Source organism: Ahaetulla prasina, chromosome 1 (genome assembly GCF_028640845.1).
Source record: "Ahaetulla prasina isolate Xishuangbanna chromosome 1, ASM2864084v1, whole genome shotgun sequence".
In the NCBI taxonomy this organism is placed as follows: domain Eukaryota; kingdom Metazoa; phylum Chordata; class Lepidosauria; order Squamata; family Colubridae; genus Ahaetulla; species Ahaetulla prasina.
The window spans coordinates 108,649,915-108,756,146 of NC_080539.1; the positions used below are offsets into that span (position 1 = coordinate 108,649,915).

Consider the following 106,232-nt stretch of genomic DNA (forward strand, 5'->3'; position numbering starts at 1 on the left):
TGTGATCCCGTCCGATCCGGGAGCATTTCACCCCTGCCGAAACTGCAAAAAGCCATAATGATTTATGATAGAAAGTCATATGACAGAAATTCCAGGCTCTCTTATGGTCATAAATTGAGAGCTACTTGTTGCAGTGGTGAAATACTCCCGGTTTGGGCCAGATCACGCAATCTGGTAGCGATGGGGGCAGGTAGTTCGGAGAACCGGGAACCGGTTACCGGAGAACCGGTAACAAAAACCCTGCCCCCAATCCACCCCACCCCCCACCCACGCCCACGCCCTGCCAATCGCCCAGTCCCCACTTGCCTACTTGCTGCTTCTTTCGGGCTCGCTCCTGCCTTGCTTTGCTTCGGCCGCTGCAATCAATTGCATTAGCTAGCAACTCAATCTGCCTGCCTGCAATCCATCTCATCGGTGAGCAACTCAATTTACCTGCCTTGTCCCTTGTAACTAACTGGGGGGTGGGGGGACTTTAAAAAATAGTTAATTGGGTTTTTTTTAAGAGTTTTATTTTTTTTTAGACATAGCAATTAACTTTAAATTGCTACGTCTAAATTTAAAAGGAAGTTTTAAATTTAACTGCTTTTATCTAAAAATATAAATAAAATAAAATAAAATAAAAAAATATTTGTGCAGCTGAGATTTGGTGTGTTTCTGTAGTGTTTCACTCTAACTACGCAAACACACAAAATCTCACAAAGCTGTATGTGGCATTTTGTTTGTGTGTGTGTGAGTCAGTTGTGTGGTGGTGTGTCTGTGTGTGAAGTGTGAAAGTTGATTTTTGAGCTTTTTGTGGCTGTGTGAGATTCCTGCTTGTTGCAGGGGCCATTTTAGGTGAAGTGCAGCTGCTTTTACATAGTGTGTGAGTCAGTTTTGTTGTGTTGTGTGTGTATAAAGTGTGAAAGTTGGTTTTTGGTACCTCTTATTGTTTTATATACTTTGTTTATTATTTTTATTATTTATTGTTATTGGCCACGCCCACCCAGTCATCTGACCACTATGCCACACCCACCAATTAAGCCATGTCCACAGAACCGGTAGAGAAAGTTTTTAGATTTCACCCCTGACCTGTAGTCTTACATAGCAGAAGTAAATAGTTGGATTTAGATTTAAATGTTCATTGTGAATTACCATACTTTTTGGAGTATAAGATGTACTTTCCCCCCCAAAAAAGTGTGAAAATTTGAATACTTCTTATACACCAAAGGTAGCCCCACCCACCCACTGGCCCACCCTTTGTTTTTGGCCTCCGTGCATTGCATTTTTGGCCTCTGCATGCTTGTTTAGACCTGTTCCAGGCTGCGGGGATTGCCACAGCATATCGCCACCTCCGTGCGTTGCGTTTTTGGCCTCCATGCATTGCATTTTTGGTCTCCGAATGTTCCGTTTTAGACCTGTTCCAGGCTGCTGATTGCTGCCTCTGCGCATCGTGTTTTCAGCCTCCACGCATCATGTTTTTGGCCTCCACACGCCCCATTTTTGGCCTCCGCATGTTGTGTTTTGGGGCAGTTCCAGGCAGCGGGGATTGGCGGCAGTGGTGGAAATTCCCACCGCCTGCAACCACCCAAAAACGCAAGACACAGAAGCCAAAAGTGGGGCATGTGGAGGCCAAAAAGGCAATGCAGGGAGGCCAAAAACACAACCCATGGAGGTGTTGATTGGGGGCGATGTGCTGTGGCAATCCCTGCAGCCTGGAATGGGTCTAAAACAGAGCATTCAGAGGCCAAAACCGCAACGCACAGAGGCCAAAAATGCGAGGCACGGAGGTGTCGATAGTCTGTGGGAATCCCTGCAGCCTGGAACAGCTGGTTGGGTGTATTCCAGGAGGCTAATCCACCCACCAATCAGCTGCTTGTGCTGAATCAGGCTGCAATAATGTGCTGAAGGTGACCAGGCTGTTTGCTATTTGCTGCAAGGCACTAGCCAGATAGATACTGATGGATGCTAGTAGGCAGAGGCAGAATTTTTTTTCTTTTCTTCCCCAAAAATTAATGTGCATCTTATACTCCAAAAAATATGGTAATTACTTGCTAAAAAGCTTTGTGATTCTCCTGAGCTGTTAAAAGATTGACCGCTGCTTTCAGATAGAATCAACATTTCTGTTCCATTTCTCTGCCTCAGATAGACGAGTTTACTGTAAAAAATATTGTCCGTGGGACAAACATCCTACTCATCAGGGGAAGAAGTTGCTGGTAACTTTGCTAAAGCATCAATTTATTGAATAATCTGTCCGTATTATCTGTACTTCAGCTGAATCATTAATATTAACGATCTCCTGTGATGCTGCAAAAAGATTTCTTCAAGCTAAATGGAACGTCATAAAAATCTCATATACGATCAGTGATTAAAGTCAATGTCATGTAAAAGGTATAATTTTGCTGAACTACGGCTCACTTCATCAGATGCCCAGGGTAACTGGGCTGTGTAGGTTTTAAACTGGATGAGGCAGAGGAAGTGAAGTTATGCAAATGCAGGTTGGATTGACAGATTTTCTGGTTTGTCACACAGTCAGCCAGCTGTTCAGACTGGATTTGGTATTTTTATCCACCTGGTGACTTCTTCCCAAGGACCTGGGAAGCATGTTTATTGTATCCGTATTTATTTATTTAGCTTATACAGCACTTATAAAATGTACAAACTGGAAGAGATAGCAAGTGGAATCAAAATTGGAGGCTGAAATTTAAAATGTCATTTTAAATTGTATTTTATCCAATTCCATTTTATTTGTTTTTATCAGATTTTAGTAATAATTTGTGTCTGGAATTCTGCATTTTGATAAGGCCCAAAGGCTAATCAATAAAGTAAATTACTTACTAAGGGTATCATGGACTGCAAGGAGAACCAATCCATTAGTCTTGGACTGCATAATGGATGACTGCAGTGATTAGCAGCAAGCAGAAACTTACATACTTTGGGTAGATAATCAAAGTGAATGGAGGACTAGAAAAAAATATTATGCTCTGAGTGTATCTGTTTCCTCTTAGATTTGCATTTGAAGAAACACACTGCAAAGTTGTCTGGATCAATTGGCTGTCAAGTGGTGGTGATAACATTTGTAACTATTTTGATCTGTTTCTAAATTCTGTTACGGACACGTGGATTGATTTTTGTTCTACGTGTATCTGAATAATTTATATCTTGCCCAATTGCAAAAATGCAAGATGGCCAGTTAGAATATCATAAATATAAAATATATTAAAAACAATCAATTTAAAATATCAAGACATCATAAAAACAATTACAGGTTTCTCATTTCTGCTGGAATAAAGCAAATTGTTTGTTGCAAACTGTATATATGATTACCAAACTCAACAAAGTGATTCAGGACAGCCCACAAAAATCTATACATTGCAATGCTTCAGATTTAGTTCCACAAAAGGTGTTGCACAGTGCACGGGATCTCTCTCACACACACACCACCATACACAAATCTAAAAATACCTGAGTCTTGTTTTTATGCTGATAGGTGTCCTTCACAACTGCCATCAGTCCCAGGAACAGCCTCACTGACTGCTTCAAGGCGTTACAGAATGGTGCATGTTTAGGGAATCAATGCTGGGAAGCACTGAGTGGTTTGTTGTGTAATTTGTCTAATGAGTTTTAAAAACTGCATAATACAGCAATGAATCAACTAGTGGAAATCACAGGACTGAACAAAAATTTTGCATGTATGTAGAACTGGATTGACTATATTCAAAATAGATATCAGATTAAGAAATTTCGGATTGCTTTTGAATGAAGGATGTTATTTTTGATTTTAATGGAAGAAGTCAGGTTATGTGAGAGAGAAAGATTATAATTGTGTTAGATTTTAAATTAATGTATGACTGTTTTGTTTAATGAACTATACCTTGTGTTTGCTCCGGAAGTCCGGGGAGGGTTTTGGAGGGAGGGGGAAGGGAAAAATTTAATTGTTGTTGTAATCAACTGGTGGGAATCACAGGACTGAACAAAAATGTTGCATGTATGTAGATGTGAAACAGCTGAACGAGGCTGTGAAAAGTGGGTCATACTTCCAACCTGATAGATTATACTTTTCCAAGTTTAACAGAATAACCAGAGTTGGAAGGGACCTTGGAGGTCTTCTAGTCCAACTCCCTGCTCAAGCAGGAGCTCTATACCATTCCAGACAAGTTGCTGACCAGTGTCTTCTTAAATGTCTCAAGTGTTGGAGCATTCACAACTTCTGGAGGCAAGTTGTTCCACTGGTTAATTGTTCTCTGTCAGGAAATTTCTCCTTATTTCTAGGTTGCTTCTCTCCTTGATTACTTTCTATCCATTGTTTCTTGTCCTGCCTTCTGGTGCTTTGGAGAATAGGTTGACTCTCCTCTTCTTTGTGGCAGCCCCTCAGATATTGAAACACTGCTGTCATCATCAACCCTAGCTCTTCTTTTCACTAGACTAAACATACCCAATTCCTGCAACCGTTCTTCATGTTTTAACCTCCAGCCCCATAATCATCTTTGTATCAGTCATTTGAATGTTCCCATTGTCCATAGTTTTCAGCAGATCCTGTTAAACCCAGATTGTGGCAAATTAACTTCATTTAAAACTTCATCAAAATGTTGTTCTTGGGGATTCTGGATGGTCTTCAAAATTTCTAATGGGAAATGTCTCCACTTCTACAACAGCTAGGTAGAATTTCAGCGTTTGTGGAAGGCACCTTGGTCTATGGCCGTGCTTATGATAAATTCAAGCAAAAACTATGTCAACCCTCAACAGCCATGAAGACCCAAAAAAGAGAAAAGTAAATATTCCTAAAACTAAAAGAACACACATCTGGAATATCGGAGAAAAAATTAAGGAGTCCAGATTTATTTAAGGAACAAATCCAAAAGCAGGGAAAGAAATCAATCATGTGGGATGACAATATTTATATTACATTATATGTAAGTGCCCTCTTCATCTACTTTATTTCTGTGGTCAAAATTACAGGTAAGCAATGTAGTATACAAGGAATTCCTCAGATCATGTATGGTTATATATAGGTGAGTTACAATGGCAATTGAGATCAGGATTGGTGCAGTGAGGGGTGGCAGCACAGTGGTTAGAATGCAGTATTGCAGGCTAATTCTGCCGACTGCCAGCAGTTCGTTTCTCACTGGCTCAAGGTTGAATCAGCTTTCCATCCTTCCAAGGTACCCAAAATGAGGACCCAAATTGCTAAGGGCAATATGCTGACTCCGTAAGCCGCTTAGACAGGATTGTAAAGCATTGTGAAGTACCCGTATATACTCGAGTATAAGCCGACCCGAATATAAGCCGAGGTACCTAATTTTACCACAAAAAACTGGGAAAAACTATTGACTCGAGTATAAGCCTAGGGTGGGAAATGAGGCAGCTACTGGTCAATGTAAAAAATAAAGATAGAGCCAAGTAAAATAACATGAATATTTATTTGAACGAAAAACAATAAAAGTGCAAAAGTGCAAAATGTTCGGCGCTCATTTTTATTATGCAGCGCCCCCTGCTGGACATCTATCAAAAATACAGTATCTTTTAAAAGTACATCGAGACGTAGACTCGAGTATAAGCCGAGGGGGCCGCTTTTCAGCACAAAAAACGTGCTGAAAAACTCAGCTTATACTCGAGTATATACGGTAGTATGTAAGTCTAAGTGCTATTGCTATTGCTTTAGCTAAATGATGCAAAATTGTAAGGTGTGACATCATATGACTGTATGGCTTAGCAGCAGCACTCCAAGAGTCCCAATTGCTGTCCCAGGATATTCAACGCTCATTCAATGAGTTAGGGAAGGCACTGTGGGCACAGGTGCAGGGAAGGGGTGTGTGTGTGTGGGAGGGTATTCATGCATCTGAGTGAACAAAGTCCCTGGGAAGGAAGGTGCAAGTGTGTGAATGTTTTTTTTAAATTTGCATTTATATCCCGCCCTTCTCCGAAGACTCAGGGCGGCTTACACTATGTTAGCAATAGTCTTCATCCTATTTGTATATTTATATACAAAGTCAACTTATTGCCCCCCCAACAATCTGGGTCCTCATTTTACCTACCTTATAAAGGATGGAAGGCTGAGTCAACCTTGGGCCTGGTGGGACTAGAACATGTAGTAATTGCAGACAGCTGCTGTTAATAAGAGACTGCATTAGCATTAGCAGCCTGAGCCACAGAGGCAAGGTGAGAACAGCAAGGCCCAGGAAAAAAGGGCAGTATCCGCCTGTGAGTGCAGAGCGTCCCAGGCAAGGAAGGCATAGATGGTATGCAGAAACACAGACATTAAGGACTCACCAGAGCAACTTGAGATCTCTCCTGGCAGCTTCCCCTTTGCCGTTGCTTGTGTGAAGCTGGCAGGGACTGTCACAACTGTGTGAGTGCAAGACACTGCAACTGTCATGAGATCTGGTTGTCAAGTCCCCGAATTGCAATTTTGTGTCCAGAAGTGTGGACTTTTGTGTCCATTTTGTGTGGCCGGATAGCTCAGGCTGGTAATAGCCTGTTATTAAGAACACCGAAGCCTGCAATTATTGCAGGTTCGAGCCCGGCCCAAGGTTGACTCAGCCTTCCATCCTTTATAAGGTAGGTAAAATGAGGACCCAGATTGTTGGGGCAATAAGTTGACTTTGTAAAATATACAAATAGAATGAGACTATTGCCTTATACACTGTAAGCCGCTTAGACAGGATTGTAAAGCATTGTGAAGTACCCGATATACTCGAGTATAAGCCGAGGTACCTAATTTTACCACAAAAACTGGGAAAACTATTGACTCGAGTATAAGCCGAGGTACCTAATTTTACCACAAAAACTGGGAAAACTATTGACTGAGTATAAGCCGACCAATATAAGCCGAGGTACCTAATTTTACCACAAAAACTGGGAAAACTATTGACTGAGTATAAGCCTAGGGTGGGAAATGAGGCAGCTACTGGTCAATGTAAAAATAAAGATAGAGCCAAGTAAAATAACATGAATATTTATTTGAACGAAAAACAATAAAAGTGCAAAATGTTCGCGCTCATTTTTATTATGCAGCGCCCCTGCTGGACATCTATCAAAATACAGTATCTTTTAAAAGTACATCGAGATGAGACTCGAGTATAAGCCGAGGTACCTAATTTTACCACAAAAACTGGGAAAACTATTGACTCGAGTATAAGCCGAGGTACCTAATTTTACCACAAAAACTGGGAAAACTATTGACTCGAGTATAAGCCGAGGTACCTAATTTTACCACAAAAACTGGGAAAACTATTGACTCGAGTATAAGCCGAGGTACCTAATTTTACCACAAAAACTGGGAAAACTATTGACTCGAGTATAAGCCTAGGGTGGGAAATGAGGCAGCTACTGGTCAATGTAAAAATAAAGATAGAGCCAAGTAAAATAACATGAATATTTATTTGAACGAAAAACAATAAAAGTGCAAAAGTGCAAAAGTGCAAAAGTGCAAAAGTGCAAAAGTGCAAAAGTGCAAAAGTGCAAAAGTGCAAAAGTGCAAAAGTGCAAAAGTGCAAAAGTGCAAAAGTGCAAAAGTGCAAAATGTTCGCGCTCATTTTTATTATGCAGCGCCCCTGCTGGACATCTATCAAAATACAGTATCTTTTAAAAGTACATCGAGATGAGACTCGAGTATAAGCCGACCCGAATATAAGCCGAGGTACCTAATTTTACCACAAAAACTGGGAAAACTATTGACTGAGTATAAGCCGAGGTACCTAATTTTACCACAAAAACTGGGAAAACTATTGACTGAGTATAAGCCGAGGTACCTAATTTTACCACAAAAACTGGGAAAACTATTGACTCGAGTATAAGCCGACCCGAATATAAGCCGAGGTACCTAATTTTACCACAAAAACTGGGAAAACTATTGACTCGAGTATGTTTAGGGTGGGAAATGAGGCAGCTACTGGTCAATGTAAAAATAAAGATAGAGCCAAGCCTGCAATTATTGCAGGTTCGAGCCCGGCCCAAGGTTGACTCAGCCTTCCATCCTTTATAAGGTAGGTAAAATGAGGACCCAGATTGTTGGGGGGGCAATAAGTTGACTTTGTAAAAATATACAAATAGAATGAGACTATTGCCTTATACACTGTAAGCCGCCCTGAGTCTTCGGAGAAGGGCGGGGTATAAATGTAAACAAAAAAAAAAAAAAAAGAAGGGCACTGCAATGGCCAGAACTTTGAGAACTGATTTTAAGTACCTTCTGTCCGTGTCGTAACTCTGAATGACGAGTTGATGAACGAGTGGTCACTAAATGAGGACTACCTGTAGTTATAGTGGAGGTGTAACCATTATTTATTTATTTATTTATTTTATTAAATTTATAAACCGCCCTTCTCCGAAGACTCAGGGCGGCTTACACTATGTTAGCAATAGTCTTCATCCTATTTGTATATTTATATACAAAGTCAACTTATTGCCCCCCCAACAATCTGGGTCCTCATTTTACCTACCTTATAAAGGATGGAAGGCTGAGTCAACCTTGGGCCTGGTGGGACTAGAACCTGCAGTAATTGCAGGCAGCTGCTGTTAATAAGAGACTGCATTAGCATTAGCAGCCTGAGCTACAGAGGCAAGGTGAGAACAGCAAGGCCCAGGAAAAAAGGGCAGTGTCCGCCTGTGAGTGCAGAGTATCCCAGGCAAGGAAGGCATAGATGGTATGCAGAAACACAGACATTAAGTCCCAGAGCAACTTGAGATCTCTCCTGGCAGCTTCCCCTTTGCCGTTGCTGGTGTGAAGCTGGCAGGGACTGTCACAACTGTGTGAGTGCAAGACACTGCAACTGTCATGGGATCTGGTTGTCAAGTCCCCGAATTGCAATTTTGTGTCCAGAAGTGTGGACTTTTGTGTCCATTTTGTGTGGCCGGATAGCTCAGGCTGGTAATAGCCTGTTATTAAGAACACCGAAGCCTGCAATTATTGCAGGTTCGAGCCCGGCCCAAGGTTGACTCAGCCTTCCATCCTTTATAAGGTAGGTAAAATGAGGACCCAGATTGTTGGGTTGACTTTGTAAAAATATACAAATAGAATGAGACTATTGCCTTATACACTGTAAGCCGCCCTGAGTCTTCGGAAGGAAGGGGTACAATGTAAACAAAAAAAAAAAAAGAAGGGCACTGCAATGGCCAGAACTTTGAGAACTGATTTTAAGTACCCTCTGTCCGTGTCGTAACTCTGAATGACGAGTTGATGAACGAGTGGTCACTAAATGAGGACTACCTGTAGTTATAGTGGAGGTGTAACCATTATTTATTTATTTATTTATTTTATTAAATTTATAAACCGCCTTCTCCGAAGACTCAGGGCGGCTTACACTATGTTAGCAATAGTCTTCATCCTATTTGTATATTTATATACAAAGTCAACTTATTGCCCCAACAATCTGGGTCCTCATTTTACCTACCTTATAAAGGATGGAAGGCTGAGTCAACCTTGGCCCTGGTGGGACTAGAACCTGCAGTAATTGCAGGCAGCTGCTGTTAATAAGAGACTGCATTAGCATTAGCCATCCTTTATAAGGTAGGTAAAATGAGGACCCAGATTGTTGGGCAATAAGTTGACTTTGTAAAATATACAAATAGAATGAGACTATTGCCTTATACACTGTAAGCCGCCCTGAGTCTTCGGAGAAGGGCGGGGTATAAATGTAAACAAAAAAAAAAAAAAAAAAGAAGGGCACTGCAATGGCCAGAACTTTGAGAACTGATTTTAAGTACCCTCTGTCCGTGTCGTAACTCTGAATGACGAGTTGATGAACGAGTGGTCACTAAATGAGGACTACCTGTAGTTATAGTGGAGGTGTAACCATTATTTATTTATTTATTTATTTTATTAAATTTATAAACCGCCCTTCTCCCGAAGGACTCAGGGCGGTGTACAGCCAAAGTAAAAAAAGAAACAATGTACAGTTAAAATAAATTTAAAAACTTATTATACAGTGTGGCCGAAATTAAAATAGTTAAAAATCTAAAAGACCCCAAATTAAAACTAAAAAGAAATTTAAAATTTAAAACTAGACAATTTAAGAAAGCCCCGCACGAACAAACAGATATGTTTTCAGTTCGCGGCGAAAAGTCCGAAGGTCAGGTATTTGACGTAAACCAGGGGGAAGTTCATTCCAAAGAGTAGGGGCCCCCACAGAGAAGGATCTTCCCCTGGGGGCCGCCAGCTGACATTGTCTGGCGGACGGCACCCTGAGAAGGCCCTCTCTGTGCGAGCGTACGGGTCGGTGGGAGGCATGAGGTAACAGCAGGCGGTCCCGTAAATTTGACTGTCATATCAGTGTTTCATGGAGAACGTACTTCATCCCTCTATATTTCTGAGAACGACCAGGAAGACCTCATTTATCACGCTCTGATAATCTGCCTGGACATCACTGACCATGTGCCAACTACAGTCTTTGTTCATTCTTTTAGTATCACTGTTACAGTTTTGATCACGGCTGCTGGCACGGAACTTACTTCATCCCATTCTTTTGTCCTCCTGCAACAGTAATGGCCTGCAATGCAGCACAATTCCAGGGAGGAAGGAGGGGAAATTCTGAGCTTACAGATCTTGCAATGTTATTACATCGTATATATATAATATCTTGCCAACACCTCCTATTTTTAACCCAGCTTTTTTTCCCCCCTTTGCTACCTCATTCTAACTTTTGCATGTCATCCCACAGCCCATAAAACCACCTAGAGAAAAAAAAACATATCCTTGTTTAGATAGCTCCAGTAAGCAATTGATGAATTCTGATTCATAGCTTCTTTTCCTGGCATTCTTTCACTACTGTATTTTGTCCATTATGAGATCTTAAAGAAATTAAAAATTTATGGCAACTTTATTGTTTCTCCTTTCACTACTGTTTGGGGCAGAATACCTAGGAAGATTTCAGTCTTTAGGCTCTTACAATGGCTCAGTAAAAGAGCCCATGATTCAATAATTTATTAAAATTTTGAGTAAAATAGCAATCAGATAATCAACCATCTTCTCCACATAAACTGCTTAATTAATCTAGATCTTTTGCAGGCTGAGAATTTGTAGATAGATATTGGAACAACTTTCTGATATTCATTCTCTCCCAGTTATTCTCTATCTAGCACACAAATGAGATTGTGTTCTATTACAGGTTGTTTTTGTATAGTCGCTTCCCAAGTGGGATGTTTGTTGGAATGGCTGACTAGATTATGTTGTTTAGTTTACAAAGTTATTTTTGCTATAGTGGACTAACACTGCTAGTTCTCTGTATCTTATACAGGTACTTATTTGGATATGACTTTTCAATAGCTTTAGTAACTTTGTTAAGATAAATTCTGATGCCATTTCAAGGATTCTTAAGTCTTGGTTCTTCTCCTAAGCTGGATGCGTATTTCTTTTATACATTGACCAGTTTAACCATCTTTTTCCTATAGGCAATTCATTTTATAGTGCCTTGTAATAATGTGAGCCGCTCAGAGTTCATTTGGAATCAAGGAGTGCCTAAATTAAACAAACATACAAACAAATATTACAAATGGCAAATCATATTGTTAAAACTTCTTTTCAGCAGTTTATTTTAAACAGCAAAGGAAGATAGGGACATCTGTATTTTAAAATGATCTTTTCTCTTTCAGAAGATTAATGGATATAAAGAAATTATACTAACGTAATTCCTTTCTTGTCATGGTTTTTTTTCCTTTTTTTTTTTTGTATTTGTAATTATTCTTTTCCCTCACTTGGGGAAAAAGTGCTTATCTGCACCATTTGCTCTTTGAAGCAATGCCGTTCAGACCTGTGCAACCGTACTGCATGCTGCTTCTCAATATCCCGTAAGGTTTATGGTGAGCACCGATGAGAGTGATGTTGTTGAAGAAAGCATTCAGTCATGCCAATCTCCATCTGTACAATCCCGAAGCATTTTTATTGCTAAATAAATTTTTTATTTATAACAATATAGCTATTGTTTGTGGAGCCTGACTGGAATTCAAATGCTTTCTGAATACTGAGGTTGTGGCTCCTATTTGTCTTGCAGCAGATTTTTTTTCTTGCTTTTGCAGATTTCTCTGCAAAAGGGAGGGATGTATGGCAAAGAAGGGCAGGTTTTAGTTAGTTTAGTTTAATTTTAATTTATTTTTAAAAGCTCTCTTTAATAAGTTCAATCATCTAGGCACCAAAAACAAGAAAAGAAGAAGGAAAGTCAAATAATACAAATGGTCAGAAAGTGGGAAACGATAATAAAGGGGTCACTCCCTTTTTAAATTTCCTGCCCAGCCTTTCCCAACTTATAACTCACACCTGATTGCTTTAACCTTTAATAGACACCTCCTTACCATTTATCATCGTTGTCGACATTGCTATATGGCAGGGTTGTCAAATTTAATTTCACATCAGGGTTGTGTGTGACCTCAGGGAGATGGGTGAGCATGGCCAGGGTAGGGGTGGCTAGCTCAACATCACTTGTGTCGGGGGCACCTGTGGTGGCCCAAGCGCTCTGCCATTGAAGATGGAGCTCAGGAGACCGTTGCAGCCAAAATCAGAGCTCAGGGGGCCGTGCGGGGCCCCGAGCTCCATTTTCACTGGCAGAGGCACCGCGAGCACGGTCCTTTGCTCTTTCCAGCAAGTTCAGGCAATTCAGCTGGCATCGCCAGAGGAGCCTTTTAAAAGCATTTTTTTCTACAACCAATTCAGCCAAAGAGGTTGTAGAAAAAATGCTTTTAAAAGTTAAAAAAAAAAAAAACCTCTGATGATCCCACAGCTCAGCTGGGCATGGCGGGGGGCCCAGGAATTTTTGCTACCAGTTCTCTGAACCACCCGCCGCCATCATTACCAGATCAGGCAATCCGGTCCGAACTGGGAGCATTTCACCCCTGCTTCAAGTGTTTTGATTTACTTGACAGAGATGCTCAACTAATGGAATTAATGCATGCAGGAGACTAAACTACCCATCCCATAGACAAACCGACAGAGCTGCAGGGAGGCTCTATTAAAAGACAGACTGAAACAGAATAACAGAACACCGCTGGTTATCAAATCACTTAGACATATTATTAATTAGTTGCAGCTAACAGTGGATGACACTGCATTTTCTCAGGCACTGAGTGGTAGACTTTTCCTTGCATCTCGATAACAACTCAATCTGAAGCGGACTCTCACAAGCAGCAACAACAATGGTATGCAAACATTGGCAAATTCTGCAATAAATCCAGTTGTCTACAGGTAGCCCTCAATTTATGGCAATTGAGCCCAAAATTTATATAGTTAAGTGAGAAATTTGCTTCTTAAGAACATGGTTGTTAAGTGAAAATGGCTCCCCGTTGACTTTGCTTGTCAGAACGTTGCAAAAGGGGATCACATGACCCTGGGACACTGCAACTGTCATAAATATGAACCAGTTGTTAAGCATCCCAATGTAAATCATGTGGCCTCGCGGATGCTACAACAGTCATAAGTGTGGAAAAGGACACTCTGTGGGAACGTTTTTAAAAAAGACGAACTGCCCCCATTGGCTGAGAAATTGTGGAATTTACATACATCACATCATTTCAGGCAATCTCAGAGGATCACAACACAATGAGTTTTAAACACATGACAATGATTAATTGGTAGGGTACTTGTAGAGGGTGCATGGGGTGGGATGGCTCAGAGATTAAAGATGTGGAAAGCTGACAGCCCAGGTTTGAGCCAAGCACTGTACGGCGGGGTGAGCTCCCGTTACTTGCCCCAGATACTGCCAACCTAGCAGTTCAAAAGCATGCAAATGTGAGTGGGTAAAAACAGTGTATTCAGAAAGTATTCAGAACCCCCTCAGTATTGTCAATTTTGATATACCACAGCCTGACTCTACAGTTATTGAAATTCATTTTTTCTCATTAATCTCCATTCAGTGCTTCATAATTTCAAAGCAAAAACAGAATTTTAGTAACGTCTGTAAATTTATTAAATGCACTGTAGGTACCACTTTGATGGGAAGCTGACAACATTCCATGCACCTTGGCATATAGTCATGACCACGTGACCACAGAAGCATCTTCAGACAATGGTGGTGGTATTCACTTACCTTCGCTACCAGTTTGCATGCGTAGACCGTCAAAAACGGGATGTGATGATGTCCAGGTGCGTAGGTGGAACCTCCTGCAGCTGCTACCGGTTCATCTGAACTGGATATAAGCAGCTGAATACCACCACCGGCTGCCTCCCTTGCTCAAGAAATTAAGATGAGCACCGCCCCCTAGAGCTGGACATGACTCTAAAAGGGAAACCTTTGCCTTGCTTTAAGATATTTGTAATCTAAAGAGCCAGTTTGATGGAATGGTGAAGACACCAAGCTAAAAATTAGAGGACTTTCTGCCTGGGGCACAAAGCCAGATGGGTGACCTTGGGCCAGTCCCCCTGTCATATCTAGGAAGATGACATCAGCAAACCACCTCTGAAACCTTGCCAAGAGTACTGCAAGGACTTGTTCACGCAGTTGCCAGGAGTCAAAAATGGACTTGAAAACACCCCAAAATAAAAAACCCCAACACCCTGCCCTATATACAAACTCTATATGCAAAACCATTGTCACCTCCCTTCCATCCACCTTCCCCCAGTTTAAATTCTTCATCAGATTAGCCACTCTATACATCTAATCAAACAAGCTGCATGTCATGAAAGCTTAGACCAGGACTGTCAAACTCCCAGCCAGCGGGCTAGATGTGTCATGTGCTGGCCACGCCCACACCCAGTTTAGCAGAGGAAAAAAGTTCTGATACGTCATGTGATGCCACCATGACAACGTGAGTTTGACACCCCTGGCTTAGATCTCTTAATCAAATTTGTTAGCTGGAAAAGGTACTTCCCGACTCCTGATTTTTTGCTACCATGGATTCCCAAGGCTCTCCTACTACAACATCTGTCCATATCACCTGAAATAAAAGCTCATGCTATAATGGAATAATTGTCTCAGCCGTGTTAAGAATTTTGGTTGGAATAACACAAGGATTTTTTAACACATTATTGATAAGGTACTTAAAAGTAGTAAATGCAGTGAAGGGCCAAAACTGGGCAGATCAACATTACAGGATATCTTTATCTGTGGAAGCTTATGGGGTGACTTTGGCCCTGTCACTTACAGCCCAACACCAGAGGGTTGGTGTTTGGGGGAAACATTGGAAAAAAGGATGTTATGTGTGCTGTTTTGAATTTCCGGAAGAAAGGTGGGCTAGAAATCTAATGAAGCACGTTTAACAAAATTAATGGAATTGAATCTTCTGTAGCTCTGTGATTTCATGCTATCAGAAAAGATACTTTCCTTAAGTAACTCTTTAAATTAGATGTCAGCAGCTTTAAAATTAAATGAGAAATGGGTGCAAGTTTTATATTGAAAAGAAAATTATATGTGGCCGAACATCAGGCCTAAGCCAGAAATGCCTGTTTTAATTCAATCAATCAATAAATCAGAATAGAGCTGGAAGGAACCTTGGAGGTTTTCTAGTCCAACCCTCTGCTCAAGCAGGAAACCCAATACAATTTAAGACAAGTGGGTGTCCAGACTCTTCTTAAAAACCTCCAGTGATGAAGCACTTGTCTGAAGGCAAGCTGTTCCATTCACAAAATAACCTAGGAATGAAAGAATTGGAAACCACTGCCGACGGCACAAGAGGGTTAGTCTCTATAACCGGAGGGAAATCAGCAGGAGTCGTAGGCATCATCAATGGCACGAATAGCCTTTTGCCCTTGAAATAAAATATAGGTCTGAGGCGCAATTTAACCTAAGTCCCAGAACAAAAGGGAGCAGCCCCAGAGCGATCGCCTTGCATCAGGAAGCACCTTACACGGTATTATTGCAGGGTCGACGGCTGTTCCAAACGGCATAAATATTTGATCAGGATCGATCGTTTCCTGAATTGATTTTCGAAGGCACGAACACAGCCCGCACCTCCGTTTCCTTCCTGCCACTGAGGGCCGGAATCTAATTCCGGCCAGAGCCCCGAGGCCTGCCTAGGCGTGGCCCAGCATTGCGCTTTTCATCTGGCCTCGCTACTTTCTCTCCCTCCCCCCCACCGCTTCTGTGTGTGTCTCTCCCTCCCTTCTTCCCACCGCCCCCCCCCTCCATTCTTTCCCAGGCCCAATGAGGTCAGCGCCGGAATAAAACCGCTGCAGTTTCCCGAGACGCCCTGACTCGGCTCGAGGGCTACTTCGCGCATCCCCTGGGTGGCTGCCACGAAGTCGGGCAGGGTAAGTCAGCGCTCAGCTTCGGGGGGGGGGAAGAGGGGGCGTCGCATCGCTGCTCAGCAAAGCGAAAAGGCGAATAAGTTTTTTTGGGGGGGAAGAGAGTGACCCCCGGTGCGCAAGCAAAGGGCGTTGATCGATTCATCGATTGCAACAAAAAGGGGACTTTGCAAAGCGATTGCAGATGGGAAGTCAATGCAGTAACAAAGAGATTCTGGCGCGTCGGGTAATGGAGGGATGCCTGGCGCTAGCCTGGCGCTTCGTGACCTTCTTCTCTTTTGTTTCTCCTCCCCCACCTCCTCCTCCTCCTCCCCCATTCCTGGCAACTGTTTTCCGTGGGGGAAACGGGCAGCGTCGCGACGTTCCGCCGCTTCTTTGATTTCCCACGTGACGAGATCCCGTGAGACCAATGCGGAGCTGCGGAGAGAGGGGAGGTAACGGAAGGTTCTTAATGTTGGGTCCAGGTTGGCTCTATCTTGCCGGCAGAAGAGAATACGAGTCGCTCGGGGTTGAACGGAGAGCAGCAGCGCAGGATTTCTCCTTGGTTATGACGCCTTGTAGGGTGCGAGCCACCGTTTGTCCGGATGGATGAGCAGCCTGGGTTTGGGGGTCGCCAAACCTTGAAGGGATCCCTCGGCGGATGCCCTTGAGAGCCGGCGATGGCTGAACCTGTACAGCGGCCCGATGTGCCGCCGCGAAAATTCCGGAGGGAAAAAGCTGGTACTGCTGGTAGGTCAATTGCTGTAAGGGTTAATTGCTGTATTAATCAATTAGTTGCTGTAAGGAGAAATGGCATTCAGAGAATCCCCAAGCCTTAGAGAGAATGTTGTTCCTTTTCTTTTGTTTTAAACAACCGAAAAAGCTTTGTGATAAAACTTTGACATTCAGGTTTTAAAGTACTTGTAAAGATGGAGTGAAAGCTATCTGCATAGACCTTAGGTGTGAGTTTTACAGCTTGTTTGCAAAGAAAGGCAATTGAGAAGTGCAAAGCTTTTTGTCCCAAACAGACTTACTTGCCCACCACTGAAGTCAAAAAGTTATACACAGAGTAGAATTATTGTTTAGTTTGTCCATTTCATGATTTCTGTTTATTAAAATTGGGATTCTGGAATATTGAAGATTCTCATTTTTAATCTCTCTCGTCCTTTGATAACTAATTGATTGTAGCTACCTGCATTGTAAGATATTTCTGTTAGTGCAGTTTTAAAATACTTTGCCATCATTGTTATAATTTTGTGAGCCATCATTGTTATAATTTTGTGAGCCAGCTATTAGAATCTTTGTAGCAATGGTATTCAAATAAACATTGTCTTACTCTGACACATTTTAGTTAATAACCTGTTGTAAATTGTTAGGATCTGTGGACAGCTTACTCATGACAAGATTAAATAGGTAAGCAATGTGCATGCACTTACACAATTAATAATAATACTGAAATAGATATAGTAAATTTAGTGCTTCAGTGACATGGTAAAGATTATTATTGTGCCAAACATATTACAGCATCAGATAGGTGTGTTTTTTTTAATTGATATTTGGGGATGTTTTTGTTTGAGTCTTCCTGTATGCTACAGAGAATTACATTGAGCAACTCTATAAATCTATTACATAAATAAATAAATAACAATATTGTCTAAGAGAGTTCACCTTGAGAAAGTTTTAAGAATTGTAGGCTACTTTTTTATATTTAATTGAACAAATCCACTTTGGGATTCTGCTTCTGCTATGCAAACAATTACATCTATACAAATACAGCAAGAAAAAAAATCCTACTTAACCAGGGATTAGTAATTAGATCAGTCTTCTCTAACTTGATACCTTTCTTGTATTTAAGTATAGTTCCCGGACTCTCAGGCCAGATGTGATCAGCTAGGTAGAACGATGAAAACAGGACACTGAAAGTATTTGGAGAATACCCTGCTAGGGAAGGTGTGGTTCATCTGTGTTCATAATTTAAACAAATGGTTGATACACTTGTGTGAAACTTTTTCATACTTTTCCTTTGGTTTGGTGTTCATACGAGGTGGAGTAAAACAGAAGTTAGATTTGCAAATTGATGTATATGCAAATTTAGCTATAGTAAGCCTTACAAATCAAACCATCCTTTATTCAAGAATGAAGGTTGTTAAATATTTCACACTTGTTTCTAGTACTTGGAAAGAAACTTTTGGTTGATGTGGTTGTCCGAACTAATGATTTTTAAAAGCTAACAGCAAAATTTGAATTTGAATTACACGAAGGCTGCAATGCTACATTCACTTTGCTTTGTAACTTGTAATTCATTGGGGCTTGCTTCAAACTAAAGTGTCTTAACATTGCTTTTGACTTACTGAAAGCAATTTATTCAATCTCTCCCTCCCTTAACTAATGTTCTTATTTGAATAAATTTAAGTGTTTATTTTTTTATCATGATTGTTTGAGTTTTCATTTTCCCTGAATATCCCTCAACACATTCAGAGTTTGTTAGGAAGCATAGATAAAATATGGGAAGAAGGTAGGGGGAAGCCTGTTATTTGCTCTCATTAAAAGCCAGTATTAGGGATATGATGCATATGTGGAATTAGATTTTTCTAACAAATCTCTTATTGATTTGTTTTACAGCATGTTAAATATGGATTATTTTAAGTCTCATCACAGTTTTTTCCTCCCAGCTAGAAGAGACTGTTTTTAACTATGCTGGACTTTGTAGCCATAGACAGATATGTTTTGAAGCTACTGAATGGATCCATCCTCACTGACCTGTGGAAGTACTTTGGAACATGCGGTTTGTGGAAGTAGCATTTTAAGAAAAGTAGCTTCAGCTAGAGGATACGGGCAGTTCTCATGAGAAATGAGGACTGCTTGTTGCTTCAGGAATTTAAAAGCAAGCTTCCAGTCAGTGGCTGCATCTTTTGCATCTAAGATTGTGAGCTAACCTCTTGGAACAATTTCAAACTCCACCCCTTTTATTATAGGCACATTGTTCTTCCTGTGGTGAATAGGCTTGCTTTGTGTTGAGTGGCAGCGCTCTTGACAAGGCTTCTGTGTGTGCTTCGCTCACCAGCCAAGGGAGGGAGGGAGGGAAGGAGGGCAGGAAGACAATGAGCCAGAGAGGGCTGAATATTTCAGGAACACCTCTGATTTAGCCATGAGCCAGCCGCCTAGCGGAGGTGGTCCTGCAACCGCCTCTCCTCGTTTGCTTCCTGAGGGCAGCAGCAGCCGAACTAAGCAGCAGCGTGCATTCTCTCCGGGCAGACCCAAGGAGTCTCTTGTCCGCCAGCCTTTGCCAGCTGCCAATTCATCCCGCTTCACAACAGCAGCAGCTGCAGTTCCTGCCTCAAAAGCAAGCTCTACCCGGCAGCAGCTATTGCAGCAGTCACCAACAGGACAGAAAACTAGCCGGGTCAAGGGTGGAGGAGCCGAAGGGGACAAGCTGCCCCCACAGGTTACGCCAACAAGGAGCTCAGTGCTCTTGGGAGCTGTCCATGCTGGGGATGGTGCTGAAGAACAGCCTGCCTCATTCCTGGTCTCGGCTGGAGGGTGTCCCAGACCAAATCCAGGGCCCGCAGCTGAAGCACAAGAGGCACCTCCCAAAAACACCGAGTTTACAGGTCCTAGATCTGGAGAGCAACAGCTTGTATCTGGAGGGAAGGGGGAAAGGGTGGGCAGTTTTGTGCTTTCTCAGCTGCCATCCAAGAGCTGGAACAGAGGTAAAACAAACAAGCCTTCGCAGAAGAGTGCAGGAGAGGCAACTTCAGCTTCTTCATCTTCTTGTGGTTCAGGGAAAGGTCAGGCTCTATCAGTGAACAATGGCAACTACTGGAAAGAAGGATGCCTCCAAAGTGAGCTCATTCAGTTTCATCTCAGGAAAGGGTTATCAGCAACCCAGATGCAGAACAAAGGCAACAACAAAGTTAATGGCAATGGGGGCACTTTGCCCTCCTCAACATCCTTACCCATAGTGCTGCCTGCAAATGAAGGTAGCAATGGCCTCAGTGGAACTATGGAAGTCAACATGACCCAGGAATCCGAGCAACAGCAGCAGGAGCTGCAGGAAGAGATGGAGAAACTGGAGGAAGAGAATGAAAACCTCAAGGTGAGCAAAAGTTACAGAAGGGAAGGAATAATGGGGATATGCCTCAGTTCTAATGTGTATGTGCACATGCTGGTAGTGTTCTAGTCTGTTCCACAGAAGAAAGGAAAAGGAATACTAATGTGAATTCTGCTTTGAGGAGACCAAGTTGTTAAGATACGTGCTGGTTTGCTTCACAGTTTAACAAAAGGGTTGGCTATGAACTTTGATGTGAATATACCGGTAATACAGTATTTCCCTTGTTAGGCAGGATTTTTTAAAATATATTTCACCCTACATTCTAGAGGGTAACCTCTGATTTGCTTTTCCTATTGTATAGAAAATTGACTGTAGCTATATAAGTTAATATGAGGTTCAATCCAGCAAACTGACGAAGTAGAAGAGTTAATAACCTAGTGGTACTTACAATTCCATAAAATAATAATTTGTGACTTCCCATAAATTGAGTTGCACAAAATAAAGGCAAGATATAAATCTAATAATTGAATCAAATAAATAAAATAAAGGTAATGGTTTCATTGAGGTTAGGGTTGGGCAAGAAGTAAGTATGACTTACATGTTTAATAGTTACATTTTTATCTATGTTCCTCAAAGATTTTCAGACTTTGTCTGAAAATCTCTATGGACTTGCTAAGGCAACCTGTGGATCAAAAACCATACTTCGATTTGATAATATTTCTGCTTTGCTTGCATTTTAGAGAAATTGTGACTACCCTCTAAATTACTCTTGATTTTCCAGTGGCCTCAATCCAATTTGAGATTCCCTGAGTTATGGACATTTAGAAATTATTATATTCTAAATGAATGTTCTACGATTGTTGCACCTGTAAGAGATTTAAAAAATGTAGATAGTTGAATATGATTTGTCAGATGTTCTACTCCCTTCTTCATGCTTCTCATTGCCACATACATGTATTATAGAACATGCATGCCTGACATTTGGGGTTTCTCCTTCTGGCTTATGGAGCAGTTTCATTATTTACACATGCTTCTTTTAGTGCCTTCTTTTGGCCAATTCAAGGAATATTTGAAATATAAATGGATCAATTCTTAATTTGGGATCACAGGTTTTTTTCTTCTGCCATTTGTAATGCTTGCAAGCATAAGGAAGCTAGGTGGGAAACCACATGTTTCTCTTACAACAGTTATTTAAGAACCATGGGTAAATTACCATATCTTGTGTTCTTTATCAATGTGACCTGATGTCATTTTACGCTTTTTATCTGTTCCTTCTGAACATTTGCCAGATTGAAATAGATGAACTTAGAACTGAAATGGATGAGATGAGGGACAGCTTTTTTGAAGAGGATGCTTGCCAGCTTCAGGAAGTGCGCCATGAATTGGAGAGAGCTAACAAAAACTGTAGAATCCTTCAGTACCGTCTTCGAAAAGCAGAGCGGAAGAAGCTCCGCTATGCACAGACTGGAGAAATCGATGGAGAACTTCTCCGTAGCTTGGAACAGGATTTAAAGGTAATTTGGGGCCAGACGTTGAGCAATTAGTGAGAAGAACAATCTGACTGTGATACCTTTACATATCCTAATCTTTTGCGGGAAGGCAAATGTAGCATAAGTCCGAGCTGTCTTGTGGTTTTGACAACTGGAATTTAATTATCTAAGCAAAGTGGTACTGTCATGATATTTGGGACATTTTTCATCAATCGGAACCAACCTGATTTGTCATTTGTGAGACTCATAGTCCAAAACATCTAGTGGTCATCAGAATGACACATCTCTCATGTAGATCCTAACCTTATGTTCATTTTTGACTTTCCCTCTCCCTTATTCAATTATTTAGAAGTATCTAATCACTAGAGAATCACTAGAGATCACATTCCAGGTCATCAGTTGACAGATATTTCAAAGACTTCAAAATGAAATTACAACCTTAAGGCTTATAATTTAATTTAATTTTAGTGAATGCATTTAGAAATCAATGCCACGTACCCTTTTTTTTCCAATTGAAACAAAAAAAAGGATATAAATTCAGTTAATGTTATAATCCCAGAATCAATGTAGAGATCCTCAGAAATGGATTTCTGAAACTACAGTATGCAGAAATAGTTGCAAAAACAAAAGCATGGTTTAAGTTTGGGAAATAGAAAGTGTGATAAAGAAGCTCAGACTGACTTTGTCCTAATTCAGTGAGATATAAGAGAGAAGGATAGGAAAACAACCCAGTTTTCAAGATTCTGTTATTACTTAAATCAATAAAGTATAGTTCCAGTTATAACAATGGAGTCTATTTCCTGATGTGGCGTAACTTGAAGGATTAGCAGTCAGAAGCAAATGACTTGCTATATACACACATATATAGGATTGAACCACAAATCATCGCATACCAACTTGGAAGGAAGAATATTAAAATGAGTTTTATGAGACATTTGCCTGGGCTACAAATCAAACAAATTAATTACCCAATGCTTGGGTGTGAACAATAATAAAATAATTGCCTAGATTAAAGTATGAAATATTATTGCATTGCTTTGTAATAATACAAGAGTTTTTATTTTTAATAACAGCTACGGTAAAACATGTTCAATAATTAACAAAATATTTTATACCAAGGTGGTTTTGGCTTTCCTAGATCTACCAATGAACATGTGTCCTTATCATGTACTGTACAGGTAGTCCTTGACTTACAACAGTTCATTTACTGACCGTTCAAAGTTACAACAGCACTGAAAAATGTGGCTTATGACCGTTTTTCAAAGTTATGACTTTTGCAGTGTCCCTATGATCATACGATCAAAATTTGGATGTTTAGGAACTAGTTCATATTTATGACCATTGCTGTGTTCTGGAGTCATGTGATCACCTTTTGTGACCTTCTGACAAGCAAAGTCAACAGGGGAGCCAGTTTCACTTAACAACCGGGTTACTAATTTAACAACTGCACTGATTCACTTACCAACTGTAGCAAGAAAGATCATAAAATGGGGCAAAACTCACTGAACAAATGTCCCACTTAACAGATATTTTGAGCTCTATTGCAGTCGTAAGTTGAGAACTACCTGTACTTTGTTAATTCAATTTTTGCTGTACTTTCCCTTCCTAAGGTTGTAATTCTCCTCGGACTGAGACTTCATGCCAGTTGCTGGCTGGATTGAGCCCATGATTCTAATGATCAAAGAATTAATCTTTGGGAATTCTATTCATCCTATTGCTGCTGAGTATCAGAATAGATCTCAAAAGAGCAAACTGGAGTGCCTGAAGTAACCCTAATTGCACTTGTTTGTTTTTTTAATTAGGAAGAACATTTTATCCAATATTTAATAAACTGATATACGTTGCCACAACACATTCCTAGACTTCACAAGCATTTTAAGCTCTACTATTAAAGTTATTTTCCTGCTTGAAAATGTTAAATGTCCTTCCACGTAGGTTGCAAAAGATGTTTCCGTAAGACTTCACCATGAATTGGAAAATGTGGAAGAAAAACGCTCCACCACAGAAGATGAAAATGAAAAATTGAGGCAGCAGCTGATAGAAGCTGAGATTGCTAAACACGCTCTTCAGAATGAATTTGACAAAATAAAAGAGGTCAGTGATGAGTTTCTCATCAGGAAGGGGACAGGCAAAATTGGCTGAGGTGGGATAGATACATCAAGGGTTGTAATATACTATTTCGCTATGTCTCCTGCCCAGGGGTGGGCTTCAAAAATTTTAGCATCGGGTTCTCTGCCCGGTTGCTTGGTGGGCGTGGCCATGGTGGGCGTGGCCTAGTTGGCCTCCTGCACCATGGCGGGGGGAGGCGTTTTTGCCCTCCTTGGGCTCAAAAGCTTTCCTTGAGCCTCTGGGAGAGCGAAAATGGCCTCCCCAAACTTCTGGTAGGCCTGTTTTTCACCCTCCCTGAGCCTCCACACATGCCCTGCACTTACCTGCATCCAAAATGGGCTGTGTGGGGACACCTGGGAGGGGCGGGGAGGGGCCAGCCAGGAGTGGGTTTTGGGGGTTCTCCAAATTGCATCTAATCTTACCTAGATATTCTCCCGAACCCCTGCAAAGTCCCAGCAGCCCAACCCTGCTCCTGCCTCTTCTCTGACTGCACTGATTACAGCTGATCTGCGGGCGAAAAGCAGTTTTGCTTTTCAGACAGGTTTGAAAGTCCATTTATTATTGTATCATGGAAAGCAACCTGCAGATCTGATAAATGATTTTTTCAGACTATTTTTTTATTATTATTTTGATCTCTTTAGTGAATGCAGTTGTGTTGAAGGCAGTACCTGACTCAACCCCTTTAAAAATGCTATCTGGTATTTATGAATTACTTTTAATTTTCAGCATGTTCCTTGCTATTGCATTTAGATCAATAAGAACAAGGGCATTTAAAGCACATTTAATTAATCTGTCCTGGCCGTGTTTCAACATAGCCATCTCTGGATTATGAAACCAGAAATATTATTTTTAAAAAGCTGGGGATTTTCATATTGTTTGAATGGTGGCTCAATAAACTTGGATAGCATGCATTTAGTAAAATATTTGTTATATCTGCTCTTTCTTTTATAACAGTCCATGAAAAGAAGAGGAAGCAAAGATTTGCAAAAATCAGAAAAAAGGTCACAGCAGATGTCCACTGAGGTGATACAGCATATTTATTTCTGTCCCTTGTACAATAGAGCAAACCATATGACCATTTAAGATCATTTATGACCATTTAAGACCATTTATGACCTTTGGACCTTTCGCCGTGAATTGAAAACGTATTTGTTTATTCAAGCGGGACTGGCTTAATTTTTAATATTCTAAATTTTTAAATTTTTAAAATTTTAATAAATTTAACTGGTGTATTTTATTTATGGGTCAAATTTGACGGTTTTAATTTTCGGCCATTTATAGAATACGTTATTTTAACTATGGTTTTAATTTGTATATTGTTCTGTTTTAATCCGGCTGTACACCACCCTGAGTCCTTCGGGAGAAGGGCGGTATAAAAATCTAAAAAATAAATAAATAAATAAATAAATAAAGATCATTTAGTGACCCTTCAAAGTTACAACGGCACTGAAAAAGTGACCTATGACCCATTTTTCACACTTATGACTGTTGCAGCATCCCCATGGTCACATGATTTACATTCAGGTGCTTGACAACTGGTTCATATTTATGACGGTTGCAATGCCCCAGAGTCATGGGATCCCTTTTCCAACCTTCTGACAAGCAAAGTCAATGGGGAAGCCAGATTCACTTAACAGCCGCATTACTAATTTAACAACTGCAGTATTTCACTTAACAAAGGTGGCAAGAAAAGTCATAAATGGGGCAAAACTCACTCAACAAATTTCTCACTGAGCAACGTAAGTTCTAGGCTCAGTTGTGGTCGTAAATCGAGGACTCCTTATAAATAATTGCAAACCTTTCCTTAGTCAACGGTGTGAAGATCAGAGCTCTTTTTATGAAATTCATTGATCAGATTAGGACCCAAATGATCACGTTTCTGTAGATGGCAGGGATTGCAAGTGAACACTCGAGTCACACTTTTTGTTGCAAGTGTGGCATCAAGACACCCTGTCAATTCGGATAGAGAATTAGAAACAAAGTGAAGAAAAGGGGAGAAAAGAGAAAAAATAATAATAATATACAAAATATTAGATAGGAGTAAACAGGATTTGAATAGATATGAAGGGAATATGTATGTAACTGGAGTGTGATTGAATGTATAAAAAGTATATACGGAATATGCATGACGTTATATTGTAATCTACACAAAAGAAAAAGTGTTAGAAAAGTAGGTATCAGACAAGTCGCACCATGTCTAATGTTTTTAAATTGTATATTTAATAAAATGTATTTAAAAAAAGACACCCTGTCAATTCCCATGTTATTCCTCTAACCTGCCTGCCTGCCTGCCTGCCTTATATGCATATATTTGTATGTATTGAATATATTGGTATTTTGTGCTAAATTTTCATTTGGCATCCCCATGAATAAGCAATATAACTGGGGATTATTCTTTCTTTGCCACAGGAGGACAGTGAAGATCTGAAATGCCAATTGCAATTTGTCAAAGAAGAGGCTACTCTGATGAGAAAAAAATTAGCCAAAGTTGACAAGGAAAAGGACAGATTTGAGCATGATCTTCAGAAGTATCGGTCATTTTATGGTGATCTAGACAGTCCCTTACCAAAAGGGGAAGCAGGAGGTCCACCTAGCACAAGAGAAGCAGAACTCAAGCTCCGTCTGAGGTTAGTAGAGGAAGAAGCCAATATCCTTGGAAGGAAAATCGTGGAACTGGAAGTGGAAAACAGAGGACTGAAAGCAGAGCTTGATGACTTAAGGGGAGATGATTTCTCCGGGGCAGCCAACCCCCTCCTGGGAGAACCGAATGAATCTGTCTCAGAGTTACGGCAGCACCTGCAGTTAGTCGAAGATGAGACTGAACTGTTGAGGAGGAACTTATCTGATGCAGAAGAACAAAACAAACGTGTCACTGCAGAGCTGAACAAATACAAATACAAGACTGGAACTCACGATAGTTCACGACATCATGACAGCGCCAAGACGGAAATGCTTCAGGAAGAATTGAAGGCTGCCCGCATGCAAATTAATGAACTCAGTGGCAAAGTGATGCAGCTCCAATATGAGAACAGGATACTATTGTCCAACATGCAGCGCTATGATTTAGCCTCACATTTGGGGATCCGAGGGAGTCCCAGGGACAGCGATGCAGAAAGTGAGACAGGGAAGAAAGAAAGTGACGAGGATTCTCGTCCCCCTCACCGCAAAAGAGAAGGGCCCATTGGTGGAGAAAGTGACTCAGAAGAGGTCTGCAACATCCGTTGTTTGACCCCTACAAGATCCTTCTATCCAACCCCGGTAGGTTGGCAGAAAAGCTTTAATGACCGGCAGCAAACCAAGGACATCCGCTGTGAAGCCGAACGCCTGGGCAAAACGATTGACCGCTTGATTTCTGATACCAGCACTATCATAACTGAGGCGAGAATTTACGTGGCAAATGGGGACCTGTTTGGACTTCTGGATGACGAAGACGATGGAAGTAGGATACGGGAGCACGAACTTCTTTATCGGATCAATGCCCAGATGAAGACATTTAGGAAAGAGCTCCAGGCCTTCATTGACAGGCTAGAAGTTCCAAAGCCTTCCGATGATCGAAGTACAGATGAACCTTTGTCAGTGAGTCAGGTAGATTTTTATTTAGTCAAGCCATTGAGGAGAAAGAGTTTCAGCCGAGGATAAAAGTTAGATACTTAAGCTACGTTCATGTGAGGTTATGTGAGATGAAGAAGACACCCTTTAATTTCTGTGACCGCAATTTAAATTTCCAAGATTATTGTTCCAATATTAGATTCTTAGGTTTTGTACAAGAATAGCATAAGAGGAAGACATTATTGGATACTTACCTAGTAAGAGCTCTGTGGGTTGGTTAAAAAATTGAATAGTAAATAGTCATTTGTTTAGCTTTTTTAAAATTCACCCATATTATTAAAGGATTTATAAAACTTATATACCATATTTTTCAGAGTATAAGACACACCTTAGTTTTTGGGGAGGAAAATAGGAGAAAAAAAATTCTGCCTACCAGGTATTCATCTGCCTGGCGTCCTTAGCCTGGTCAGTTTCAGCACATTAGTTCGCTTGCTGGTTTTGAGGTTGGGGCTGAAAAACAGCTTCGAAAGCACAGCTGATCATTGGAGGGAGCTTCCAGTGAAGTGTGGAAGGGGTAAGAGATGGCAGCAGCTGTTCCAGGTAGCCATTTTGGGCACCACGCGTCACATTTTCAGCCTCCAAACGCATTGAATTTTTCGGCGACAATGGGCAGTGATGTGCTTTGACAATCCCCACAGCCTTGAAGAGCTCTCAAACTGAGCATTTGGAGGCTGAAAACGTGCCACAAGGAGCCCAAAAACACAGCCATTGCAGGCAAGAAGAGGATGCACGGAGGCCGAAGGGTAGGGGCCAGCAGGTGGGCGGGGTTACATTCAGCGTATAAGATGCACAAAAATGTTCAGCCTCTTTTAGGAGGGAAAGAAGTGTGTCTTATACTTCGAAAAATACTGGTAGTTAGAAAAAAGACAGGTAAAAGTCTTAATTTAAAATTGAAATACACAATAAATAGCACGGGCCAAAAAAACCACGTAAGAAGTATTATCCCAGCATAATTTATACTTTACAGTTTACAAATGAAACTTGAACTGTTTTAATTCTAAAATACCAGCTGCCTGGGAGAATGTCTTAACTTGGCTCTGAAAAAAAATAGCCAGGTAGGTATTGGGTGATTTCCCTAATGGAGGGCTTTCTGCCCTTAGAGCGGCATAATTGCATATAGGAGCCCATCTTTTGTTGGGACTCCAGGGCAAAGGCCTGGAAGAATGAGGATGAAGATGAGAGTGACATCGTTAACGGGGTGTGGGACCTCTAGCTTGGTTTTAGGGCCCCCTTTGGAATGGTTTGCTTGCCTTTTTCTTTGGCTAAGAGAGGGAAGAGGATGACTAGCAGATGGAGTAACTGCAGCCAGGGCCTGCCTGCCAGCTGCCCTGTCAATCATCATTATGACAAATAAGCAAAAGTAGGAATGATGTGAAAAAGCAAAACTGTCAGCTTACCAGTATTTGAGTCAATCCACTTTAATTTGTTAATTCTACCAATAAAGGAGAATATTTGTAGCTCAAGGATGATTTGAGGGGATTATCTCTGAGTTTGGTTGTTTTCTTGTAGATATTTCATTACCCAAACTAGGTAACATCATCAGTGCTAGTAAGGAGTGGGGTTTGGTCTCAGTTTATAAGATCAAAGTACCTCCCCAGCAGCAGTCAGCACCCAGATGGGAAAATTCATAGATATTTCAGGAGAATGTTACAATTATTACTTTGCCAATATTACTATTACAAGATTCCCTCAGATTCTTTTGCACAAACATTTGGATCTGAAATATACAATTTTCACAAGACTAGGTAGAAAGGTTGTAGCTTTTTTCCTCTTGAAAAGTCAAGTTTGCTGTTTTATTAATGAATCATTATCTTGTCTTTGTATTTACTTTCTCCAGATGTTCCAGCCTATCATTTTACTTATTCTCATCCTTGTCTTGTTTTCATCCCTTTCTTACACGACAATATTTAAACTTGTCTTTCTTTTCACATTGTTCTTCGTTCTGTAGACATTTTTTAATCATTTTACCATTTGTTATAGAGTTATTTTCAGTTTGTTTTATGTTGTCCATCTTCCCAAGCTACGAAGTTCAAGAGCTATAGTTTGTGTAGTAATCACTGCTGTAAAAACACTGAAGACTGTTCGATAGGAAGAAGACAAACCAACCTCCATGCCAAAATGCAGGTAGCCCAAACCAAAGAGCTCCACAATCAAATCTGAACTAGCGTCATTCAAATAGTCAGGTAAGCAAATGAAATTTTTCCCTGCAGAATGTGTGTTTAGATATGTGTGTGTGTGTGTGTGTGTGTGTGATGCTGTAATATCTGGGATCAGCTATTCTTACCCATATATGATTGTTAATTTTGGGGAGGAGGATATTCACGCAGAAGTAGAACACAAGCATGCTCAGCAGCCAAAAAGGGCCCAGTTGTCTTGAACATCAACTCATTCTACTCCAGAGACTCCTTTTATATTCATAACTAATCAAATGACCTATGTACGGTCATAAAACCAAGGCATCAGACTATGTGCTAAGCAAGAGAGCTCTTAATTTATTTTAATTATGACGTTAAAGTTTACCTCAAAGTCAAGTAATTACTTCTTACTAGAGGACAACCACTTAAGAACATTGCAAAATATGGCATCTCCAAAAACATTTGTTTGTTACTTTTCTGTACAATGATGTACAGTGAATCTGAAATTTTACTTTTTGTTGAATAAGTCATAATTGAAGATCTCTTGGAAAGCCAGTTTGATATAATTTTCTAGAAACAAGGAGACTGTGACTCTTAGGCACAAAGCCAGTTGGGTGACCTTGGGCCAGTTACATTTTCTTAGACCTAGAAAGAACCTAAGGGCAAACCATTGATAAATGTTGGCAGAAAAAAAATACATGGATTTATCTCTAAATCCTAATTGGATCCTATTCTAACTACCTGACTTGAAGGCACACACCCACACCCAAAAATCTACAGAGACGTTTGTTATTAAGATTAAAAACCATAATTTGTATTGTTAAGCAAATTAAATACCCAGACAACACGATGTTTATTAAGCACTAAGAAATGTATTTAATAGAAAATCAATAAAATAAAATAAACCATTCCCTAATTTGTAGATAAAATGTGGTTCTCCACTTCCTTGTTCCATTTAGCTTTTAAAATGAGCATTTCCATTTAGTCTTTAAAATAGGCATATCAAATTGATTTATTGATAACAATTGTTTACAAAGATTAATTGTGGAGTTTCTTGTCTCTTGGATTTAATGATCCCTTTTAATAATTCAAGTGTTTTTGAAGCTGAAAATGCTACTGCAAATTGAGACCTCAATAAACGTTGTAGTTGTAAAAGCTGCCATTGGGTGGCAACAGACAAATGGTATTTATCTTTTAACACAGAAAATGATAATTCATCATTCTTATCTACTGATTGATCTAAAATAAAAACCCCATTATCTAACCAACTCTCCTATGTAAAGTTTTTTTAAATTACTAAATTAATTCAATTTTAAGAATAAGATTATTTCTTCTACATTCAAAAAGGATACTAATACAGTTTTCCAGAAATAATATATCACAATTTTAAAGTCAACATAATAGCAATAGAGATACCAGTGTATCTGTCTTATGATAGTTTAAACCCCAAATTTTGCTGTATGTGAATATTTCAAATATTCTTAGGAAGGACAATTTTATACTACATGAAAGCTTTTGGAATTTGGTACTGGTTGAAAAATATGCATAGAGATATAAATTAAGATTCAGAAATCCAAATCCCCATATAGTTTCCAATCATAAGGCGTTCTAAAATTTCCTTTACTGTTATTTTAGCACAGGGCTGTCAAACTCCCTGCCCGTGGGCATCACACACTGGCCACGCCCATGCCCGGTTTAGCGAAGGGGGGAAAGTCCTGATACGTCATATGATGCTTCCATGATGACATGAGTTTGATACCCCTGTTTTAGCACTATTGGATTTCAGTAATGATCTAATCAAGAGCAATTACCAGAAAGAGTCATTGTGTTTCATGGCCGGAAGTTGTCCAGCTACCTCCTTATCAGTTGCTGAATCAGAGTTGAAAGCTGCCGTGCAGAAAATGTAAAAACAACGTTATTTAGGCCCTCAAGTCCATGTTTTACCTGAAGAAAAGTTATACCCAGTGTTAAGAAGAATGCATTCATTCTGAATTGATCATCTGGGGTTGTTGATGATTTATCCCCATAGAGGTTATCATGAAGCTTCTTCACTTGTGAAGTACAGTGGTCTTGATTATCACAACACTATTATATATGTAGTGCTGAGTTCTGACAGCTTATTACTTACTGAGAGATGTCTTGAGAGATCCTGAAGCCTAGCTAAGTCAGTTTCCAGCAACTGCAATTGACAGATTCTTACATTTTAATGAATACTCCGGTCAAAAAAGAAAACTGAATTTCTCTATTTGAAATTTTGGACTGTTAGTTTCTGTTACTTAATCTCTTTCCCAGGAAAAGTATGTCAGTTACTATCTTGTATATGTCTTTGAAATAGAAACAAATGAGCACATTATTGCCTTAATGTAATTTTGGATTTAGATGTCAGATACAGGGAAGGTGAATGCCATCATTTGACACTGTGTATGGTAGTTAGGATGTTGGGTTAATACAAATGAAATACAGTTTATAGTCCTTCCTTAGCCATGAAAGATCATAATTATAAGAAATAATGCTAAAGATCCCTAAAATGCCAAATACACTAGTTTATATAGCCAAAGTGAAACAACGTACATCATGGTCATTTGGTGGACAAAGTTATGGAGGAAATCAGTGGAAATTTTATGTTACAAAATGGGCTGATGAGATATGATGAACTGAAGTTGTTGCTTTTCGTTATGTGAAACGAGCAGGCAGATGTGTTGCTGTTGAGATTCATTCACAAACTGTTCAAGTAGAATATCTCTAATGTTAGCACTTGTTGACTTACAATAAATGCACATTTTAACATGCTAATTGATGGAATCTCTGTTATAAAAGGCACATTCAGTGATATTCAAGTGGAACCAACCAAGTATTAATTCCTTCAGTTGAAAGTAGAAAGTAGGACCTCAATCCCCCTATTCTGTTCTCCCAAAAGAACATGCATTAATTCATTGCACTTGCTTTTTTCTTTTCTCTCTTTTTCTCTGCCAGATTAAGCATTTTGAAGTTAGTTTTTTTTTTAAAAAAAATATAGTCATTATGGAGGGTCTCATCAGACCCAGAATATTCCTGATATAAACCTTGAGATCAACTAGAACAGTGGTCTCCAATTTTGGCAACTTTAAGACTTGTGGACTTCAACTTCCAGAACTCTGGGAGTTGAAGTCCACAAATCTTAAAGTTGCCAAGGTTGGAGACCCCTGAACTAGAATGTAGATTCTCTCAGATGATTTCCTTGCTGCCATCCACATGGGAGAAACTTATCTTCATGGTACCGTATGTCCATTTCATAGAAGGTAGCTCAAGTTTGTCTGCAGTGATCAGTTTCAATTTAATGCCAGAATTTTCACCAGTTATGGCATCCCTATGGAACATCATTTTGCAACTACTATGTAGTATTTGGACTTCTTTACAGCTCTCTCCATAGGCAAAACTTCTATTGTACAACCCGTTCTAGATTGTTTCTAGGTGCATGGATTTACAGGGAGTGTGACCAAGGGTTGCATGGTTTCATCCTAATGAATACTGAACTTGAGACTTCTGATCAAGAATGAGGTGGAAACTATTTTGGTTGCAAGAATGATCGATCAAATTCCAAAAATGTGTTAGACACTTCCTCTTACATTAACAGCCAAACCTGACAGGGCCACCTCATCTGCAAGGCATGAGGATCGCCCACTGGCTCAGTTTCACTTCTGTTCACTGCTGCTTCCTTTTCAATCTTTATAATCACTAGCAGAATCCACCTCCCTATTGAAGTAGCTAATATCTTCCAATTTGACTTAATCTACCATGTTATCCCAAAAATAAGAGCCTGTTTTATATTTTTCTGAATTCTGAAATAAGCGCTTGCCCTTATTGCCATGCGCTCAAAAGCCCAATTGGGCTTATTATCAGGGAATGTCTTCTTTTGGGGGAAACAGGGTATACTACCAAGGGGACCCACAGGATTCAGATCAGTATATGTGCCAGGCTTTTTTCTTTTCTTTTAAAAGTTAAGTAGTCATACCAGAATATTATTTTCCATAAAAGCACCTGAATTTGAAGGCTAGGCATCTCATATTCACTGGGCTTTTGCTGCAATTCAAGAAATCCTAGTTTAAGGTGTGATAATGATATGTGAAGAGAGATATCAAAAGAAAGGTCAGATTAAAGGTGGCTTAGCCCACAGCAGGAATGTGGATGGGGCAAACAGTTCAGAAGGGGCCCTCCTTAGTTTCTTGGGTTGTAAAGTGATGGGGGAGAAAGATACTTTCAGACATGCAAGATTGTGTTAATGTAACCTTCAATAAAGTAGAATTAGCTTACCTGACCATGCTTCTTATTTGGTCTACCTTGTAAAGCAAACGTCTGCATGCTAATAGTCATTGACAATGGTACAGAAATGCTCTGCTATTCCATCCTTCTAGGATATTTTTTTACTCCCCTATTTAGCTCAAATCCCTGGGATGTTTTTGATGGTATCCCATCAAATTACAAACTTGTTTAACTTTTTGAGGTCAGCCAAAGTCAGTTGAGTGCTGCCAGAGAATATACTAAAGCTTCTTCAGATGTCACGCCGAATTGCTGAGTCAGTGTTATGTATCTCACTGCCTTCATCTGGGGATATTTTTTGAGAGATCATCATGAAATGAGCCTCCCACTGCTTCTAAGACAACACAGTTGAGAAACTAAACACCAATGTCACCCTGCCTCCCAAGTTGCAAAAAGTGCAGTATAACCTGCATGATAAAACTGAGAGCATAGATCATTTTTATAGTTCTTCTAGAGCAGGGTGTCAAGCTCAATTTTAATTTCACATCAGGATTGGGTTTGACCTTGGGAGGATCAGGTGTGGGGTGGCCATGGCCGTGGAGGGTGTGGCCATGGTGGGTGTGACATGGAACCGTACCTCTGCAGGTATGGTTTTATAAACTTATAAAAATAGGGAAGCGTACATTTCTGTGATTTTGCTTTTTTAATACTTACTTGATCACCTTAGAAGGAGAGACCAGATCAAGAAACTGACTCCATAGGAAGACTAGATCTATAAATTATTGACATAGGCTAGTAGCAGAATCCTGTAAGCCTGAAATATAAAATATTTTAGTTTTCTTCCCTTTTTATAATCTTCTGAGTCAAGGATTGCCTCCTGAAGTAGTCTGGAGGCCTTGAGTTTGACACCCCTGTTCTAGACAAACATAGAGATGATTTTGGAGAAGAGATGTTAAACATTATCTCAGTACAGGAGGAAGAGGTCATGTGACAAAATTGCCTTGCTTTAACTTATATCTGGAAACTGATTCAATATTAAGACTAGAATTATACTTTTTTGAGATAAGCTACAGGAACAGAATCTTAATAGCTTCTGGTTGGTTTCTCTTATCTTCATAGATGTCTTAACTCTTTTTATTATAAGTGGACAGTAGAAAAAAACTGTCAGGCTTTCAAGATTCTGTTATTGTAGAGTAATATAATAGGATTCTAGGGTTTCTTGTGGTGTCTTTTTCCTGACCTGGTTTACCTCAAAAGGATGGCAGTTTCTCACCTTCTTCAATAACCATAGTCTTCCAAGTTAGCAGAATTGGCAATCGTGATGAAATCTGTTAATACAATCTGATGTTTTATTCCAGGATCTAGAACTTCATTTGGATTTGGAGTGTCCGTCTAGAGATTGAATGGAACAGCTGCTGAGGAACAGTTTATCTCTTTGTGTGGTCAAAGAAATACTTTCTTCACTATGCCTTGCTACAGATTAAAATTACCAAACAATCTGGCTTGTCTTCAAGAGAAAAACAAAACAAAACACTGGATCATGTTGATACTGAATTCCGGAATTTTCTGCAATTAGATTTAGATAATAATGGATTATCACTATTCTATGGAGGTGAACAGCTGCACTGGTTTCAATCCTGAAAGGTACATTGGAAAGTTCTGACATGAAAGAAAACCTTCCTGGGGGGCACTAACATCAGCCAGAAGAATGGGGGGAAACTTCATTTCTTTTGGTAAGTTGATTCTGTGGTCAGATCCATGTTTCTTTTTAAAGATAAACGTGATACTCCATAGTCGTACATGATTGCTTCTCAATTTTGTCCAGATACAGCTCATATTTGAAAATATACTTGGCATTAGTTGGAAGTGTACAGACCTTTCAGGATATCATTGGTATAGGAACAATTAAGGAGAAATGCATTATAGGACTAAATTCCGTTTAGTAAAAGCTGTCAAGAAACGAAGTAGCTAACAGAGACATGTTATTGACCAAATTTCTGTACAAAAACAAAAGTAGCTATTGGTTTACTATGAAGATACAGCTTTGTGATATCTGTCTAGTACAATTATGGTCTAGGGCTCTGTCTAACTCTGCTACATTACTCACACATGCTACATTGCTCTTAAACCTGTCACTACAAGTTTGGAGTAGCATCTTCCAAAAACTATCGGCTTTCATGCTTCTTAAGATGCCGCTTCTAAAGCAGTAATAAAGTGTGGCTCTTAAGGTGCTGCTGAAAAGTCTTTTTTTATATACTGAAACAACACAGATGGGTAAAGACAGCTGGGAGCCTTTGAGAATTACATTACCTGACTCAGCTTTAGACTTTTCAGTTGAAGGATATAGAGTTAATGGCAAGAAATTAAAATTAAAAATTATCATTATCATTTCTTGTAAGCTGAGACCACTGTATTATCTCAAAATTATTGCAGAATAAGAGGAAGCTAGGCTTATTCTTGCTTTATCCGTGGATCATAAATCATCTTCAGTCTCAGCAGTAAAAAAAAAAAAGGGGGGGGGACTCTGAAGGATCGATATGCTGCTGAAATAATATTTCGTAAGTTAAACAGCAGTGTGAAAGTTCTATTTCAAATGCCAAAATCAGGTTGACATGTGCCACCTACCTTTAAAATCAGAGCAGAAGAAAATAGCTGCACCGCTAAAGCAAAAATATGCTCCATCCCTAAAAATCCAGAAACAGTGCCTGAATATGTCATAAAAGAAAAATGAACTTTAGATGACCTTGAGGAGTTGTTTACAACATGTGCAATATGCCTTCAGAACATCACACTCCAGTTCTTTTGCTTGGCTTGAAGCAGAGAAGTTTCGGCTGATGCTATGACAAAGGGAGAAAACGTGCAGGATTAAATCCTTTACCTAGACAAGTTTATCAGGCTGTAATACTGTTTATGCAAGGTCTGAAAGTAAGCGGAAAAGAATAACCATCCCTTTTCATTAGGATCCAGCATAGTAAAAAGTGTACCAAAGAACCTACATTTTTAGAAGCTGCATTGCAGCTCATGGATTTTTCACCATCAAATTGGAAACATTAAAATGATCCTTCAGCCTGTACCTTTCCAATCTTCCTCAGCATTCCAAAGCTGTGATTTGGATGTAGTAAAAGTTCATTTCTTAGACTTCCAGATGGTAACTTGCTTGCCCACCGTTTTGAGGTAGTCAGAAGTGAATTGGCAGCCAGGTCAAGTTATTTCATAGATACTTAAAACGTGATATTGTTGGATAATCTATGTCAAGTTTTTCTCAGTTGCTGTAGACTTTGGTTTTGGATATTCTGAGATACCATTATTAAAAATACAGTTGTCAGCCTATGAAAGAAAGAAAAATGTGCCATGTAATGCACAGAATAGTACATAATATATTTGAGGAAAAAATAGAAAATCCAAGTAGAATCCTTAATGTTTGCAGAAAAAACAAATTTGTAATGCAGGGACCACTACATCTAGACAATTTTGAATTTATTTTATTTATTAAATGTCGCCCATCTCATTATCCAAAGCCATGATGTCAAAATGACAAAATGTGTGTTGTGATGTGACAAAGCATATTCCACCTCTCTCATATTTTCATGGAAGGTGTGAAGTTTGCATTGTAAAATTATGAATGCACATTTTGCAAATTGACCCCTCCCTCCAGTGCCCCTGACCATCTATTTATTTAATTATTACATTTGTATGTCACCAAATAAGCAGAAAATACTGATCACTCTGGAAGTCTCAAATTGGAATGCCATTTATCCCTTTCTCTGTACCAGAGACTTCATCTCTTTTTTCTTGACATGCTACCTCTACGTGTTCAGAGTGTTATATTTTAAAGGAAGAGGGACCTCTATCAAATACCTCACTTTCCTGTATCATTCTTTATAATTTGTTAATGCATTTATACCCTGTTTTTCTGTTTATGCCTCATGCTTTCTTGTGGTCTCAAACTTATCTCTGCACGCTTTCCGTAGTTCTTCAAATGTGAGGTTATTTATGGAGACAATAGGGTTGACCCTTTGCAGCCATCCTACGTGTATTTTATCTTAATCTTGATGGTGCCTAGAAGAAATGTGCTGTGATTGACTGGAATTGTTTTATCAGAAGGGGAAAGAGCTATTTTTAGCAAAGCTGCCTCTTGTCTCCATATTCTTTGAACTTGAGTAACGGAAAGAACAGTTCTGTAATTTTCCTTCTTCTGAAGCAGAGAATCAATTAAATTTCCCAGACCAAATGTACAATTCTTTTAGTAATCGCCATCCAGTTTAGGACCTTTTTTAGTTCCAAGAGGTACATAATTGACAAAATGTCTGATAACTAACAGACAGAAGAACTAAGTCCCAATAATAAGAAAATGATATTTTGCAAGACAATGTGCAATTTTTCATACAACCAAAATTTTATTTTAAAGATTTACAAAAAAAGAACAGATTTGCACACGGAGAGAGAATTACAAAATGAACAAGCAGTTTTTCAAAAAGAAAGACACAAGATGAGACATAACATAACATTAATTGGATAAGGATGACTGTAAGAGAATTGAAGAATGAAGTTTACTTTTCCTTTAGTGATTGCAGCAAGGCCTGATTATATAGAACATTCCTGAATGTGGAACATTACAGCTAATGAGCATGTCAGAACACCTGATTATTCTTTTGAGGAGCCTTTGCAATAAACAAGAATTTCCTGTAATAACTGAGTTTGAAAATTCTAAATAGGAAAAGGTGCGTGATAAGTATGCAGATTGTCTCAATTATTTTTAACAAGAATAACATATACCGGTAGATTAAAATTGGAAGATATGACAGCTGGAATGGACAGGGGAGCTTAAATACTAACAAACCTGAAGTATGCAGATGATACTAGTTCATTAGCTGAAAATAAAAAAAGATATAGCACATTAGGAGACTAGAAATGGAATGTAAAAATGTCAGTTAATGTTAAATACAAAGAAGACAGAGATACTTATAATTAGCATGCCTGGTGCATCCAGAAGTAATGGTGAAGAAATGAAAGTAATCGACCCTTTGGATATTATTAAAACTGAATAAAATACTAAGATTGGCAATGCACTAGAAAGGGAAAGAACTTAATTTTAGGAAGTGGCAAATTCAGAGAAGAGCATGTTGAAAGATTAGAATGGTTAAATGCACCTTCAAAAGCTAGACATTGAGAACAAGTGAAAAACAGTTGATGGTTAATAATAATATTTGAATTGATTATTTACAAAACAGATATCAGATTAAGAGATATCAGACTGCCTTTGAATAATTAGGATGTATTATTTTAGAATGTAATGGGGGAGGTTAGGAAATGAAAAGACTTGGATGAGGTTAATTGGATTAGAAGGGAAAATTTTATTCTATGATTGGTTTATGTATAACAATACCTTGTGATTGACCCGGGAAGCCGGGGGGGGGGGTGAAGGGAGGGGTGAAGGGGGTTTTGAGGGGGGGAAAAAGGGGGGGAAATATTTTTGTCTGTTAAAACTTTTTCAATAAAATAATAACAATAATAATAATATCCTGAGTCGCAAGAAGAACCAATCAATGAAATAAAAGCAATGATCAGAAAAAGAAATGTATGTTTCTGGGGCATGTATTTGAGTAGATGATGGACTAAAAAATGACTAAGTTTGGTAGGGCTGAGGGAAGCAGAAGAGGAGGAAGATAACAGGTAAGGTGGATTGATTGACAGAATTAGGGATATCAATAGAATAATCTTGGAACTGTTCTGATTGTCACTAGATACTGGTCAAAATGGAGGGCCTTGGTCATTGTAATCACCAGAAGTTGGGCCTGACTCGATGGCTTGTAATTGACCTACAAAAACGGTTCCAATATAAAACCTACAAATTGTCCTTTAAAGAAGAGGCCTAGCTACTTGGCTCCTCATGCATTGATCCTGTCTTCTTAAATTGTGCTGATGCAGCAGGCCAAAGGCAGCCAGAAAGATTGCTCAGAGTTAAGCCTGATGCCCCACCCATCCTGAGGTGGGGTCACTGCATTCCAGGGCAGCTACAGCTGTTGATGTGCCTTAAAAGATAGGCAAAGGCAGAATTCAGTCTGTCCAGGCGGTAGGAAAAAAAAAATACCAGATTTGGTTTTTATTTAAAATTAATCTTTCTGTCAGCCAGAGTTTGATAATACTTGTTGTTCTTTAAAGCAGCTGCTGCAGCAGCAGTGCTATTTGTGCAGTTTGACTCAACAATGCATACTTAAATTATATAGAAAATGCATACTTCACAATGCATACTTAAATTATATAGAAAAAGGCAAGTATATCTTGTAAAAGAAATCTAAAACTGCCTATTGTCGAATGCTTACCCTGGCTGCTTTAACAAGGTTAAGAACTCTGCTCCACTATAAAACCTAAAAATGTCCTGGCCATGAAGTTGTTTATGTAAAATATGAGAAGATCTAAGGTTACAGAACTTGGGATTGGAAGAGCTTTTAAAACCATCCTCTGAAGGCTGACGTCACGTGGAAACCAGCTGCTGGGATGATGCTAAACGGAACTGTTTGTCAGTTTGCAGAAAATTGCAAAGTTGAACTAACATTGCTCTAAGGACTTTGTCTTGATAGAGAGGCTGATGCTTCATCTCTCTTTGAAGGGTCATTCCTTGCAGAACTGGAAAGGCTTTTTCTCACCTCCTTCTTTTCACTCCTGGTTTCGCTTGGCTGGAAGGGATTCTTCCACTGCAAATGGTAAGTTTAGCACTTGCTTTTTATTCCCCTGTCCCCCTGAAAAAGGTTACTGAAGTTCCTTCATTGAAATGGGTTGGAATATTTTCAAAAGAAGCAGGAATATAAATGCGATGCCCCAAAGGGTTGTTTCTGCATCTGGTTAGTTCTTCTGGATTTGAATAGAGGCAGTAACTGTAAAAAAAATATGATTTTTTTTAAGGAAAAGATTAAGCTAAATAGCCTAGTTTCAAACTGTCTTTCAGATTTGTCAGCATGAAAGTTTCTTGGAAGTGTACAGCTGTTGTGCACAATAGCAGAGAAGCTTGCTGCTGTAGAGAACAAAAATAATGGTTTTGCACTCTGAGCTCAAAACCTGACAGAGTTGAATGGCAGTCACTTATAAATCAAAAGAAGACCCTCTTTATCTGTCTTGGGCATCCCATTTTGTTCATCTCCATTAAAATACAACCTTCTTAGTTGATGTCATTGCTTTGTATTTTTAGTAGCTGCTTTCCATATTTCAGAGAGTGTGTATTTCAAACTGGATCGGTGTATATTTGTGTGTGTGTCGAGAAACGAGAGCAAAGGGGCATTTCACATTGTGTTTCTAAGGAAAGCTTGTATGTCTTAGTAAAGATAGAGGGAGAAAGAGAGGCACTGTGAACAATGCAGATGACATAGATCTCGTTCTTGAAAACTTTACATTGGTATTGAGATCCTGACCTTGTCTAGGACACACTGAAGTTGTCGGTACAGCAAACAGACAGATGACTTCGGATTAAAAGCATATTCTTGATTTTTACACGAAAAAGTCATGTATTTATGCCCAATGTATTTATGCTTCCAAGGATTAACTAATTCAGTTTTTCTTGCACTGGTCCTATTTGTATGAGGGGACTGACATTTGATTCTAGTCTGTAAAGGAGAAAAGATCGACAAGACAAAAGACAATAAGCAAAGCACCTGCAAGGATTTTATTCATTATAAAATGAGCTTCAGCATCTAGGATAAAATTGAACTGTAGGTTATTTCATTGTGTGTAAATATCAAGTTTGAGGCTCAGTCCTCAAGGAAACAGTTTAAAATAATATTAGGATATTAGGATAGCAGTAATATGAATAGACAACAAAGCAGGCAGTCTAGAGAAAGTCAGTGTGTGTTTGGATTACTTCTACAATTTAATGCCTTCTGACCCTCTTCACCACACATTGATGATACTGGTTAAGGATGATGGGAGGTATAGTCATATTTATCTGGACAGTCCGTTGTTGAAAAAGGCTGCTCTTATAGGCAGTACTAGAAACACTTTGCTTAGCTTTTCTAGTGGTTTAAATGGAATAGTTTGCAAATTTGCTTATATGCTTTATTGGTATTAAATACTGTAGTAGTGAATTTAAGACAATTCTTGTCCTTCTTTTATCAAGGGGAAATCTGAGGCTAGGAAGTGACTTGCCACAGACTGAATCCAGGAAGAAAAAGGACTGCAAATTCGAATTTTCTGGATCCTGACCCCACAACTTTGTTGCCTAAAACCACATGTCAACTTTGCAAATACATGCAAATTTGCTAGGACCCTTTGGGTAAAGAGCTATCATAAGGTAAGTGATTGAATTGTGGGCGCCTCGGTTCTCTTCTGGTCATTTTCATTCTATGCATGTAATGCAACGCTGCTCCAGAATCTAATTGAATTTTGATTGCTTTCAGTGTGGCTTTCCGAAAAGTAGCTTGGTGAGAAAGCAACTGTACATTGCAGAGATTGGTTTAAATAACCAAGCAATTTTAGAATTGAGTTATTTTGCTTTTTAACACTCATGTTAATAAGTCCATTATAGGAGAGAAATCAATATCCATTTGGTGGGGAAATGTCTTCTTTTCATGTTTGGGATGAAGTACTTATCATGTTTGGGATGAAGTACTTATATATTTTTGCTTCTCCTTGAACTACTAGACTGAATTGTACTTTCTCTTCTCCAGCTTCTCTACTGATTCCTTTTATACAGACTGCTGGAAAGATATTCAAGCCAGAGGACCCTTTTAATTTTCCTGCATTCTGAAAAAAATCTACTCAAATGTAGCAGCCTCCAAATACTGTACATTAAAAGTTAAAAATAAAAAAGCAAGACCAAATGATCCCCGTTAAAAATATTGAAATGGTTGCACATGATCATCTTCAGATGGCACTTGGAATGCAAACAAGCTTTCAGAAGAGTGGAAAAGTTAAGCCAGTTGTTTTGGAGAAATCATCACTTTAGTCTCTGGCACTGAGCTAGAACTTTGGCCCTAAAAGTGAAGAAAATTCATTTTGCTTGCCTTCTTGCTCCTTCAAGCCAAGATAATTTACTTAAATAACCAACGGCTTTTGTCTTCTTTTATGCAGTATCCTGGGGATGTTGGGGCAGCTCTGTTATTTGCAGCAACACTACTTTTAATAAAACAGTCTTTACTTTATCCAGACAGGGATAACCCCCCCCCAAAAGTTCCTGGACCCCAAGTTGGTTGGAGCAAATACTTATAGCAAAGCTGGAAGAGGGGAAAAAAACCCTGCACTACCTGGAGCTTGAAACAGGTAAATGGTATGTTGCTATCTAAGCCCACCTGATTTTGAGAAGCAGTAAAGTTTATTCATTAGTTGCAATTAAAAAAAATACTCTTTCATTTGGCCTGATTGCTAAGAAAAGGAATTCAAGGAAAAAAATAAATGGATTTAAAACAAAGGATTGGATCTGTCAGAGAGAAATGTTCCTTTCACTAGCAGGAAGTTACTGATTCAGATTTTTTGCCCTCTTTTCTGTCCACTGAGGTTCTCTGAAAATAGTTTTGAAAAGGTGTTGAGGGCTGTAGAGGGAAATCTGTCAACTGGAATTTTCTAAGAAGCAAAGACAACTTTGCTGCAAAAGCTTGTAATTCATTCCAGTTTATTTGTATGGTATATATGCCTTCCAGTGACCAAAATATATATGAAAAGTTCTGTTTTTTTTAACTAGCCATGGTGATGAAAAAATATGGCAAAAATAAAGCATTCCAGAAGATAGATGTCACCTTTGTTACCACAGAAATCTATAAATCAGGGGTGAAATCCAGCAGGTTCTGACAGGTTCTGGAGAACCAGTAATAGAAATTTTGAGTAGTTCGGAGAACCAGCAAATACCACCTCTCGCTGGCCCCAGAGTGGGGTGGGAATGGAGATTTTGCAGTATCCTTCCCATGCCATGCCCACCAAGCCACACCCACCAAGCCACACCACACCCACCAAGCCATGCCCACAGAACCAGTAGTAAAAGGAGAGGTGAGAAAGGTGAGGAATACAGGATGGTTACACAGATGCAGGTTGTCTGTGACACAGATCAAAACTACCTTATCCATTTTCAATTGTAATGTGTTAAAAACCATTGTGTTTGTTGAAATCTTTTGAGATAGCCCAAACTTTTGAGTTATCTCTTCAGCAATCTCTTGCTTAATCATGCGATTAAAATGGTCTTTCCAAAATGGTCATGTTAAGATTTGCAGTACAGTGTCCTGGAAAGCGGAAATGCTCTAATACTACTATTTTATTGTTGTTCTGAGTGCTGATATCAAACTTTGCACCATTAACTCTTAAGGACAAAATTTGTCTTATGTAGAATCCAGAAGGGGAGATGCTGGTAGATGACGGCTTATATTTCATAGGAGGAAGAGTATGTGAAGCACTTCTAATATTATGGGTGTACTTGTTGGGCCTTATGATGATGCTATTCATTTAGATGTGAGGGTAAAGTAGATAGCTGTGTTTATTGCATGATATGTTCCTGTGTTAGCATTAGTGTCTGGTTGTTTCTTTTTGCTTGTAAAAATCTGCTTTGGATTGGGAAATTGGATGCAAATATGGACCTGCCAGCTAGTGCCTGAGAAGGAACAGTCCAAGTTACAATTGCATAACCATCCTGTCTTTCTTTCAGCCTGACCTCATCCCAGTCTAAACCTTGTTTCAATTTAACTACTCTAATTAGTTATAGTTCACAGTACCTTTTAATGGCCTTTCAATAAAATTAGCGCTTCTCAACTCGTGTTCATTTTGGGCTCTGTAAAAAAATTAGCATTCTCATTCTAAAATGGAACATCCCAAGAATATACATAAAAAGCTGGCTCTTTCCTCCTCCCTTCTTATTTGTAGATTTTTCTTCATGTGAAGAAAAAGTGAAAGGAAGGACTAGTGAAAAGAAGGACTAGGGGTGACATGATAGCAGTCTCCCAATATTTAAGGAGGTGCCACAAAGAAGAGGAAGTCAACCTATTGTCCAAAGCACCTGAAGGCAGGACAAGGCGTAATGCATAGAAACTAATCAAAGAAAGAAGCAACATAAAACTAAGGTGAAATTTCTTGACAATTAGAACAATTAATCAGTGGAATGAGTTGCCTCCAGAAGTTGTGGATGTGAACACTGGAGGTTTTTAAGAAGACATTGGAGAACCATTTATCTGAAATAGAATAGGGCTTCCTGCCTGAGTGGGGGTTGGACTAGAAGTCCTCCAAGGTCCCTTCCAACTCTGTATTCCGTTATCCTATTAAGTCATTAAAGAATGAGCTACAGATCCCTGGAGCATTGAATCCATTGCTTAGTCTTTGCATTTTATAGAAGTGTTAAAGGGAGCTTAAGTGATATAAAAATATTTTGAATCATTCATGGTTGGAGCTCTCCCTGAATCTGAAGGTTGGCATTTAACTGATGATTAGTTTTGCTTTGTAAGAAAAGAAAATTACAGAAATCAATATGAGACAAAAAAACAAAATGTATATTAGATATAAAGTATTAACAGCATTGCTGAAATAATCACTGGACTGTAATTCTGATAGAAGCAGCTTCCAAAGATGCTATGTTTTTGTTATTTGAGACAAATGGAAAATAGTTTTGCCTAAATAAAGTATGATGGCAGAGTGCTATTAACATTAAAGAAGACCTTAACACTAACACATTCAAGCTAAATTCTTTAGCCTAGGTTCTTATTCTAAGATAGGAACAAATCATTGCCCTGATGAAGATCCTTGATACTGGCTGAGTGAGAAAGTAGGAATCTGAAAGCTCAAAAGTATTGTTTATTCCAAGTCATCTATTGTCAGAAAAACCTGTGTCAGTTATATTGCAAGATTATTTTATTACTTTGCTTCTCCAAGATAGAAAAGTCTTATGGTCTTTGTTATTATGGCTGGTCTCTGTAATGTCAGACAAGTGCTGGCTCAAATTAATGAATGTACTTTCTATAGCATTTAAGTGAGAATGTCAGGAGAAACTGTAAATGGAAGAAACCAAGTTATTTAAAAACTACCCAAAAGTTGCAAAATACAATGATATAGTTTTATCACAGATTTTCTTCCTTTGTGACAACTATTGTGTTTCCCCAAAGATAAGACCCTGTCTTATATTTTTTTGAACCCTGAAATAAGCACCTGGCCTTATTACATGCGCTCAAAAGCCCGATTGGGCTTATTATCAGGGGATGATTTATTTTGAGGGAAACAGGGTACTTCTTATTTTTCAAGGAGTAAAAAAGAAAACACTTCAGATGGAAAGGAAATTGCTGATAATTTTGTTGGCACCTGTTAGTATTTTTATAACTGGGATTATTCAAGGCTGCCAGGAAGCATTAAGTCCATCAACATGATGAGGATTGAAGAAAACAAGGGCCCTCGCCCTCTGTAACATCTGTCTAGGCCTTCTTCATTCCTGATGAAGTGATGTGGCATGCAGAATGAACAGGCCAACATAGGCAATTAGAAGTATATTCACTGGCCCCACTGGCTGCAGTAGATTTTTTTTTTAACAAATAGTGTCATGTTGCACACTTGTGAGTTCAGCCTATAAATTTTATAGAATGTATGTAAGCCAGACAGGGACAGTGGTGTGATCCTGACTCAACCCCTGTGAATTGAATTCACATTCCTTGCTGTGTGAAGAGGGCTTTGGCAAGCCATCCTCTATAGAAATTACGATGTTTTTTTTATAAAGCACAGACATTTTGGATTAAATCCTCATTAAGTATATACAGTGGTGGGATTCAGCTAGTTCGCACCACTTCAGGAGAACCGGTTGTTAACTTTCTGAGCAGTTTGGTGAACTGGTTGTTGGAAGAAATCATTAGGGCAGAGAACCGGTTGTTAAATTATTTGAATCCCACCACTGAGTATATACCATCTATCTTGCAAGTTTCTTCATTGTAGGAGAGCCATTGAAGGTAGAACATGGGTCAGCAACCAGCATACTGGCCAATTTACATTGAACAGCTGATATCTGCAGCTTGATGAGACATTTGCAAAGAAAAGGACCTTGGTCTCATCTTGCAAGATACTTCCTAAATCGTTTCAAAACTGCTTAGACATAGATGTCCAGTGTGATTTTTCTCTTGTGCTCTAAATATGTATACATGTGGGTGAACGCTGGCCTACTACAGTTGTAGAACACTTTGTTTATGTTTCTATATATGTTTGTTTGAAGGCGGGGAGGGAGCTTAACTGTGTAACTTTGTAAAAGCATATTAGCAAACAGTTTATTTTTATGTTATAGGCTGTCTTGTCAACAATCTGGAACATAGGGGTGGCAAGCGTCTTAAGCATTCCAGGCCCTGCAAGGTCGTGAAGGCCTTAGTTTCAGTGCCAAATCCTTGGGGGAAAATAGAGGTTGCTCAGCAACCTTTAGAGACCTTGCATTATTTTGAAAGGTTGAACATCATGATACTGAAAAAGCACTGAAGTGTGAACATGTGTTTGTTATTTGCAGGAATATACCCTGTATTTTTCTGTATGCCTGTCTCTTCTTAAGAAACTGCTTAATAATATGACAACAGTGCTGGTCATATACTTTATATGGCACAGCTTTAAAAAAATACTTTCCCTTTTCAAAATGATGGTGCAAGTAGGTGACTAAAAATCCAATTCTAATGTTACAAAAGTCTAGAATCTTGGAAATATTTTCATATATTAATATTAATATGATTAATATATTAATTACTTTGGGCAATAACCAATTAAACCATTGTTTAATAACGATATGTGTATACATATTCCAAGATTATATCTGTTTCAGGTATACTTCATACTTTTCTATTAAAAAGTTAATCATAAAAATCTAAAAATGATTTGTTCCATAATCATAATAAATTTTTATTATCACATTCTCTGCACATTACTATGTTCTTACTACATTTCTAATCAAACTAGTTTTCTAACTGATTTGAGCAATTATTTCAGCTTTAAATGTGTTTATTTCAATTTGTATAGCTACTCATTTTAAATAAATAATTCTGAGTGGATCACAATGATTAAAATATATATTTAAAATTAAATTAAACTACATAAAAACAATATAAAACAGTATTTTAAAACAAATTAAAAAAAACAGGCAATAATTAAAACAGCTTTCCATACTTCGCATGTTTTTCCAAAACGATAATTTGAAAAAGGTCCTGTTGAACATTTTAGATGAATTATTGTGAACATACAGAGCCACTGCATTACAAAAAATAAATAGCATGTGTTACAATTATGGAAAGGAACATCTGCTCTTTCATAGATGTAATTCCAATATAATGCTTTGGAATTTTTTTTCTTTTTCATCTTGTGTCACAATCCTGTTTCATATAACTATAAAGATCTATCTCTTTTCCTTTGTACTGGGCTAGGGCAATACAGTATATGAGTCTGTTCTGTAATGTTTGCTTGTGGGTTTTGTTTTTTTAATTGAAGCATCAACAGTATATTGATTATGTTTTTTATTCTTTTGGGGTTTTTGTTTTGATATTTTATTGTATTTTTAAACATCTATTTTGAAAGCTGCCCAGAATCATCAAGATATAGAATGCCATCAGAGAGATAGCATTCTACATTTTTATAAGTAAATATGTAAACAAGCAAGCAGAATTTGTAGAATACAGTCTGTAAAGTAACCTTTAATGCAATAGTATCTTCTGGTTTTTCACTGTTCCTTTCCCTGTTTTCCTCTACTCCTCTCACCCAAAAAAAGAAGGTGGCACCCACGACAAACAAAGCTTGCTCTAATATCATCATTCCCACTTTCCAAGAAAAGCTCAGAAGAGAAGAGAGAAGGACACATCCTCTCCTCTACTGACCCAGCAACACTATGGATCTTCAGACCCAACTAGAGCACATGACTGAGAAGAACTGGAGTAAAGAGAAGATGGAGCTGTTGGAACGTTTCGACAGTGAAAGGAAAGAATGGGAATGCCAGTGGAAGGTCATGCAGAAGAAAATAGAAGAGGTATTGTAGATTATTTTCAACATCGGCTAAACTAATGTGGTGATACTGTTTTTTTTAAAAAAGGCACAAGACTTTAGATCTCAACGGCTTGGTTAGTACTTATCAACCCACTGTTTTCTAGAGTTGGGTGATACTGTGATCTTATGCTTCCAATATTTTCTGGGTTTCAGTTTTCAAAATTCTTAGCCATGCTTTTTGCTGATTACTTTATGTGGGAATTATAGGCAAGATAATAAAGTTGAGGACATATATTAACTCTATCTTATTTTGAAGCATTCCTGACAAATGGTTGTACATACTGTAGTGAAAACCGCCATGGAACAATTTTTTGGGTAATCACTCTAAGCTGTTTGTTCCATTACTAACCTGGCATTACAATTTAAAAGGTTTCACTGGCTATTTTTCTACAGTATGTAAACCCATCGTGTCTTGCTCTGTAAAACTAATTGTTGCAACAGAACTAATACCTAACATTCCCTACATTATTTTAACCAAACATGATACTGTATTTCATGTCAACCACATTCTTTAAAACTGAGGAACAGATAAACACAGATAAAGCAATAGGTCCATATAAAGCAACTTTTTATTTATGTACGTAGATAATGATCAGAAATTACAAAATTGTTGACTGTTTCTTGGCATGCATTTTGCATGTCTTTTACTGATAAAATTTTAATTATTTTCATTCCACATTTTCACTCTTTAATCACAAAGCAGACTTCAAAGCTAATATTTGGGTTTAGTTATTAAGCAAAAGCAGTGCTTCATTTATCTTAGGATTTATTTATAAGAAGAATAAACCCATTAAAATGTATGTAGCTTGATAACGATGTATAGAGAGGCAGTTTGATGTAGTGGTTAAGGCACTATTACAAAAGGCTAGAAACCAGGAAACCATGAATTCTAGTCCCTAGAAAGGAAGCAAGGACAAACCACTTTTGAAATCTGAAAACTCCAGGACTAGTACAGGTAATCACCAAGAGTCTGTACTTGAAGGAATCAGGAGTCAACAACTTGTAGGGACAAAAAATATATATAATTAACTTCTATTAACCTATTGATTTTAATAGGTATAATTTAAATTCTGAGTCCAATATCAATGTAACTTTTATGGACATAGCTTCCAAAGTTAAACAATGACCTATCTTGTTTATTAACATGTTAAAAAAAATGCCTAGCCTGCAAGAAATAAGTGACATAAGACCACAACACTTTTATTCTGGTCAACTCTGCTATAATTAATAATGATATTCAGAATGATTATACTAACCAACATGTCATAGCCAAGATATAAAGCCGCCTAGAGTTACATTAAAATGACATAGGCGGTTATATAAAACAAACAGATAAATCATATTTATATCACTCAGTACCCAATTTTATCCAGCTTTCTGTTCCACTCAGGACCCAGAGCAAGGATATTTTTCTTGTGCTCATAATAAAGCATCCTATTGAAATAATGATAAAACTAATTTATCAACCCAAATGTTAAATTAGCTGCCTAGACATTTAGAGGTTCGTTGGTCCCTAGTCATCTTCCTTACTGTTTTTCTTAAGAATGTCCTAAATCCACACAAAAAAAATTCTTACTGTAATGATATTTCTGGTGCTTTATCCATTGGACATTTTGTTTATCTATGGTGGCATTTTATGAATTGCCACCATTTTTGTAATGAATGCTATTTATTTCTCCAAGTGATTGTGTACCATTTCAGCACATTTATTTTCATTTGTAGCCACTGTAATTATTCCAACTTAACTGAGAAACACTTCAGTTTGAGAGCTGATTTGATACAGTATTAGGGGTATAGTTGGAGTCTGGTTAGAACGCCTTGTAGTTGGCAGAAAACATACATTCCAATGCTATATGTTTGAAACACAACCAACATTTTATGAGAAGGAAATTTGCTGCAGCCCTTCTTGTAATACTATTTCTTAAATAAAAGAAAAATTTCCAAATAGTTAAGCCAGTCAGTGATTTCAGTCCTAGAAAACTGATGACTTCCTTTGTTTAATCAGATGTGTGTCTAATCATATGTATGATCGCATATCTATGAGAAACTTTTTGTTTCTTTTCCAGCTTTACCAGGAGGTAAAATTAAGGCGTGAAAACAATATGAGTATCTCTGAGAATAAGCCCATTCATAACAAGGAAGAACAGCAAGCTTGCTCCCCCACCTTAGAATGGAGTGACCCACCAGGATTGTACAGCTGTTCGCCAGATAAAGAGAGTTTGCAAAGCCAAGCCGAAAAGGAAAGCAAGTGTGTGAAAAACAAAAGGAGAAACCATGCTTTTGCAAAAGATCGTCTCACTTTTCAAAATTCTAAGGAGTCTGAAAACTGTGTAGACTTGAAAACAACCAAGAATTACACTCAGGATCTCAATATTGTGAGTAAATTCATATTGTGAGTGGTCTTACTGAGGTTGCATGTTAACCAAGCTTCAACGTGTAACACTGCAATCGTTTTATCATTGACTACTTAAATGTGGTTAGCTCATCTTTTCTAAGCCAGCTAGAAAGTAACAAGAGTGGGTCAGCTGACTGTCCTAACTGGAACTAAATCAATATGAGAACATGCTAACTATAGCTGCATGAATATGAATGTAGGTCTTCTGTACCAAAAATATCTTCACTAAATACAGAGGTTTCTGGAACATGTCAATCAATGTTTTTCTACTCCCTTTAGTTGGTTGTTATTTTAATAGAACTTCTTAAGCAGTTGGTGGCTTGAAGTAGTCATAATGTTAGGCCTGTGTGAAGCAAGAACCAACTTTGTAAAATGCTTCTCCTCCATCTTTTACTTTGACCTCTGGGGAAAAAAGCATCTCATGGCATTAATCATAGTTGTTGTTTTTTAAGTACATGCCTACTTTCTAATTTTTCTGATCTTATAATCTTTTGTCCGATTACTCTAATGTTTTGTGAATTGCAAGAAAGTCAACACAGTCACTTTAAAAAAATATATAAGCAAATGATTTGTGAATTGCAAGAAAGTCAACACAGTCACTTAAAAAAAAAATATAAATTTGCTTAAAGAAATATGAATTGGGAATTGAAAATGCAAAGGAATTCCTCACCCAGTCTTTTATCATTGCTAAGGTAAGCCAGACTCCATCACTGTGATGCTACAAAAGAATCTAGTTTATAAACCCTGATTAATAAGAGGATCTGGACTTTCAGTAATCACAGTCATGCCAATAATTATGCAGCACAAAGCCAGCTAATGCTTAAACGGGGGTGGGGGGGGGAGGAATCTCAAAGAAATGGAAAAAGTGGGTATCTCCTGACAAAGACTTTGTGACAGCTCAAAACTGGCTCTGTATACGTCTGATCAGATGATATTCGCTTGATTCTCATGCTGAATCCTCTTTTTCTTTTCTGGCTTTGAGCCAGTTTATTTAAAACCAGAACAAAATTGGTATTTTCTTTTGCAGTAATAGAGCTTGCAGGCTACCCATTCCCTTATAAGCAGAAATCCTTGCCTCACTTTGTTTCCTAGTTCCTGGATTCAAGTAAGCAATTTCATTTTAAAGTAGTTGCTTAGGGGGAAAATACCCTAAGTTTGAATGGTATTATAGAACAGAGAAGGGTTATCATGCGTATGCAAAAAAAAAAAAAAAGTGAAGATCTGCAAATATTGAAAACAGCCTGTTTCAGTCCTAGTTGCATTTTAAAATGGCTTTCTTGGAACCTGACAGTAGTAGGATTATATAAGTATTCACAAACCCACTGTTCAGCATCTACCGTATTTTTCGGACTATAAGACACACTGGTGTATAAGATGCACCAAGATTTCGAAGACGTAAGTAAGAAAAAAAAGGGGGTTGCCCTCCTGGCCCCCAGGAGCATTCTGCAGGCCTCCCAAACCCTCTGTGTACCCTGTTTTTCACAAAAACGGGGTATGCAGATGGTTTGGGAGGCCTGCAGAGTGCTCCTGGGGGCCGGGGCAGAGCAAAAATGCCCCATTTTTTAAAACAACAGGCATGTTTTTCGCAAGAACGGGAGCATTTTTGCTCTCCCCAGTCCCCAGGAACACTCTGCAGGCCTCCCAAAGCCTCTGCGCACCCTGTTTTTGCGAAAAACAGACCCATTTTTTGTAAAAATGGGACGAGCGAGGCAGGGCTTCGGGAGGCCAAAAATGGCTGTATTCAGTATATAAGATGCACTGACATTTACACCCTCTTTTAGGAGGGAAAAAAGTGTGTGTTATACTCCAAAAAATTAGGTATTTCTCTCTCTGAATCCATTGTTAAAGTATTGGGAAATAATTTAGTTGGCAAACCATTAATAGAGATGGTGACTTCAGATGCTTTCCTATGCAACTCTATGATCATTGCAAGGTGATGAGAGTGTGTCTGGCTTTTCTTTAACAAGCCATCATCTCTCATGTAACTTGCTGTTGTTGCAAGTCATGGAAGGGCCAAAGCTCATTTGTTTTATTTTTTGTTTTGCATAGACGAGGGGAGAGGAGATTTTTTTATTTTTGAGGACTAGGCAGTTGAGGATTAGGGCCTTTTTTTTTTTTTGCATTGTTCAGTTGGTGCTGGAGAATTGGTTCTGAGTAGCCCATGGAGTTCTCAGAATATTCCGTATGCTTTGAAATCAATGGCAATGAAAGGAGTAAATACAGAGAAAGTATGGGTCTTCCCCATCAAATGTCCTTGTGCTGTGTTGGGACTACAATTTCTAGAATTCCAAGCTTGGAGTTAGCACATGAGTTGCAAATGGCAGAATGTAGTGTGTTAGTTTCTTTGCCGATATAGAATAGAATAGAATAGAATTTTATTGACCAAGTGTGATTGGACACACAAGGAATTTGTCTTGGTGCATATGCTCTCAGTGTATATAAAAGAAAAGATACCTTCATCAATGTACAACACTTACAACACTTAATGATAGTCATAGGGTACAAATTTAACACTTAATGATACAACACTTAATGATAGTCATAGGGTACTATATGAGTGGTATGATGTCAATTACAATTCTCCAAATATCTTGCTGTTTGTTCTGTTGAGCTGGTGTCCAAAAATTATAAAAAGCTACTCCTGGTTTATTTCAGTAACTTAAATCTTGCTTTTCTACAATAAGTACCAAGGTGGTTCACAAGAAAAATGCTGTCGCACAAAATCATAAACATAATAAAGCCATACTTTAGTTGGTTGTCTATATTTAGAAAGATTGGACATTTCCAATAACATAATTCTAAATTATTTGACATATTCTATAGGAACTGAATTGTACTCAGATATTGCAATTTCTATTTCTCAAGGCCCTTAAAGAACTTGCCAAAGTAAGTGAAGACTTGTGTACCTACCAAGAAGAAATCCGTAAGAAAGCCAACCATAGAAGGTAAAATTACCCAATTTTAAAAAGATTTGCTCTTCTAATGAAAGAAGATAAAATACCCCGTCCTACTTTCTGCCTGAAATTACATTTCCTGAGTTGAAAGCTCTCAGCACTTTTGCAGAAGCATTTATCCCACAATAGAAAGTAGACAGACACTTATGTAATATATTTCTATAATAGACTAGATTGATTAGTGTGATAGAAACCCAATCGGCAGGACTAGTTATGGTTCAAAGAGCTGTGCATACTAATCACTGAGTTAATTAAAGAAGCATAATTAGATAAATGAAAGATAAGCATGGGATGTGAACATAGCCCCATTGTCCCCTTCAAGAGCATCCTGTACCTCCCCAAGAAGTGACTGAGAGACTGCCAAAAGACTTCCTGAGTCTTTTGAGTGGCATGAAAGGCAGGGGTGAAATGCTATCGGTTCAGACTAGTTCGGCCAAACCGGTAGCAATGGCAACACAAGGCTCTGCCCACCCGCCTGGTCGTTGTTACTTCCTGGTTTTAATTTTTTAATTTAATTTCAAATAATTTATTATTTAACTGTTTTTCTTGCCCATACAGGAAAAAAATATTTCCTTTCCTTGGAGAATCCATTGAAAGTGGGAATGCATCGATTACCCAAGAGACAAGCCATGCATATTATAAGAGCCCACCACTGGCTGCAGTTGCCTCTGAGACGGAAAAGCAAAATAATAGAAAGAATCTGATTAGCATCAACAGGCATTTGAAGGAAACTCCATCAACTGCTCTTTCTGTGGTTGAGGAAACCAGCTTTTTGCCTTGGCAAAGACAAGAAGGGCCTCCTGTTCCCCCCAGAAGCACCTCTCGGCATTTGACAAGCTCTCTTGCAGACGTTTCCGAAGCATTAGCTAAGCATGTTGAGCAGAGAAATAGCTGCACAACCCAAGAACATCCAGATGGAAGTCCATTAATTTATCCAGCTGCTCCACTGACAATGTCAGATGAATGTAAATCTCTTAGTGGGCCTATAGAAAATCAGGATCAGTATAATGGCCACAAACATCCAGCAACAATTCTTCACAGTGTGTGGTCTTGTGAGGCAAGCAAAATTGAAAATGGACCCGAAAGTGGCTCTTCCAGACTTGCTCTCCAGAAGTGCTCTTCTGATGGATATATGATGACCCCAAAACAGCATCCCAAATTTCAAAGTAGTGTACATTGTACCAGTAATCCTTACATTGCGGCATGTGATACACTGGAAGATTCTGGGTATGAAACTGGAAAGACTCAACGCAATGAAACACTGGAAGCTAAAATTGATGAGTTCAATCGGACTGTATTTCATACAGATAAAAGTAAAAAATGTTTGCTGCAGAACCAAACAGAGCTGCCTGGTGTTCCTAAAGCCCATTGTGGACTGCAGGACAGTCTGAACAATGGGGCACCAAACGAAGAGTCGACTTATGTTTTGAATTCCAAGCTGTCTTCAAAGAAGGAAGAAAAAGCAAATAGGCCCAGTAAAGATATTAAAACAAAACGACAACAAAAGCAAATAAACGGAGTTTTAAGTGGCTACCAGCACATGCTTCATGAACATGACTGGTGGCCAAGTAATTTGTCTGGTCGTCCACGATCAGCTGATTCAAGGTCCAACTATGGTGTTGTTGAGAAGTTGCTGAAAAACTATGAAAAACAAGTGCAATCTGAGGCTGAATTTACTGAGGGCAGCTACAAAAAAATGGGCTATTATCCAGTACTCCAGACAGAGCAAGGAAAGCAGGAGCAGCAGAAGAATTCAGTGAGACATCTTGGACTATATACCAAGCATGGAAAAGAGAAGCAGAAATTTCCTGAGGTATGCTTTGAACATGACATTGGTCTACTTTTAACTTCTTTAAACTGTACATGTTATCCTTCAAGAATTCTGAAACATACCATCACTGAGGCTGTTAAAACTGGACTTCAGGACCTGAATCTGAATTCCAGTCATGAAGATTGGTGCAGGACCTATGAGGGCTGATCCTGGTTGCCAAGTATCTTTTTCTGCTGCCACCTCCTATCTCAAATTTATATCCAGGGATGATGGCTTAGCGCCTGTTCAGAAAGCTGTCAAGCTGAGATTCAGGCATGACTACTATCTTTAGATCTCTGGAGAGACACTGTCCCTGAGAAATGAATCAAGTGAGAATTCTGAGGTGTTCACTGAGCAGAGTGCCAATTTCCTCATCCCGGATTTAAGTGTGAGAAAAGGAAAGGTGTATTCTTTCCCATTAACCATCAAACTGTATGGAAGGAGAGTGAGCAAGATTATTTTATTGCTTTACTTTATAACCCCTCCTCTCAGTTCCAAAGAACTCTAGGCAATGTGCAACATCAAACAAACAGAAAACACAAATCAGGACAGTTTCAAAGACAAAAAAATATAGAAAGCAAAGATAAAACTCCCAACTCCAACCCAGGATGGATGCCCGTAGTCAGCTGGGGCTCAGAAGTATTGAAATAAAAATAACGGTGGACAGAAATGAAAAGAAAGGTTGAGAAAGTGATTTAATAAGCTGAAGTCTAAACAGGAAAGTGATAGGAGAACACAGTGGCCAAGTCAAGGTCATATAGCAAACTCTGTAGCTGGGTTTTAGAAGCTAAATATCAGATGCAAGACACTTGTATTCCATATGCATTTTACATTGTCATACATGGTAAAAGTGTTGTCCAGGTTTCTTTATTATTTCTCCTCTGCACAGAATTTTGATCCCTAAAGTCTTTAAAACCACAGCAGAGTTGTTGAAAAGAGCAGAACACACACAATCTGAACCAACTACATGAAGATGCAGAGATGTGTGTTTAAACAAAAATAGGTCCTGCGGCCTATTTATTTAAAAAAAAATACATAAAAGAATATTATAGTGTATTCAGTTATGATAAGTTGTACAATTAACTATGCACTGTCTTTTCTTGGGAATAAACTTACAGGACTAGGCTGAAGTGATAATGCATTCCAATTAGTAATATAATATTTCATTTATCTACAGTACTAACATAACATCTGCATTGTCCCACTCTTGGCAATCTTATAGTATAAACATTAATTCAATAAAGTAATGAAAACATTAATAAAACAGGCATGCTGCTCTCCCACTAAGTTTCCAAGGTCTCCAAGGGCTGTTTAACAGTGAAGGTTTTTAAGAGCCCCCTGTAAGCTAGAAGGGCAGGAGGCCAGCTCTCTATTGATCACATAGAGTTGGAGCTACAGCCAAAAGGACTTGTCTTCTGGTTCCTGCCCCCTCACTTCATGCTGGGGTGGCTCTCTCCCTGAGCAGAGCCATTGCTTGATGACTTAACAGACCAGACAAACTCATTTTGTATAGATAGTCCCTGAAAAAGCCAGCTCCCATTGGGCAAAATGAGCCAGCAGTGTGCTGCAGCTGCCAAAAGAGCCAATACAGTTCCAGGCTGCATAAACAGAGGGATAGAATCAAGATCAAGTGAAGTGTTAACAGCACTTTATAATGCCTTGGTAAGGCCACTCTTGGAATATTGCATCCAGTTTTGGTCGCCACTATGTAAAAAAGATGTTGAGACTCTAGAAAGAGTGCAGAGAAGAGCAACAAAGATGATTACGGGGACTGGAGGCTAAAACATATGAAGAATGGTTGTTGGAATTGGGTATGTCTAGTTTAATTAAAAGAAGGACTAGGGGTAATGATAGCAGTTACCCCTAATATCCAATATCTCAGAGGTTGCCACAAAGAAGAAGAAGTCAAGCTATTCTCCAAAGCATGTGAGGGCAGGACAAGAAGCAATAGATAGAAACTAATCAAGGAGAGAAGCAACCTAGAACTAAGGAGAAATTTCCTGACAGTTAGAACAATTAATCAGTGGAACAATTTGCCTACAGAAGTTGTGAATGCTCCAACACTGGAAGTTTTTAAGAAGAAACTGGATAACCATTTGTCTAAAATGGTATAGGGTTTCCTGCCTAAGCAGGGGGTTGGACTAAAAGACCTCCAAGGTCCCTTCCAACTCTGTTTATTCTATTCTATTCTATTCTATTCTATTCACCAGTATCCCAGTTGAAAGGGGTTCATGAGTTACCCCATTAATCTTCCTAGTCTTACATTGAAATCAGTGGGATGGAGTCAAAGGTGTGTCCCTGCATGGGGGCAAGGAAATACATGATTGTGCTCATGTAACATTGGATCAAGATATAGCAGTATCTAGTGAACTGAGTGCTAAAAGAGCTTGATAAATAATAGCAATAAAACCAATATTACAGAGAAATAAAATGAAATGGCATTTTTGATCAAGTGTGTAAATGCAGCATTTGGAAAAGTTAGTTATCATGAAGTAAGATGTCATGAAGGGAAGGAGCTCTTTCCTGTAAAAACAGGGCAATTGTTGACAAATCATTGAGGCAACTAACTGTCCAATATTCTTTTTCTTTGCTGGTACATATTTATTTTTATTTAATATTTATTTAATTTGCAATTCTGATATTTACATACCTCTGAGGAGGAATTACAGTGATTAAACCCAACCATAAAATATAATCAGTACAGAGAGAAGTGCAGAAGTTTAAAGAAGCACTGCAGAAGCGTCGACCAAAACACAATTCTGCCTAAACCCAGGGGCTTTTTGTTAATATGAAATAGAGGAAACTGAGTTTCACTTCTCATCTAGGAAGCTTCTTGGATGAGAAGCAAAACGACTTCAAGGAAAAAACCAGAAAGTCCAGTTGCCTTTTGAAAAAGCATCTTTGGGACAACCATAACTTGGATGACTGAGAATCTCCATAGACATCAATATTATGTGCATTTCAACATAATATGCAGATTTAACCCAAGTAAAGTCAGATACAGAATTTTTTGCATAATTTGAATTGAAGCTGTTCAATAGAGAGACTGTGAAACTCAGTCTCTCTATTTGTATGGTAACAAGGCTGTAAGTGTAATGCACACATGCATACCTTTTCATGGCTTTTTATCCATAAAGTACTTAAATACAGCAAAAGCAATTCAAAGATCCTAATGGGTAATGTGCAGACAAGTTGCCATTTAATCCTTCAGTGCCTTATCTTGGGGTGCAATAAATTGTTTACGCATTTAAGATCCTGAATACATATTGACATGCATGACAAAGTCATCAAATGGCTGTTTACTTTGCAGCTCAGCTCTTTCTAGCAGTTGGCGGGGCAAAAAAGAGGGTAATCTGCTTTCAATCTAAATTAACGCCACTTTTGCATTTTGTGTCTTACTTACATGTCACATACTTCTTTGACATGTGCAAGAGTTCTTTGGTCATTACATCTATACATTACTATGCAAATGGTAGATACATTCTCCAGATCTTTTAATAGCTTGAGGCCACCTGTTGTAAACTGACCACATTCACCATGCCATTCTCTTCAGATTCCTTGGATGCTTTTGAAGGGTTTTGTTTGGAGATCTTAACCCAAGCAGATACATTTGTGTTCTAGGTATCTCTGGCGGCCAAGCAGTCAAATGGCAAGGCATTCTCGCGGCCAACTCTCCCAGCAAACCGACGCTTACCTTCCAGATGGGCCTCCAGGTCTCCATCAGCACCACCAGCAATGAGAAGAACACTTCTGAATGAAATTGCTTGAGACATTTCAGCGGGTCTGAACCTAGTTGTGGATTCAGGACTGATGTGAAAGTACCATGTTTTTTGAAACACTCTTTTCCATATTCACAACTAGAACTAGTTATGCAACTCTACTTCATTGGTCAATAATAACTATCTTTTTGACTTGCTGAAAAACTCTTTGGATTCTTGGATCATTCTTACTGTCTTCAGTGTTTTATCAGTTAGATAAGGATTCCCTTTTCCCTGAATATGTATGTGTATATATGTATATGTATACATATATTACTCATAGTAATTTTTCTTTGAATATAATGTCATTATTCATCTCCTTAATATGTTTTTAATTTAAATTGAGTGCTGTACATTCTGACTTCCCCCACAAAGGGTAGGAAGAAATGCTGTGTGCATGATCATGTCATGTTAGATGCATGTGTTGAAATAGCAAGTGCATTTAGTTTGTAACTACTATAGAAAAGATTATTGCCATACCAAGATGCCTACATATAGTCATGCAGTTTTCAAGGTTTGAGATTTGTTTGAAGGAATGAATGAATGAATGAATGAATTGAATGAATGAATGAATGAATGAAAATATATCAATATAGTCCCTGGGAGAAATGCTGGATTATGCAAAAGCCCATCTAGTCCAACATGCTATGTCTCCCAGGGGCCAATACATCCCAGGAAAATATATCCCTGCCAATACTTACATTCTGTATATCTTTTATCTTTTACAAGTCTAGCATTTAATATAAAAAAATTAACTTTATGCATTTTTTAAAAAAAAATGCATGCTAGCAGATAGAAAGTTATTTGCAATGATGTCATAGAAGCTGAATGGACTGGTTTTTCATTCATGCTTCACGTGTCACTTTTAATCTGCCATTATTGAAATGTTGCAATGCTCAATCTGATGTTTTACTAACATATTTTTTTCCAATTCAAAGCATCTACTTATAACTATTAGCTTTGCTGAATGTACAAGCATTTCTAAAAAGAATGTCTATTATTTCATTCAGTATTACTGTATGTGTCTTAGAAACTAGACTCAGATAATAGCATCAGAAGATACTTGTTGGATCGTGTCACACGCCCATCCTGTCCCCGTGACCATCTATATGCAGTAGGACATGAAGCGGAAAGCCTCTTCTTTTCACCCCTAGCAGTTAGTATTTCAGGTAGTCTGTTTTTGAACTTGGAGATAACACACAGTAGTTCTTGACACCCATGGGAAGCTTATTTGATCAGCAGTATGGGTTGAGTCTGGGGAAAGAAGGAGACAGAGGTCTACTCAGCATCTCAAAAGCAAAGCTAAACTTATCAAGAGACACAGATCTTTCCATGCAATTTAACCCTTGTCCTGATATGACCACTTGTGCCAGCTGCACCCAGGGATAGATACATGTGCATTGTAACAATGTCTAGACATGCAAACAGATAAATTAATGGCATGGAGACAAGCTTTACAAATGGTACTTGTGATCACATGATGGCTCATGTAGTTTTTTAATTCCACTTATTAGCCTTTTTCTCCATTTGCCTCAATGTGAAAGTTTAGGAAATAGCCTTGAAAGATAAGAGGAAGAGCCGTCAACAAGGAAACGGCCACACAATCAGGTCTTCGAGCCCGGGCTAAAAAAGCAATGTGAGAAAATGTTTTTGACAAGCTTCTCCCTAGTTCATCCAGATGAAATGAGCAAAGGGGAAGCACATTCAGATTTGCAAGATTCTGTTACTAGAGCTGTTACAATAAAAGTAGTCTTGATCTATATGATATTGGTTTCATAGCCTGGTCCACCTTGTAGGGCTGACACCCAGTATGTTTTAAAGGAATAGTGAAATCACATACAGAATTAACGTTAAGATTTTCCTGGATCAGGATTTCTCCATATGGATTCAGTTACTTTCTTATTTGATTGCCTACCTGCACTTAGAGATTCTAGTCTTTAGTAAAGCAAAGTTAAAGCATGGAGGCAGATAGATAAGCAATATTATGGCTATCTGCCATGAACCTACTTTTTTGGACTTGTACTCAGCAGTGACGGCAGCTACCAGTTTACCATGATAAATAGAACCAGATCTGGCAAGTACTTGGATGGAAGCTCAGCAGGAATCCCAGAGCTCTATATTAGATGAAAAACCAAAACAACTGTGTCAGAAAAAAAACAATCATTGGTGGGTTGTTACCGGTTCGTCCCCATTCGGGCAAACTGGTAGTGGCGGCAGTGGAAGGCTCTGCCCACCCACTCGGGCATCTCTGTGCATGCGCAGAAGCTTTTGCACATGTGCAGAAGTGTCGTGCGTGCGCAAGTGCACGCACGCCCACGAGCAAACCAGTAGCAGCCGAAATTGAAACCCACTATTGGAATCAATGGCAAACCATTCTAATCTGTTAGCAAACAAAGGGTCATGCCTACATAGCTTCCAGAAGTTGAGCTTGATTTAAGGAAGGCGTTATTTTACTGAACTTCAGATAGCCAAGGCAACTCCGTAATTCTGCTCCCGTGACTGATAGAAATGGCTCTCAGTTATGAGTTCACTTGATTTTGGCACAGGCTTGACAGAGTGTGTAAATATTGCGTCCAGATGGGATTGCTGTGGTGCCAGAAATCCTAGACGAATGCCATTACAGGCATGTATTTCCCTTAATCTATCTCTTGTGTTGTTGGCTGTTGATATGCTATGTATGTAGCCTGGTTTATTTCTCTTACCAGCAACTGAATGAAATATCAAATCTGCAAAGCTGCCTTATGGAAAGTCATTAAAAATCTTCTTCCTCTTTAGGGGTCCATCCAATCATTGAATGGCAATTACCTGGCTGAGCTAGAACAAAGAAGGAGTTCGGTTATATCAGTTTGGTCTTTAATCTCTCCTCCACCACACATCAGAAAAAGTAGCATTTCGGGCCAAAACAACTCTGATATATCTACCTAAGGGGGTCTGTTCTTAGTATAACAAAGAAAAGGAGACCCTTCCATTGCTTTTGTGAAGTAATCATGAAACCTTGAAGAAAATTGTTGTATTTTTCAGAAAGAAATTATATTATTATTGCCTTGCCATAAGACCCCGACAGAATTGCTTGGCATATATAATGCAGTAATTAGTTTTATTGAACCTTCTCACAGCAGTCCATAGGTCGTATCCCATGTTAATTCATTTTCACATTCACATTCACGTTCCCATGTTTTATGATATTTTGTGAGTAACAAAATAGGGGGGCATGGTGGCTAGCGGTTAAGACGCTGAGATTATCAACCAGAAGGTTGGCAATTCAAGACCCAAGTACCATGTTATGGGGTGAGCTCCCATTACTCATCCAGCTACTGCCCACCTAGTAGTTTGAAAGCATGTAAAGGCAAGTAGATAGATATGTACCACTTCAGTGGGAAAGTAACAGCATTCCGTGCACCTTGACATATAGTATGCTGGGCACATGACCACAGAAGTGTCTTTGGACAATGCTGACTCCCTCAGCTAAAAAATGGAGATGAGCACTGCCCTCTGGAGTTGGCATGACCAGACACGGGAAATCTTTACCTTTCTTTAGTCAGTTTCTTTAGTCAGTAACAAAAAACACTGCAAACTATTCAATCTTTTTTCTTCCCCCATAAGCTTTGGACATTTTATGAAGAATTGCCCATCAACTCTGGTGGCTCAGCAGATTAAGTCTGTCTGTTATTAACACAGCTGCTTGCAATTATTGCAGGTTCAAGTCCCACCAGGCCCAAGGTTGACTCAGCCTTCCATCCTTTATAAGGTAGGTAAAATGAGGACCCAGATTGTTGGGGGCAATAAAAAGTTGACTTTGTATATAATATACAAATGGATGAAGACTATTGCTTAACACAGTGTAAGCCGCCCTTACACTGTCTTCGGAGTCTTCGGAGAAAGGCGGGATATAAATTCAAATTTAAAAAAACACCTCCAACTCTATGACAAGTTTTGTTTTTCTTCAAGGGAGAGCTAAAATTCTAAGGATGTGGGCTTCTGCCAATTCCTATAATTCCCAAGTTATTTTTTAAATTGTGTAACTGCTGTACGTAGTAATATATTTGCTTCTTTTTGTTCTCTTACAACTCCGCTGTTTATTTGTATACTGGTAAAATAACAGTTATTGTAGCAATGTAGAAAATACAGAATGCCTTCCACCAATGAGTTTTACATGGGAACCTCAATATGATTTAGCTTTACTGGTATAAGAAGCCTTCCCATTTACTGGCCCGGAAAAGTGCCACCAGGGTCCCTCACAGTAATTTCCGGTCAATGGGAAAGATAATTTTTAAAACAATCTCTGCTTTTCCCAAGTCACATCCACACTACTGAAATTTAGCAGCTTTAGAAAGTGATACAAGTTCACCCCAGAATTTTTGTCACATACACGTTCCGTTGTCAAATACTGAACAGTAAAAAATGAAATTATTTTTGGAGCCTAGAACAATTTGCTAATCTGAGCGTTCACAAATGTTGCTGGGGATAGTAGCTACAACTGTTGTAAATAAGCAAACTCCCTCCACTCATTCGTCAAACATATGGAAGCTTGTTGAATCTAGTTTTGGATTTGCCCATCAATATCATACTGATTTGTTTAGAAATCAAATCTGACCTTGTGTACCTGGCCGATTTATCTAAAATCAGAACAAAACTGCATTTTGCTTTATTGGGAGTCTATATTTTTGTTGACATTATTCTTGCTTTTCCACATTTTCTAGCTGAACTCTCACTTAGCAACCTTTATTTGTTATTGTAATATTAGATGGGAATTGCCTGCAGCGTTATCAGTACTGTAAACCCAATCTGAATCCTTCTAGTTGCTTCAGGATCTTCTTTAAAACATCCTGGCCTGATTTTCTCCACTTATATAAAGAGTGAATTCTTGCTTGGTGGATCTTCTAGATCTAGTTTTTATTATTGTCCCCCACACATATCAACATACACGTATTGAGGCAATCATATGTGTAGACCTTTCATGAAAATTCCTGGTTGCAAAAATGTGACCACACTCTTCCAACATTGCAGGGAACAGAAACTTAGGAAGAAAAAGTATTTGTCAGGGTTCCAAGTAACACCCCCAACCAAAGAAAACTCTGAGTCTTGAGTTTCCTCGAAGTTCCATTTTATTAGAGATGTCATATTGGCACATCTGGGAAAACTGGAATCTGAAAGTTTCCAGGTATTCCCCACCCAAAGGAAAGTTCAAGTCCCTGCCCAACACCCACATGTCCATCGCATGGTCCAATCAAAGCACAGTCCCAACTGGAGATGCCTCCCAGTTTCAGCCGTCCAGGTGCAGGGCATGATGTCCTTGACTTTCTGAGAAAGGAATGTTGTTATGACTATATATCGCCCTGGCTCCATACAATCCCCCTCCCAGTTTCCCACAGTAGTAAACGTGGCAGGCCTGAAGAGCCAACAAAAAAGAAGGCTTCCAGGCCTGACAGGATTGTTCTGGAATCCTTGTGTGTCTCTGCATGGTGCCAGAGTACAAAGTTCAGTGATACCATAGTACTCATTTTTCTATTATGTGGAAAGAGGAGATGGAGATTTTTAATACTCCCAAGAACTGTGACAGGTCACCTTAGAAATAAATCTCCATAGGATGGTGGGACATACTGTATCATCTAATATTTATGCCCCTATACTATCTTGAGATGTCATCAAACTGAGGTTTGTGCCTTAATCACCTTCAGTTAATAGTATCTTGGAAAGGTATTGTAAAGTCTCAACCAAATGGCTGCCCATTTCCCCTTACATGGTTGAACTATTGTTCAACCTATAATGAGCTGTTGGTTGTTATATTGTCATTTATTAGAACACGTCTGCATTTTGATACAGAATATATTAAATCTATTCAAATCTTGGGTTGTTTCTAGGAACATAGAGCAATACTCCTTGTTCTGTGAGTATTTTACAAATCGTGTTTAGAATTCCTTGTATAGGCAGCAGTCACACAAATGCAGTAGCTCATTTTAATGCCGAACCCAGTAGAAAACAAGCAAATTACCGAAGGATGAGAACTAATTAATTTAGCATGGTAAAATTTTATTCCCAAGACCGAATATGGAAAAATAGCAGAGAAGAAATTTAAGACGGTATTGGGTCCCTCCAGCAATTCGTTCTTTCTTTTTTTAAACAAAATCACAAATACAAAAGATACAATTAAAAAAAACAATATTTTGTCCACAGTTACATTTTTCTATTTGTTTTGTTGAAATGTTCTATCGTATTTCTTCTTTTGGAAGAGTGACTTGAAATTTTGCCAAGGTATATAGCCTGCATGACTGAGGGGGTCAACAATCCCTATAAACACTGTCCATATCGAGGTTTCTTTAATAAAATGCTTAGCTAATCTTTGTGTGCAATGGCTCCTTCACGTTCCCTTACATAGAAGTTGTCAGACATTATCACCTTGTCTGAGCTGAAATAGAAAACCCCTACACAGCTTAGACTCGCCTGTAATTTCTGCAATAAAATATGACATCTGCAGCAAGGGGAAAGCAGAATTAGATCTATGTGCTTTTTGCTGTTGACAACAACTTCCATCCATTCACAGTTCCAGAACTGAGACTTAGCAATAAAAACAAATGCTAGACTGAGGCCTGATACGAAGACTAAAACTTGATTCTGCTTCATATGGTAGTACCTGCAGGCTTCCCACACTCCCCGAATGAACCCATTTTTGGTCCCCTGAGTTCAATTATGCCAATTCTGGTTATGTATATCTGGTCTTGGGTTGTGCTATGATTCATCTTCTTGTTGGCCTAGAGTCAATGTTTCCATTCTTGTGCATAAAACAACAAAAGTTTGGATCACAGTATGAAGCTAGTACTATTATAATTTGATGCCAGTATTTGTTTACATCTAGAACTAAAGAAAACTAAACTATGAGAACTGAAATCTATTCCTCCTTGGATCAGATCAAAACCCATTCTTAGAGGGGCCAAGAAGCTAATGAGAAGGATATGATAGTGTTAATCCATTCCCACAGTGGGTCAACTGTAGTGGCATTTAAGAATACAGTTTGTGATTCAAGGAACAACATACTTCTTCAGTGGAGTAGCTGCTGATAAGTCTATCATACATTTGTTGTGTCCTTCTAAAGCAATTAAATTGAGGGCTATCAGAAGAATTATCTCCATATTTGTATGAGGTGGTTGCGAAGCACTTCTTTTAATTGGTCCCTTCCATCTATTCTATTTATTATTTGATTTTTAATAATGGCCCTTTCCATTTAGTTTCAATGGATTACTCTGAGTTGAAATCATAGGAAGGGGGAAAGAATTTTATCTCCTCTTTTTTATATCAAACATTATATATACAGTAGTTAAGTTCTTTCTAAGCAGAACAACAAAACAAAAACAAAAAGGTCATTTTTCCTTGCTGTACATGTTTTCTAGTCTTTTGGTTAACTTCTTTTTGCCGTTTTGCCAGTTCATGGATTTACTATAAAATGTGCAGTGACCAAAACTGAATACTCCCAACTATTATCACGCCATAGATTTATAGAAGAGCATTAATATGGTAGCAATTTAGAGTACATTTGCAACTTATTATGGAATGTACTCTCTCTTTATAGCAATTGCACTGCTATCTCCAACTCCATTAGGAGAACCATTGCTGCTGTTGTTCTTATTGCCATAAACATGCTTTCATTCAGTTTGCCATTTTAAAGTCCATGCAGCTAGTTGGCAGTCTTTTAAACCTTGCAGGTCTGGCAAAATTAAGAAACAAGAACCTCTTAGACTTGTAGAAAGTTATTTATTGCCAATATGAAACTGTATTTTGAAGGATTGTCAGAGCAGTTCTCCTTATTAACTTATGCTCAGCATAAAGCAGGCAGAGTTGTTCTTTTTTTTCTCCACACTTCCCTTCCTTCTTGCTTGGGTGGCAGTTCTCTTCCACAATTGTACAGTGTTCTTCTTTCTTTTCTCAGAGTTTGCTAGATATTTCATCATACTATCTCATCCAATAAAGGAGAATATCTGTAGCTCAGGGTTGAAATGAGACATTTCATTACCCAAACTAGGTAACATCATCAGTGCTGCTGATGTTACCTAGTTTGGGTAATGAAACATCTGCAAGAAAACAAGCAAGCTCAAAGAGCACCAAGGATCTCTCCCCATCTCATCCATCATCTGTAGCTACAAGTCACACTTGTAAACATGTTAAAAAGTACCAGCGTAATCCTTCTGGGTGAAGGAATGCTGCACATGTGTCCTTTTTGAAAAGTATCCATTTATTTCTATGTTCTTTCAACTGTTAGCAATTCCCAAGGGGATCAGCTCTCTTATCCGTGACTTCTGAATTTATACAGGGCCTTTGATGAGGGCCTGAGGTAGGTCCCTCCTTCAGGCACTTTTCTAAGACCCCTTTTAAAAAATGAGAACTGAGTTCAGAAGGAGATGCAAAAAGAACCAGCATTTGTTCCCACTGGAACAAAAAAACAGAAAACGTTTTATCTATTATTAACCTTTTTCTCACCGCTTTACTGAGCCTGTCTGCTGTTTGATGGGGGATTTTTTTTTTTACAATGCTACGTTATCTGAAGCTGAATAAATCAGGAGGGGAGAACCCTGGGGGCAGCAGCCAGCTGGCGGGAATATAATACAAAATTCTGGAACTTCTTTCATATCACAGATATATTTATGATCATTATGTCTGCGCATATATTGTCCATTCCACATTATTGTTTAGAAAAGATTGGTTGTAGAAATGCTTTTGTTTCTCGGTTTCATTTCAAGAACTAAACTTCATTGAACTAGCCAAAAGAAATACAGAGAAAAAGAGCATTTTTGCATAGTTATTTTAAACCAGCTGCAAGCCCATTCGGTGTGTTTTTGTTGTGTATACCATGAATGTGTGGGTTCACAGCAGTCACAACCAGAGAATAAAGGGGCCTTCCTCCTCTGAAAGCAAATATTCTGCCTGTTCCACTGACTATATCAGAGGCCATATGAAAAAGGAATAAGCCAACAACAGCGATGCAACAGAGAAACAGTGTAGTTTAATGGTTAAAGCTTTGGGTTTGGAGGGGAGAGATCATGGAACATGTCTTCATCTATGGATCTAAAGCTCTGTGCATGACATTAGCTGCACAATCATACTCTTTCAGCCCAAACTTAAAGACAGTAGGCTAAAGTAAAAGGAAACCTTCGTTGAAGCTGTTCTGAGATCTTCAGGGAAAATGGGATAACAGCAGTGGTAGGATTCAGCCAGTTCACACCACTTCGGGAGAACAGGTTATTAACTTTCTGAGCAGTTTGGCAAACTGTTTGTTGGAAGAAGTCATTAGGGCAGAGAACCGGTTGTTAAATTACTTGAATCCCACCACTGGATAACAGTATAACAAGCCAACAAACCTCTTTGGAACTTAATTTACTTAGCTGCATCTCTGGATCCAATGTAGTAAAATAAAAGGTAGACAGCGAATAGAATTGTTCCTGCTTCTAATTCTGCAGAGATTAGTGTACCATCTTCTCTGTAGGCTAATCTTTTGACCTAACAAAAGCTCTTAGTGGACCATGGCAGTTACTCTGCAAAAAGAACAGAAGTCTCTTGTCCTCTGGGAATTGGTAATACATGGTCATCTGTGGACCTGAAGGATTTTATTTATTTATTTATTTATTTATTTATTTATTTATTTATTTATTTATGGTTGGAATGGGATTGAAACTAACTGCAATGGCAGCATTTCTGAATGAAGAATGGCTTTGTTGCAGACATCCTATAAAAGCATTGTTTTTAAAGTAGAAGGGAGGCAGCATTTCCTCTCTATATCCATTACCCCTAACACATTGAAAAGCAAAGTTTAAAATTCTGCCTTCTCCTGCTGCTAGAGAGAGAGAGAAAGAGAAAAAAAGAGGAAAAAAGTTGCTCATGATGAAAATGTAGAACTAGAGAAGAAGCCACCCAGAATCCCTCGGTTGAATTGAGTGGCTATAGAATAAATAAATAAATAAATAAATAAATAAATAAATAAATAAATGAATGAATGAATGAATGAATGAATGAATGAATGAATGAATGAATGAATGAATGCAGGAAGTCCTTGACATATGATCACAATTGAGCCCAACATTTCTGCTGCTAAGGGAGATATTTGTTAAATGAATTTTGCCCCATCTTACAACTTTTCTTGCCACGATTGTTAACACAGTTGTGAAGTGAATCTGATTTCCCCATTGACTTTGCTTGTCAGAAGGTCACAAAAGGGGATATGATACCCAAGATACTGCAACCTTTATAAATATGAGTCAGTTGCCAAGCATCTGGATTTTGATCACATGACCATGGGGATGGGTCATAAGTGTGAAAAACAGCCATAAGTCACTTTTTAGAGTGTGATTGCATCTTTGAACAGTGAATGAACTGTTGTAAATTGAGGACTACCTGTACATAAATAAATAAAAACTTTACTTCTCCAATCTCCAGTCATTTTACTTTTGAATAAATCATGAGAACCTGGTTGGGTTGCGGACAACAAGGGAAAGAAATTTGCTTTATTGCAATGTGTTTCCTGGAAACTGTAACCCTCTCACCTTCCCCCCCCCCATCCTCCCACCCCACTCAGAAGTATCAAGCCTGACTACAAGTCATTAAAAAAAAAAGCATTCTATTACTTTTAAGAATGTATTACTTGACCATAGCTAGAAGCTCTTGCGGCAGCCTACAAGAGCAACACTAATAACATCCACATATAAAATCAAACAAAAGCATTGCAAGAAAATCTTAAAATGCAATCAAGATGAAATCTCTGTTTCTAAAAAGAAGAATATATGGATGAAATCAGAGGTGGTATTCAGCAGGTTCTGACCAGTTCTGGAGAAACGGGAGCAGATATTTTGTGTTGTGGTCCGCCAGCAGCCTGTGGAGCTGGCAGCGGAGTCGGACAATGAGGAGGCTGGGGAGGACAATGGGTCAGTCCTGGAGTTAGGGGAAGGTCCAGATGAGGGCTCTGCATTGGAGGTAGAATTGGGACCAAGGCCATCTTGGACCGATGCACGGACTCCGAAGCCTCCAAAGGCAGACAGCAGAGAGGCAGAGGAACAAGAGAAGCCTGTTCCTAGTGCATGCATGCGAAGAGCTGCCAGAAGGCAAGAGTAGCTAAAGCAAAAAGGACGACTCGGGAGTAAGGCCAGGAGATGATTGGCCCTTCCCATAAGGCTTAAAAGAGCAGAAACTGCTCTTAGGTGCTTTGTAGGAAAGCAACATTGCTACAATTGTTTCTTATCTCCTGTTTCTGAAATTCGTGGGGTTCTTGCCAAGAAAACCTTTAGCAAGGTGCCAAAGAAGAAAAAGGTTTGTGATAAGCCCAAGGACTTTTTATGAAGGACTTTGTTCTGGACTTATAATATAATATAACAACAGAGTTGGAAGGGACCTTGGAGGCCTTCTAGTCCAACCCCCTGCCCAGGCAGGAAACCCTACACCATCTCAGTCAGATGGTTATCCAACATTTTCTTAAAAATTTCCAGTGTTGGAGCATTCACAAGTTCTGCAGGCAAGTCGTTCCACTTATTAATTGTTCTAACTGTCAGGAAATTTCTCCTTAGTTCTAAGTTGCTTCTTTCTTTGATCAGTTTCCACCCATTGCTTCTTGTTCTACCCTCAGGTGCTTTGGAGAACAGCCCGACTCCCTCTTCTTTGTGGCAACCCCTGAGATATTGGAACACAGCTATCATGTCTCCCCTAGTCCTTCTTTTTATTAAACTAGACATACCCAGTTCCTGCAACCGTTCTTCATATGTTTTAGCCTCCAGTCCCCTAATCATCTTTGTTGCTCTTTGCACTCTTTCTAGAGTCTCAACATCTTTTTTACATCGTGGCGACCAAAACTGGATGCAATATTCCAAGTGTGGCCTTACCAAGGCATTATAAAGTGGCACTAACACTTCACGTGATCTTGATTCTATCCCTCTGTTTATGCAGCCCAGAACTGTGTTGGCTTTTTTAGCAGCTGCTGCACACTGCTGGCTCATATCTAAATGGTTATCCACTAGGACTCCAAGATCCCTCTCACAGGTACCACATCTTGAGCAAGGTACCACATATACGGTACCGGTGCATTTTGGTTTTTTTACCTAAATGTAGAACCTTACTTTTTTCACTGTTGAATTTCATTTTGTTAGATAGCGCCCAATGTTCAAGTCTGTCAAGATCTTTTTGTAACTTGAGCCTATCTTCTGGAGTGTTGGCTATTCCTGCCAGCTTAGTGTCATCTGCAAATTTGATGAGTTCCCCATCTATCCCCTCATCCAAGTCGTTAATGAAGATGTTGAAGAGTACTGGGCCTAAAACAGAGCCTTGGGGTACTCCACTGCATACTTAATTTGAACTAAGCTGAGAATGAAGTAATTCTCAGCTGTTCTAATAAAATATGTTTGTTTAGGGCTGATTGTGTCTGGTAATAACTACTTGGGTCTGGATCACAACATTTGAGTAGTTCGAAGAACCAATAAATACTATTTCTTGCTGGCCCCACCCCATCTATTCTCTGCCTCCTGAGTCCCAGCTGATTGGGCGAAAATTTGTGATTTTGCAGTAACCTTCCCTTGCCATGCCCACCAAGCCATGCCCAAAGAACCGATAGTAAAAAAAATTTGAATCCCACTACTGTATGAAATGGTCTGAAAGAAAAAGTTCAGAAAGGACTAATAATGAATTCTCTGAGAGACAATGCTTGCTTGTTAAGCTTAGAACACTGCCAATTACAGGACAGGCAAAAGAGTGATATTAAATTTGAGCAGACTAGGTGTTAAACATTTAACAGCATTTTTCACACTCTGACTTTCTTCAGCCTTGTTTAATTGTGCCTTGTCTGCTCCTGCAGGATTTATTAACCTGCCCTACAGATCCTGCAGAGCTAAGCTCCTCAGCCCTACTCTGGAGGGTTTCTGTACTCAGATATTTGCTCCAACCCATTTATCATTTATTTATTTTTGTTTAATGGAGGCTCCACCCACCAGCTGATTACATCCCAGATTCATTATCTTTAGAATTCAAGCGTTGTAATTTGATCTCGTACTAGCAACCAATTCCAATTCCCTCCCAAGTGATTAATGGTGGAGAAGATGGGAGAAAAGTTGGCGAATAAGACACCTCCAATTAACCAGAGAAGAAGGAAGGTGTCCTAGCTTTAATATTTGGGTTCCAAAATAGAGGAGGAAGAAGGATAAAATAGCAGTTAAATTCAATACAGTGAAGACCACCGCAAAAAAATAAAATAAAAAAGGTTTTCAAAATAAAACCTCTTTTTCTAAAAAGTCCAATGTATTGATAGAACTTGTGAATGAAGTGGTCTGAAAGAAGAAATTCCCATACATTCCCAGGAACTCAGGTACAGTTCCAGCATTGACAATGGAGAAAATAAATGAGAAGAAATCTAGAAGAAAACATAGGAAACCAGTGAAGAATCAAAGTGGATCTTCTTATCTAAACAACCTCATGCCAATTCCGATTAACAGAAGTTTTTTTTTAAAAAAGGCTGCAATTGCAAGGCACCCCTGATGTATTAAAAGGTGTAGAGTGGCTGCTGTTGGGACCTGTGGCAAAACAGGAATGGTTCTGCGAGTCAGATTGTTGATTCACCTCTCTGTTTTATTGACTAGCTCTAGATCCAGAGTAACGTGAAGTATTAGTTCCAGTGGTGGCAAGGGTGAAATACTACCAATTCTCTCCCGTTCAGGCGAACCAGTAGTGATAAAAACTACCGGTTCGGTTAAACCAGTAGTTAAAAAAAGCTATGATCCGATGAAGACTTGTACCGTGCGGTTTAGCTTTGCTAGAAAGCAGCTGTGATGCCCAGTTTAGTGAAGCTAAACTGGGCACCATAGCTGATCCCCCCTCACTGTTCTACTTACCTTCCCAAGCCTCCTTTTGGCATGTACTGCATGTGATTGTCGGATTGTAGCATTTTTTAACTACTGAACTGGTAGCTAACTACTGGTTCGACCAAACTGGTAGCTTTTTAAATGCGCATTTGGTGCACACTGCATGTGCAGCATGCACTTGGTGTACAGCACGCATGCGCAGCCAGTGAACTGGTAGCAAACCAGTTCAGATTTCACCCCTGAGCAGTGGGTTGCTACCGGTTCACCCTGGATCAGGCGAACCAGTAGTGGCGGCGGGAAGCTGTGCCCATCCGCCCAGAGGTATCTGCACATGTGCCCATAAGTGAACCGGTAGTGGCCGAAATTGAAACCCACTACTGATTAGTACCACTTTACAAAACCCTAGTAATACCACACCTGGAATACTGCAACCAATTTTGGTCACCATACTACAAAAACAGATGTTGAGACCTTGGAAAAAGTTCAGAGAAGAGCAACTAAGATGATCAAAGGCCTGGAGACTAAAACATAGGAAGAATGGCTACAGGATTTGGGTTTGGCTAGTCTAAAGAAAAGTTTTAGGGGCAACATGATAACAGTACTCCAGTATTTGAGCAGCTGTCACAAAGAAGAAGGGGTCAAATTATTCTACAAAGCACCAGAGGGCAGGACAAGAAACAATGGTTGGAAACTAACCAAAGAGAGAAGCAACCTGGAATTAAGGAGAAACTTCCTAACAATGAAGACAATTAATCAGTGGAATAGCTTGCCTTCAGAAACCATGGGTGCGCCATCACTGGAGATTTTTAAGAAGAGACTAGACAGCCACTTATCTGAAATAGTATAAATTCTCCTGCTTGAGGAGGGGCTGGACTAGAAGACCTCCAAGGTCCTTTCCAGCTCCATTCTAGTCTAATTCTAAATTCTAACAAACATAGGATTTCCCTAGGCTTAGTGGGATCATTAAAGTTAGAACCTTTGCATACAAAGCAGTCAGTAAAGTGACCAGCCTTCCACAGCAAAGATTTGTATTTGGGTATGGTTGGACCAGAATGCATGTTGAGTCAAGTTTTTCTCTTCACAAAAGGAATATTTTGTGTTTGCAGGCCTTTTGGGAAAGTAAAAGAGGGAGCAAGCCAGGACAGAACTGATAATGCTAAATATGCATATTGAACCTGTGGTTCATATGCAAAGGAAGAGAAATCTTCTATGAAAGAGTTGGTATTCTCAAGGTTAGTAAAGGCTACTCAGATAAGATTGACTTACTGACAATAAAAAAGAAAAGAGATAGACAGTGTTTGGGAGCAAGATTCAGCATGGAATTGTAATATTTCATCTGAGCTTTACAACTGAATGACTGATTCTTAGCCAGCACACCTAAATCAATGAGCTGGATTGCCTCCCTTACGCCACAGTGACTCAGAACAAGGCTGCATTCATGCATCATGCTTAGGTTGCCTACAGGGTTTATCTCTTTTCAGGGTATATTGAGCTTCGTACAATCCAAACAAACTGGGTCCACGCAACCAGGTAAGCTACACAAAATGCCAACAAAGTTCACTACTGTACGGTTAACCTTAACTGACTTCAGAGTGATGTCTAAATGCTTCTGCGGAATGTTCATCTGATCTAGTAAATTGCGTTGAGTGAAGACAGACCTAACTTCCATGAAATTCATTACCGTTTTACCATTTAACCATTTTCAAACCAAATTGGATTTGTCTGATATCATGGAATGGCTTAAGAGTCAGACTGATGGGGCTGATCAGAAGTCATTCAATTAGCAAGCTTCCTTTTTAATATAAGACTATTTATGGCATGTATTATGGCAGGGGTGTCAAACTCGCAGCCCATGGGCTGGATGCATCATGTGCTGGCCACGCCCACCCCTGTTTTAGCGAAGGTGGGAAAAGTCACAATATGTCACGTGACGATGTGACTCTGCAAGTTTGACAACCCTGTATTATAGCTTTCCCTTTCCAGTGTTGTAACTCTATAAATGCACATTTGATTAAGGAAACCAACCTGTTTTGACCTAGGCTCCCTTAAAAAGCAGGAAGCAGAGTCTTGGTCCCCGCAAAACCTCTTTTATTTACATGACTGTGAATTACTTTCATTCACAGTCAGCAAGGCCTGTTACTTTCAGAGGAATATTTATCAACGTACCTTATCTCGTTTGGCAAGCTACCACATAACTTGTTTCCAAACACAGTACAAGGCAAAACTTGGCACAGAGTCTCTCAGAGTCATGGAACAAATGAATTGTTTCCTGCAAAAGCCCACTCCCCATTCACTCCTCTTTTGTTTTCTATGGGAGGGGCCAGTTACCTCTAAGGTGTGGCTTTACTCCCAAGTCGACCCTGCTTTCTGGGTTGTTCTTGTCTTCTAGCAGCTCTGCACATGCGCACACTGGGAACAGGCTCCAGCTGTTCCTCTGCCTCACTGCTGTCTAGCTCCCTCTCTGCCTCCAATGCTGAGCCTTCATCGGAGCTTTCCCCAGCCCCTAGGACTGGCCCATATTCCTCCCCAACCTCCTCACTGTCTGACTCTGCTTCCAGCTCTGCTGGCTGCTGGTGGGCTACAACACAACCTTTCACTGAAAGAACGGAATAAAGAAATTTAACAATAATAGTAGCAACTAAGATAACAATTGCAATCATATTAATGGCCTTTCACAGGATTTGAATCAAGCGGCAGAGACTTTCTTTTTTTTTTTACTGGGAGCTTCAAGATCTGCAAAAGTACTATATACCATAGTCTAATTAAACTACAAAAAGGAGTTTGTTTTTATTAGAAACAATCTTCCAATTTACTATTGCTGACAAATTGGGTGTGAAGATAGGAAAATAATGGGGAAAGAGGCTTTGTCTCTGCTAATTTCCTGCCATCTCACAAAGACATTTCTCTTCTAACAAACCAGAGCTAGGCTTTTTATTTATTTGGAGGGGGGGGTGTTAATGTCTTTTTAAAAAAAATTGGCTAATGCAAGATTGCAGAACACAGTAAAGTCTCATTTTGGCTAATCCGGCCTCTAAAAGCCTAATAGCTTAACTTTAGAGAGATATTTCTCCCCACAGCTCTAACACACCTCAAGCAATTTATAAACAGAAAAATGGCATATTATCTACTGATTTGCCATATCTTCCCAATATTCTCTGAAAAGAACAGTCATTCAGATGTTAACCTAAATCCACATAGTCAATGTTATCACTATGTTAATTAAAATACAATACTAGGTTTATAACCAAGAAAACAATGTATGGATAGTATCCATACTACAATAAAGATAAAGTTTCCCCACACATGTGTGCTAGTCATTTCCGACTCTAGGGGGCAGTGCTCATCTCTGTTTTTAAGCCAAAGAGCCAGTGCTATCTGAAGACGTCTCCGTAGTCACGTGGCCAGCATGACTAAACACCAAAGGCGCATAGAGCACTGTTACCTTCCCCACAAAGTGGTCCCTATTTTTCTACTTGCATTTTTTACGTGCTTTCGAACTGCTAGGTTGGCAGAAGCTGGGACAAATAACGGGAGCTCACTCCATTATGTGGTACTAGGGATTCGAACCACTGAACTGCCACCCTTCAAGGTCAGTGTCTTAGCCACTGAGCCACCATGTCCCTTCCATACTATAATACCCTATTACTATTAATTTTACAAAACTTTCTACCAGCACAGATGATAGTGATTTTCCTCAAACTTCATTTTCGGCCTTCTCCTTTTCCTTAATGTTAACTAATAGCAGGCTGAGAACTCTGTAGTTATGTCAAAATGTTGTTTCTATTTTCTAAGCAGGGTGTCCATAAAATGGAAACCGTGTTTTATTTTGAAAACACTACAACTCACTTTAGCAGTTCTGCCAAACTGTTTTGGATCAACTGCAATTTGGCAGAAATAAACTTAGAACTTTTGGGTAGTTCCAGGATTTGGAAGAAATGAAATCCAGATCAACAAGAGGACAAGTCTAGTGCGTATCATAGCTGTCTCCTCTTAGCAGTTGTTGGAATTACTTTGTGTGCTCTTCTAGTGCCTTCTCTTTTTTCCTTCTCCTCATCTGCCTGCCTTGTCTCATTATGGCATAAACCATCAAAACACCAGAAATATGTTTCGATTTCAGGCACAGATTGTGCAGGAAATATTTTACATATTATTTTCTAAGAACAAAAAGAACATTATTGCTCTAATGATGAAAAACATTCCTTCAGTGATGCCATAGTTTTACTGGCCTTATTTCTTTTTTGCCTCATGCTGCATTTTCAACTCATTGTTGTATTCCAAAAGTGCTTTATCAGGAGGCGACTGGACTTTCTTGTTTTTTCTTTGAAAATGTTTCGCTTCTCATCCAAGAAGCTTCTTCAGCTCTTCAGCCCAGCTGTCTGCAAGGAATGTAAATCCTTCCATTCCCCACTATCCTGTCAGAGATGAAGAAGCTTCTTGAATGAGAAGTTAAATGTCTTCAAAGAAAAAAACAAGAAAGTTCAGTTGCCTCCTGAAAAAGCACCTTTGGGACAACCATAACCTGGATGATTAAGAATCTCTACAGACTTTTAGCTATACAATTTGGGATGAACACCCTTTGAATGGTGTGGGAGTAGGAATGGATTTCCAGAGAAAAAAAATTGCAGACTACAGGAACCAGGAGCGCCACTCAGGTGACCCTGAGGACACAGATAAACCTCGAAGTGCTTCAACGACCCTCTAAATCAGAAAGGATGCAAATGACCAGCTGTCTGCAAGGAATATAAATCCTTTCATTCTTCACTATCCTGTCAGAGATGAATAAGCTTCTTGGATGAGAAATGAAACGACTTCAAATAAAAAACAAAAAAGTCCAGTTGCCACCTTTGGGACAACCATGAACTGGATGACTGAGAATCTCTACAGACTTCCTGTTGTGCTATGATGAAGCACATTCTTAATTCTGAATAACTACCTTTCCAATCATTTTATCTTACAGTTGAACTTGATTATTAGCTTACACTTATTATTTCTATTATTGCCTAATTGGACAGTTCAATTGTCATTGTGGTAATTAGCATACTATAGGAATTGTAATCCATTGAATAGGGGGTCAGCCTAGTCCCCACCTGAAGGCAGAAAAAAGAAGCAGTAGATGAAAACTAATCAAGGAGAGAACCAACCTGGAAATAAGAAGACATTTCCTGATAGAACAATTAATCAGAGTAACTTGAAATAAGTTGAACAATCAATCAATCAATCAATCAATCAAATAAATAAACAAACAAACAAACAATCAGTGGAACAGCTTGCCTTCAGAAACTGTGGGTACTCGATCACTGGAGGTTTTTAAGGACGGATTGGAATACAATTTGTCTGAAATGGCATAGAGTTGCCTGCTTGAGTAGAGTGTTGAACTAGAAGACATCCCTACCAACTCTGTTATTCTGTTCTGTTATTACATTTGGAGACCAACAAGCTTGAAAGAAAGATATATAATAACAGGAAAAAGACAGTATCACCTGTGGTTATACTTTTTCAGTGGAAAAATTATGCCAATTAGGCTAAACCAGGGATGAAATGCTACCGGTTCGCTCCGATTCAGGCAAATCGATAGTAATAAAAGCTACCAGTTAGGGCAAACCTGTAGTAATAAAAAGCTACTGGTTCAGGCAAACCAGTAGTACAAAAAATGCTACTGGTTCATCCAAACCAGTATTTTTTTTTTATTCCCAATGATTTATATTCACTAGAAAGCAGGTAATCTTGCTTTCTTAGCGAGTCTAAATCATGCGGCACAGCTGTTCCCCCCTCGCTGTTACCTTCTTAAGCTTCCTTTTTCCATGTGAAGCATGCGTTTGGTACACACTGTGCATGCACATGCACAGCGTGTGTTTGGTGCATGTTGTGCATGCGCATGCAGTGTGAGCTTGGTGTGCACTGTGCATGCACGCACACAGTGTGCATTTGGTGTTCACCATGCATGCGTGCACAGCAAACCGGTAGCAAACCTCGGAGGATTTCACCACTGGGCTAAATACTAATATGGTTTGTTTTATTTTGGTGTACAAATCCAAACAATTTAGGCTTAAATAAACTGTTTAAAACAAAGTATTATTTAGGAAGGCATATGTGTCCTAATGTATTCTGAGTCTCTTTTTTCGATCCTAGGAGACGATGATCTTTGACACCATCATAGGCTTATTTCTGGTGATGTTTTGTTAGTAGGGATGAATTTCCAGAGCAAGAATGTAGCTTATATGAACAGGTGACTGCCAGATGTAACTCTGTGTGGAAAACAAAAAAATCATTTCCAAAACAGAAGGCTAGATTTGAAGGCAAGGTGGAATTTTAATAAAAAGTGTTGTTTTCATTGTTGGTAATGGTCTTAAATAATTAAGGATTTAGTTCTAGTTTGTTACATTGAGACTTTAGGAAGCTTCAACCAGATTCTTCCTGGAAGGAGAAGCCTGAAGGCTTATGACTACAAAATGTTTATCCTGGATTTAAATCTAGATCAGAGTTCTCTCTTTCCATATTTTACTCTGTGTAACAGTAAATTGACTGTTTCTCACATTCACTTGATGGTAATAGATGACTGTGAACATTCTCTGCACCCTTGCTCTAAAAATGTTAATTGCTAACAGAAACCAGTTTGTGGCAAAATGTTTGTCAAATACCATGAATAACTTGCATATTTGCTTCTTTTTTGGCTAGCATGTTGTAATATCCATGTCATTGTGATTTATTTAATAACCACATTTAAATAAACCATGAACTAGCGCAATGTTTCTCACCAATCCAGCTGATATGCCACTTTTATTTTCCTTGCAATGATTCCTTGCTCCGTCAGTTCAATGTTTTCCCCCTTACAATTTACTAAACTAGTAGTACAGAATATCACCTGTAGTTTTCAAGGTTTTCTATGCTGCTAAGACATTATCTGATCTTTCATCTCATGGCATTATTTCATGACTATTTTATCTCATGACCATGAACTGAGACCATGTTCTCAATTTACGAATTAAAAGTGATTTAATCAAAGATTAAGGTTGTCCATATTAAAAAAAAATTGAAATCTATGCTAAGACACTGATCAATTTTGTTCCTCGCAGATCACCATAAGAGAGTTTAACCAATTATGTTGTTATATTAATAGCTAATCAAATAAGATATTTGCCAACACATCATCTTTGATCTTTGGCAGGGGCTTTCTTGTTAATTTCTAAGATATTTGGTAAAAAAAAGTGAGCGGGACTTTTCCCTGCCTTCTGCCAGAATGTAGAACGCTAGAATTGCTCATGTTTTTCTCTGGCAGTGTTTGGTGCCAAGTAGAAAACTCCTTACTTGGGAACAGACTTTTACCAGCTTTTGAACTGTATGTCTGTTTGGCTCACACTATTGTTACAATCCTACTAGCATTTTCCCTGCTTACTTTTGAGAAAGAATTTATCATTTTCTAATTTTGAATTTTATCTTTTTGTCCTTTAAAAATATATTAATAGCTTCAGTGGTTTTTGTCTTTGTTGTGAGCCATGTTGGGTGTGATTCATGTAAGAATAGGACATGACAATTTCTAACAAATAAAGGCTAGCAATTATTGACCATTACAAATGTATTGGTAACTTCCCCCAGCTTTATTTCCTTGGCAATCTTTCTGCTTCCATTTCCCTCCCCACTCATTAGTCATCAGTCATTCTTCATATTAAGAGCATGGCGTGCCCTTAAAGGACAATGTTCTCATTGAGAAATTATTGTCATATGTTTCCAATTAACATGTGTTGAGAAGTTTCTCAGCATGATTTATTTTAATGTACAGCTTTTAAATTCAATACAGATTTGCCAGTTTTGAAGTAAAATGTTTATCTAGTGCATAACATAACATATCCAGTTCTTTATGAGAACTTGAGAGGGAGCATAATGGATTTTACTATCATCTCATATTTTGTAGATATCAGATAGGTACTAGATCATTACAACTCATTTTTAAAAATGCAAATCATCTAGAATATTTCACATGACTCTGGAGATGGGGATTAAAATCACCTTACGAAGTCAGGGTTTGACCTGATAGTGAATAGCCACCAATAGGTAAATGAAAATGTTGGAAAGTCCATTTTCAATTCCAAGCTTTTTTAAAGTGTGCATTCAGTTTTGGTTGCCACGATGTAAAGAAGATGTTGAGACTCTAGAAAGAGTGCAGAGAAGAACAAAGATGATTAGGGGACTGGAGGCTAAAACATATGAAGAACGGTTGCAGGAACTCGGTATGTCTAGTAGTTTAATGAAAAGAAGGACTAGGGGAGACATGATAGCAGTGTTCCAATATCTCAGGGGTTGCCACAAAGAAAAGGGAGTCAAGCTATTCTCCAAAGCACCTGAGGGTAGAACAAGAAGCTTTGGATGGAAATTAATCAAAGAAAGAAGCAACTTAAAATTAAGGAGAAATTTCCTGACAGAACAATTAATCAGTGGAGCAACTTGCCTGCAGAAGTTGTGAATGCTCCAACACTGGAAATTTTTAAGAAGATGTTGGATAACCATTTGTCTGAAGTGGTGTAGGGTTTCCTGCCTGGGCAGGGGGTTGGACTAAAAGACCTCCAAGGTCCCTTCCAACTGTTATTATTATTATAGTTGTGAAACACCTCACTAAGAAAATATACCAGCCATTGACACTGTAAATTTTCAGATTCCAGCTGAACACATTTTGCTTTTTTAGGTTTTTTATCATATTGAAAGGTCCTTGGTGCTCTCTGAGTTTGATTTTTTTCTTGGTTTCTGAGCTTGGTTGTACTAGTATTGATGATGTGAGCTAGTCTGAGTAATAAAACATCGGCAAGAAAACAGCCAAGTAACAACCCTTAATTTCAACCCTGAGCTTCAAATATCCAAACAATATTTTATCATATTGTTGATTTACCTTTTATCCAGTGGTGAAATCCTACCGGTTCACACCAGTTCGATTGAACCGGTAGTGATAAAAGCTGGGCAACCGGTAGTGATAAAAGCTGGGCAAACTGGTAGTAAAAAAAAGCTACCAGTTCATCTGAACCAGTATTTCAAACAATCAACTGTGCCGCGCGATTTATATTCGCTAGAAAGCAGGAAATCCTGCTTTCTAGTGAATCTAATCACGTGACACAACTGTTCCCCCTGCCTTGCTATTCTACTTACCTTGTTAAGCATCCTTTTTCTGTGCGCAGCGTGCGTTTGGCGCACACTGTGTATGCATGGGCAGCAAACTAGTGGCAAACTGCGGAGGATTTCACCAGTACTTTTATCTATCAATATGGTGGGATGGAAGGGGATGGTTTGGTTACTTAAAGCAGTGGTCACCAACCGGTGGTCTGCGGACCACTAGTGGTCCATGAGAAAATTTTGGTGGTCCGTGGCTGGGTCGGGCTCCTCTAGAGACGAGAGCTTGCAGGGAGGCGGACGCCAGATTGCCTCCCTGCAAGCTCTTGTCTCTTGAATTCTCACTGAAGCAGCACAGGAAGCTTGGGTCGGGCTCCTGGAGAGAAGAGCTTGCAGGGAGGTGATCTGGCACTCCACCTCCCTGTGAGCTCTCCTCTCGACGAGCCCCACCCAAGCTTCCCGGGCTGTTTCTTCCAGCCCTTGTTGGTGCTCCTGCACCTCAGTCTCTCGGGGAGATGCTTGACTTCCTCTCAGCCCCAAGAAACTGGCTGGCCCATGAGAAAAAGTGGGAGAGAGAGAGAGAAAGAGAGGGGGGAGAGAGGGAGAGAAAGAGAGAGAGAAAAAAAAAGAGAGAGAGAGAGAAAGAAAGAAAGAAAGAAAGAGAAAGAGGGGGGAGAGAAAGAAAGATGACAGAATGAGTGGGAGAGAGAGAAAGAGAGGGGGGAGAGGGGAGGGGGAAAGGGGGAGAAAGAGAGAGGAGGGAGGGTACCTGAAGGACCCCATCCCGTCATTAGGAGTCCAGGCGCTTCAGCAAGTGGCGCGCTGGATTCGTATTAGTGGTCCACGGGATTCAAAATTACGGACTTGGTGGTCCCTGAGGTCCAAAAGGTTGGGGACCCCTGACTTAAAGCATATGTTTTGGTATGGTAAATAATTATGAAATCAACATTCATGGATGGCAATATATATTTTAAATAAATAAAACAAAGGTGTGAATTCCTATCTATAATGTTTAACACAAAATTAAAACAATTACTTCTGAATGACCTTGAACTGCTGCTAGAGAAGTATTCTAAGAAAGGAAAACATAGGTTGAACAGACTTTGAAATCACCTTAGTTAAAACTGTAGCATCAACCTCTGCCTTGTGAGGGTACAGAAGAAAACATGGGAACACCATACTGCATTCCTGCTGCTTGAGTCTGCTTAAGATATTCCCCTATATATAAGAACCACATTTGCTAATTGAAACCACATTCTTTTAACTTAAAGTGGGGGGAGGGAAATAGATATGTAACAGTAAGAGAACATTTATCTATACAGCTTCTGGCTTGCTGCCATAGGGCAGCAGGATCCTAAAAAACAAACCTTGTTTTATATGCCAGTGCAATTGATCTTTTGCCTGGCAGCCAAAAATGATGTGAGTTGTTAGCTTTTATGAAGCCAAGTGACTAGAGCTTCTCTGCTATGTGACCATGTTGATTAACTCTAAAGCAAAGTCGCAGGCATGGCAGCACGGAGCAGTTGGAGAAAGGAAAGATCATACAGGAAGGCTGCCAAGAAAAGAGACAAAATTTCAGCTTCTGCCAAAAGCCTATTGCAGTTGGCATTTGGTTTCCTGCAGATGTCAGACATATCCCATATGGAGTTAAAGGGTGGTCCCAGTGCTGGATCCATGGAAGGAAAATTCAATAGTGGCAACAACAGATGAGGCAATGCCAAATTAGGTTAAAAACGAGAAGCGTAGATTGGTTTGTCTAATAAATTCTGTTTCAGTGGAGCCCCTAGGAAAGAAAACCCACAGAGTTTCCAGATGTCCTCCTTGTATACTTCCCACTAACCAGCAAGCCAACCTAAATAAGAGCTCAGATATATTCCCAGATGGAAAGGATGCAATTGTGCCCTTTGACATAATTTTGCAAGATACAAACTACAGCTGAATTATTTGCTCCAACTTATGGTCTTTCAGACATTCCATGCTCAAAGCACATGAAAAGCCAAGAGTTTATTCTCTTTTCCAGGAATGACTGGGACAGGCAATGCCGTATCCTTTAAATATTATGGATAATTCCCATAGTTCTCTATCTGTTGTCATCAGTAAAGTTAAATCCAAATCCTGGAAGCTACCGAATTCCATTATATACAAATTTGTATAAAATATTCTTCCTCACTTTTTAGCACTATAGATTAAATGTACGTATCTTATCTTATCCTATCTTTTCTTATCTTATCTTCTCACTTGAGAAGAGCCTAATGCTGGGAAAGATTGAGGGCAAAAGAAGAAGGGGACAACAGAGAATGAGGTGGCTGGATGGAGTCACTGAAGCAGTAAGCGTGAGCTTAAATGGACTCAAGGGGATGGTACAGGATGGGAAGGCCTGGAGGAACATTGTCTATGGGGTCACGATGGGTCGGACACAACTTTGCAACTAACAACAACAACAACAACAACAACAATTTTATCCAGACCATCATGAGAAGATGATTTGGCAATTCAAAAAAATACAAATAAAATAAAAGGAAAATAAATCAACACATCTTCAGAATTAGCGACCAAAACAATGTTTTATTGGTATATGTAGTGTTTTTGATGAGTGATAAATATGTACAGAAGGAGAATGTTTAGCAGTTTAATCACAGTTCCTGATTAGGTTTATGCCACACTATATGAACAGGAAGTCATAGCCTCTTTCCAAAAATACATTTATTGAATTGGGAGGGAGAAAACCAGAATTCTTAATAATCAGTGAGGCAATGGTCTTCCTGTACCTCCAAAGATACTTCTTATATACCTAATGGTAGAAGCCTTCAGTTCTGCATTATTAGGAAGGATATGTTCTTCAGTCATTTAAATGTAGAGCCAATGCTCATCTTGATATTGCAAACTTTTTACAAGTTCCAATCATTGCATATGTTTTAAAAAGTATTTCAATTATGTGTATACAACTGGCAATAGCAACAGTACTTAGACATATATACCATTTCATAGTGCTTCAACTGCCCTCTCTAAGCAGTTTACAGAGTCAGCATCTTGCCCCCACAATCTGGGTCCTCATTTTACCGACCTTGGAAAAATGGAATGTTGAGTAATCCTTGAGCCAGTAAGAATCGAACTGCAGTCAATCAGCAGCATTAACCTGCAATACTGCTTTCTAGCCACTGTGCCACCACGGCACGTACCCATATTTGCACATGACACAAAATCTGTTGCTGACTTTTATATAACATGGATCATTTCCCATTAAAGTAGCACGAAACTTTGCTTGTTGAAATTTCTTTCAGAGCAGCTATGAGTTGGTTTATGTAAAGTCATGCTTTTTGTGCAAGTTGATGGCTAGTGACACAAATGAGCTAGCAATCTGAGATGGCATGGAATTGCTTACTATTTCGTGTCAGTGGCAGAAATACAAGGAATCATATTGTGGCTTCAAGCTGTGTTTCTTAGGATCTGCAGAGGGTGAACTTGGGTTCCTTGTAGGATAAAGTCAATAAAGGCAGCTAAGCTTTTCCTTAGGTTAGGTTGCATACTGGTCCTAGCTTTCCTCAATGGGTATTCTTTCAGTGACTTTTAGCTGAACCTATTCCACAGCAGAAATGCTTCAACATACATGTTCCTCCTAGGAAGCAGCTTCAAAGTCATGTGTTAGTGCCAGGATTTCTCTTTCCTTCCCTCCATTCAGCACTGGATATTTTTAAAGTCCCAAATCTTCTATTTGAAGGATGATCAGTTTGGAAAAACCTGACTATTTGAGTAAAGTTAGTATTCGAAAGACTCAAAAAGTTTAGGATAAACAAACTTGCTACAGAATGCTGGCTAAAAGTAGCCCGATTATGCTTTTGGTTGTGTCTCAAGTTGGATCACTAAATTAGGAAAACAGTCTATCTACACTAGACTCATATATATGCTTACTTGAAAGTCCAATTGAACAATGTGAAGTTTACTTTAAAATAAACATACACAGAACTGCACCAGACTTGAGCTTTCTAAGTCAATATGAAAACTGTTTTCTTCTGGAGATTAAACTTGATATGGCTTTTGGAAGAAATACATTTTTGGAAATTAGCTGATACTGCTGTTTTCATTATAAACAAATGAATTTCTATAAAACTAAACACCCATTCGGTGACAGATCAGGCTAAGGTGTGCAGAGAGGGAAATCAAAGCTATTCTGAAATTTACAGATAAATTGTATTTTGATTTAGAATAGACCTTCATGATATAAACATTGTAAATTATTTTTTCCTTGATGGATTGCATTCTAAATCTGCTTGTTATAAGCAAGCACAAGTCCATGTAATGACTCTAAAGTTAGTATTGAAGCTAACTTTTTGGGTGTGCTTATGCGAGCTAACTTAAACCAAAAGGCAATCTTGACAAAATCAATCATATTTAAAAGCTACTGATTTCATGATTTATTTCACAGATAACAATGTAGTGTAAAAGTGTGTTTAATATTGGTGGATTTCCACAATTGCTGAGTAGTATTTCTCTTTTTATTAGCATCTCAAATAGAACAGGAAACCCACACACCATGAAAAGATAGAAGATAGATGATGGCAAGAAAACAAACACACATCACTGAAAAACACTTTTTCTTCAGAGCTATAGAAAATGGCTTGCAGAAGTTAATAGAATAAATAATTGTTTAGAAACACTTTGTACTGAGTCACAATCACTTATCAACAACAGACCATGTGCAGTAACTGAAGTTTTGCTGCTGCTTCTGTTCCTGCTATGGAAAATGTCTATTAAATCTATTAAAAATGTCCTCATATGATGGTGATCATGGACCAGCTCATCTGTTCTGGTGTAACTTCTGCTTAATGTTGGTTTAAGAGAACCAACATTAAGAGAAAGGTTGCAGGGAAACTTGAAACCATCCCATTTTTAAAATGCCTTCAGTTAAATCAAAATAATATAAACAATTTATCAAACATGGAATTGAACAGACACAGCTAATTAATCAACCAGTTGTTCTTTGCCCAAAAGTTACTTTTAATTTGATATTCTGTTACATGTTACTTTGGTTCCTCAGGATGCACATAACAGCTGGTAAATTAGGATTTTCAGCTTGAAGTGAAGGACTTCTCATGACTATCATAATATAAACAAGAGTTAGTCTCCCCAAAGATGATGAGGTGAAACTATACCAGATAGCAGTTGTGACAGCATGAGCAAAACCCCCCACCCTTTTGTATCTGTGTTGATACAGAAAGCATGTCTTTCAAAAGATTTGCATAAACGTTAATCTTTCTTCCCACAATCTTTTTTGAATTGTCATTCCACTCAGCCCTTAGAAGAATAAGCCAAGCTTATGGGGGCGGTATACTGGCTCTCTATCTTGGTTTTGCTTTGTTTTTCCTTTCCCCTTTGTGCTTCATCCAATTTCTCCACTCAATGTGCATTCAAGAAAAAGCAGCCAAGCAAAAGACTTGAGAAACTATTAGGAACAAGAACCAAACACTGGTGTATAACCTTCTCTCACTACTTATCCTTTAAATACATTGAGATTAGAGCTTCCATAGCAGCCACCGTTGCCACCAGTAATTTATCCATGTGTGTCCTCTGTTGGTCTTGAGTAGTTTATCCATGTGTGTCCTCTGTTGGTCTTGGAGTAGTTTATCCATGTGTGTCCTCTGTTGATCTTGGAGTAAAACATTTACTTGATCAGAAATAACCTTGTTTACTGCACAGCTATGCCTCCATAATTATTTGACCTTAACTTTAGCTCAAACTTTACTAACCATGTAGGCCTTTCTTTAATTATGTTAGTAATTTTAGACAGCACTCTAGGTTACAGTCCTGTATTTAAAAATAAAAGTGCTACAGACTGTGAAATGATTGTAAGCAAACATGCACAAAAGATCTCTGTGCCAGTGTGATGAGGGCTGGGCCATGACTAAGTCAGCCATTTCCCTCAGTCCAGTTTCTACCACACCAGGAACTTCTTTTGGCGGTAAAATGAAGGGAGAGCTTCATTTCTTCACTGCTAGAAATAAAGAGGGATATAAATCTAATGGATAATAACAGTTACTACTAAAGCATAGGGTCAGCTTCACTGATATCAAAGTAATGTTTACTCATAGGGTATAAATAAACTGGCTGATAAGACTTAGTGTTATTGCCTCCCATTTCTTTCAGACCCTTGGTTTATTGGTGTATGCACTTTCTATGTCTGGATCTTAAGTAATGTCATCCCATCCCATTGACACCTTTGCCAAAAGATTAGTCAGATAGCAGGCTTGAGGCTTACATAAGAAAAAAAAAAGAATGGCAAAAAATTGTTTTATCAACCCGATTTCTTAAGTATTTGTTGCTTTATTATCCCAAACATATTTCCTAAATCATATTTGACTTTCTAGAGTAGTTTAACAAATACCATAAAATAATCAGGGCATATTTCAGGGTAACTTCCCTATTGTCCTATCTGTAATCTGAAACTAAATGCTAAATAGCAATAGCATTGCAATAAAAATAGTTTCCTCACGAACAAACATAGGTGCTTCAGAGCTGCACACATGGACATGGGATAGAATTACTGAAAGTGATCAAGTAACAATATCTGCCCAATGCTGACTGGACAAAAAAATGCAAAAAATGCACACATGGTGATCACTGTATGTACAATGACCATTTACAATATAACAAACATTCTGACATTGAGTGGGTGTAGAAAGTTTTATTTTATCCATATTGAGTCTATATTTTCTGAAGAATAACCTTTCTATTCTTACTTCTTAGTATTTTATCTTAGCTTCAATTTTGTTCCTATAACACTACCTAGCCGATTTTTATTTTTTAATCTATTAAGAGGTCTGTAAGCATTTTTCTATGATTTAGAGTTTAGGATCAGCACTGCACTGCACCTAATCTGATTTCATAGTGTTAGTTGTGTAACTGAAAGTGAATGCATTGCTAGGTTTGGTGCAGTATCAGTGAAATCCCAACAAAGTTAGCACTCCCCCGCCAACTATTTAATTGTCCTTGATCTGGCATAAAACTATATTAGCTAAACTTTACTGTCCTAACTACTGATTCCTATCCTGCCTTATAACACCAGTTATGGTTTGCCACCAGATAGAAGTTTTCTTGATTTCAGGTGTACAACGCATGTTAAGCGAAACCATTTGTGAAATCCTCTAGATTTGCTGCCATTCTCCTTTCCAAATGTCACTGGTCCATGAGAAATCACCTGCCCAGTACAAAACCATGGTGTTTGGCAGATGGTCTTGCCACTTGGGTAGAAATCTGTCAAAACCCAGTATCCATGCCTGCTGAACAGCTGTTCTGGGAAATGAAGGAAGGCCCAATAAAACAGAAGAAGCATTAAACCTAATACAAAGAAACAAAAAAGCTCACCAGATGGCGGATAAGGTGAGAAATGGCACATTAAATAGAGGAGCCAACTTTAAGAGATAACTAGTGCCCAGTTTTTTCCCCATCCTCTATGAGTCAACTGACTGCCTCACCAATAGAAAATCTGAGAAAATGCATCAGATTATACATACAGTCAAAAATATGTTGGGTAACTGTTGGCTTAGAGAAAACTACTAAGGATAACTTAAGCCTATCTAACTCAGGGGGTGTCAAACTCAAGGCCTGCGGGCCACATCCGACCCATGGGATGCTTAGATCTGGCCCATGGGGCCACCTGGAAACAGCAAAGAATCAGCTCACAGTGCCTCTGGCAGCAAAAATGGAGCTTGGGAGAGCCACGTGCAGCCCCTCCCCCCCCGGCCGTGTTTTTGGCCATGACGGCCTCCTGCAGCCCTCTGCCAGTGAAAACAAGCTCCGTTTTTGCTGGCAGAAGGCTAGCAAAATAAACTAAAAACAAAACAAAACAAAAGGAGAAATGTTTCCCCATTTGAGCATCCAAGAAGGGACAGGAAAGGAGAAAGGGAAAGAGGAAAGACAAAGAAAACGATGGGAAGATGGGAAGAGAGCAAGGAAGAAAAAAGAAGCAAAGAGGGGAAGGAAGAAGAAAGGAGAATGAAGAGAGAAGGAAAAACAAGAAAAGGAAGGAAGGAAGGAAGGAAGGAAGGAAGGAAGGAAGGAAGGAAGGAAGGAAGGAAGGAAGGAAGGCAGAAAGATTATAATGAAAGGGTGGAAGGGTCTGAGGGAAGTCCTTCCTTAGCACTTGGCTACCACAGGTGCCCTCTGACACGGGTGATGTTGAGCTGGCCACACCCACATGTGTGTGAACTTGGTGGTGGTGGTAGTTTAGGAAAAATAAAAGAGTGAATGCTGCAGTGATATTTTTTTTTTTTTTGCCAGCTTCAGACAAATCTTTGAAATGCTAAAGCAATTTCCCTGCTTTGCTTCTCCTGTCTACAGCTTACCTTCTGCTTTCACTCAGCAAACCTGTCACCTATAATTAATGCTTCACTTGCTCCTGTGCTTTCTTGACCTTACTATATATGGAAAGAACACAGCAGCAGCCTTCTTTGCAAGATGAAAGAAATGTTAATAATACTGTCCAGGGAAAGAAAGCTCCGTGCTGCCATGTTTCCATGTGCATTTATAGACCCCTCGCATCCTGGACATAAACCGTTTCAACTTCTACCCTCAAAATGACGCTATAGAGCACTGCACATCAGAACAACTAGACACAAGAACAATTTTTCGCTGAACGCCATCACTCTGTTAAACTAATAATTCCCTCAACACTGTCAAACTAGTTATTAAGTCTGCATTACTATTAACCTTCTCATCATTCCTATCACCCATCTCCTCCCACTTATGACTGTATGATTGTAACCTTGTTGCTGGTATCCTTACGATTTATATTGACTATTTCCCTATGACTATCATTAAGTGTTGTACCTTATGATTCTTGACGAATGTATCATTTCTTTTATGTACTAAGAGAGCGTATGCACCAAGACAAATTCCTTGTGTGTCCAATCACACTTGGCCAATAAAGAATTCTATTCTATTCTATTCAGAGTACAGCTGTATGGACTGAACAGCCATCTGGTCACAGACCAGGGTCGGAGTTGGGAAATCCACAGCAGGCAGGCAGTTGAGCTATTTTTGAAGAGGAAAAAAAACCTGACTTAAATATTAACAGGCACATTTCTGCTTCTTGTTGGACAGGTGCCTAATTGTGCAATAGCAAAACTCCTTAGCAAATATGTGGGGAACCTGGAAACAAGGAGCTGATCAGTTATGCTTAAGCATTGTTTAATGCAGGGGTCACCAACCTTTCGGACCTCAGGGACCACTAAATCCGTAATTGTAAATCCCGCAGATCACTAATATGAATTTTTTAAAAGATAAATAGTATTTACTACAATATGAAAAATGCAAATAATTTTTCTGCGGACCACCAAAATTTTCTCACAAACCACCGGTGGTCCACAGACCACTAGTTGATGACTGCTGGTTTAATGCATAAAAGGACAAATGGATCCTGTTGTTTCTTAGCACATGTAGCGCTCCTTTTAACATGTGGATATTGAATTGGAAACAACCATTTCATTTAAAGTGGCTGCTGAACTGAGAAGATATCTACTTACACTCTGTTCAATTAATTAATTAATTAATTCAAACATGTACAAGATAACAGGTATAAGTATAAACATGGGCATGAACTTAGGAAATGAATACAAATAAATGGGGACAGTAGGACAGGGATGGTAGGCACGCTGGTGTGCTTATGCACGCACTCTTTACAGACCTCTTAGGAATGGGTTGAGATCCATGATAGACAGCTTAAGGTTGAAGCTGCGAGGGTTTGAGAATGTAACAATGGAGTCGTGTAGAACATTCCAGGTGTTGACCATTCTGTTGCTGAAGTCGTATTTTCTACAATCGAGTTTGGAACAATTTACCTTGGTTTGTATCGATTATTTGCCCGTGTATTATTGAGGTTGAAGCTGAAGAAGTCATTGACAGGTAAGATGTTGTAGCAGACAATTTTGTGTACTATGCTTAGGTCAGACCGTAGTTCCAGGTTCTCCAGGCCCAAAATTTTGAGCCTGATGGCATAAGATATTTTATTGTAAACAGAGGAGTGGAGTACTTTTCTCGTGAAATACCTCTGGACCCGCTCAATTGTATTAATGTCAGATATACACTGTGGATTCCAGGCAGATGAGATGTATTTGAGAATTGGTCTGGCAAAGGTTTTGTATGCCCTTGTTAGCAGTACAATGTTACGGGAGAGGAAGCTTTGCAAAATTAGGTTAACAACACTTAATGCCTTTTTGGCAATGCTGTTACAGTGAGCTCTGAGCTTAGATTGTTTGAGATGAGTACTCCTAGGTCCTTGACAGACTGAAGGTCATCTACGAGGTCATATCCACCCAGCTTGTATTTGTTCTGATTTTTGTTGCCAATGTGTTAAGACAGAGCATTAGTTAGTTGAAATTTGGAATTGCCAATTGTGTGACCATTCTGACACATAGTCAAGGTCTCTTTGTAGGGCAGCAGTATTGCCAGTGGTGTTAAATAGTTTTACATCATTAGCGAAGAGAACACAGCAATTTCAGACATAACAATCCCTATCTAATAAACAATGAATATACTGCCTGAAAAAGAGTTATATGCCTGATTTTCTTCATCCTTTCTTACATTTGCCACTTTTTAAACCGGACCATCATGTAATGATTTGTGGCGCTGGATTCAACTCCCTGTTCGACGAACGTATCCAGATAAAGCATTCCTGACTGATGGCTGTCTGGCATTTCCTTAAACATAACCAGCAGAGGGAACTCACTACTTCTCTCAAGAATCTGTTCCACTGGTTATCTGTTTTTACTGGAATATGCTTTCCTGTAATTATTATGCTTATTAAATCCTTATGCTGTAAACTGTACCAACAGCTTGCTCTGTTCGAAACAATGAACCTTTATTAGTTTTCATTAGGGAGATCGATCATGGTTTAGTTTTATCGGGGAGATCGATCCCCAATTGTTTAATTAACTATTCTGAAAATTAGCCCCACACTGTTCCAGTTCAGTCAAAGTAATAACTGCAGCAAAAAATAAATGTTTTCCAATCTCGTGGAAACTTTAAAGATAGACACGAAGCTTGGGATTCATCCTGTGGTACTAAATTATTGGAGCACTGTTAATGAAAATTAGCATTCTTCTGTATTGTTCTATAGATGAGTTCCTCAGCCAGAAGGCAATTTGTTTTTATTTTTGCATTATCTGTGAAACCACAGATAATGCACACCTTTATGGCATAGTGTTAAATATCAACCAGGCTATTTATTATTTTATTTATTTATTTATTTATTAAATTTGTATACCGCCCTTCTCCCGAAGGACTCAGGGCGGTTCACAGCCAAGTAAAATAGACAATACAATATAAATACAATTAAAATACAATTAAAAAACTTATTAAAATTGGCCACAATTAAAATTTGAGACTAAAACCCATTAAAAAACCCATAAACTTAAAAACTAACCCAGGCCAGCGCAGATAAATAAGTAAGTTTTAAGCTCGCGGCGAAAGGTTCAGAGGTCCGGAAGTTGACGAAGTCCTGGGGGGAGTTCGTTCCAGAGGCGGAGCCCCACAGAGAGGCCCCTTCCCCTGGGTGTCGCCAGACGACACTGTCGCGCCGACGGCACCCTGAGGAGTCCCTCCCTGTGAGAGCGCACGGGTCGGTGAGAGGTATTCGGTAGCAGCAGGCGGTCCCGTAAGTAACCCGGCCCTATGCCATGGAGCGCTTTAAAGACGTTCACCAACACCTTGAAGCGCACCCGGAAGGCCACAGGCAGCCAGTGCAGCCTGCGCAGGATAGGTGTCACTCGGGAGCCACGAGGGGCTCCCTCTATCACCCGCGCAGCTGCATTCTGGACTAACTGTAGCCTCCGGATGCCCCTCAAGGGGAGCCCCATGTAGAGAGCATTGCAGTAATCCAGACGAGACGTCACAAGGGCGTGAGTGACTGTGCACAAGGCATCCCGGTCTAGAAAGGGGCGCAACTGGCGCACCAGGCGAACCTGGTGGAAAGCTCTCCTGGAGACGGCCGTCAGGTGGTCTTCAAAAGACAGCCGTTCATCCAGGAGAACGCCCAAATTGCGCACCCTCTCCATCGGGGCCAATGACTCGCTCCCGACAGTCAGCCGCGGACTCAGCTGCCTGTACCGGGATGCCGGCATCCACAGCCACTCCGTCTTGGAGGGATTGAGCTTGAGCCTGTTTCTCCCCATCCAGACCCGTACGGCTTCCAAACACCGGGACAGCACTTCGATAGCTTCATTGGGGTGGCCCGGTGTGGAAAAGTACAGCTGGGTGTCATCAGCGTACAGCTGGTACCTCACACCGTAACCACTGATGATCTCACCCAGCGGCTTCATATAGATGTTGAACAGAAGGGGCGAGAGAATCGACCCCTGCGGCACCCCACAAGTGAGGCGCCGCGGGGTCGACCTCTGCCCCCCCGTCAACACCGTCTGCGACCGGTCGGAGAGATAGGAGGAGAACCACCGATAAACGGTGCCTCCCACTCCCAATCCCCCCAACCGGCGCAGCAGGATACCATGGTCGATGGTATCAAAAGCCGCTGAGAGGTCTAATAGGACCAGGGCAGAGGAATAACCCCTGTCCCTGGCCCTCCAGAGATCATCCACCAACGCGACCAAAGCCGTCTCAGTGCTGTAACCGGGCCGGAAGCCGGACTGGAACGGGTCCAGATAGACAGTTTCCTCCAGGTGCAGGGGGAACTGATATGCCACCATACTCTCTACAACCTTCGCCGGGCGGGTTGGAGACCGCACGATAATTACCTAAAACAGCCGGGTCCAGGGAAGGCTTCTTGAGGAGGGGCCTCACCACCGCCTCTTTCAAGGCGGCCGGAAAGACTCCCTCCAACAAGGAAGCACTCGTAATCCCCTGGAGCCAGCCTCGTGTCACCTCCCGAGTGGCCAGCACCAGCCAGGAGGGGCACGGGTCCAGTAAACACGTGGTGGCATTCAATCTACCCAGCAACCTGTCCATGTCCTCGGGAGTCACAGGGTCAAACTCATCCCAAACAACATCACCAAGACCGCCCTCAGATGCCCCGTCCGAATCGCCACAATTTTGGTCCAGACCGTCCCTAAGCTGAACGATTTTATCGTATAGATAACCGTTAAACTCCTCAGCACGTCCCTGCAACGGGTCATCCCGCTCCCCCTGGTGAAGGAGGGAGCGGGTCACCCGAAACAGGGCAGCTGGGCGGTTATCTGCCGACGCAATGAGGGAGGAGGCGTAGCAACGCCTCGCTTCCCTCAGTGCCACTAGGTAGGTCCTAGTATAGGATCTAACTAGTGTCCGATCAGCCTCTGAGCGGCTGGACCTCCAGGAACTCTCTAGGCGTCTTCTCCGGCGTTTCATCCCCCTCAGCTCCTCGGAGAACCAAGGAGCCGGTTGGGATCTGCGCCGGGTCAGAGGCCGCAAAGGCACGACACGGTCTAAAGCCCCAGCCGCAGCCCGTTCCCAGGCTGCAGCTAGTTCCTCTGCCGTGCCAAGAGCCAGACCCTCAGGAAGTGGCCCAAGCTCCGTCTGAAACCTCTCCGGGTCCATCAGGCGCCTGGGACGGTACCAACGTAATGGTTCCGTCTCCCTGCGGTGTTGGGTAGCGGTCAGAAAGTCCAGGCGAAGGAGAGAGTGATCTGACCATGACAAAGGTTCAATGACTATTTCCTTTAAGTCCAGATCTCTCAACCACTGACCAGAGACAAAAATCAGGTCCAGTGTGCCTCCCCCGATGTGAGTGGGGCCATCCACTACTTGAGTCAGGTCCAAGGCCGTCATGGAAGCCAAGAACTCCCGAGCTACCGTCGATGACGAGCCAGCAGATGGCAGGTTAAAGTCCCCCATGACTAAAAGTCTGGGGGTCTCCACTGCCACCCCGGCAAGCACCTCTAGAAGCTCGGGCAGGGCAGCTGTCACGCAGCAAGGAGCCAGGTACGCGACCAGCAAGCCCATCTGACATCTATGACCCCACCTCACAAAGAGGGATTCACACCCGGCAATCTGAGGTACAGTGGTCTCCCTCGGCTCTAGACTCTCGTTGATAACAACCGCCACCCCTCCACCCCTACCCTGGGCCCTCGGCTGATGGAATGCACGGAAGCCCGGTGGGCACATCTCGACCAGGGGCACACCCCCTTCAGTGCCCAACCAGGTCTCCGTAACGCCTATAATATCCGCGGCACCCCCCTGAATCAGATCATGTATTAGGGGGGCCTTATTGGCCACGGACCGTGCGTTGCATAACATCAGACGAAGGCCCAGGCTCTGAGGGTCTTGACCATCCGGGGAACGGGTAAAGTCAGGGGGATCGGGGCACGCGATCGCCTGCATACATCGAACGCGTGACCCCTTATATCGATACGATCCCCCCCTTCCGCCATATCTGCCCCTCCCACTTACCGTGCAAATAGACTCACCCTCATACAAAGGAACACACTCCCCCCCCATAACCTCCGAACCCATTTGATAGTCGCCACGAGCATGCGCTGGAACTGGTTTCCCTCCCGACGGGCTACCCCCATCACCCGCCCTACCCCTCCCACCCCTTAAAAATACCCTATCTAAAAAACCCCAAAGGCTCTTTCTTCTCGCATGCCACCTCTGTGGGTCCCAAGACCCGTCATTGAGGCCGGCCCTTGGTAGCGATATGGGCCATTCCTGCGAGGCGGGGGCACCTCGCAGGCGCAAGAGTTCATGTACAGTGTAGCGCATAGAAAAGTGCGAATCAGCGAGGGATGCTAAGATGGTAAAATCCCAAAGTAATAAAATGGTGAATCTTCCAGCGGGAGTCCAGTTGGTAAAAGGACAGATGGAGCAGGAACCGGATAGCGATGACAAAGCAGGAACAGACAGGCCGGCAATCTCCATAGTGTGCCTATGGGGAACAGTTCTACAATAGGTCTTAGTCAGGTAGAAGTAGCTATCGGTCTGTCCGGGTCCATAGACCAGTCCAAGCTATTCCAATCCAGCCCAATCCTCTCCATAACCCGCAGATGGACATGCATGACCGACCAGTTTAGATGACCCAAAGTCCGGTATGGGGGGTGGGGAGGGGAGATAGAAATACGATGGAGCAAGCCAGGCCTCAAGGGACCATTTGATGACACGCGATGAAAAAATGCGGCATAACAGGCCAAAAGAGGGGACAAACCTCAGCCATGGATCCGGCCTCCTCTCCCACCGAGGCCTCACCACACCCATCCTCGGTGGGGCTGCCAAACACAGGGCGCCGTTGGGCAGGCGCCTCGCAGTCCATAAGGCCTCACCGGGCCCAACCAGCACCGATGGAACTGGCGCCGATGGAGCTGGCGCCGATGGAGCTGGCAGGCCCACTGACAGACGAAAAAACGGGCCGGGATTCGCGCCAGCTGAAACCAGGCCGAATCCACAACCCGAAGCTGTCGGAGCCAGGCTGGGACCGCCGCCGACGATCTCACGCCGCTGGAACTTGGCCAGGATCGCCGGGATCGCCGCTGGAATCGCCGCTGGGATCGCCACTGGGGCAGGGCCAAGGATCGCCGCTGAGATCGCCACTGGGGCAGGGCCGGAGCCAAGGCCGGAGCCCGCAACAAGCAGCAGGCCTCCCTCACCTCCCTCGCCTCCATCGCATCCTCCAAAATGGCCGCCCCCTTCCGGACCGCCATCCGTCCCTCGGCCCGTTCTCGGCTGCCGCATGTCCGAGAGGCCTCAAACCTCTCCAGCGGCAGCCAGACAGATCATACCCCACGCCGAGGGACCGGCGAAGCCTGGTGAGTCAGCCCGAAGTCTCCATTTCCAGGGAAAGCTACCATCGCCGATTCGGGCTCCTCTAAACAGCCACCATTCTCGCGCATGCGCAGAGCCTCATCTGTTATCTATTATCTATTTCTAATGATTTAAGTCAGTGGTGAAATCCAATTTTTTTTACTACCGGTTCTGTGGGCATGGCTTGGTGGGTATGGTGTGGCGTGGTGGGCGTGGCAGGGGAAGGATACTGCAAAATCTCTATTCCCACCCCACTCCAGGGGAAAGATACTGCAAAATCCCCATTCCCTCCACTCCTGGGGGAAGGATATTGCAAACTATCCATTCCCATCTCACTCTGGGGCCAGCCAGAGATGGCATTTGCCAGTTCTCTGAACTGCTCAAAATTTCCACTACTGGTTCTCCAGAACCTGTCAGAACCTGCTGGATTTCACCCTTGATTTAAGTCCTCCTGGTGTGAGACATACATTTTAAATACATGAGCAAGCATACTTTTGGGGACAGAGAGAAGACGAAATTCCAGCAGGACTAATATTCCTCTCATATTTTGGCACATTCCAGATGTGTTGGATTGGAAATCTCATTATCCCTACCGGAGAGGTTAAGGAAAATCCAAGATGATAGGCAGGACTATGTGCTCAACCCTCCCAATCTCCAAATCTTGATTTTTTTTTTCTCAAACCTCCCTCCCTTCTGTGAATACTCCTGGTCCCCATCATGATTTTGAATTTTTGCTTTTGAGTGCATCAGCAGAGCATTTTGCACCTGAAGTACCTCTTAAATCAAAATGTAGCTTTTACACTGCCATCAGCCCATCTCAGTTATACAGGGGGATTTATTTATTTATTTTTGTCCTTTATTATTTTTACAAATAACTCATGGCAGTGAACACATTTTTCCTTCTCCTATTTTTCCCTCAACACTTCTGTCAGGTGGCTTGAGCTGAGAGTTGACTGACTGGCCCAAAATCACCCAGCTTACTTTCATAGCTGAATAGCTTCTAATTTCCATTTTTTAAAACTTCTTCTGTTTTCTTGTTTTTCACCAGGAGCCATCCAAAAAGAAGACACAACTGGAATCATTTCCATAATGCTGTTTGCCTGGTAACACTAGGATATTTTGTCTTGAAGGCACCCTAATAAATTACTTCTGCTATAAGGATTCACTGAAATGAAATGTTTTCAGTCTGCATTTATCTCAAAGTGTTCCTGCTACCATAGAGACTTTGACAAAAGCCTACTGACTAAATCCTTTCTCCTGAAACAACAGAAGTCATTTTTGCATGAAAGGGTATTAAATCCCATCCTTTCCATGCACACCCATCGGCTTTACCCTACTTGATACTCTTCAGATGTATTAGACCACAATTCTTATAATCCTTCAGTCTGAGCAAAGGGAGAAAAATTATGAAACATTCATGGACTCTTATTGGGTCTGTAATAATTTTAGACTGATGTAGATTTCCATATCATTACAAGAATGTGTCATAGGAAGCAATGTACCCTGTTTTCCCCAAAATAAGACACCCCCTGATTACAAGCCCAATTGGGCTTTTGAGAGCACGGCAATAAGGCCAAGCACTTATTTATATTTCAAAAAAATATAAGACAGGGTCTTATTTTCAGAGAAACATGGTAGGCCTTTCCCAAGAGTTCCTGCAATCCTTCACACACTTACATGTGTGGCTCACTTATTTTAGAAGAAAGTATGGAGAAATCCTGGGTCAGTTTAATACCAAAATCAACAGTTTTGTGAGTTTTTTTTCAATATATTCTTTCAAAGTGGAAAAGATCACAGTGAAACTTACAGACCAGTAGGAGCCGATTATATTAGGAAAGACTTTGATTTTTCTTCAATTTGTATATGCTTTCATTATCCAGATTTGCCTTTTGTAATTAGATGCCATTGATAGAATCTCACAATTCTAGTAAAAAAAAAAAAACCAAAGCAAAATGACACCTGCAATCCAAAGCAAAAAAAACAAAATAGAGCCAACAAATCTGCCTTCCCTGTATTTTTACAAGGCTGGGTAACATATAGACTCAATCTAATGAATTGGCTGCCTGCTGAGGAAGTCATAATACAACAATCTATTTATCGACTCTCCTGTGAGAAGCTATATCAAATACCTCTTTTGTACCTTCTAGAATCAAGCATTTCCTAATTGGGAATTATGCAGATGGAATTTAAAAAGCAGCATCTGTAGACTTCTTCAGTGTTTTTCTTTGAAAGAATGTGTGTGGCTAATTAAAACAGAAATAAATGATTACTAAGGATTAGGCCTATTTCCTGGTGTAAAAATAGAATGTAGAAGTGCTTGATTATCTGCTGACCTATTTATAATTAATTGTATGTTTCGTGAAGAGCAGTGTGAAACGCATATTTTTAGAAAACATTCAGGAACTGTGCCTGATTAAACCGGAACATGGTTCTTGATATGTTTTGACTGCAGGATTGGTATTGCCTTGGCAGAGATGTGGGATCTTTTATGGCTTAACTTTCCTTAGCCACCCAATGTAAAATTCCTTCACTGACTTTCTAGTTCCAACATAACCTCTGAGCCCTCCATCTCCACCCCTCCTCCAGAACTTCCAGCTGTCAAAGGAGTTCGTCTTCTCTATTGTTCTTTTCACTGTTGGTAGTGCTCACCTCCCTGCATATTTTTCGGATGCTTTCTCCTATAGCCTCCAAATTGTTTCCTAAACCCCAGCTTTTTCATGGCACTACCCATTATTCTCTCTATTCTCCTTTACTGGAACTAAACCTAAATACAAGCACAGTATGAACTCCAATCATTCCTCTTTCATCTTTGCCTTCCCTTCCTCCTATTTTCTCTCCTATAGAATTACAGACCAAAAGGCCCTTGGGGTCAAAGATCTGCCTTCTGATACTCTGTAAGAATACACTTTGGTTGTTTAACAAGAGCAACAGGGTACATTTTAGCAAAGATTGTGGCTGGCTGTGGACTAGCAAACTGTTGCACTTACAAAGTTGTAGAGAAATGTACATATGCCACCAAGTGGTGAGGCATCGTTCAAACACTCCAGAAATATGACTGTGAAGGAGTTTTAATAAATACTAAGTTATTATTGTAGGCATATACAAACATCCTTAAAGCTCATATACCGCCTTATAAATTGTACTGTTCATGAAGCTCTGAGTTCTGGATAGCTGTGTATTTGCTCAAGAAAAGGTGCTTGATCCCTTCCTGTTTGTGTTGGAAGTACTGAGGCACTTCCGGGTTGAAAGGATTAGCTGGTGACATCACCATTGCCCAGGGGATGCCCAGTTGGGGGCTCCTTTCACATCGCCGTTAATGTGCCGATCAAAGTGGTACCTATCTATCTACTCCCAATTACTCGCTTTTGAACTGCTGGGTTTACAGGAGCTGGAGCAAATAATGAGAGCTCATCCCATCACACAGCAGCACTTCAGTTTCAAATGTGGGCTTGCTGATTGTCAACCCAGCGTCCTAACCATGTAAGTCATCACATTCCTATAAGGTGGTTGATTATAGGAATTACTTTATGAAATGAACTCTACAAAGCCGACTGATTTCTGCATGATATGTAAGAGTAGAAGTAGCCTCTTGCTGGTATCTTGAAGCTAAGAATGGTTCATTTTTGCCATAGAAACCATTTATTTATTTATTTAACAAATATATAGCTGCACCATTCATATAGCTGACATACAAGATAAAAACGATCCAAATGGAATCAAAAGAATTCAAATCAAGTGTTGTCTAAATCCAGTCTCAACTGTTATTATATTTGTTAGTCTAGATAACAAGTATAGATATTTGCAACACTATTAAGAGAATCACTGATAATAATTGGTTGCTCAAAATGTGCATATATATTTGTAAGGTGAGGTTGTCACCATATTTAGCCATTCTTTTTCCCTTTTCCCTGGAAGTTTCCAAGCTATAGCCCTGTCTCTTTTATTACTCAGGTGGGACAGGAAATGACTATATGTGAAATTCTTATTAATTTAAGAATACTAAAATGAAACACCACAAGATCATTATTTATTCATGACTAATAGATAGCAAAATCTTCACATACTTAAGACTTTCATCCCATATCTGTACATCAAAACTCCTTATATCAAGTTCTTATCTTCCTCATGGACATAGCTGTACTGAAAATAAACAATATTGATGGAATGTGCAGCTGGAGTAAGAATGTGTGTGGGGAGAATATCTCGGCAATCACCTGGCTTCCCAAGGGAAACGGCACATTCCAAAAAAGTCCCCAAATAAGAAACTATGCAATCTCCAGCTGGATGGGTGAGGGTGGAAGAAAAGTTTCAGAGTAGCTGCAGATTAGAATCTTCTACTCTACATGTATTAGGTTATAAGGTTATAGCTTTACTCTGGCAAGATTCTTTCCATTAGGTATATACAAATGAAGAACTGGACTCAATTGCATGTCACTGTGTCATCTTTGGGCTCAAATGCTATCCCTCCCTCCTGCGAATCGAGGCAACATTCCACCACAGGCCTGACAACTTGGTTGTGAGAACAGCTGGAGAATATGATCCATTATTTAAATATGTTATTTCTTTGTGAGTCTTGTCTTTTCAGCTCAATTGAAAGTTTTCTGTTTTCCAATTTGTTTAAAGGTATTGATGGAACACACCACCATATTTTCCAACTCTTCCCCCCCCACTTCTATTGCACCAATAAGCAAATATATTTCAATTATCTGTGTATGAAAAGACCTGTGAATCTGAACTGTTCTTCTCAGAAAACGGGCAGGATAATGTTTCTTATGGAACAAAATTTGTTTCTCCCTTCTTGTAATATAAAGATTATAAAATCCTCTTTTTGTAAATTTCTCATGCTATAGTTCTTGCCTCTTCCTTCTCACCAATGTCCCTTGTAATGATCCTTTTAATTGTGTCACTAAGATCTATTTCAGAACTCAATCCTAAAACTGTAATCTAAAATAGTCTTAGAATGGAGTAAATACCACTGAAATCAATGGCATCCTTGTCTGAGACATAAGTCTATAAAATCACCCAAACCCCATGTAATCCTGAAGTAATACTATGAACTAAGCAACTAACACCATTAATCAACAAATTGAGTTTTGACATTTGTAGGAATTTCTGTAATAATGTTGGAAATTCTGGGCAACTATGATATGGATTTCCATGTTAAATCTACATCTTAAAATCCAGTCCAGAAACAATTAAGATTATTTATGTACACCTCATGCAGACAGAATTACTTTTATACAGCCAGTGACATTATTTTTAATTTAGTTCACACTGTAAAAACCTGCTTGCATATAAGTTTATATATATATAGACAAGTTGCTTAAATCCATTAGTTTTTACTAAAACTGTTCTGATGGAACAGAAATTAAACGGAAAACACTAACAATGCTTATCGAATTATCTGTAATTTTCCCATTATGAGGCAGTCGGTTCGTGTTTTTGGAAAAGCACTGTGATAAGAATTATTTTTGTTTTTAAAGACTGTGTATAGTATGCAATTACCAAATGTCAAATCAGAAAGCTCAAGCGAACCTTCCCACAATTGTTTATGTTCCCTTCTTGTGCTGCGATTTAATTAATGTAATGGGCAAAATTCCACGATCTGCTGAAAGGATGCCTAAAAAGTTGCCCCGCTGACATTGTAGGAATTTAGCACCCACCCCCCTCCTAGAAGAATGAAATATTCTAGGAAATATTTTAAAAAGCAGAATATTATACCTTCCTGGATGAGAAATGGAGAAACATATTTTAAAGACAAAGGAGCTCCCTGCAACTTCCTGACTCCCCCCCCACCTTTGTCAATGGGCCATTAAAAGCCTCAGCTAAGCTCACTCATTCTCCCCACCTTTGTCAATGGGCAATTAAGGCTTCAAGCAAGCTCACTCAATCCCCCCATGATTTGCAACACAATACAACTGAAACTCACCACATGGCAAGGCTCAAGCAAGCTTGAGAGACAGCCAGCAAGGCTAGCTAAGACCCCACCCCTGGGAGTCTGACAACCAATCAGGATACTCTTCCTGTGCCCCAGAAAGGTCAAAGCTCAGAAAAATCATAAAACCAGGAGCACACAGGATCTCAGGCCCTTTTCTGTTCAGGAACTCAAGCCATGTGATCCTGACCACCATTAAACCATCTTTCCAAGCAGCCTCCATGTTTCCAGTGTCTTTGTCCCCACTTGGAACTGAACCCAGATGGATATTTCTTCCAACAATTGGCACCCAGATGGGACTCCAAGCTAACCTAACCAATGGACCTGGCCCAGGTAAGCCTCCTTGCTAGCACCAGACCCATTGAGTCTGTGGGTAAGTTTTCCTGGACCTTGGCCATTTGGAACTAGGTTTTAAAGGGGTTTTGAGTGTTGAGCTCAAAGACTGCTTGGAAAGAAGGTGAGTACCTCTAAATTTTAATTTTAAGCATGGAAAAGCATGGGAAATATGTGTATGCCTGCATGTGTGTGAATGAGAGAGCCCTTTTCCCAATCACAGCTGGATCTTGCATCCTCTGTGCATTTCCTAACCGCAGAAAGACCAAAAGTCTGGAGAGCATGGGGGTTTTGCCAGAGCACAGGACCTTCTGTTAGGGAAGGAGGAAGTGTGTGTGTGGGATTCCACCTGAGGAAACAGTCTGATTCCACCTCTTTGAGCAACCTCTAGCCGCACCTCTGCCTACTGCTAGCTCCACCGAGCCGTGACCGGTAGGATAGAGAAAGCAAGGGGGGGAAGCCAAACGTGGAACTTTGTGTTTATTAGGAACGGAAACCGAGCGAGAGGAAAGTAAGTGTGAATGAAGCAATTAATAGAGTAAAAAAAGAAAAAAAAAGAAAGAAGGAGATCTGCTTGGGGCCCGGGATGCCCGGAGGCTGCCAGTACTGCCTGGTATGCTAAAAGGAAGCAGGAAGCAGTGTTGAAGAGGTGCTCGTACCTACTGGCAGGGCAGTAGGTCCTCTGGGATCACTTTTTTTGATCCAAACTGGAAGCTCCTTAACAGGAAGGTGCCCATACTTGACAGAAGGGAGTCAAGTCCTTCCCAGAACTTTTTTTTCTGAAAATTGTAGGAGGATCCACCCGGCTAGGCCAAAGTGAAAAATAAAACCTCACATCGGAGAGGGAAACATGGGAAGCAGTAGCTCGAGGGTGGAGGGAAATCCCCTGGAAAACCTGCTGGGGGCCTGGAGTGCCCGGAGGCTGCCAGTTTTACCTGGTATGCGGAAAAGAAATTGAGGAAATTGTGTAATAAAGATGAGAATAGGAAACAAATTTGGCTAAATAAAGGTACTTAAAAGAAAAGGGAAATATATAAATAGGAATGTTTGGGTTTTTGTTTTGTTTGTTTGTCTGTCTCTTTCTCTGTCTTCTATGGAACCACGTGGTCTGTCTGTTAAGATTTGTGCCTTCCCTAATTTAACTGAGATTTATGGCGGGAATGATCAGTGTGTGTGTAAATCTCAGAGTTTTGTTTTCCTCTCTGTCCTCCTTGTTTTTATGTGTGTATGTCTGTCTTTGTGGGCCCTTGAAGTAATTGTAACTGTAAAATGTATCTGATCTCTAGAGACAAGAATTTTAAATTGTTAGGAAAACAAAACAAAAGATTGAAGCAATAAAATAGGGAAAAGAGAGAGAGAGAAAAGAAAGAAAGCCTTTGCCCTATTTTCGTGTGGCCACCGGGAATAGGGTACAGAACTTTTCATTTCTGCTTTTTTCTCCTCCTCTTTATCTTAAAGTAACAACTCAAGTTTATAAGGAAACATTTTAAGTTCACTTACAAGATAAGTTTATGAGGAAACGTTTTAAGTTCACTTACAAGAGAAAAAAAAAATTCAGTCTTGCATTTACTGTGTATTTAAATGATTTTACCTGTTCATCCTCTTCCTGAAGTATGTGAAGTTTTTTCTTTCTCATCAGTTGTGTCTCCATTTTGTTGAAACTGCATTATCTTTTAGTAACTGCAATATTGATGTGTTGTTTCTTTTCAAACTCTGCCTGCAAGATATCT

The 106,232-nt window shown here is 39.8% G+C and overlaps 2 protein-coding genes across 8 annotated transcripts; both read left to right on the forward strand.

Moving 5' to 3' along the window:
- Positions 1–19,265: 19,265 nt before the first annotated feature.
- SOGA3 (SOGA family member 3) lies at positions 19,266–35,377 on the forward strand. The gene is made up of 7 exons (XM_058172127.1): positions 19,266–20,213; positions 21,458–21,682; positions 23,594–23,752; positions 24,722–24,790; positions 26,177–27,352; positions 29,214–29,559; positions 35,106–35,377. Exons 1-6 carry the CDS (start codon positions 19,266–19,268, stop codon positions 29,322–29,324), a joined length of 2,688 nt encoding a protein of 895 aa, XP_058028110.1. The 3' UTR covers positions 29,325–29,559; positions 35,106–35,377.
- Positions 35,378–39,822: 4,445 nt separating this feature from the next.
- On the forward strand, positions 39,823–62,382 carry KIAA0408 (KIAA0408 ortholog). 7 transcript variants are annotated; one of them, XM_058172171.1, is made up of 9 exons: positions 39,823–40,451; positions 41,855–42,028; positions 42,405–42,996; positions 44,581–44,777; positions 48,422–48,676; positions 50,760–51,068; positions 53,954–54,033; positions 54,601–55,855; positions 59,474–62,382. In XM_058172171.1, exons 5-9 carry the CDS (start codon positions 48,539–48,541, stop codon positions 59,618–59,620), a joined length of 1,929 nt encoding a protein of 642 aa, XP_058028154.1. In that variant the 5' UTR covers positions 39,823–40,451; positions 41,855–42,028; positions 42,405–42,996; positions 44,581–44,777; positions 48,422–48,538; the 3' UTR covers positions 59,621–62,382. The 7 variants fall into 7 exon arrangements, with proteins under 7 accessions (XP_058028154.1, XP_058028164.1, XP_058028135.1 ...); XM_058172181.1 differs by having other exon boundaries at positions 48,425–48,676; XM_058172152.1 differs by lacking the exon at positions 44,581–44,777 and having other exon boundaries at positions 42,405–43,003.
- The last annotated feature ends 43,850 nt before the right edge of the window (positions 62,383–106,232 follow it).

Bases quoted from the DNA above. Each gene is read 5' to 3' on its own strand.
- SOGA3 (XM_058172127.1), top strand. From the start codon at position 19,266: ATGAGCCAGCCGCCTAGCGGAGGTGGTCCTGCAACCGCCTCTCCTCGT. The intron at 21,683-23,593 runs GTAATTTGGGGC...CCTTCCACGTAG, and splicing joins GCTTGGAACAGGATTTAAAG to GTTGCAAAAGATGTTTCCGT. The intron at 24,791-26,176 runs GTGATACAGCAT...TCTTTGCCACAG, and splicing joins CACAGCAGATGTCCACTGAG to GAGGACAGTGAAGATCTGAA.
- KIAA0408 (XM_058172152.1), top strand. From the start codon at position 48,539: ATGGATCTTCAGACCCAACTAGAGCACATGACTGAGAAGAACTGGAGT. The intron at 48,677-50,759 runs GTATTGTAGATT...TTTCTTTTCCAG, and splicing joins TGCAGAAGAAAATAGAAGAG to CTTTACCAGGAGGTAAAATT. The intron at 55,856-59,473 runs GTATGCTTTGAA...TTTGTGTTCTAG, and splicing joins AGAAGCAGAAATTTCCTGAG to GTATCTCTGGCGGCCAAGCA.